General features: G+C 47.5%; 1 protein-coding gene across 3 annotated transcripts; it reads right to left on the bottom strand.

Moving 5' to 3' along the window:
- Nucleotides 1-7,408: 7,408 nt before the first annotated feature.
- On the bottom strand, nt 7,409-76,431 carry LOC119173381 (uncharacterized). 3 transcript variants are annotated; one of them, XR_012895568.1, is made up of 3 exons: nt 75,895-76,431; nt 28,446-28,519; nt 7,409-12,736 (listed from the first exon to the last, which is right to left on the bottom strand). XR_012895568.1 is itself a non-coding variant. In XM_037424224.2 (2 exons), the coding sequence occupies exons 1-2, from the start codon at nt 76,404-76,406 to the stop codon at nt 12,613-12,615; spliced, it is 636 nt and encodes a 211-aa protein (XP_037280121.1). In that variant the 5' UTR covers nt 76,407-76,431; the 3' UTR covers nt 7,409-12,612. The 3 variants fall into 3 exon arrangements, 2 of the variants coding, with proteins under 2 accessions (XP_037280121.1, XP_075752529.1); XM_037424224.2 differs by lacking the exon at nt 28,446-28,519; XM_075896414.1 differs by lacking the exons at nt 7,409-12,736; nt 28,446-28,519 and adding an exon at nt 70,363-70,459.
- Between the last annotated feature and the right edge of the window lie 67,748 nt (nt 76,432-144,179).

Below are 144,179 nucleotides of genomic sequence, written 5' to 3' on the forward strand. Positions count from 1 at the left end.
CAAATCTGAGCACACGTGCCTACAGCATTTCTGCCTCCATCGGAAATGGAGCTGGGGTTTGATACCGCGACATGTGGGTCAGCAGCCGAATTTCTGTTACTTTTGCTCCCCTATATGTGTGTAGTTCGGTTATAGTTATCTGGCTTCCACAGTTTTTAATGGCACCTGCCTGGTCCTGCTTGCTTTCATGGTGATTTTAACCTTTATCAGTTGCATAGGTTTAACTCTCAAAATTGTTCAAGATGCAAATTTTGTGCACAAACTGTATAGTATAAAGGCAGCAGATGTACATGCACACACTATTAAATGTACATTGAGAGCTTTCACTTGCGATTCCTAAAGTTTTACTGTGCAGGAAGCATTTAAATCGTAATTTCGTAAGGACATAATAATCGATTATCTCTACCATTGAAAATCGTGACCACCTAGTTATTTTCACTGTGATAAGCATGCTGTTTTTTTTGATGTGGCAGAACTAACTTATACACCCATTCCTTCTATTATTCACATATGCATAACATGAAGGATTGTGTGCCTTACATTTTCAGTTTCATTCTGTATTTTATATCTCTTGTGCATGTAAACTATTGTGCTAACATGTGTCTCTGACATTATTTGTGCCAAATATTTTCATTTCCAGGTGCTTATGAAGGACACATAAGTTCTATGGCAGTGACCTTCAAAATTTACAGTGGTGCCGGAGCCTCAAGCAGCATTTCGCCGATCTCCACAAGGCATTCATGAGATAAACACAGCGCCACACTTTCACAGTGCTATGATTATTATTTATGTTTAAACGTTTCGTTCTAAAATTGATGTTACATTGTGCCACCATCTTGTGGCTTAGGTGGAGCTCGTGAAATTACGGTGCAGTCACTTCATTTGTGTACGATCAACACTGCAATGTCACTATTCACAGCTGGAGCATAGAGACAAATAAAAAATGTATTGATTGTAGCAGGGCTGATGTGTATATTAATGCTTCTCTATTGATAATAATAACTTCATAAGTTCTTTACGTCTTGCATAGAACACTGCATTAATGTGATGCAATGTAACCACCATTTATGACCGCTAGCATGTTATTTAGTAGTTTTGTAATGTATTTTATTTAAAAGGTAATTTTGCTTCCGCATTACGACAATTAGAAAGATGCCGATAATTCAATCCCTCATCACGCACATTTAAGAAATATTGTGATTTGTACACAGTATTGCATGTACTCAAGATGTGGACGTCTATTCAATTTACACATTATATTGCTTTGCACTAGATTCAGACGTAACATGCACACATTCCAGTAATTTCCGCATGATACGTCTTTCCATTAGATGCGGAGTCCGCATCATACGGCTTATGCGGAGTCCGCATCATACTTCTTATGCGGAGTCCGCATCATACATCTTCCATATTCCAACAATTCCGTACTTGAGGTCTCCGCATCTTACGGAACGTTTCAGTAGGGAAACACCGTAATTTTTTCATCGATTTATCGTCTAGAATCCTGAGTGTTTCAATTGTAATCCCGTTAGGCCTGGGCGACAATGTCGTGTTGAGCTTTTGTAATACCGCCCTGATCTCTGACTCGCAGATCGCTCTGTCAAGTACTTTATTGACTGCACCTCTGTAATCAGGATGCACTTGCGACGAGGTGGAGCAGATGTACCATTCCGTAATCTCCCGTAATATATTGTGCTCGGAGCCTTCATACTCATGTACGATTCTGCTGATGTTCTGTCTTTGTGGGGTTTTCATCTCATTACGATCTAGCACGTACCTAGTAAGTTCCACGTCTTTGTGAACCCTAGTTGGTTCTCCATGCTACTGCAGGTATTCTTCCACTGTTGCTTGCACAGATGCTGCGCGTGACCTCGATGTCCTTATTTAGCTTTGACTGTATTCCTAAGCGGTCTGTTGTACTTCTGCCTTTTTCATCTTGCATGCAAACTGCGTTTGGCTTCCCACGTGCGTAAGACTCTGCGGTCTTAAATATCAAGTTCAGCCTCTGGCAAGACCAATTGCGTCGCCGAGGCAATGTTCTGCTTCAGTGAGTCGGTCCTTGCACCAATATCAGTTATTGATTCCTCAGATTTTCTCGACTCTCTGAATCTCCTAAGTTTGTCCCACTCGACCAACTTAAGCTCTTTGCCTGTAGTCTTGCCTGGCTCTGCTCTGACTTTATTCTTTATTATAAAATAATCACTACACAGACCTTGCTGCATGTTCACCCACCGTGAATCAACAATGCTTTTTGTAAAGCTAAAGTCCGGCGTGGTGTCTACGCCAACGCTGTTACCTCTTCGCGTTTACAAGGAGGGGTCAGTAATGAAGGTCAGCCCCTCTTACTGCGCATTGAGCTACAGGTTCCTACTCGTAAAATTGTCAAATTTGTAGCCCCACATGTTGTGTTATGCGTTAAAGTCCCCGGCAATCAGGACCTCCGGTTTATTTGTGATTGCGATGGTTTTTTGAGTCAGCAAGATGAATGTTTGTTTACGTCACGGACTGCTGTAAAAATTCACAACGAAAAGGCTGCAAGCTACCTTCCGAGTCGAGACGATTTCTAATAAAATGTGTCGATTTCGTTTTTCTGTATCGTGCTGGCCGGCCGTAAGACTTCGTCGGACAAGCGCGGTAATGGCCGATCTCTCTCCCGTGGTGCCACTGTGGCCTGTAGCCCGACAATTTCGCTTTACCGTTAGTTTCTTGAATTATTATATTATCCGGATTTTCTTTGTTGACCAGGTATTCCTGTAAGTGATATCGTTTCCTAGTGTGACCATATATTATTTACATATATAGCTGTAAGCCGATATGTTCCTGCTTCACAAAACTTCGTTAATCCTATGCCTCAGGATGCACTTCCTTCGCTGCAGCCAATTCAGCACTTATAAAATCGACAGCCGCTTCCCAAAAAATCCGACATATGGCGCACACCAGACAGACGACCACTGTGTTACCACTGTGGTGAAGCTGGACATGTGTACTGGGAATGTCCCTATCGTCGCCTCGGACTACAGGGTTTTGCTGTCGACGCACCACGGCCGAGATTTGGCGAAAGACCGAGAGCTATTGAAGATTACCTCTCACAGCAGTGCATGGCACTGCGGCGGCAGTCGCTGTCCCGATCCCCAAGGCGATCTTCTCCAAATTTTCGGAGCCTCTCAGGAGCGGCGCCGGCGCGCTCGCCAAGCCTTAGGCCGAAAAACTAACGACAGCGACCTTCGGGAGCAAGGCCACTGACACTCGATGCAAGCAAGGCCTCCCACCGACGCAAGCACGGATACAGAGCGATATCCCGACGACAGCGACGAAAGCCAGAAGCAGATTTTCTTTGTATATACATGTGGTAGTCGACGGTCACCACGACGTTAGTGCATTATTGGACACAGGTGCGGACTACTCGTTCATAAGCGGGAAACGTGCAGCGCACATAAAGAAAGTTGTAACGCCTTGGTACGAAGCACAAGTTCGTAATGCCGGTGGGAACGTAGTCACCTAAATCGGCATGTGCACTATCAGTGTGAGCATTCAGGGACGTGCTTTTCTCGCCATCTGCCTCGTACTTCGTGACAATTTCCGAGGCCTAATCCTTGGAGTCGACTTTTTGCTGGAGCACGGCGCTATTTTCGATCTTCAAGAGTGTACCGTGACGTTTTCGACAGCTGGATCCTCCGACAAACCTGATGACATCCGTGACAGCACGCTTCGCGTTTCTGCCAACAGCATCACGTTGCCTCCGCGTTCAAGCGTCCTAGTTGATGTGGTGTCTGGCAAGCTGCGGGATGGTGAGGTTGTCACCGAAGGCAACTTTGACGCTTTTGTTCGCGCTAGGTGTCTACGCTGCACGAAGCCTCGTCACGCTTCATGACGGACACTCTGCCCTACTTGTGACTAATTTCAGTAACGAGTACCGACACCTGTTTCGTGACACCGCCATCGCTTTCGCCTGCCCTATCACATACGTTTCTGAATGCTTCGCATCTACATCAGCCAACGACGGGCTTCGTTCGACACTAAGCGACGTGACTTCACTACTTGGAAAAGCTGATGTCAACTCGACCCTCTCGGAACAAGAACAGACCAAGCTACGTGAACTGCTATATCAACTTAAAGAGTGCTTCGCGTCCACCTCGAAGGTTTGTCAGACACCTATCACCAAACACCGCATAATTACGTATATCGACGCCTCGCCTATAAAACAACACCTTTACCGCGTTTCAGCAAAGGAAGGTGACGTTTTAAACGCCCAAGTGAAAGAGATGTTGCAAGATGACATTATCCAACTTTCTAAAAGTGCTTGGTTATCTCTGGTCGTGCTCGTGAAGAAAAAAGTGTATCACTGCGCTTCTGCGTGAACTACAGAAAACTTAACAGCGTGACAAAAAAAGACGTCTATCCACTGCCTCGCATCGACGATTCCCTCTACAGACTGCGGCGGGCCAAGTATTTTTCATCTACAGACTTAAAAAGTGGTTACTGGCAGATCGAAGTTGATGAACGAGATCGTGAAAAAACCGCCTTCGTTACATCGGATGGCCTATATGAATTCGAAGTGCTTCCCTTCGGCCTCTGTTCTGAACCTGCGACATTCCAGAGAATGATGGACACTGTTCTCACTGGTCTAAAGTAGCACACGTGCTTAGTTCACCTCGACGATGTTGTCATATTTTCTGCTACCTTTGAGGAGCACCTGAAGCGCCTGCAGAATGTGCTGGAAGCGCTCCGCCTGCTAACCTGACACTGAACCCAGAAAAATGCCGCTTTGGTTACAAGGAACTTGAGTTTCTCGGCCATGTTGTCAGTGCGGATGGTATTTGACCAGACTCTGACAAAAGTACCACCGTGGCCTCGTTTCCTATTCCACGTGATAAGAAAGCAGTGCGTTGCTTTCTAGGGCTCTGCGCGTACTATCGTCGCTTTATAGTCAATTTTTCTAGGATTGCTGAACCGCTCACTCGACTCACTCGTGAAGATGTTCCATTCATCTGGGAGGAAGAACAGGACGCAGCTTTCTCTGAACTACGGGAGCGTTTCCAGACACCACCAGTCCTCGCTCACTTTGACCAAGATGCTCATACTGAAATTCATACTGACGCCAGCAACGTGGGTCTTGGTGCTCTCCTCGTACAACAAGAGGGTACAGAGCGAGTGATGGCGTACGCTAGCCCCACTCTTTTCCGCGCCGAAGTCAACTACTCCACGTCAGAGAAAGAGTGGCTCGCTGTTGTATGGGCCACGATGAAATTTAGGCCTTACTTTTACGGACGCCACTTGAAGGTAGTGACCGACCATCATTCGTTGTGCTGGTTAGCCAACCTACGGGACCCGTGCGGGCGACTGGCAGGATGGAGTCTTCGTCTGCAGGAATACAATTTCACGATCGCTTACAAATCGTGCCGCAAGGAAGAAGATGCTAATTCATTATCCCGTGCACCTGTCGAAGTTTGTGGCCACGACACCAAGGATGACGATGCTCTTCTTGGGGCCCTTACTACAACAGACCTGATTACGCGACAGCGTGCGGACAATGAAATTCGCGCAGTTATCGAAAACTTTGAAGCACGCAACTCGTTCTTACCACGATGTATTTCTCGAAGTCTGTCGTCGTTCTGTCTGCGAGATGGGGTCCTGTATGAGAAAAACTTCAACGGCGATGAGAGAACCTATCTTGCAGTTGGGCAACTGACATGCGTGACGACATTCTTCTTGCCTGCCACGATGAGCCTACATCTGGTCACTTAGGTTCCTCTCGAACTTTCGCTCGAGTTTGACAAGCATACTATTTGCCTAAGCTTTCTGCATCAGTTAAGCGATACGTGAAAAGCTGCCGAGAATGTCAACGCCGCAAATCCCCGCCACTGAAGCCCGCGGGGCTTCTTCAACCAATAGAACCACCCAGAGCGTCATTTGATTAATTAGGAATGGATTTACTGGGTCCTTTCCGCTATCATCTGCTGGCAACAAGTGGATCGTAGTAGTCACCGACTATTTCACGAAGTACGCCGAAACAAAGGCACTACAATGCGCAAAGGCTTCCGACGTTGCCAAAATCTTTATGGACCAGATCGTTCTTCGACATGGCGCCCCGTCGTGCGCAATCACAGACAGAAAAAACAGCATTCACGGCCCAGCTCATTCATGACAAATTCAAGCTCAGGTACACGAGCCATCGCAAGACCACCACATATCTTCCGCAGAGCAACGGCTTGACAGAGCGACTCAACAAGACCATCGCTGACATGTTATCTATGGACGTAGATGTCCAGCATAAGACCTGAGACCAGGTGCTACCGTGCGTCACATTCGCGTACAATACTGTCGTCCAGGAAACTACGCGGTTCACGCCTTTCCGTCTTGTATATGGATGTGAGGTCCAGACCATGCTGAATGTAATGCTTCTACACAATTGCGATGCTTTGATCACTCCTAATGCTGTGCAGCTTACCCAGTACGCCGAAGAAGCACGCCAGTTAGCACGCCTACACATTACGCACCAGCAGAGTACAGACGCATGCCGCTACAACGCTCGCCATCGACAAGTTGAACACCATCCAGGCTGTCAAGTTTGGGTGTGGACTCCAGTGCGATGCCAGGGATTTTCAGAAAAACTGCTCAGTCGCTACATCGGACCATACAAATTCTTGCGACGCGTGAGCGATGTGAACTACGAGGTACTCCCTGACGGCGCCTTCTCACCACGACGGCGAATGAACTCCTCGGAGATTGTCCACGTGGTGCGCCTGAAGCCGTACTTCAGGCGATAGTGTGACTGTGCATGAACCAAATTGCTGTTTTTGTGGATTCGTGTATTTTCTGTTGGTTCGCCCTGACTATGCCTTTGTACTTTCCGAGCATCAGAGTGATGCCTTTTTTTTCAGAGGGGTAATAATGCCACTTGGCCGCTAGTCACGGCGAGCGCAAGGTATGGCTGCCCGCGAGAATGGAAGACGGTGTTCTGGGGCAGTGTGTGCTCTAGCTAGTTGTTTATTATTGAAGCATCTATCTTGCCAGTTTTCGGTGCGTCTCCCCGCCGGCTCAGTTCCTCCTAGTTGAAGACCTTGTGTAGCACGTGACAATATCGAGGTTACAAGTGAATCCGGGGTCGCTACATGTAAAAGGAAATGTGGTTCGGTGCAGGAGCTCGCTCGCATGCACCTGACACAACTCGTGTCTCGCCTCACTCTCCTCTCTTGGGCGAAGCGTTGCTATGTGTTCCCGGCTCGCGAGTTCACTTATTTTCTTTTTTAATGCTTGTCGAATCAACGGCGCACAGCCACAGAGTGAGCGGATGTGCTCTGGACTCGCGTGGCGTTTCTTGTACGGACGCTGAGGTGCTGCCGGCGAACTCGGCCGTGTGAACGCGAGCTCTGCTGACAGAAGGGGTAGTTATTCTGCATGACATGACCATCGCAGCGGGCGGGAAGGTGGTCCTATGCGCAACTCTGCTACATAACATTAGTCTCTAACCCGCACTTTCTTTGCTGTCTATGCGGGATGGTTCGCAGAGCTTGAAGTCGTCGCTTTATGGAAACCACTGATAGCGAGTTACCGGTGCACCTTTTTTTCTTCGATCCCCCCCCCCCGTTTGAAATAAAACAAATATAGAACAATTGATGATGGCTGGTGCTATATTCTTTCTTTTTTTTTTTCGTGTCTCAGCTCCTGTCGTGTTAATAGCGGCCGGAGACAACACATCCTTGAGTCAGATTTCAAGACACTTTTGGAGCCCTCCTGTGCAGCACATGAGTAGTAAGTACACACGAGGACAAACTCACCCCATTGGTTTATTAAATACACTTTTGTTGACCGCTTCTAGAAGAAGCAAATGATCCGAAGGATAGCTGAGCTGCATCGTGGAGGTTGGAAGAGATACCTCAGAGTACTGAGACCTTCAATGCGTAAGCTTACCTGCTTTAGTCCAAGGCAACTTTTTTCGGCAATGAAGGGAAAGCTACGGGAGTGCAGTTTTCTGAAAATGTGCTCCTACGCAAAGTGGTCTGATCTGCTGCACGTCTCGCGATTCTGTGGCAAGTGATGGCTGAGTGCATGCCGCAATAAATACAGAGACAGACACCGCTTATTGTTTGAGGTCCCTGTAGAAGACGTTTTTTTTCACGTGTGGAAAAATGCAGCGACACCTATATAAGACTGATGTTGCTACTTGCCGTCTAAGAGAGCTACAAGTAAAATATTGTTACGGTGAGATGCCTTTATTTACAAGAGATGATGAATGCGAGAGTCCGGAGATCTGACCGATCACCGCTCGTGCCAACCTCGTTCTCCTTTTTTTTCACACGTCCCCTCAGTATCGTAGCAATTCCCCCTTTGCAGGCGATGCCACCGGGTGACTTATGCTTTGTTGCGATGATGATAGCGTTTTGAACGGGCACAATAAACGACGTTGGTCTTGCTTGAGCGGCGGGCAGTTGACAACAGCTTAGATATTACGTACGTGACATGGCTGAGACGTTCCAGGACAACAAATTAACCAGTCTATTTGGCCGGAAACTTTTGGCAGAAGCTGCGCTTGCGAAGCGGCGTCCATAGCCACACCAAATTCCTTTTCTCAAACAATACGTGCCGGTGACTTCTGTTGTAACGGTTCTTAGAGCGTTTCTGGGAGGCTAAAGTTCGAAGACAGGCGACGCACCGGGCCTTTTCTGCGCGGCAAACGGTTCGGGCGAGGGTAGGTTGATCAGTCTCGAAAATAGAAAGACTAGTGCCAAGAGCTGTGCGGGGTTGGCGTGCGTAGAGCAGATAAAGTGGACTGTATCTCGTTGTTTCAAGTTGTGCAGTGTTGTAGGCGAGAGTTTTAAATGGCAAGGTCGCGTCCCATGTTTTCTGTCCGGAATCAACATACACTGAAGTCATGTTGACGAGAGTCCTATTAGTTCGTTTCGTCAAACCATTAGCCAGCAGGCGATACGGGGTAGTGTGACGAAAATGGCATGAAGCAAGACGAAGGAGGTCTTCAAATACATCGGCAACAAATTGCCGCCCGCGATCACTGATGATGACATGGGGTGATCCATGGCGTAATATAACGTGCGACAGCATGAACTGTGAAACTTGAGTGGCCGTTGCCGCTGGAATCGCCGCAGTTTCGTCGTAACGTGTGAGGTGTTCAACGCCCACAATAACCCATCGGTTGCCGTTCGTTGATCGCGGAAAAGTGCCGAGCAGGTCAACGCCGACGACGTCAAATGGTGAACACGGGGGTGCTATGGGATGGCGGAGTTGTAGGGCGCTTGTGGCATTGACATTGCTCACAGCTCGCAACGTATGCGCTCACACTTTTACGCATCTTCGGCAAGAATAATCGTTCTTGCGTGCAATAAAATGTCCTAGAAAAACCCATTTGGCCAGATGTTGGGTCGTTGTGCATTGCTCGAAATACGTGTTGTTGCAGACTTGTGGGCACAAGTAGAAGTAGGTGAGGGCCTATGCCGGAATAATTGTTTTTGTAAAGAACGCCATCTTTTAGGACAAAAAGACGTTGACCATTTGTTCCGGAAATAAAGAAAAAAGCGAGACTGTTGTCACAGCGTTGCTCTCCTAAAAAATTACGGCATATTCACGGGGTGAATGATGATGAATGGGCGAAGCTCCGGAGGGATTCATCGGTAAACTTTGAATCTTCCGTGTAATTCGCCCAGTCGATCATCATGTAAAGACGTGAGAAACGCTGTGTGTGTATATACACAAATCAACTTTTATTTGTTCTTAGACGATGGATGGCTTGCGATGTCCCTTGCCTCGCGCGCTCGCACATCGGGATTCTGTCTGCGAGCGCGCGCTGCTGCCGCCTTGCGCTCTCTCCGCTGCGCAGCCTTATCCATCCGGCGACTCCGAGCGCGCGCCAACAGCGAACGGATTTTATTACAACGCTCCCCCTAGCGTACGTCGCCGCACTAAATCGAACGATTGCCTTCAACCAATGACACGCGCCATATGTGACATCATTCCTATTTTATAAGATCTCGCGTCTTTCATCAACTACAAGTACTGCTTTCTAGTTTATAACATCTTGCATCTTTTCATCATCAGCTACAAGTACCACCATCTAGTAAACACTACAAGAACTAAACGAGAGGTGGCTACATACAGGAGACGGTACCGCCATGTAGTGAACACTGCAAGAACTAAACTAGAGGTGGCTACATACAGGGGACGGTACCGCCATCTAGTGAACACTGCAAGAACTAAACTAGAGGTGGCTACATACAGGTTACAGGGGACGCACAGCCCACGCCCTAAGGAGCTTCGCCCCTAAAAGTTGTTACGTCAGGAAACGAAGTATCAACTACAGTCAAATATTCATCAAAGTTGTCAGCGTCACACTCGGTTGTCGGAAGGAGAAGCCGTGAAAAGCAATCGGCGTCGGCTTGACGACGACCGCTCTTGTAATAGACTTAAATTCGTGTTCTTGCAATCGTAACGCCCAACGAGGAAGACGACCAGATGGGCCCCGTAGTCCAGTTAGTCAACATAAAGAATGGTGGTTCATGATAATCGAGAATTGGCGTCCGTAGATATAAGGGCGAAACTTGTGCACGGCGAATATGACTGCGAGACATTCCTGCTCTGTGCCACTATGGTTTCGCTCCGGTTTACTTAAACAGTTACTGGCATAGGCCACGACGTGTGCAGCAACTGCATGGCGTTGGACCAAGACGGCGCCGATACCTACATCACTGCCGTCGGTATGAACTTCTGTGGCAGCAGATGGGTCATAGTGGCAAAGTACGGGCCCTGATGTAAAAATGAACTTGAGTTGCGTAAAAAACGACTCGCATTCCGCTGAACACCAAAAGGAGCGTTATTGTTGAGTAGGGGCGTTAAAGGGTAAGTGAGGTCGGCGAACTTGGGCAAGAAGCGACGGAAGTACGAGCATAGGCCCAAAAAGCTTCGCAACTCTCGTACTGACTGAGGTTGTTTGAAGCTGCGGACTGCAGTGACTTTCTGGAGGTTGGGTCGAACACCATGCTTGTCTACCAGGTGAACGAGAACGAGAGTCTCACGGCTGCCAAAGTGACACTTCTTGGAGTTCAGGGTGAGCTTAGCTCTCTCAAGGCAGGTGAGAAAAATGTCTAGACGATGGTTGTGCTCATCGAATGTACGGCCAAAAATTATAACGTCATCCAGGTAGCAAAGACAAACTTCTCGCTATAGTACACGTGACACAGAGTCTATAAGGCGCTCAAACGTGGCTGGAGTGCTGCATAGGCCAAAAGGCATTACATTGAATTCAAAGAGACCATCTGTGGTTATGAAGGCCGTTTTTTTGTCATTCGGATGCATGGGGATTCGCCAATAACCAGAACTCAAATGCACAGAGGAGAAGACGATACCGAATGTAAACAATCGATGACATCATTAATTCTGGGAAGTGGGTAGACATCTATTTTATTAACAGCGTTGAGCAACCTGTAGTCCACGCAAAATTGCCATGTACCTGCCTTTTTTCGGACGAGAATCGCAGGGGCAACCCAAGGGCTTCACGATTCTTGGATGACCCTTTTCTTTAACATCTTTTCTACCTGTTGAGCAATGGCCTTGGGTTCCACAGATGAGATATAGTATAGTTTCTGCCGGATAAGGTGAGCGGACCCTGGGTCAATCCGGTGGCGAGTACGCGACTCGGGTACACTTATGTGCTCCTAATTCTGCGCAAAGTCAAATATAGTAGCCTGCTTCGCAAAGACTTCGACCAAAGCTTCACGTTTTTCTAATGATAGCGACTCGTTTACCACATTCAGAAAGTTCCCAGGCAGCACACCCGCGTTGGGCCAATCTTGGACTCGCTTCGGCTAACGTCGGCCGCATTACTGGCCCGAGGTTGGCTTCTCAACCAAGTGCAACTTCTTCCGTTGTAGGACCAATGTTCAAGCCAACTTGTGGCCAACATTCTGCCGTGCATTTGCCAATATCCAGCAGACGCCGGCCCACTCTCACAAGCCAATGAAGGCCCGTCTTTTGGACGACGTAGTTGCCAACGTACATCCAGCATAGGATCATTCTCGGGCCAATTTGTGGCAAATACAATGCAATTATTACACCAGCATTCGCTTTATGACGAATATCAGCTACCAGTGGCTTCACAATATTCCACAGTAATTAATATGGGCTTTTTGCTACTGGCATTTCTTAGCAGGTAAACCTAAATTCTGCTTCAGAACTTCCCCTAGCAGCTTATAGCAGCCCTGTATGAGCTTCATGGTGTAGTATACTTCAAGGCGACTGACCACTGAATGACTAGTGTAGAAACACTTCACGATTCCACTTAATTGTCTATTTTTACCTTTTTTCTTGCATTGTCTATGCCCTCCACCATGTAGAGCCTAAGACTGCACAGGTCTAGTTACGGTCTAGTTTCTCCACACATTCTTCCTCAGTTTTGCGAGAAATTGTAACATAGGATGTTTCATCAAGAATTAGCTAAACAAACAATAACTAAAATGACTGCTCGGTGCAAATATTCCGCACACAAGCAATCTATAAATAACAATACCAGAACACAATTTTTGTAACTTTATTTTTATATATACCATGTCTAACCATTTATTTTTCAGTTCAGCTTTTCAAGTTACTGCTGTTCAGTAATACAACCTAAACTAGGAGACGAGTTCCACAAAGCTCTATGGGCATATGGCTGACCAGAGCAGCAGAGGTGGGGCGATGGTTTAGAGGCTGCAGCAGGAGATGCGGCAATGACGGTGGGCTGACCAGGGTCCTGCAAGCAGCGATTGGGCATGAAACCAACCATCACAGCATGTCGCAGGTACCTGCTCGGAGGGGCAGGACTGATCGGGCTGCAAATCTATGAACACATGTGTGAAGTGCTTTTCCTAACCTCCATCGAGGCCAACAAACTTCAACAGCCATGTTTTGATGAAACGCTGAGCTTTTTCAAACACCTGCATACGTGAATAGAAGTAAACACCTCAAAATAAGTTCTCAGCACTGAAGTGTAACATATATGCAAGTTAAATCAATAACAGAACAATGAAAAAAATGACAGTAGACCTTATAATGAACTATTCAGATCAAATGCAATGTGGCCATTATAAAAAGAAATGAACAAATACTTCAACAGTCATTGTGCAAAAAATCAGCGACAGACCAAAATATTTAGGAATAGGTTTTATTAAAAGTTGAATAAAACAAGCTTGTTTGACTAATTTACAAATAAACAACAGGTCTTTCTAGACTTCTAAACATGATTTACAGGGTTGCAAGCCAGGTGAACATGTCTGCAGCTATAGCGTATGGCTGTATAAATTTAAAACAGGGCAAAAAGAGACACGACCGCACGAACTTTCAACTCTGGATTATTCTTGTGCAGTATTAGCGGATGTGTGCCCAAGATGATGACTGACCACCAGACACACAACACAAGATAAAAGTATCTATGCAAACCCAATTTCAGCACTGACATTTGTAGATATTGCAAGGCTCCTGTATTAATTTTAAAGTGGTATCTCCAAATGCTATGAAAAATTTGCTGATGTGGTTTCCTGTGTTTTTCTTTTGCATTAAATCAACTTCCGAAGTTTCACGTGCTTTTTGAGACTTGCATTGATCCGAAGTCTTGGTTTCATAGGAGATCAGGACTGAACAGGTGGCTCACCATAAAACAGCATTTGGCAGAGAGTCGCGACACAACTCAGCCATTGGCACCCAGACAACCGGCTGCAGGGAAAGCACGCACTTGTGGCGCTGCCGTGCTTTATTTTGGAACAAACAGCTGTAAAAGCTAATGCGCCAGTAATACTGCACTGTGGTTTAAAAAAAACTGTCTGAAGGCTACTCTCTTAAACAATAGCACTTGAAAACGGATAAAGCTCTGCAAAGCGGACTGCATCTATACATATAGCTTTGAAGAGACAGTGTTGTGCAGTGATGGTTATTCCCTCGTGATCATTTTCCGGTTTGGATTTTTTGCTATGGTAGTACCAGTTTATATGCCCGTGTGGCGACGATGCTACACTGCGCACTTCTGCAGTGAAAAAAAAGGAATAAGCAGTGGCTGAGGCAACACTTTTTTTTTCTTGCGGCAAATGTACACCCTGTCTGCGGTATGTATGTACGTGGATGTTGATCAAGCAAACCACTGTGACAGCATAGCACGAGTGGTGTCGAAATCTTATGCTTAATAGGGCGTGACGGGTCTCCGACCACAATGGCTGCATTTAGATGGGGACGAAATATAAAAGGAACACCCGTGAACCAAAAGATATGTGCGCATTGGAGAACCCCAAGCGGTCACAATCTTGGTATGCACCCTACGGCGAACCTCGGAATGATATTTTGTAGGCAGTATAAAGCCTAGCAATTATCGATGTTGAACAGACATGTTCATTTTAGGCCGACACAGGCAAGCGGAAAAAGCTCAAACTGTGTGTAAGGTGAACTAAACAACAACTAAACATCGAAGACATTTGATACTTCTCTAGCAACGCATGAATTCCGATGTTACTTAGCCACGGCAGCAATTGAGAAAAATGCTTACCGAATTGGCTGGCCTAATAAAGCTAAGATTTGGGTAGTCCACTCTTTTGTTCGTAACAAGAACCGGCAAAAAACAAGTTGGACAGAGGCACTTTGACGTCGAGTTTTCACCGCGAGAGTATCTTTTATAACAGTTTAGAGGCGTATGATCGTGGCTTTGCACAAGTGTTGTGGGCAACGCTGCTTTCCATTACGCGCAACTGTTCACAAAAAAAAACAACAAAAAAGAATACCTGCCTATCGTTTCGTTCACTGCACGCAGTGGCATCCGATAGAGTTTGGTAGTGATGTTCCAATGGACGGACGCATGGAAACTTTGTTAGTCTTGAAGTGCTCTACTCACGGAGGAAGGAAAGGTAAGGAGATGCCCTGACGTCACTCGTTGTGAAGCCGCGATGAAGCCGGAAGTCGGCCATATTGACTAGGCAAATTCTCCTCTCTTGTTTACATATGAATGCGAAGCAGAAGGCGCGACTCCCTCTCCGGCTCGGAAAGCACGTGGGATGCGCAGCGCGTGTGTCGTGACGATCCGAAACTAATGGAACTGGACTCATAACTCTGAGCCAGCGGGACACCTTCAGCGAAATCGCTTCGTCCGAGTAATAACAGGGAGTAACAGCTCGCCGACAACGAAGCAACTACGAGAGAACGCGCACTAGATGCTTTGACAACGGCGAGTGCTTTCATGTCACTAATTCAGCAACTGTACGGACAACACGATCGGTCGTGCGCCTTCTACGGTTGCATTCCGCCATGCGGCCGACGCAGAGTCCTACCACTGTGTCCGTGTTCCGCGTGAAACTCACCGGCGTCAGCATTCTGCGACCGGGGTGACTTTGAGCACGGTGCTAGTGACAGTTGAACATGGTTGCTGTTACGTTGAGATTACATGCAATGCTGGTGGAGAGTGTACCAAGCGGAACAGAAAAGGTGTTTTAATACGCACATGCAAGTTCTTACTGTACATAACACGAAACTAAGTATGTGCACGTGGTCCTCACGGCGTCTTGCTGGGCTCAACAGCGTCGTCCGTTGTCACAAGCAGGAGCACTGCTCAACCGTCACTGACCTGCAAGGCGTTCGTCGTCATTCAGCTTCGTCATGGTGCTCAACGCAATTTCGCTGAACACTAACTGCTTCATCCGCGTCATCCGCCGCACGACACATGGATATGCACTTGTTCTACGCACTGTTGAAACCCCGTGATGGACAAAGGGATTTGTAAACGTTGCTAAGAGTATTGTAACAGCCAGGAGAACACTGCGTAACCAATAACGCGGCGCAGAGCACAGATATTGTCCGCCACGGCTCAGCACGAGACCTGGGGAGGCACACATTCCGCCACTAGCCGCGGCCGCTCACTGCTAGACCAGCTCCACTGCGCAACACGTAACCATAGTAACGCCGCCATTGTGCCTAGTGAACATGACCGCCATGATGTCATTTCCGCCACATTTTTTACGCCCTGCGCCAGCTGGGCATGCCCTCTCCTTACCTTTTTCCTTCCTCCGTGTGCTCTACTCAACGCTCAGCGGGCCAGATAAAAAAAGTTTACAATACCGTTTGTTGCATATTAAGCTAGTTTCATTTCCAGCAAAACACCGTTTAAGCTCCACTTTTTGGCCCTGATTTCCACTGGTGGCTGTCGTCACTATCGAATAAATATTGCAGACACGTGCCATCCGGTTTAGAAACGAGCCCGACAGCACTAGAAAGAAGAGCGAGAGCTGATTTTCTCTCGGCTAACCGCTTGGATGCAACGCTGCCTCCTCTTTCTACATTCTGCCTTTCATATATACGTTCTCCGTTCTCCTTTTTACATACCATTGCACTTCAATATGCAGCAGTACCGCCAGTGCCCTTTGGGTTTTTTTAGAGAAATATATGTATTTAGTGCGCAGGGAACGTTTCAGAAGGAAGATAAAGCCATGATTGATATGTGGGGTTTATTGCCCCAAAACCACCTTATGATTATGAGAGACGCCGTAGTGGAGGGCTTCGAAAATTTCGACTACCTGGGGTTTTTTAACGTGCACCCAAATCTGAGCACACGGGCCTGCACCATTTCCATCTCCATCGGAAAAGGAAAATATAGCAGAGAGATAGGACAGAGCCCACACTTACAGCCAATTTTATTGCACAGATGGCGGGAATATATATATATGGTCAAGAGGGCGAGGAGATCACGCACAGAAGAAAGGACAAATGATGGCGCATGCACCAGACCACCTAATTTCAATTCTAAAATGACAACTTAACTGAAATGATACCTGTCAATCTGTCGGATAATGAATACAGGTATCTTTACAGCTGAGTTGCCATTTTAACATTGGAATAAGGTGGTCTGGTGCATGCGCCATGATTTGTCCTTTCTTCGGTGTGTGATCTCATCGCCCTCTTGGCTCTGTATATTTTACCGCCATCTATGCAATAAAATTGGTTGTAAGCGGGCACTTTGTCCTATCTCTGTGCTATATCTTTCCTCTGAAACATTCTCAGCGCACTAAATATACTTATCTGGAAAAATGCAATACCAATCAGTCCAAGTAGCCACTCGTTTGGTTTTGTTACAACGATGAGCGCACGCACCATCTCTACTAGCCGCCCCTCTCGTCTGTGGGAGCAACTGAGAAATGCGCGCTTTCACCATCAGGGTGGCCGTGAAAACTACAGCGCTGGTTTTTCATAGTAGCAACGTTTAGGATTCGACGGTGCGGGTTCCGCAGAAAAAAACCTTCGACAAGGATAACTTTGACATAGGAACCTGAACAACCCCTTTACCTGGGTTGAGTGAGAGAAGTCAAACCTGATAGGCACATCATAACAACTATGGAGAGCACGCTAAAGAACTGGAGATGGGCGGACTGTGAAGACGCAATTTAGTACTCAATTGAATCCACCAGGCTAACAAGGTATCTTTGAGGTAAAGCATCTTCATTGATGAGGTACATGTATGAATAAACTTTCATGCAACTTTGAGGTTGTTAAAACAGAAACCAGTTGCAGATAACTCAAATAAACTTTTGATTGTGTAACTTTGTGCTAGCCTTTTTTCCTATAATATTCAGCCCAAAACAACTTTGTCTCAAAGCTTCACCACGCGATGTAAAGTCATTTCCTCCACCTCACCACCCCACCTTAATAGAGCCATTTTTATTAAAAATGCGGATCAGTAGAACACTCTGTAGTGTGGGGGAAGGTTTTAATAACGTTCTGCCATTATTCACTTACCTTTATATTGACGATTCTGCAGGAAGGAAAAAAACATCAAAAACCCGACACAAAGTAACCCCATTTCACGGTAGTACAGGTCTTCGACATCTAACCTAAATTCGCTGCATGTCTTCGGATCATTCTGCCGCAGAAATATCACGATAGACTCTGAATTGGGCACAAGAAAGGGATCATAATAACGCTATGCCATGCCCCAAAAAGAACTCGTGATTAATGTTAGGGTGCTACAACACGAGGTCTACGGCAATACCAAGTTCAATGAAGTCATAGGACTAAAATGCCATTGAACCTCTGATGTATTAGTTGAATAAAATCAAATATTGCTTCAAAACAGTGCTTGAAGTGACTGGTGTTGCACCAGAACTTGGCAATATTTTCTTAAAGGTACACTAAAGAGAACCAATGTCTCAGTTTAGACTGAAATGCGGCACTACAAGACCTCTCATGCCACAAGTTCATTATCAGCGGAGGAAATTAGGGTAGAAGTTTATTTTTTAATTTCGTGATGCTCAAATTTCGAAAATGTATTGTATTATCGCAACATTAGCTTGATCAATATTTCTAAAACTTCATATCTTAGGTCCATCACACCCACAGATGACAGTGTACTTCATTTTGAATACTTACGTAAGACCCCGTACACGCGTTTGAATTTCATGAAGTTGCGAGGTTTCGTGCGAGAAGATCAAAGTGGCATCTCCACCCACATTTTCTTTTCGCGCGTTTTCTCACTTACTACGCGTTGTTTCGTGGTACAAGTGGTATTTTTTTGATTGAGAAATTGTACTTGACTATAACGCAAAAAATGCTTTTGGTTTTAGTGCCTTTTAAAGGTGTACCGAAACAATTTGGAGACATCGCAAAAGGGACATTTTCAGTTGCCTCTGTACGCAAGTAGTGTTCCCTCTCAGCGCACAATAGTCAGCCGGCATGCATAAGATAGTTACTCTGATTTTAAAGCTTTCGTTGCAGAGTATTGGCGAGCAATGGAGTGGACATTATCGTGATGAGTCAACAAGGTTTCCCGGAGTATTCAGACGGAGTTTCCGTGCAGCCTAAATTACAGAAATGACTGTCACGGTCAATAGGGCGAATGCACTCATCGTTTATATGTACCACGAGCAGATCGCTTATATACCATTAGTACGTAGCGAATTGCCAAGTTCCTGCAACATCACACTGCCTTGTCATGTTACGGAGAAGCCATTCACTTGATTTCGAAACTGAAAGTCTCTTTCAAAGGTTGAGGTATTAAAAATTTATGTGAAACTTTCGCGGGCAACACAACACTCTTCTTGAAACCAATCGTCTTCTATATAACAACTATTCTTAAATATTGAAAATTTGTTTCAGTACTTCTTTAGGCGATGCCAAGAAGATGAATCGAGACAGTAATATCAGATGGTTTGGTAATATGTATTTTGGTACATGCACGTTTACCTGATCAATTGTGAAGAGAACAATTAAAACGGATGGATGGTACATCACGGCCGGTCTATAGGCACTCGCTCGTTGCGTGTTTTTATGGCCTAAGCAGCTGCCGCGACTAAAATATAGTTGTTTTATACACTGTCAGCGCACTCCACATGAGGGCGTCTAGAGCAACTCTTCAAAAGGTCTTTTGCCGCATACGCATTCCATTGTAAATCAGCTGTACCCGGCCACTTTTTGGTGCCAATTATTTTTCTATTCGTAGGAAGCACTGAGAATAGTATAGGTGTGTGTGCGGGCACAGCCTGCATTTTTTGGCACTCATGCATATGGTAGTGAATACGCACACGTAACAGCACAAAGATCTTTTTTCCAAGGATCGAACACAATCTATTCGCTGAATTCGAAAATGCTTGAGGCTTGTGTGGTTGTATTTATCATTTAGGTACACGTTAAAGAACTCCACGTGGTGAAACTTCCCAAAGCCTTCCACTATGGCGTCCTTCATAAATATATCAGTGAAATAACTTCCTTGAAGAAAAATCCATGACAATTCTCTGTATCTCAGTTGATTCTTGAGCCATACATTGAAGATTACCTGCTACTGGCCTGACCGGAAAGTGTGTACAAGAGTCACGCAGAAGGGTCGGTGCTAATGCTGAAAAGTTTCTCTGAATTCTTTTAGTTAATTGCATAAATGGTAATAGATCAAAATGACATGCCATCTGGTTTGGTTTACAAGCCCAACAAAAGCATTTCTGGTTAGAAACAATTGCACTACTTCAGCTAAAAGCATCACGACAGGGTATTGCCAACAGCGCTTTTTTTCTTCAGGCGCAATGAAAATATATTAGTGCTAATAAAAACATTTTCTGATTCTCTTAAATTGTATTGTTCCCCTGCGTCTCTGGCGAGCCTTATTGAACATGAAAATGTTTCACATTTTTTCATCGGCACTGAAGATTGCATCTGGGATTGCGTGTTCTTGGAGTTTTTTGCTTTACTACAATGACTGTCCAAAACTGTATCACTACATGCTCTTTCATGTTTCTAACTTTTGTGTTTTAATTTTGTACAATTAATATTTTCATTGACAATATTATTAATATTGCTATTACTCCTACTATTGCGAGAGCTATTCACGCCTACTTGTGAAAAATAGTGACCATTTCTATTGTGCTTTCACTTTCACCGTTTTGAAGGACTTGTTTCAGTGAACACGATATGAACAAAATGAAGAAATTTTTGTTCACCTTGAAAAAAAAATGCGCAAAATTTATCATTTTCATGGTCACTGGCTGCCGCTATGTGGATTCGAAGTAAGCGATCCCAAAACAATTTTTCCCAGAAAAAAATTACGTTGTCTGTCATTTCGTCTGCCAGCTAGTGACGGATCATGTGGCCGAGCCTTCTGAACGCAACGCACAAAGGTACATGCGTGCAGAATGGAATATTTATCGATTTACTCCTGTCCTGAAGTACCAGAAAGAGTTGTCATATATGCTTACTACCATGTTTCCATTGCATTGGTTTCACCAGGAAGTGCGACAGTAGAAAAGAACCTGAGCATTATTTGAGCGCGCTAGCCTTTTTTGCAATGGACGGTGGTGAGTTAGTGTGTAACAAGATTGCGGGGATAGGTGGAAGCACAGCCTCCTTCCTGTACACAGGCCGTGGAGAAAGCGTGCGTGCGCCTCCAGATTGGCCGCAGGTAGATATACTCGGGACAATAAAGAGAAACAATGACTTGACTTAGATTAACAAACTGTGGTCTGACAACTCTAATGCTACAAGCTTCACCGTCATCATTTCATTATATGAATAAAAATCAAGGTCGGAATTTCAATGTTAAATTTTTTGCTTAAACATTTGTTGGGGGTGCAACAGCCAAACGAGAATATGGAGCAATTTTCAGAGCAGCAAAGTGATACTTTTGAAGCACTGAAACTCATATTCGGAGCAGGTTACAAGCCAAAAAAACATTCCTTTTTTTATCACAAAAAACCAAATTTCGAGCATCTTGAGAAAGAAGGCTTAAATTTTGAATATATATATATATATATATATATATATATATATATATATATATATATATATATATATATATATGTGTGTGTGTGTGTGTGTGTGCGTGTGTGTGTGTGAATATGAGCACTGCTATTTCAACAAAGTAGTATTTTTTTATTCACCCCACCCAGCAAACAATCATGAGGTACACATGAGAAGTCAACAGGCTAGTCAAATTGTTTGAGAATTAAAATTTGGATTTCCCAAGATGGTGACCACGAGATTCGTAAAACGGGAAAAAACTCTGACTTTTTACAGCGGCAGAGATGTCATATTGTACTGCAAATAATTTTGCCAGTAACGTTTTTATACATCACCGAGCATATTAGCTGTCACAAATATGTGGCGTATACATACATCAGTCATTGATCAAACTGTGCAGTGTCTAGAGACTACAACTATAAGCTCCTTCTAAATATTATAACGCTTTTCCGCAGGCCACCCATATACTATGGTGAAGGTGGCTTAAGCGGTGTTTCTGCACAGGTTAGAACAAGACCAAGAAATTTTCGAGGCACAACCCCCCCCCCCCCCCCGCCCTCGATTTTCTTATGAATGGGTTAGGTTTAGGGCACAACTTTTTGGCTTGTTCCCGAAAGGCGCGTTTGACCAGATAAACTAATAATGGCACGCGCCAGTTGTCCTCGCAACGGCACCGGATATCTATCGCATGTGGCGTTGCTATGGCAACTGACGTGGTCATGGCATGAACTAGAGCTGATAGTGTACAAGCTCGATATGCTGAGAGTTTGCACACTTCCAGCTTTAGTTCCTAATGATTCGTAACACGCCATGGCCGCATTTGCTGACAAGAAAATTCATATTTCCAACGAAGTGTTGCTGGCTGCGGCAACACATCTTTTGTGCTGTAGTTGCGGCGTCGCGCCGGTAAATATCTTCTGCAGTCAGTAGACCGACAGGCACGCGGCGTTGTTCCTTCATCTGGGCGATCGAGTTTCGCGAGTGTCTTGACCTAATGAGCAGCTATCTTACACTGCCGTTTAGGGCTAGGGTCGGCCCGCATAGATTGATGATGCAAACTACAAGTGGCTAAAGTGGTCTTCATTTCTCACTGAAATTAGGGCAAATGAGGAAATTTTCAGTCGGGTCGGGCATTTTGGTGCAGCGTAGCGCAATTTCGGCAAATTTCATTGTTTTCGCACAGCTCAGCACACAAAAGAGGAATTTTATATATAGGCGCAGTCAGCGCCGCTGTTGCATCCCGGCGTTTGAGCATCACATAGCATATTTCAAAATGTCTTTTTCGTATTTTCACGACATTGGCTCAATGAAATTTTCCAACCAACGTATTCTAGGTCTGCCACCCACTCAACACAAACTACATCTTTTTTATTGAGTAGAAGCTATGTGGGACTCCCCCAGTAGATGCCTTCAATATTTCGTACGTCACTGTATTTGGCACGACGATCTCAATGGAATCTCTACCCAAATTTTCTTCTTGCATGTTTTCTCCGTTGCCGAGCATCTCACGCGGCAAGAGAGGTGTTTTTGGGATAGTGAAATTACAGTTACTAATATGCAAAAAAATGTTTTGCTCTTTAGTGTCTCTTTACAGAGAATGGAAGCGTACTTCACTTTACGACAGAACTGCCACAGGAATCAAACCTTCAGTTTTCAAACCTAATAACAACGCTTTACTCAAACTGGGGTGAGATGGTTGAAACTAAACTGGGAACCGTTTTTGGAGCAGCGAAATTTCAATTTTGGAGCAGTTAGCAGCCTTTACTAAGTTGTCCTGGGAGCTTAAAAATACCAATTTTCAGCAAGGTGGGGGCACCAGTGCATATTTTTTTTGGCTTGTAATACACATTCCACTGAAACAGATTTTGAAGGAAGTTTTTGAACAGATTATGGATAAGTATAAACTGCAGTACTTTTTTACATACCACACACGTGACCTATCTAGCCCTCGTAACAAGTGAAATAACATCTAAAAAAGGTTTTAATGAAAGCTATGTTCCGCGGAAACATTAAAGAACACACCACACTGAAAAAGAAATTAAAAACTAGTGATTGCACAAGAATCTTAGTGACCTAACAGTGATCGCTTGCTTGAAAAAAGCCTGAAATGATAGCGTCAAGAGCTTTTAAGAAACAAAAGCATGCTGCCCTCTGTTCGCGGCCACCTCATGCAGGACCACCTCCAAGAGTGCAAAGCGAGAGCCAAGAAATTTCGCCGCATAGACTATCTCGTAAGGCATGTGCATATGGCACTAAGTGATAAGCGAGTGAAACTGATAACGAGTCTCTACATGAGCAACCACGCTCTACTATTATAGCACAAGTTGGCCAGTTTTATATTTTTTCAATATCTATAGGTCATCACCGTCGATGAAGAGCTGCCAATAATACATCGACTTGTGATTGCTGCCCGCACCGCTCTGTGACTTTCGTAAAAAACTCGCGCACAACAGGTGAAAGAATCCCTGTCCACGCAAACCAACCGCTGATTATGGTGAGGCAGGTTTTATTGCAAAAAAAGAAGAAAAGAAAGAAAACAAATTCACACTCCCAGCGACCGAAACACTGATCGAGATAAGCCAAAAGCTCGTGTAGCCCAGGGCCAGCACGCATGCAGCGACACCTATTTAGGCTCTTGTTGAGGGTTTCGATTAAAAAACAAAGCAGTGGCAAATCGCCATTAAAGAAAATTGTGCCAAGTGATTGCCGATGCGTAATGAGTCACGAATAAAGTGCCAAGGTACCCGTTATTATCGTTTACAATGATTTGAACACTCGTTTTGTCACCGCGGCTTCGCATGTAACCAAGTGTTTCTCTCTACGTGCTGACACTGATGTGCGGATTTCACTTGCGATGGCTTTCTTAAATACAAAATGCAATGCGAACTCGCCTGTCTAAATACATTAGTACCTAATGGGTGTAAACCGGGAATAGGTTGCATACATTCTGCCACTCACGGAACCCATTTTGAGAACCCATGTACATGTGCCAGAGCATCCGGGAGAGGCGTCAGTTGCACGAAAAAAAAAAGGATCCACGTTTACAGTTACTCGCTCACAGCAAACACGTACTCGTAGGTGACCGCATGCAGCAGCGTTCACATGAAAGCCACAGTGACTGGAGGAACGCGCTATGGACGACAGAGAACCGCAGAGTCAACCCCGCTATGCTTGACACCCAAGTGAGTGGTTTTCGCTAGCCGACAGTGGCGCTAGAACACACGGCCTAGCTAGTAGAAACAGCACATTTTCGTGGGGTCATGCCTGCTGCCCTACGTTCAAGTTCTTTATTGATACAAGCTCTTATTAGTGCATTAAAATACACAACACTTGTAAGACTTGTTCACAAGATGGCGCACAATTAAGAGTGTCGCATCCAGATATGATGCGGCAGTGGTATCTACGGCTCTCAAGAAGCTGGGCAGCACTAGCACACTTGTTAAGCTCGGGGCCAAAGGCAAAACCAAAAATAAAGGTGAATATGGTGAAAAACACCGAATCTCCTCCATTCCTTGTGTTACAGGAGCAGTGTACAAAATTCCTCAGTCATGCGCCAACAGTTATATTGGTCAGACTAGTAGGTGCATGTTAGATTACGGGGGCACCAGCAGAAATGCGAAAAGAATGCCCGAATATCAAACTTGTTTGCTTATTGAACACAGCGTCACTGAAAGCTACTGTTGAACAAGGTCAGGGGTGCAACAGCCGAAATACAACTTGAGCAATTTTAGGAGCAGCAAAATATTACTTTTGGAGCACTGAAATGTAAATTTTGAGCAGGTTACAGGGGAAAAAATATGCAATTTTCATCACTAGATACCAAATTTTGAGCAGTGTAATGAAGAAGGCTTACATTTAGAAAGAAAATATGTATAATCCATTCGACATCACCTAACTTGTGCAGTGTAAACATAAGTACTGCTATTTCAATGAAAGTGGTATTTTGAACCACCCCACTGAGCCAACAATAATAAAGTACATATTAGCATTTGCTCTGCCTGTAAAATTGTTTGATAGACTCTGCGAATTTAAATATGAATCTGGCAAGCTTGCGATCATGAAATTTGGGAGATTCCTGAAACCGAAGAGCACAGGTTGTGAAAAAAAAAACTGGAGCGAAGTTAGTTTTTTTTGGGAAGCAGAAATGTCATACACTGCTCTAAACATTTATAGTAGCATATTGAGACATCAGTGATTACACTGATACTTATAATAAGGCAGCATACAAACGCATAAGTGAACATTATGCGCAGTTCCCTTTGCCTAAATATAACAGCCCCTTCTAAATCTCAATACGCTTTTTCGCAAAGCACAAATGTACAATGGCAAAAGTGGCCTAATCAGGATTCCCTGCATGACTTAGAATCCCAAGCCAATAAATTTTCTAATCGCTACATCTCCCCTTCCCCAATTTCCCACCTTGTTTTTTTCCACACCGTGGGGTTAGGTATCACGTCGGATCTCCCTTGAAGGCGCGTTCGATCAGGTAAATTAACAACGGCGTGCACCCCTTGCCCTAGCGACAGTACCGCAGATGTCCGTCGCCAGGACCGTTGACGGGACGACGCAACTTCAAGACAAAGAAAAAGTAGGGGTGGGGCTCAGAGGTTTCAAATAATGGGAGTGTCCAGTTTTTTTAAACTTTATTCACAAAATCTGCGATATTTCACGGCAGCTCTTAGAAGGTGACTCAGTTTTTCAAGCTTCTCAAGTTTTCGCGTCTAGATTAAAACAGCGTTAAGAGGAAGGGACAGTGGCTATGGGCGCATCCTACAGACGTAATCTATAAGCAAAGGACCCTGTGAGCTGAGGTCGCAGATGGCAGAGGCGTTGCCAGATTTTTTTTCGAAGGGGGCGCCATGTTGATTAGAATGGGTCCCAGCTAGGCAAGTAGATTTGGTCGACTGTTATTTTCTGCTCCCCTATATACCATAGGAAAATATTAGAAGGGCAGAGGCATGGGCCTGGTGTGCCACCCCCTGGCTACGCTACTGGTGGATGGCAACCAGTATGGTCGAGTACACACACAGAGAAGTAGAGCCGGGGAGGAGGGTGAGAGTGGCAGAGGCTACTGTGAGGTTACCTTGGCGAGAAAAGTAGCTCTAACTGGAGCGGCACATGTATGATGTAAGAAAGAAGGTTGCGTCCAACGTGCTGGCCGATCACAGAGAAGCAAATGACAAAGAAATAGACTGGAATATGGTGAAATTACCAAAATAAACGGAAAAAATTGGACTTCCCAGCTATATATAGACTCTTAATTGGTCAACAACGGGGCACATTCTGGAGTGTAATGACAATGACAGCAACCTCCCCCAATGATACACACCTGAATCCTATTTTGAAATATACATAATTGAACTGTTCCCACATTCATTTTTAGTTGTGAGCGTGTGGAAACTTAAATGTTCCGCTTTTATTAGAGCATTCATGGTCGGTGCTTATGTCAACCCCATAGTTGAATAACAACCACAACACAAAAAGAGAGAGGAGACAGTGGAACTGCAAGCCACCGTGAGAGTACCCTCACGTATGTATCGCACTGTGGCATTCCGCCGGTAATTTTGCTGTCTTTCTAGATTGTTTAGTCTACAGAAGTCCGCACACATGAAGCCAGAGCAAAACAACGCTCTTCTAAAATGAAGACACTGCAAAGTCGCGGTAAAATCACACATGCAACTGTCAGCTTTCCTTTACAAGCGCGTGGCGAGATCAGGCGATCCGACCCTGCACGCCACAGCGATTGCAACACTTGTGCCTCCGGTGGTGGGCCTCACCCCCAATAAGTTAGGAAAACTGGTTGACCGACCCTTGGTATACTGCACGGTGCAGCAAGCAATAAAGGAAAACAAGAATGGTTGGTGCAGGGTAAATCAGTGGTCGAAAAGACAGTGACAAGAGACTTTTCGAAAACAGTCATCCATAGATTCTTGGCTTTCTAATGCATTTGTAAGTAGTGTGAGTAAACATCTTGTATGTAATACAAGCCAAATGTCAGTGAATTGCTGGATCAAACTCTTCTGTCCTGTCATGCTAGTTTTGGTTTGTGTCAAACATTAGTTGGCAAAATATTAGAGCACACTCCAACTCCCTTATACATATTTTGCGCCTGGGGCTCATTCTGACCCACCAACATTTTCTTATACGAGACTCGCTCGGCCTCAAGCTCGCTAAAATATTACTCACCCTTACTCAATCAAGCACATGGTTTAATTTGAGTATGAGCGAGTCTCGACTAAGTCCAATCATAAGTGAGTTGCCGAGTTAAGGTGTCAAGTTAAGAAGACGATCAGAGAGCGCCGAAACTTAGTACGCCAGAATAAATCGATCGATCAGATAGATACAACACAGGCTGACTGACAGACAGATATGGTTAGGTGCTTTTATTTTGCTAAAAATGCTCTGCTTTAAAGAGAAAGTGACTAGAGCTCCGCCCTTAAGGGAAGCTTCACTTTAAGACTTCATCTTTTCTGGTTTCTATGAATAAAAAAAATTCCGCCATATCCACGAAGTGAATGATGATGAGTGGGCGAAGCTCCGGAGGTAAACCTGGTAAACCATGACTTCTCTGTACATTTTGCCCACTCGATTTTATTACATCGCCCCCCCTAGCGTACGTCGCCGCACTAAATCGAACGATTGCCTTCAACCAATGACACGCGCCATATGTGACATCATTCCTATTTTATAAGATCTCGCGTCTTTCATCAACTACAAGTACCGCTTTCTAGTTTATAACATCTTGCAGCTTTTCATCATCAGCTACAAGTACCACCATCAAGTAAACACTACAAGATTTAAACGAGAGGTGGCTACATACAGGAGACGGTACCGCCATCTAGTGAACACTGCAAGAACTAAACTAGAGGTGGCTACATACAGGGGACGGTACCGCCGTCTAGTGAACACTGCAAGAACTAAACTAGAGGTGGCTACATACAGGCTACAGGGGACGCACAGCCCACGCCCTAAGGAGCTTCGCCCCTAAAAAGCACTTACGAGACGTTTTGAAACTTGCAACTCTGTACTAGCACTGGTGTCCAAGTGGTAGCAGACAAACTGCACTAAACAAGCTTTGGAATGCAAACCACAGGTCAACAGCACGAGAAAAAAGGAACTCCTTGTTATCATGGCAGGATGACAACACTTGCTAGGCTAAAAAAGAAATACTTCGAAAACGGATGTGTTTTTGAAACAGCCGACAGCGTTGTACAGACCTTGTGTAGAGTCTTCTGCCATCTAGCAGACACCAAGTGCATTTCTGCAACGTTGAAAGCGGGGCGCGCTCCACCTGGGCAGGCATGGAATGTCCATATTAACGTGTGGTGGCAGTTTGGGGGGGGGGGGGGAGTTGCAACAAATTTTCGTGTGCGATGTTGCTCAGACTGAGGAAACTAGGATGCTAAAAATATTTGCTCGAAATTAACCTCTATGTTATTTGACTTCCTCGTGGCTGACGCGAAGGGCCAGATCTGTTGCTCATTTGCTGCTTGCAATTAAATGCTTGTTTATGTTCTCCATTCTATACAGATGTGGGACAGCATAGGCACTCATCACAGCCCACTCTTTCATGCCTTGTCAGAATGAAACAGTCTTTGCACCGTGTGAATGCAGGCACAGAAAAACCAGCCTTGTGCACGAGCTTCAAAGTTGCATCATTGCTACTCATGCTTGCCTCTGCTGCTGTTTACAGCATTACTTTGTCGATTACATTGCGATAACAATTACAGGTTAGCCACGTAGCTTCTGCATGTCATCGATTCTCATCTAATAGACTGGTTGTGATCGAGTACGTTGCCTATTGTTACTTGTTTATTGTGGAGTTTAATAAGGTAACATTTGGTGGTGTGGTTTGCACACGTATTGCTTCACTATGTGTACTTTTCAAGCCCATGTGCTCTTTCAGAAGTGGTGGCCGATTTCATAAGGGCAAACCGAATGCTGGGACCCTCCCCCTGTTCTTATTATTTTATTATTACTTTTTATACCCCAAGAAGAGCAAAAATGTTATTCCAAATGGTGATCCTCCTTTATAAAAATCTTGTATCCAGCTTTGTGTGCCGTAAAATGTTAATAGATGTCTCAAGTGTGTCAACACTATTCAAAACTGAAAAAAATGCTGTTCTGGCAAGTATGTTACCCTTAACTGTGGGTGCGCTCCCACTGTTTACGTATAAAGGTGGTTTCGCAAATGTTCAGTAGGCGATACACAACTGCCCTGCTGCAAACGGTGCGAAACGGTAAGGTGCAAATAAGCCCGAAAAGTGATGACGTGAACCCAAATCTTTTACACCGACTGTGCTGTTTACGAGCACATGCCCACATAAAGGATATTCAATAAAATACAGGCTAATCAGCACCTACTTTACGGATACGCTTTTCATTTTCTTTTTCACGCACAGAAGAAATTTTACTTTTGTGTTAATGCTATATACAGCGTACATTGATGACTATAGCAGCAAAACATTATTGATATGAAATATAAACAAAGAGTAAAAACTTTCATTTCAAGTTAGATGCGCGATAAAGCGGAGGGGCTATTTTGTGAGTATACTATCTAGAACAGGGAAGACACAAAACAAAAGAATGAATTGGAGCCATACTAGATTGGCCATGGCTATTCTTATGGTCAAGACATGAGAATAGCCATGGAAGGTGCATAGAACGGGTGGAGGCTCAATGCGTCAATAAAATGGAGACAAAATGGCATCCGAACAAGAAGGATTCAATTGAAATGATGCACTTGAGCTCAAAGAATCGAATTAGCCTGTTTTGCACCTAACTTACGATAATCCTGCTGCGAAAATAACAACAAAATGACTCTTCCGAATTGCAACACCACGTAGCATCTACTCAAGACACAAATAAATGGCTGAAGCCATCCCAGTCTGCAATCTAAAGCTCTGAAAAACATGTGTCAATATTGATGATGTGCTGTATTCGTTTTCTATTTTTACATATGTTGAAAGCATTTACGAATTCTCTTAGCTTGTCTACAAGCTTTTTGATCCTTCTTGTTCTTTCATTCTATCTCCTCCCATTCTAAATAAAATTCTTACAAATTAACCCCAACGTCGACATAGACTGTTTCTAGTAAATGACGCTTTGCAATAGTTTAACAGAGCTTCCTTAGCCTCCAACTGTGTCTCGCTAGAGCCTCTTCTCAGCCGCCCTCAATTGTTCTTCATGAATAGCAAATAACTAAAGAAATTCTTATTTTAAAATCCGGCGACCGCTCCTGCCCATTTAAAAGGCCCCTAAACTACCTCCTATAATTTTTTTCAAACGTTTAAAGTAAGCACGTGCTTCATATGCAAAATGCTACATAATCAATGATCCTCCACGTGACAGCGCAACAAGTCACCAATGCTCCACAAATTCCAAGAAACAATCTCCCCATGCTTTTTGGGTTGGCACGTGATATCAAGAAGTTGAATCTGACGGGCAGAACAAATACGCTGCAATTGGTCAAGCAAGCACCTATGACTTCCTGTTAGCCTACAAGAAGCTGTCCACGCCACTTATCGTTTGTCGTGATGCCCGCATGCATGCACGTGCTTGCAAAACAGGTACTGTGGTCCGTAGGACAGGGTTCATACTGACAGTATTCGTATAAACACCGGCTGGCACAGCGACAACGATTCGCCAACAAGCACACCGTAGACAGAGGGCGGAGTCGCGGCAGCCGTAACAAGACAGTGTTTAGAGCAATATGTCATCGATGATGTATGCCGCGCAAGATTAGTAGAGCTAGGTGCTCGGCAAGAGGGCAAAGCGGCTTCGGGAAAGGTACCAACGAAGGGTAGTGAAAATCAGAATGAAAGGAGTGATTACTGTGCTTAGATAATTAAACGCATTCGACTCCGCTACTACCGTATCGTTTCAAAAATTTTTAACGGCTTTATGGTTGTTGTGCACTTGCGCGCAACTTCACCACAACTGAATTTACACATCTGGGTGGTTAAATATTGCATCTGGTTTCTGGGTGCATGCAGTATAGCACATATTGCGTGCCAGTACTGTTCAGGTATTAAAATAATCCTGGTGTATGGCTGTGGGATTGGTGGCCTCGAAATCAAGTGGCAAATGTTTAGACCAGCAATGGTATTTCCACTGATACACACTGTCAAACGTGGGACTCAGGTGCAGCATGTAATAATCTACATTGATTTTATAAGGATGGTGCAGAAAACTTAGTTTGGCACATTTGTGCGAGGAGGCAGCATCACTCGATGAGGATTGAGGGGCGTTAACACTATTAAAACCACATGAAGCTAACAGACAAGGCAAACATCGGAATTCAAATGAATGATTACTTGAAATTTCATATTGTGTTTCTGACTCGCCACGATTGAATTTTCAAAACGAACTGAAAGGTATTGTTGGGCGTGCAAAGCAAGAAAAAACTAAATGTAACTCAGACCTCCTTTTGTTGTCTGCCAAGCTAACCCCGCTCGTAGCAACATAATAACCACCACATCTTTCTTCGCTGCGAAGTAACTGACATAAATGTTGATGCCACTTTTATTTACTCGTATTGATGTAACAAAACTTTTAAACGTCACTGCTCATTATATCTAATGTAGCTAGCAAGTTAAACAAGCCTTTTCAAGCGTACTAACCTCCCACACAGAGAACTGCCTCTAGTTGCAATAGGCCACGCTCCACATATCGACCACGCTGAACCCACGGTAGACGGCAGTAGTTGGCCTTGTTATATGTGGATCGTAATGACGCGGTTATGTAAAATGGTGTGACATGTGCTACATGTATGCACCACTTAGCTCACTCTGCCTATCCACTGCACAAGTTTGACACCAAGGCACATAAAATTAGCATTGGTGTCAGGCAGGCACTTTTCTGAAAGATACCTGAGACATAGGCAGACGACATATGCTCCCGTCACGTTGCGGTAAGCTTACACAAGTTACACATTAAAAGATTACCTGTACTGTACTATGTACCCTCGAATCGAAATAAAAAAGATCGATCACACGGGTCACGCGTACGCAACTAGCCGCCGCTGTTCGTCCTACTTACTCGCTGAATATTCGCACACTACGGCGAGCGGTGTATTAAGGTGCACGTGACAGGTATGAACAAGAAGGCACTCGTACAGAAGAACAGTAACTTATACTCACAAATGTAATCTGGCTCGTCGCTGGCGTTGCTGAGGCAGCTGAAATTATCTTTTCCCTGCCCAGAACCCAGATGACAAAGTCAGTGTTGCCAGGTTTTAGTGAGGAAGCGTCGATGAAATCGGACAAAATCGCCCGAAATGTGGCTAGTGAAGTATTTATTCACAACAAAACTAAAAATGATTCCAAGCCTCTTTAACAAAAGTGATATTTGGTACTAAGAAAGGCACCGTTGTTGTAGTCAACCAGCAAATGTCAAAATCTACTGTCGCTCAGCTTGGCGAGTTGGTATCACGACCAAGGTCGTGGTTGGCGCAAAAGACTTTGAAATGAATTTTGTCTAATGAAGTAGAATGCCAATAATAGCTTTTCTACAGCACCAGCTGTCTGTATAACCAACAAAGCCAGCGTACTTCTTCTTACGACTGTGCTAAGCTTGCGTTGCGTGTTACACGGACACCTATCATAGCGGAGGAAATAAGACTGTTGCGATCTGCGCATCGCAATTTCCGACCCTCAGGCCGTGAATTAGCTAACGTCTTCACCAAACGTTTGCGTGATTTTGCGCCAAACACAACCTGATAGGTCTGATCACGATCAAAAGACACCGTTACAAAGCATCAGCAAAAAAAAAAAAAAACAGGCGATCCTCGTGAAATCGCGAAAACCATCATCAGCTGATCCGATTGCAGCATGTATTTCATTTCATCATCTCGGAGTTCCGGATGGTATGCAGCTGCAGTAGTCTTGAACTCGACATGCGTGAAAACCACGGTTGTACGTGCGAGAATGACGCGTAAATACCATGCGAGAATGACGGCCGTAAAGAGGCGAAGAAGCGCACAATTTTCGTCCTAATTAAATTAGGTGGTAGTATAAGGTGCTAGGCGTTGCCACAAGTTTAGGTTCAAGCTATACAGCTCAATACAATAATACCGGTTCAGCCACAGCGTGGGTTCGATGCTTCCCCTAGAAATAAACACTGGCTACGCCCTTGACAACGTGACCCAGCATGGTCACACGTGTGTGTAGTTTTAATCTCAGACACACCTCGCTCTGATTGCGACATACACCAGACCGCATGAACACAATACGGCAGCATGTAAAATACAATAACTAAGCGTATGCACGTACATGCTTTATTAGTAAGAAATGTGCAAAGCCCTTAACAGTCCACCTACGCCTGTACGCTAATAACTTAGTCCTAACAACATTACATGTATACACTCTGGGAAAGTACCTGATTATGCTACCAGCGAGCGTATAAGCACAACGTCGCAAAACTTACGAGAACTTCGGTAGAGTGTGCACAACACGAGCGCTATTTTCCAACATTTTCGACAGCTTAACCGCTAAGGAAAGCTCTGCATTGGTGCGAAGCGATCAGTCAAATTATTATTTGTGTTTTAAGGCATAGTGATTGTACCTCCTTCTTTTCGTTGCAAAAGTATTATAACACACTACATTATCAATATTTGATATATTAAACCACGGAGCCACCACAGCAGTATGGGATGGTTCTTTGAAAAGAGAGCTCTAGTCTCAGGGCTCTGATGACAGAGAAACAATGAAGAAATAATTATGCACAAGGCAACTCAACTATGAAATTGATGTAATACATAAATTATATTAGAAGCACTATCTCAAACGGGCTGCAATGGAAAAGAATTTTTGAGGCAGCCTTACCAAATTACGGACATATTTACAGATTTTGACGGCTTTACTCAGTCCAATGTGTGCTGTGTGTTGGTGTTACTGTGTTCTGCAAGTGATGCTGAAGTCTAAATCAGGATGCTGACGGCATAGCACCAACAGTCAACTGAGCCTAGCTGTTTCAACCCAGCACCTCACATTCGTATATGATGTCAGATATATGATGCAGATTTCCTCCGAAATTGGCCTCATGTGGTTCAACCATCAAATCTTTCATCGTGTCTGATCTTCTACATATGCCATGGGCATGACAAATTCCAGACATACATTTCAGCATTTTTCCCAGCCTTGAATTCTATCATGCTTGCCTCGACAACCTACTCATCGCGAGTTCATCAGATGAGCACAGTTCACATCTGAATTCTGTAATCCAACATCTGAAAAAGGCACATTTGTCAGCGTAAGCCAGTGTGTATTTGATGTCCAAAAGCTAGCCTAGTCCTATCCTCGTGCTCTCCCCATCCAGTATTCAGCTCTACCCATGCAGATATATAGGTGTTGAGAGCTTCCTATCTCCGAATACTAGATGCTGATAAGCCATACAAGCTCCTTCGTCCTATTTTTGTGAACTACGTAATATACTAACATTTTGTATCATGGTGCCAGGCCGTTATACATATTGTCTCGACTTCGTGCTATTGATACACAGAAATGCTACTATATTGAGCTTCCTTAGACCAAGAACTCCCTTACAAACTTTTGGGGATCAGCAGATGCTTGCGCGACAGTATATTCTACTCCCCGAATATGAAATGAGAGTTCCACTATACATCATCGTACAACATCTTTAATTCAATTTGTGCTAGATCTCCGACTCGTCGAAGGAGTACATATGGCGGCCATTCAGTTCCTTTACGTGTCCTGAAAACTTATGCCCACTATCTGAGCAGCATCACAGCATTTTTTTGTGGAGACTGAAGCCAATATATCATCAAAAGTGTCACTCTATCAAGTAGTTGGCCCTGTAAACATATCCAGCAATGTTACAATGCGACTGAATCTTGAAGTGCCACAAAGCATTCTACTCAGGTGGTACGTACACCTACCTGATGCTATACTACACCTCATGTTATTTGCCTGGGAAAGTCTTTGGATGGCCCGTGTACATGTGTGTGTGTAAAAGACTCTCTAATTGTGATATACCTAATTGTGCTTACAAAAGGGCATAAATGGTAAGTCGTTATGTCGTTACATTATTACATGGAATAAATTACGTGATTTCTTTGTCATAGAATACTTGAGTACATCTCTTATCGGTACATGTTACACTCCCTCAGTTACAATTGTTGCATATATTCCCATGAACTGCAGCAGATGTCAAACATATCCAAAACATATCATAGGAGCTGTCAACATTGTCATTGATGCCCTGTAACATAGCTCAAACAACATGTTCACCTGTCCCAGAGAAATATACTTCTAAAAAAGTGGCGACTGGTTGAGATGACAACAAATTCTGCCATCTGCAAGAAATATAAGCTTCGACGCTGCTAGACTTTCAGGGGTGCAGGGTCGTTTGCCAGTAACAGGAGACATATTAGCTTCAACACATGCTGTGACTCAAGAACTGACCATTTATGCCCACTTGAAAGTAAAATTAGGCATATTTCTAGACTGTCTTTCATGCCCAAATACGCGGAAAATCTGAAGGCTTCCCCTGGCAGATAACGTAAGGTGTATGGCATCACGTGGGTTTACGTACCACCTGTGCAGAATTCTTCGCAGCACTTCAATATTCAATCACAATGTGACATTCCTGGATATGTTTGCATGCCCGACCACTTAATTCAGCGACGTTTCTGAGGATCTTATCGTGCCATTGACAATACTTATGTCTTGCAAAAGACAAACTTGTGGGCTTGTGTTGATTGCAAGGTTCAGCGTTGGGTGGAATGTATTCTTACTTCAGCCTTTTCTAGGTCACGCACTGTTGCTCCTGCTTTTGTAGCTGCTGGCAGCATCACTCATGTCATCGTTGGTCCCAACCGATAAAGAAAGCCAATATTAACCGACGGTATACCACCAAGCCCTACCTCCCAATGAGCAATGAAATTAATGAAGCGTATATGCATGACATTCAAGGCAGTCATTGTTTGCAATACTGTAAAACTTACTTTAGGCCTGACTGCAGGTCTACCCAGTGACCATGTCCCTTTACTCTGATCGACACGAAGCCCATCTTTCTGCCAGTGACTACACATCTTGTCTATGTTACATCATAAAGAAGCTTCTACCTGTAGCTGTGTGACAGCGCATTGGAAGGCACATATGGTAGCAGTGAACTAGACTCTTGTACACGCATGCATAATGAAATGATATGGGCTAACCATCCCTCATCGGTGTCTTGTTGCCAACTTTAAAAACCTTTCTCTCAAGAAACTTTTACTGAAGTTTTATGAAAACAAGACAGATGATTCATTTCCTATGCAGAAGTCATCGTCAGTGCACAAATGACCTGAAACAGCAAAAATATCCCACTTTCAAAACTTCAATAAACATTCCCCACAATGCCATGATTAAAATTGCATGTTAACTGGTTGTCAAAGCAATCTAGCTAATAAAGCCTTTACCAGCATTATTTCTTCAGGCAAAGTGAAAATATTTTTTCTGTGTTTTACGCATTTGGTATATCTGAAATAATAATTTATGGGCAAAAAATGCCCCATTGAATTTGTGACACCTGAGTTATGATGGCTACAAAAATGATTGAATAACAGCTGTAATGTTGTCATATGATTCAGTAAATCTATGTTTTGCATGCGTTTACAAATATGCTAGTTCTCGAGTGCCACAAATAGAAAGTGACAATTTAATTTCAATTTTCATTGCCTGGTACTTGCGCTCAAGTGCTATGATGAACAAAGTGTAACTTCATGTTTGCTGTGAGCTTGACCCCTGCAACTAGACCTAACTTAAAAAAGGTTGAGGCACTAATCTAAATATTTGAATTTTCAATCAATTGGAATAAACGTTGGGGTGGTCTTGCATCTTGAGCTTTGTCTCAGTTGTATATCAACAAGCTCGTGGTCGTAAGTCATGCTTAATTGTCTTTCCTACCTTATTCACATCATAAAAGCACTGAAGCTTGTAAAGCCACATTTGCAAAAACTAAAGATTAAGACCGTGCATGTGTCCCTGAACAGCAAAAAACAATATTCACGCAACCAATGTGATGAATGCTGTGAACCCTGTCGTACCTCAAACGGTCCTCCAAACATTTTTGAGGCATGCTTGGTCATAACTCTGACATGGTTTAGTAATACAATCATAGGAGTCAGAAAGCTTGAATAGGACTGACAGATTAAGTTGGTATAGATTCTTGATATTAGAACAGTAGAACGAAGAAGATTAAAAACAAATGAGCCACAGGAACACAAGTGCCGTTTTGCGGCTGAAGGTTATTCAAAATTACAAAACAGATATATACTACACCCACATGGCAATATGCGAAATTGACCAGCAATACCAAAAAATAAAAAAAAGAAGTTGTACACAAGAGTGAAGGATTTGTTTACCCTGCAGTATAACTGAAAGAATGCCGATGCATGATTGTTTTTCATTTTGACTGTACCTTCTCAATTGGTTTCTTTTTTTTTTCAAAACATCATCACAGGACAGCTCAGGAAGCCTGTGCTCGCGCACGTTACTTAAAAGTCTTTTTTCCTTCTTTGTTGTGCCAAACTAAAAACCAGAAAGCTTACTGGATCTCAAGATTAGTTATAGTAGTTCTTCTCCTACTTGTTTATGTGAAAATCCACTAGTATGAGCTCTTTTCGACTCCACTGTTGCCATAATTGTTGCGTACCTTCTGCCGGAGTAGTGCTTTTTTGAGTCGACTCTAGCACACTGAAATAATTTTACTATTCAGATTCCCGGCAGCTTTAGTGCAATGAACTGAATTTGTCGCTGACAGTAAGTCAGAGCAGCAAACTTTCCTGCAGTTCACTGAATCAAACACACATTCAAGATAAATCGAGTAAGAGGAGAGCTAGTGATGGCATTTTTCATATTCAAAAAGTTGTTTGGAGCAAGGCACAGCATTAAATTTTAAGAAAGGCCATTTAAATTGAGAAACATGCGAGCCCTATCTATACACAAATAATAATAATAATAATAATAATAATAATAATAATAATAATAATAATAATAATAATAATATTAATAATGAACATGACAGCCGAGTCCGACAGGGGCTATACAAGAAAGCACGTTGATTGTCATTCTCTAATTGGCTTCCAAGCATCACTTTAGCTTAAACAAGCCTGCCTTTATCCACTCATTTCATGTAGAAGGATATTAGAAACAGTACAAATGTTTCTCTATAGTATACACAGTGTCAATAGAGCAACAATTTGTTTTTTTAATTATAACACAGTTCAAATTTAGCATTATTTAAAAGACTTCTTAAAGTTTAGAAGCTACTCTTACTGATATTTATATCTTTCATGCCTTTCATTCGGCACAACTACTACACTAACATGTCAACGTCAATATAACAAATGGCTCAGACGTAAAAGGTGGTCAAAGATGACCATGCAGGCCATTGCTCATTTATTCGAAGAGCACCATCTGCATGCAGCCCCACCAGTGCCCTCTGTCTTCTTCAATTTGAACACACTCCCAGCAACGATAGAGGTGGTGAGCTTATTACAGAGAAATTTGGTGAGACGGTTTCTATAAACCTGGAAGCAAGAGTATTTTAATCACGTAAAGATGAGTTGTGTGTGTGTATATGCTACTGGTTCACATCATGGCGATAGGCAGCAGGTCATCGGAACATTCTTATTCTGTTTGTGAGGTCGAGATTTCGGTTCGAAATGTTGAGTGTTCCCAGTGTTAAAGATTTCTTGTGGCATCCACTCTAGCATAAGTTAATGGTTGATGGTTAATGCGTTTATTGTGTCGCATTGTAGTCTGCCTTCGTGTCTCGTTCACTTGCAGTCAGCACTTTTGAGGGTATGTTCACGAGTTGTACTGAAGCCATTGTTAGGAATCCAGCCAAATATCTTCCTTCAGTGCGTAAGAGCCGGATTTGAGTAATGGCTTTTTTTCTCCATCAATGCGTATTCCTTTTAATGTTCTTGTGCAAGAAAGACATATAAGGTAGGTTTTCATGACTTTTCAGTGCTGTGCATGAACTGCTTGCCTGCCTGGAAGGTTTTTCTTTTTGTTGTGGTGTTGTCTTAGTCAGGGCCACACAGCCTCCTGTTGCTTTATAATATTTCTTTTCGTAGGATTGCTCTTTGCATGCTTCTTCAGCACTTTGTATTATTATGAAAGCAGGCACTAGCAGGTGTGGACTGTGGTGCTTCTATTTGGTGTTCCACATACTTCTCGCTACATTCATTTGTCCACAAAGAAATAAGTGAAAGTATGGTGGTAACATTTGCTTTGAGTTTTCTGTTGTTCCTATTGTAATTTAGCCAGGGTTGGTGCCAGGATTGGTGTATGCCGGGGGTGCAACCACGATAAGCGAGGTTCTTCAGGAGGAGCAGAGAGGTGGGGAACTTTGCCATCGTGTTACGACTGTTTCTTCTTGGGAACATAGTCGTAAGATATTGTCATAACACAACACGGGGGTCAGACGAAAACGGGGGGAGGGGGCGGGGGGCTCCAGTCTAGCCTCTTTGTGCCTACCCTGGCACCACCCCCGATTCCAGCCTGTGTCATTTGACTGCTGACGAGCTCGTGTGACAGCTCTCCCTCGAGCACTCACTGTTTGTCATTTACTTACTCGCCTTATCAGTTGAAGACTGTTCATGCGATGAATACAAACCTCCGCCGGTTCTTGTTTTGTCATTTTCTGATGACGTATCCTCAGTATCTTTTCTCAGTGTACCCTTATTTTACTTGGCTGGGAGATCAGCAACGTTACAACTTTGAACTCTCAGCATGTTTTTATGGACTGTAAAAGTAACCACCGCTCTTTTCTGCGGCATTTCGTTTTGGATGGTTGGCACGTCAGTACTTCTCCTCTCAGCTGGTGAGTGTTTTGTAAGCAGGACTTCATCGCTGCAGCCTCCTGGTACTGGATGCAGGGCTCACTCTGCCAGCCTTATTTTCACAGCAGAAAACAATAAAATATGTGGATTAATCACTGCTGGTGTGCGCTTTCTTAGTTGCGGCTGGTGTATTTTCGCAGTGTTGATGTCCTTAGACTGTATTACTAGCTCGACAGGCAAAGTCTCTTCTTTTAGTTAGCTGCAAATCACGTGCGAAGAGTACTATTAACACTTGCTAAGATTATAGCCCTTTCAGGTGTGAATTATGATGCACTGTCAACAAATGTGGCTTATTCAGATAGCACAATCACTAGGCACGCAATATTACATTCCAAGGAAGAAAATGATGTGTTATTTGGGTGAGCTTGAGCAAGCCATTACAATTTCTATGAAATAAATACTTCATCATTCTGCTGTGAGTTATATTTAGTTTTGATATAAAAAGATTGAAATCATAAGCTTCTGATGTGTGTGCATTTAGCTTTTCATTGCATTATATTCAGGAGAAGAAAAGCAACACTTGACGTTGGTTTTAGAACACGATTTGAACGACCCATCAAAGATAACAGTTTCTTCACTAGAGTGATCAGCTACAATTGTGAGCAGCCGACTGAGGTCAAGTCGGGACATTATTACTAGGGTGAAGGTTCAGTTCATCTAACGAACTACGTATTTTACTCTATTCTGGCCTCAAGTTGACAAAGCTAGCATAAACAAATTGCATGCACAAATGTCGCCACTGATGCGAAATGTTTATATTTGTTTCTTTTAGAAAAATGTTTCCATTTGAAAACATAAGCTCGTGTAAACCTTGACAAAATGCTTGAACATGGGCTGTGAATTTATGACCTGTGATATAGGTGGAACTTTGTGTGGTGGAGGGATAGGTGGATGACGTCCTTGGTCTTCAGTGCAGGCAAGTCGAGTATGTGTTATGTGGTTCTCGGTATTCCATTGCTGAACATTTCAAGGGTGGGCCATTTTCCCAGTGTCCCATTCCTCGGCTACACGACTGCATTAACTATGAACCACACATCTTGCACTTTTGTGCCTTAAGTGGCTCATCAATTAACTGCCTCTCTGGTGGACAATACCATTTCAGCCGTTGTTATACAGGTAAGCTAAATATCTTGATTTACATGTCAAACTAAAAGTAAAAAGGGTCGTTTCAATTTAAAAAAAGCCTTGAGGAAACAAGTTCATATACCACTTGAATATTAAAACGAATGGGAACTTCATGTGCGTAGAGCAGTATAAGTCACAAAGATATAAAATATAGGAAGAGTGATATGCACCAGCTACTTTAGCCAACTGAGCCGTTTCTTGCCTTTAGTTATCTTTGACTCTCCCACTGAATATAGGACGTCCTGAAGACACCTACACCACCAAACTGCACACAAGGTATGTGATAATTAAGACAAATAAACTAGTTATTCGCTGATCACACCAATCCTGTTTGCTCTTCTGCACTGAGTCTGGAGAAAGGAAACTATAAAAATATGACGGAGCTATATTGAGAAACACTGTGGAAAAGAAATTGCAAGATCTCACATGACAAATATATAAAAAATGCACAGCTGCTGACAACACAAGCAGCAGTCTACAGTACTACAAACAGTCACTCACTCGTAGCTTAAGATTTATTCATAAATATTGCCTTTCAGTTGGAAAACCAGTCCTGCCACCAGCTGTCAAATGATCCTCTTCATGTTCTGGAGATTACAGCAATTTCTGACACATTTTCCGATTTGTACCGTGTACGTCCATTGATTTTCCGAAAGACACGTTTCTCCCCTTAGCCACCCCACTAAACGAAAAATTAATAAAGGACAGCGAGTGTGAAATATAACTCTCTACTTTACAGGAACAAGCTTGCCAGATCTGTGCAGATCACTTCCTTCTTTTCACAGACTTAAAAAACTAGAAGGGAAGGGGCCGGAGAGGGCTCTGTGGTTCTGTATTTGAGCAAAACAACACGACTTTATAAGCGTGCGTGTTTCTTGTTTATAAATAATTTAGCCTACGTGTTATGTGTTCTATGCATCAGCACATATGAACTCACGCAAACGTTTTTTGTGCGTCGTACTGCGGGTTGAATTAAGTATACGCGATATATATATATATATATATATATATATATATATATATATATATGACGTATCAAGTGATGGTTAGTAGAGGTAGAGAAGGAAGAAGTCAGAGAATGGAATAAACATGAGGTGTGAGCCAGGCCACGTCGCCCAGTCATCGTAGCGTCACACGAGTCGACTGGATGAAGACCTGCCAGCCCCTTCATCAGGCGCTCATCATCTACGCAGTCCTCCGCATGATACCCTGAGCATACATGGTCTACCGTAAGAGCGCCTAGCAATACGCATAGACCAGCGTCATGTCAGAAGCATCTACTGACCTTCCCATCCCCAAGTACATCGGAGCAGCGGATGATGGACCCGTACAATACTGGTTCGACCTGTTCGAGGTCCACGCCACCGCTGCATTCTGGTCGGAACGGGAGATGATCATCAACTTCACTGACTACATCTCCGGTGAGGCATTTAAGTTTTACCTCACCCACAGCTTTGAAAATGACGAGTCTTGGCAAAAGATAAAAGAAGAAATGATCACTCGTTTTAACGACTTTGACCAAGACCTACTCATTGCCAACCATCTAGAGACAACCGCACACTATCGCCAATTTCCTAAGCAGTCCTTAACCATTCGAAAGCCCAGCGCGCATCGACAGCTGCCGCAAGACGAAGTGGCACATCAGTTTACGTTCAGAAGAACATGCGCGTTTCGGGAAAAACCTAACAATCAAGCGCGCCTCCCTCCTGCACGAAAGCCGGCATTTCGAAAGTCCTCACTCCAGCCTATGACGCGAGACGTTGCCCCCCAACCTGATGCTCTTAATTCTTCGTCTCGCATACGCGGTTCACCACCTGGTTTTCTACGACGCAGCTTTTCAAAGGCTCCTAACGGTCACTATTCGTGTAAAAAGGACGCCTTGTTCATGGTAGACCAGCTGACACATGGGGAAAATACCAAACAACGCCAAGATGACTCAAAGAGTGAAAATCAGTCTTTACGCATTGGAGCAGCTTACTCCCCATCTCGCATACTTGGCCCGCCTCCTGGTTTTCCATCGCTTGGCTCTTTGGTGACTCACAATGTCCATCTCACATCTAGCACACTCACAATGGTCGGGATAGAGCTGCGGAGCTCAGACGATGCTACGCCAAGCCCTGGACTTACCACCAAGATTCATGCGCCAGAACAGCTCACATCGTTAGTTGCACCGAAAGAGGGCCATTCACAACTCAAACCTTACCGAACTACCCCTGTTGCGGTGTTGCCGTCCAGTGCGCAGCCACCAGAAACTCCAAACACAGAAGGCTCACACGCATCGAACGTCGCATGCTACCAGGCGCAAGAACCACTCATAGTGAGCCGCGAAGAAGAAGCCCCTGATGAACTATCTGTCAACTCTGAATGTTTTCTGTTGCAAGAGTTCATTTCCACGGCACCGCAGACTTGCCAAAATTTGCATTTTCAGCATGGTTATGCGACGTAACATGTGGTATCCCCATACAGTGCTTACAGCGCCAAGAACCGAAAAAATGCAGAAGTGATACATACACCAAACCTCGCACGCAGCTGTCTGTCCGAAGCGTCCACACTGGAACACCTTACCGAAGTCTTTGAAGAGCATGATGATGGCACATTACCAACTATGCCCGATAAGCAAGACACCAGCTCACCATGCATCAGCTGTCTACAGGACGCGTCAAACCTCGAAGGAAATGAATGCCCCATTCCAGAAGGGGCGCCACTACAGCCATCCCCTGAGCAGCACCAGCAAAGCAAGCAAAACGAAGTTCACCAACTCAGAAAACAACTAGAGAGACTGCAACGAGGGCATCGGCGAACGCCAAATTAAATGAAAGCGCGTTCACCAGTTGAAGAACATCGAAAAATAAGATCTCCAAACCAACAAGAAGTCAGACACTTTCGGACAAAGAAAAGTCGCCAGAAACGCTTCCAGCGCCTGCTGTTCCGCCGACTGCAACACCACAGAAAGCGCCGAGAAAGACGCGGAAGCACTGCTTGCAAACCACAAGTACTCAGGCACTCCATCACAGTCTGTCGAGAAGCACGCAAGCAAGAAGTATCGGGATTGCATCATTCAAGGCGAAAAATACAACCCCGACGACATCTGAGCTGCCGATGCAACAAGGCGTTTCAACCTTGGTCAGCCCAAACAAGAGTTCTAGCAGTACTGCCAGTATCCACGTGTATCCCGCTCTGTCCGGAACGCAACAGTCAGCCTCGCCCATCAGAGTTGTTATAGAGTTCACCGGACTGCTCCCTCGGGCTTGAAGATTTAAAGAGACTGTGGAACTCCGTCGGGACGTGATACTGAGAATTTGGACATAGTCTGTTTATTGGCTTCTTCAATTTTCGTAGGTTATAAACGGTGCCATCTTTCGGGGGGAGGGAGAATCGTGTGACGTATCAAGTGATGGTTAGTAGAGGTAGAAAAGGAAGAAGTCAGAGAATGGAATAAACATGAGGTATAAGCCAGGCCACGTCGCCCAGTCATCGTAGCGTCACTCACTCACACACACACACACACACACACACACACACACACACACACACACACACACACACACACACACACACACACACACACACACACACACACACACACACACACACACACACACACACACACACACACACACACATATATATATATATATATCAAAATAATCAACAAAAACGTTCCACAACACAGTTGTAACTCGTGACGACCCACGGAGACAAGGTGCCCGAGGCCCACGCACTCCACCACACTTTACCAACCGCTGGCTGCGATGTTGTAGGTAATTCGTGTGGTCATTGTGATACAGGATGCGTGTGTTTGACGATTGATTCACCGCAACGCAACTGATAACTCCAGAAGTGTGGCAGCTTGGGCTAGTTGGTATGGCATGAGGATAGTTATAGCGCGAGAACAAAACAACGACACAGAGACAAGAAAGACACGAAAGACACGAGCGCTAACTTTCAACTGAGTTTATTGCGCTGAGCACGACAATATATAGAGGAGACAATAACCATGTGATAAAAACCATATGACACAAAGAGCAGAACAAAGACAAGAGAAAAACAAGCCAAGTAAGAGAAAAACAAAGACAAAAACACAAAAAGAAAAGCACAAAACAACGGCAAAGAAAAATCTATAAGAAAACGAAAGAGAAAGGTAAAGATAATATAACTACTTGCGCGCACCGAAACCTTCGAAGAACCAAAGTTCCTTCTCGGACAGCGCCACGGAGGGCTTGCTAATACAAGGCACCTCTTCGCGTGCCATCTGCGCGGCCTCGACAATGACTCGGGTGCGCTCATCTCTGTGCTTGTACAGCGGCACTGTGTCCTTGAAGAGGGGAACACAGTTGCGCTCAGTGCAGTGCTGAGCAAGAAAACCATCTTTCCCGTTTCTAACATTGTTAAACGTTCAGACACCTTCCGGTCGTTCCGACATAACAAGCTCCATATGAAAGGGGAGTCCTATATACAACTTCCCGGGAGCAGGCCGCATAACTGTTTCTGTGTTGAACTCTGCATTCCGTTGATGACTACGTTTTCAGGGGGTTTGTAGATTTGGTGAGGCTGATTAATTTGATTGGTGCCGAGAACAGGACACGAACTCCAACACGTTTTCTGATTTTTTTGAGCCTGTGTGAGATCTGGTGTTTGTATGGAATCACGGCTATCCTTTCATGTTCTGTATCCGTGTTGCTCGGATTCTGTCGCTGCCTCTGCTCTGCCTTATTAGTCCACAGGATAGTCTCAGCAACGGAAGCGATAAACGCCTCAGGGAAACCCGAAGCCTTAAGCCGGGAAACTTGAGCTTTGAAGCTTGCAGAGATATTGTGGGCGCACGACCTATTTAGGGCATTATCGAGACAGGTTCGGGCTACGCCTCGCCTAACTAACTTGCTCTGAGCGGAAGAAAAGAGAAGTAGAGGTTTCTGCGCACGTGCTTCATAACGCCAAAAGATGTGCTGTGAGCTAAAAAAACAGTCTTAAATCCAAAAAGTTTAACTTGTCATTCTCGGGCATTTCGTGTGTCAACACAAGAAGCTTTAAACCATCTTCGAACACACCTATCGTTTGAGTCGCAAGTGAGTGGAACATAAAAATTTACAAATTAGAAAAATCAAGAAATCATCCACGTATCTGGATACTTTGACGACACGCGAGCCTTCTTATTTTCCTGCAGTTTTTTGCCCATTTTTGCCAATAGAAGATCACTGAGTAGAGGTGCTATGCATGAGCTAATTAAAACACCCCTTTTCTGCAAATAAATGCAATCATTCCATTGAACGAAAGTGAAGGTAAGGTACAGCAAAACCAGGCCAAGAAAATCTCGCGAACTGATGCCAGTTTTTAATTGGAAGTTCAATTCCCTAAAAATTTCTATGTTATCTCTTGTACATTCTAATACCTCATCGTGAGGCAGAGAGTAGTATAGGTCCTTTAAGTCAATTGAAAAACCGAATAGATTAGATTGAATCGACTGTTTGAAAAATTCTATCAGAGCCTGCGAGTTTTTGATCAAAAATGGGTCATCAATCTTTAGACACTTTAGATGGGTCTGAATAAACAAGCCGAGTGGCTTTTGCCACGTACCACTTTTTGTCACAATGACATGAAAGGGCATGTCAACCCTGTGTATTTTGGCAGAAAAAAACATGCTGAGCCCATTTTTGTCACTTTTGCTAATGTGCTGAGCTAACTGTTTTAACTCTAGTTTACGACATTTCCTTGGCCTGCGTTTTTACTCTATCTAGACGAATGTCAGTACAACATTTGAAAACAGAGTCGATAGCGGTGACCACCTCTTCCAGGTACTAGCAATCAGGAAGAACGGCGAAACCACGCTCCTTATCTGACGGCATGACACAAAGTTCACTGTCTCTAAGAAACTTGGTTGTCTTTCGCACCGGAAGGCTGTTGCTGGTAGGCTTACCCCGTAGGAGCCCGTCGACGCCTTCTAAGATGCACCTGTCCGAATCCTCTGATGAAGTACGGCCAGCAACAGAGCATATCATTGAAAGAAGCTCGGGTGCGGAACTCTCTCGGTCGATGGTGAACTTCGGACCTAGGGCGAGGGTGTTGTGAACGTAGTCTGGGAGGACGACGTCACTGCATGAGTGAACCACACCTGATTTCCGGGGCTTGGTTGGGCCCTGCGCACGAAAGCTAGTGAGCTCACGTGACCACTGGCAGTTCGCAGTGTACTCGATTCGGTCGCAGTACTCTCGCCATCTTCTTTTCTTCACTCCCGGTGTTAGATCTGTTTGTTGAAGCTGGATATGCAGGGCGTCCCAATACATGCTCTCTTGGCGGTGCCATTCAGACCGAAGAATTTCGTACACCCGTATGACATGGCCGATAGAGGGATGGTAACCTCGAAACAAGGCTCTAACGTCCAAAGGGAGCTGCTTGGTGCGAATGCGAAAGGAAAACGTGCGCGCACGGCAAATGGAGACTGCGATGAGGGTTACGAGGACAGAATGATGAAGAGAAACACACAAAAAAGAGCCCGAATAACTAGAAATGTAACTTAGAGGTGTGGCAGCTTGGGTTAGTTAGTATGGCATGACGATAGTTATAGCGCGAGAACAAAAAGACGGCACAGAGACAAAAAGGACACGAAAGACACGAGCGCTAACTTCCAACTGAGTTTATTGCGCAGAGCACGAAAATATATAGAGGAGACAGTAACAATGTGAGTAACAATGTGTCCTGTTCTCGGCGTCATTCAAGTTAATCAGCCTCACCAAATCTACGAACCCCCTGAAAACGCAGTCATCAACGGAATGCAGAGCTCAACATAGAAACAGGTATGTGGCCTGCTCCCGGGAAGTTGTCTATAGGACCCCCCTTCAATGTGGTGCTTGTTGTGTCTGAACGACCGGAAGGTGTCTGAACGATCGGCTGAGACAACACGCTAACAATGTTAGAAACGGGAAAGATGGTTTTCCTGCACTGCACTGAGTGCAATTGTGTTCCCCTCTTCAAGGACACAGCGACGCTGTACAAGCACAGAGATGAGCGCACCCGAGTCATTGTCGAGGCCGCACAGATGGCACGCGAAGAGGTGCCTTGTATTAGCAAGCCCTCCATGGCACTGTCCGAGAAGGAACTCAGGTTTCTCGAAGGTTTTAGTGCATGCAGGCAGTTAAATTATCTTTACCTTCCTGTTTCGTTTTGTTATAGATTTTTCTTTGCCTTTTTTTGTGCTTTTGTTTTTGTGTTTTTTGTGTATTGTTTTTCTCTTACTCTTGTTCTGCTCTTTGTGCCATATGGTTTTATCACATGGTTACTGTCTCCTCTAAATATTTTGGTGCTCTGCGCAATAAGCTCATTTGAAAGTTAGCGCTCGTGTCTTTCGTGTCCTTCTCGTCTCTGTGTCGTCGTGTTGTTCTCGCGCTCTAACTATCGTCATTTTAACTCCAGTTCCCGAACGTCAAGTACTTGTGTGCCGTAACTGGTATAGCGCCGTGAACGCGAAAAAACCAAATCGGTCATAGCGATAGCATAGCAGGACACACGATACGAGACGCTTTGCGTCTGATATCCGCAATATCGAAAGCGCTTGGCGGGGCATCGCCGGCGTGATGCGATGAAACAAACGCCGGTGTACGCGCGCGCCGTGTGACGTCGAAGTGAGTCACGCACGGCAGTGACATCCGCAGTTGTTTCAGCGCACAGATATGCACGATTTTCATCTGGGAAAGCACCGCATCAGACGTCTGACAGGCGACAAACTCGATAATTGTTTATCAGTAAAATAGTCTACCTTGCGCAACTTCAATCAACAATCATGCATATAAACTAGCTGTGCATGATTTATTGACAATAATATGTTACTCATACGCCCAGCATATTACTCTCTCGAACTTGAAAAATCGACACGTGATTGAAACCAGAACAGCGCCAAAAGCAGCAGACGCAGAAATCAACTTATACCGGTCCAATGTTATGCCAACGAATTTGACTCTTTAGCCGACGTCGGCAATAAAGTTCGAACGACGGCCAATAATGCCAGCCTAATAGCATGGCTCCGCCCATATTGGCTGCTGGTTGTACAACTCGGTTCAATGTTGCCGTTCTAATACACTGGCACAGCCAATAATGGCGGGAAGTTAAAAATGCTGGTCTATCATCACCGTTCTGTTCGGCTGGCACAGCCATTATTGGCGGAATGTTGTCAATGCTGGTCCAACATCGCCGTTCTATTCGGCTGGCTTAGCCTTTAATGGCGGTACGTTGTCAACGGTGGTCCAACATTGCCGTTCTATTCGGCTGGCTTAGTCATTATTTGCGATACGCTGTCAACACTGGGCCATTCTCGGGCCATGAACTGCCGATCTATCCCCAACATTGGGCCAGCTTTCTGTGCTGCCTGGGAGCTCAACACATTTATCAGAAAGTTAGTCAAGGCTGCCCTAGGTATACCCAAAAATGCGGCGAACGAGAAACTCATGAGCTTAGGCGTGGACAATACTATGCAAGAAATGACTGAAGCGCAATAGATGGCGCCGCAGGAAGGACTAACGAGGACACGTGCGGGTAGGCTGATACTCAGGGCAATCGAGTCAGTCCCCAACAGATCGAAGAACCCGAAAGAGCTCGAGGTCGAACGGAACGCGAAGCTTAGAGACGTGATCAGGACCGCTCTCTGCCGAGAAACATGCATGCGGAAAACAATGTCAGCAGGCGTAGAGCGGCAGCGAAAGCTTTATTGAAAGAAATCGAACAGGTAGGACAACAGGCAGCCGTCGTGGACGCAGCATGGGTGAAAGGCCAAGAGGCCTACACGGCTGAGGTGGTCGACAGCCAAAAATATATACGAAACGCCCTAACGATACTCACTAAGGATTCCATGGTTGCGGAACAAGCCGCAATTGATTTACCTATTATAACAAAAAGTTGTCATACATCTATAGCGACTCCAAAGCAACAATTACGAGCTTCGACAAGGGCTATGTCACTGGAACTGTGGTTAAACTTTTGAACCAAGTCAATCCTATCCATACTGAAATGCGATGGTTTCCTGTGCATATGGAACAAGTGAACGAAACTAGGGTCAACCTCAATGAGGTGACGAATGACCTGGCACGAGGACTCGCTTACCGTGCTGGTCAGACCAGAGCCGGCACCCACTATCATTCCGGGGCTATAAAGGTAATTGAATCACTTACAACGACATAAAAAAATATTACTTGGGGTGTAGGCAATTTTCACTGCCACACGCAAAATTGAACAGGGCTCAGGCAGTCACGCTACGTTTATTGCAAACCGGAACTTACCCCACTCCAAATTTTCTACATAGAATTCTCCTTGACAGTAAAATTCAAGACACGTGTGACGCGTGCGATGTCATTATTGGGATCAGACACATGCTGGCAGGCTGTCCCGTGAATCTCGCCGACCCCCACGTGGACGCGGCCCGCCTCGGTCTGAAAGGACCGGGCTTCAGGACACAAATAAAGTTTTGTGAATGAATGAATGAGGAGGCGTGTAAGCGCGTTTGATGACGGGTGAGCGCGAAGCGCTCATTGTGGCTGGTAGCTGCTTCTCAGTAGAAATAAAGGTCCGTTGATCTAACAGGGGCGAGTTCGCTGGACCTCGGTGCGATGAAAAAAAAAAGAACACACAGGCACACACGTCCGCGAAGTCACAGGCGCTCGAAGATCGCCGTGTCCACGGAGGAAGAAAAAGAAAGGATGAAGACAAACGTCCACGACGTCACAGGCGCGTTCCACAAAAAACGCGATGAGCGCTCCAAGCTCACGTTTCTAAACACGCGCGTACGTCCTTGGGAACAACAGTTTCTACTCTGTGAAAGTGGCAAGCCCCTGACGACGATATGCAGCGATGAGATGGCGGCGCTCATCGGTATAGGCACCGCACCGCAGCAGAACGTGCTCTAAAGTCTCTGGCTGCTGGCAATGGGAGCAGGACGGGGTCCCCTTATCTGTTAGCCGGTGCATTTTTTCCGCCATCCTCGGCTGACCAACACGGAGGCAGAGGAGGAAAGCGCGCTCTCTCCTTGTCTATCTGATCCTCATACAGTAACTTGCGCGATACTGTGTACAGGTATTCTACAGAAAAGCGAGCTTTAAGAAAGTGAACTGCGAGGTAAACTTCCTGCTTGAATCTCCACAAAAATGAGCATTTGGAGAAGTTTGATGAAACAGTTAGGTATGGTAAGCGATCAACAAGTGTAATCTGCAAGAAGGAACGGAGAACAGGATAGGAATTGACTCGAAAAAATAAGAATCGTTACACTATTTGCCATAGATAAAGGTGTTTTAGTTTGAAACCACCCTCACTAAATAGCCTGAAAATGTTGTCGCGATACATGGGCTCAATAGTCGAAGACCATATATGAAAGTAGCGAAAATCCGATGAAAGCTTTGTATATAAAATCTTGCGCAATGGATAAGTTGCAATACATTGTAAAGCTCAGTTGTTAAAAAGTATTGCAAGCTTCAGCTCTCCCAAAGATTGAAAAAATACTTTAACATCTTTGCACTTAATTTTTTGCGCACTTAAAAATATTTGCAACTTGTAGAACAATAATATTGGCCATGTACAAAACTTTACACATAGTTTGATGTTTCGTCTGTACTTGTTCATTTGATTATTTATGAACAAAGTGCAACATTGTGTTCACTTTATATTTCTGTACATTGTATCAAGCATTTACGTCACCTTAAATCCTAATGAAATCTCTCGTGTATTTTTGTGCGTTTTCTTAAAAAATGTTTTTTTGATGTGTTGATTGTTTTATCCAAACTGTATTCTGCTTGTATACTTTTTCTTGCTAGACCCCCTACTAGCCTATGGCTATGGGTCTAGTTAGTGTTTTGCATTTCATTAAATGTAATGAAAACAACCTCAATAAATTAAAAAACTCCTGAGGGGGAACAAATGTCTGGGGAACAAATGCCTGGGCCTGTCGTTCAAGCTTAGGGACGCACTCCTTCCAGTAATGCGCTCTGAATCTACATGCATGCAATTGTACAACAAGGTATGTTGGAGGAGTTCTTGTCCATTTAATCCCTGCAAAATGTCGAAAATGTAGTATTTACTATTGAAAAGTTTGGTAGTATCAGGAGCTCGTTTAAATGTCTCTAAGAGTTTAGGACTGTGGTTTGGCAGTGCTTGGAACTCGTTTCTAAACTGGCCTTAGGCAGGCTTGATGTCAGGGGGGAGTGATTTTCAATGAAAATAATAGAAAAGTGAGCCCTGTAACTGTCTCTCAGGCGGAGGACACCTCAACAGTACCTCATGAGGAGTGGGGGCAAAGGAGGAATATAAAGGATATGATTAAAGGGTAAAGAGATAGAGAGATAGGAAGCAGAGGGTGAAGCGCAGGGACGGTGAACGACGGAAGTAAGAAGACAGGAAATATGGACGTGGTTGCAGGAGTCCGAGGACGGGACACCACTGGCGAGAGCTCTAGTCGGCGTCAGGATATGGCGTAGGGCAAGTCCAGAAGTTCAGAGCTACGCTGTCGTCGGCGATCAGCACCAGGAGAGGACGTAGGGTCAGCCCAGTCCGCCAGAGCTACGCTGACGTCGGAGATCGTGAGGGCACAACCAGTCGGTATGAAATTCAGTGAGCGAGTCCTTGATGTCGGGAAAGAAATCGCGTTAATATCAGTAATAAAGTGTTTTAGAGCAAAGGAACAGCCAGGCGTCACACATTGCGAATTTTGTAACGACTGAGTTGTCCAATGCTCCAAGTCATTAGAAAACTTGTTCTCGATCACCTATTAACTGCGGCGCATACCCACTGCACGCATACTTCTTCATCGTCATCAGCTACTGCATAAACAATTGCGTAAAATATCCAACAAGTGTGTCGCGGATACCGCGTACGCTTCTCCAAGGAATGACGAAGGATAGCATAGTGAATGCTTGCCTAGTAAATAAAATTTGTGAATAATTATGGCGTAATGAATACCGAGCAGCGTGCTTGTTGAATTCTAAAGAGTGTTTAGAGAAGGCGCTGAAAGGCCGCTCTTTCAGTTTTCGCTATGACTGTGCTGCGCATTCCGCGAAGGCCTTGCGTTTTTTAACACGTTTAAAGCACTAAGTGTCAAGGAAAAAATTAAAGCAGACCTCGTCGGCGGTGCTCTTCGTAACAGAATGAGAAGCCGTTGGATGCGTGCGAGAGAAGACATCTCGGCTCTTCAAGTCCCTAAGCTGTCGGCGCCAGTGCCGAATTCATAACGCCTCTATTTCTATGCTGTACAGAAACCTTGCCTTAACTCACAGTCGTCTCGTCCGCTCGTCTATCAGCTCTGCGCAGAAGCAGTCGAAAGCTGAGTCACACACGCTAAACAACGGCTGGTGAACTTGGCGGCGGAGTTCGGAGCAGTGGCGCCTTCGGGACCGTGTTGGCGTCTCGCCTTCGTAAGAGTGGTTACAGTGGTTGGGTCGGCTGGTGTCAGCGACATCTATGCGGTGAGTGCCTGATGGTTTCGCCTCTGTTCACCAGACTACTCTAGCACAGGTTAGAGTAGTTTAGAGAAGGGCTGTGTGAAGCATTGGTGAGTGAGCTTTGATCGTTTCAAAGCAAGTCAGAGCGTTTTGAAACCAAAGTTAATGCAGAGGGTGTAAACACGGCAGTGTAAAGAATTGCTTGCGCGTGTTGCTAGTAGACCTATAGTGAGTACGGCAAGTAGATTCTTAACAAAGGCAAACAGCAAAAGGCTAATGTGAACAATGGTTAACCTTAAAGTGAAGGAACTCATCCAAATTGGTTAGGAACTCGGCATTACTTTGGGCTGTTGAAACGAAAGCAAGCGATCTTTGAGATCCTGAAGGATGAAGGAGTGTCGGCTGAGGAAGTCGATGAGGCCTGGCTGGGTATCAAAGCACGCTGCGAGGAGGTTGAAAGGCGAGAAGTTCGCGAGCACGAACAAGCTGAAGGGCGAGAACGTTGCGAGCGTGAGGAGGCCGAAAGACAGGAGCGCCTCGAGTGGAAACGAATAGAAGTGGCAATCCTACAGTGTTCGCAGGCGCTCAGCATAGTTTCTGCGACATTTCAGGTCAGCGGTTATAGAATTAGGGACCAACTGCCACCGTTTGTAATAAGCGAGTACATGGCGAAGTATCTCGTCAAATTCGAACACGTCGTGTGAGCAAAATGCTTTAGAGCAGTCTGTTTGGGCGCAGAACCTGTTAGCTCTTCTTCCCGGTGAAGTGTCCGCGCAATAACGTGCTTGTCGAGGGAAGTGTTTGAGAGCTATGAAGAGGTTAAGGAAGTGCTCTTGAGATGTTCTAAGTGATCACCCGAGGCTTTCAGGCAAAGGTTTCGGTATGCTAATAAGGGGAATGAGTCACACATTGACTTCGCGTTTTGTCTTAAGGCCGTTGAGGCCGATTTAATAGAATGGCTCAAGTGAGAAGGTGTTTATGACGATCGCGATAAAGTGGTAAAATGCATTGCATTGGATGCATTCTACCGCTGCATGGAGGAGGACGTCAAGCTTTGGCTGCAAGACAAGCTTGGCGAAGTACAGCTAAACAAGGCAGCAGAGTTAGCTGAGGAGTATTACACTCGCAGAAAGTTGCATAGTAGGGCAGAGCACGTTGAAAAGGATGAAAGAAAAGAGGGCTTTTCAAAGAAAACTGATAAGTGGAAATCCACTGTGCACCGTAATTTCAGGAAGGACCCGTCTCTTACGAAGGACACTGTAGGGGAAGGGCGAACGGAAGCGGAGAGATCTAGTGAGGTTCCTAAACAACGCACTGTTACCACACGGGTGTTTCAATCACGGAAGCTCTAATCTGCTACAACTACAAAAAGTAAGGGCACATCGCGATAAACTGTAAGCAAAAGTTTGATTTCGCAAGTATCCGAGAATCGAAAAAGAACATGCGGTTGTTAAAGCTGTATCTCCAAGAAATTTGTGTGAATCGGAAAACGTGTGGAGCACTTCAAAACTCAGCGGCAACCATGGACGTTGTCCATCCGTTGTTGGCGTCTCCGGATGACATTACCGGAGAATGTGCGTGGATCAGACAAGTCGCCGAGGAGCAGAGTGCTTGCTTACCAAACGCTACAGTTGTCACTGAAGGCCCGTTTGGTAAGCTTCGCACCGAAGTGGCTGTGTCTGCTTCGCTTCTCGATTGTTTTCCTTATTTTTTTTTCTAATACTTCAGAGCAGCTTCTCAAAGAGCAGGGTAAATCGTTCTTCTCCAACTTAGCGTTCATGGCCCTCACGCGATTGCAAGCGCGGAAGCTTTCGCAGGAACTTGATCTTGTTCAATGTGGTGAAGCACCAAGTGCAAAAGCAGCTGATCTGTGTGACATAGGCGGCGAGTTGAAGGAACCTTAGACAGGAAATTTTTTGTGTGAGTCATTTGAGCAGTCACTCGAGCAGCCCTTTGCCGAAGCGACTGGCGCGGTTTGTGTCGACGGAGGAGACGACATGGCGCCATTGAGTCAGAGCGAGAGCGGAGCAACGCTCTCGCCTGTAGCGGAAAGTTGGAGTTAGCTGTTAAGGGTTCATCGAGAAACGCTCATTCGAGATGTGCGTTTTTTTTGGTGAAGTAGAAGAATAATTTAATAAATCCTGGCGCGTTTCACTTTTCGTCGATGACAATGTCGGTGCGTCAGGTGACCACTCCAAAGCCCTAGACCCGCGCGGCATCTTCAGCTTACCAGATGGCCCTAAGCTAGTCGGCCAGCTCTTCGCCGGTGAGTGCTGCTTCTAAGCTACCGTGAAGCGGACGCAACCAATCCCTATCAGTGTAGAAAAAAAATGAAAACCGGGCATGCAGATCGCGCGTTTTCTCTTCTCTCCATGGCACTGCCGCTCGCTTCCGTGCACGTGCAGAGCCTTTGCACTTGCCACACTTGCTGTGCCACGCAAAGTAGCGCTTTAAAAAAATTCCTAGCTGAACAGACCTTTTGAGAAGCAAACGTGATCAAAGCGTAAAACTTCCTTGGCCACGTTTACGATGTGAAGAAGACGGCAACGACGCCCGACTTGACGAAAAATGCATTTTATAAGTGCACGACATTGCCGTGTACGACGGCAATCGTGGAGGTGAGCTCCACATTCTTTACGTTAAAAATATCTAAAGACAAATGCTCTGCAAAAGGAAGCCACGCTCTGCTCGATCGCAGTTCTAAATTGAAGGCATGCAATAAAAAACGCATATGATTGTTGTTTTGCTGAGCATCCTGGCAGTAGCAGAGATGTACTGTCGTGAAGGAAGCATAGAGAAATATATAGTTTCGTAAAGAGTGGCCATTCGACCCTTTTCGTGGCCGAGCAAGAAAGGATCTGACCAATCGCTAGACAGCGTATTCACGGCCGCTTCTACTCCTCTGTCTATTCATGTGTATTCATTTCGCCTCAGGAGGACCATCAAAGACTGAACTTTAGCGCGCAACGCTAATCAAAGAAAACAAAATGTTTGTATGGACTCTACATCGTGTCCCGCTGAATACGTCTAATGCGCTACAGCGAAAAGCAGTAAATTATGACTAGAAAGTGTTGTCTTTCTGCACTTTTTTTGCACAAAGGGTACACATTCATCAGGTTTATATGTACTGTATATGTATCCCTTTGTAAAAGCATGGGTGTGTAGACTAGTGGTAAAGAAGTGAGATGGTACGGAGCAAGACGGATTTCAGAGCAAGCGGTACGGTTTCAAATCCCAGATTCGTAAAGAAAAGCTTTTGTTCTTTTTTATGCTCATTACATTATTGGGTCTCACTGATGCTGCTGGAAGCAGTGCAGTAGCTTAGCCGCATGGCCTTACGCGACTTTTCTTCCTAAAAGGGTCGTGAAACGAAAATAAAACTTCCCGGTTTCAATTTTCCCTCATTTATTAGAAATCGCACATACTAATTCCGAATTATTTATGCGCAATATTCCTTGTGTAATTATTGATGACCGTTAGAAGTCGCAATTTTTGGGGGATTGCTAGCAACCATGGGCGACCATCGGCCGATATAGGCACACATATGTGACGTCGGTGAAACGTCAATTTAGGAGAAGTTAAAACACAGGACTAGCTTTATATTGCTATAAAGTGATAATTTATAAAATCCTAGAATAGAAAAAATAAAGCAATTTTTGCGCTTTGAGTTGTATGCTGTGCAATTAAATAAGTAATCTGCCGAGCAATCATCCAACTTGCTAAATGCAGCCTCGTGGCAACTGCACCGGTCTCACCACAGCGGCCAATGGCATCGAGGGAGCGTGACAAGGGCCGCCACTGGTGGGCGCCAGTCGTAACCTTTTCTTCCGCCGCTCCGAAAGCCCTGATCGGCCTGGTTAGCGTGTACTAGAAGTGTTGAGGGGCGTGATCTCGCCTTGCCGCCTGATACCTTCCGTGTTGCCCGCAGCTGTGACGCTGCAGTCGAATAGTACTGAAAGAGCCACAAGCCGCGTGCAGGAACTGCTATGCGCTTTGGCTCCTCCATACCGCTTTCCTGATGTAGATTTCTTCGTACCTGCCCATAATTCCTGTCTAGGATGTGATGTCATAGCCCTTGAAGTATGACACGCCAATCTACTGAATTTGAGCTCCACAAAATCTCTTCTGAGAGACGAAAATATTTCAAAAAGAAAATTCCGCAGATCAATTCCGTACCTGGGAATCGACGTTATGCGAAGCATGCAGAGGGAAGGTAACCGTGTTGCAAATTTTATTTTGTGACACGTGAAGTGATGCTAAATATATGTACAAATTTTCCACGCATAGAGATATGATGAACAGTTGCAGTTTAATTTATATAACCAGTTGTTTGCACTTGCGCAACGATGCTAGCTGGAACCTGTGTATTAGCAACACCAGAAGCTGATATGAAGCGCTGACTCTCGCGAGGATGCTGGCTCTGAACACTGCCACATAAATCAACTACAGCGCATGGCAACTAACCACAATTGACGTTAGGCTGACGGGACGGATGTCTGAAAGGAGCACATGTGTAACGTTTATAAGATTGGGTAGGTCGCCTTGCAACCACTATTAACGTTTCACGAAGATTAAGGTCTATTTGAAAAGTAGTTCCAAGACCAGTCTTAGCTATGTGGTAAAATGCTTGATGGGAATGCGAAATGCTTGGGTGCGATTCCCGTTGGGACCCTGACAAAATTATTCTTTGCATTCGTCGGGTTGACGCAACCGATTTCGGTTATAACGCTTGCACGTTAAAATTACCTATGTGTGATCTCGTTGTTTCTGAGTAGATATTAAGTCTCAACCACCTGTGGCACTTACCCACATACCAGCGGCACATACCCGCCCGTGGGTATGTGCCATTGTATGATGGGACGTGTTTGACGACGTACGTGACGGGATTGTGACATTGTTGAGGTCTTCAGCAGCGCCTCACAATTTTCAAATGATCTTGCCCTCCCATACTAATTTTGATTCACTCCAAGTAAAGAGGATGGCCACGACAGCACCCAAACGTAAGCGGCTAGATAGATAGGTAGATAGAAAGATAGATAGATAGATAGATAGATAGATAGATAGATAGATAGATAGAGAGATAGATACGCTCAACGTCACTAAACTTCGCTAAGAATTGCTTCGCATATAAAAGGGCGCGCCTTATACTTATTTCTTTTGTCCTATACTCGTTTTTCGTTTATTAGTCGTTTATAGTATTCAGAACACCTGAGCCAATTTGTTGGAAGTTAGCTGTGCTCAGAAAGGTGTAAGATTAAGTAACAAATACCATGTCAAACGCATGCAGAACAGGCTAGCCATAAATAAAGAGGGGAGAGGAAGGGAATTTGAACCTTCTACACCATGAAATGTTTTCTTAATTACCCTTTTCAGGGTTTACGAAAATACTTACACACATTCACAGCGACGACCAATTGCCAAAGTTAGTCGTTCGGCTTCCTCCCCCCTCCTCTTAAAAAAGTTCTGGGTAGCCTTGCGCCCAACGTTTACAGTTGGCTAAGCTGAATATAGCGTGTCGCTGTACAAAGCCCACTGTAAATTTCATCTTTCGACAGTTTGGCATCTTAAAAGTAGTTCAAGTCTAACGTAGTCTGACGAGAATCGCACCGCCGAAAAATAGTAGCTGAGCATCTCATCATGGATAATGTTACAGGGATGGCGACGTGCGAGTTGAATGCGTCTATATATATATATATATATATATATATATATATATATATATATATATATATATATATATATATATTCAGCAGGAAGTTCAAGGGGTCTGGTACGTATAAAGAACACAAGCGAGTACACGTACGAAAGAACAATACTTTTATGCCAACGTTTCAGCCGTGGCACGGCCTTCGTCAGGGAATAAAGAGTAGACAAGCAGATGCCCCTTTTAAGGGCCGTTGAAATCACACAATTGATCAGAATAGTGATTAGAAAGTGCGAAAGCAATACCAAAAAAACATTGTCAGTATAATTTGATACGAGTATTGAGCAACAATATCGCTGTGGATAACTCAAGATATGAGCGCATAGCTTCAGCGTAGGGCAAATTTTTATGCGTAGGGCAAATTTTTAAAGCAATAAAGCACTTCATAAGCCAAGCGAATATCATGAGCACATGTCACGCACACTGTAAGATACCCGAGGGACAGTAAACAAAATTCAACTGGTAACTGAAGCGTCAAGTTTGATGCCAAACTACTGCATGCGCACATATAATAAATGGAAGCACACACAAAAAATATATATAATCAAACAAATGAGAGAAGAAACGATGGCATGGGTTGGGGGGCATTTAACGCATTCCTGTGATGGACAATGCTACATAGAAAGGAAAGTAACGCGTCCAACGCTTTCGTTGATGCCTGAGTGCAAAGTGTTGAACTTGTTAATGAGATAGGACTCGCGAATTTCTCGGTCATGATGAGTTTTAAACCCGGATTGTAATATTGTGGCTTTGATGTTTTCGAAAGAGTGCCCTGGCATCTGGACATGTTTTGACAGTGGAAGATGAGGAAGGTTAGAAGCATGGGCTCTGTGGTTGTTAAAACGTAACCTGAATGATGTTTCGGTATGCCCAATGTATTGCATACGGCAAGTGGAGCACTCAAGCATGTAGATAACATTAGCGCTGTCGCAAGTGAAGTCTCCGTTGATTTTTAAGGAAAAGTTTGATGCGGTGCTAGTTGCGGTATGAGTACTTGACATGTGCGGGCAAACCTTGCAGCGGGGCTTATTGCAAGGATGGCAACCACTGTAGTTGGACCGATTAATTATTTTCGATGATGTTAATGTATCATGCAGGTTGCGTGATCTGCGGTAAACTACCCTCGATGGTTCCGTAAAAATGTCTTTTAAGTGATCACTTTGTTGCAAGATATTGTGGTGTTTTCTTAGAATATTGGCCACATTAGGAACCGAAGCTGAGTGCGTAAGGATGAGGTTAACACTGTTACGTGAAGTGTTTGCAGATCGTTTGTTGCTTGTGAGCAACTCTTTACGGTCAATGTTGTTAGCCTTCTTGAGGGCGTCGTCTATGATTCCCGATGGGTATCCTTGCCTCGTAAGAGCACCTCGTAGGTCTTCGCAGTTGCGAGCGAAATCATTGTTATCAGAGCAGATGCGTTTAAAGCGAATGGCCTGACTATATGGAATACTGGTTTTGCAGTGTTTTGTGTGACTACTATGGAAGTGAAGATACTGATGTCTATCGGTTGGTTTCCTATATAGTTTGGTCGTCAATTTTCGATTGCACAGTGTCACTGTGACGTCAAGAAAGTTGACACTGGTGTCCGAGTATGAGTGCGAGAATGATATATTTGGATGGGCATTATTATAATCGCTGATGAAAGAAAGAAGCTGGGATTCACCATGATGCCATACTAAAAAAATGTCATCGATAAAACGCTTGTAATAAAAAGGCTTCAAATCGCGGCTGGCAAGAAAATCGCGTTCTAGAGAGCCCATAAAAATATTTGCGTAATTCGGGCCTATTCGTGTGCCCATGGAAGTGCCGCTAACTTGAATGAAGTGTTGTCCGTTGAACTCGAAATTGTTTAGTTCGAGAATTAATTTGAGAAGCGTAGCTAGTGTAGAGGAGTCTATCGATTTGTCGAGGTCAGACTCGTTATACGCTTTTACAACAGCGCGGATACCATCAGAATGGGGAATGTTGGTGTACAAAGAACAAACATCGAGGATCACCAAAAATGACCCATCAGGAATGTCTAAATCAATGATATCATTTAAAAAGTGATTGGTGTCTTTAATGTACGAGGGAAGTGAAACCGGAATAGAAGAAATGAGGGTATCAACGTAGCGTGACAAATTTTCTGTCACCGTACCTATACCAGACACAATCGGTCTACCGGGAATGTTTTCTTTGTGAATTTTGGGTAGGGTGTAGAACCTACCAGCCACCGGGCTTAGTGGAATCAGCGTACGTAATGCAGACTGAGCGATTTTGTTTTCTTTTACAAGATCTGTAACAACATCACTGACAATGCGTTTAAATTCCGCTGTCGGGTCGTCATTTAGACGCCTGTAGTATGTGGTGTCATCAAGTTGTCTCTGGGCTTCACCAATATAGCTGTCAGCATTCAATACCACTACTGCACCACCTTTATCTGCTGGCTTAATTACTATATCATTGCGGCTAGCCAATGCTTTGATAGCCTGAGCCTCTTTAAAGGTGACGTTATGGCGGAAGGGAAAACGTGTTTTGTACGCTTGAAGTACATCATCCTGTACAGCTCGTATATATAAATCGAGGCATTTATCCCGTTGAGTGGGTGGTGTCCAGTGTTTACCAGATGGTAACGCGGAGTTGGTTTGTTCACTTGGTTGGCGGTTGAAAAAGTACTCGCGCAATCGCATGTTTCTTTCAAAGTTATGAAGATCGGCAATGAGCGTGAATTCATTGTAGCCGCCAGTTGCGGGACAAAAGTTTAAACCTAGCGACAAAACCTTAGATTCTTCAAGACTTAATTGATGACTAGATAAATTCACTATATTAGTAAGTTGCCCGGTATGCTTAGCAGGGTCGGAAACACTTCCATGCGCTTCGGAATACAAAGCAACGGGTATGTTATCCCGAACCATTTTCCTCCGCTTGACATGGTTAATTTCATTCAGCTTTTTCTGCCTGTACAAGTGGAGCTCCTTGTTTTCTTCACTGCTTAGGACATGTGTGGCACGCAGCTGTTTCTCCTTATTAGCTAGAACCTTCGCGGACGATTCATAATGCTTTGAAATGATCTCGGTCAATTCAATAGAAGCTCGTGCTAGCGTGTTGTTCCATTTAGTCAAATGTTCCATTTTGTCAAATTTTTTGGTATTGCTTTCGCACTTTCTAATCACTATTCTGATCAATTGTGTGATTTCAACGGCCCTTAAAAGGGGCATCTGCTTGTCTACTCTTTATTCCCTGACGAAGGCCGTGCCACGGCTGAAACGTTGGCATAAAAGTATTGTTCTTTCGTACGTGTACTCGCTTGTGTTCTTTATACGTACCAGACCCCTTGAACTTCCTGCTGAATATTCACGACTATGGGTTCTGGAAAAGTCACGACGAAGAGCATCGTGGGGAAATTCCCCAAGGGATCCGTATCCACTGTTTTATTGGGCGATTCCCAAGCCAAATATCTTCACCAGTATTTTGATCCGCTCATCGATGGAACGCCCGCTTTCGTCACTCAAAGTGGTGCCTTGATCAACGACATTCTTTCGCTGTTGGACTTCGTCCCACAATCAACAGAAACCCTTATCCTTCATGTGGGCACAAATGACTTGACTTCGTGCTCAGGACGTGTTGCGTTTGAAAGATACAGGGACGTGCTTGGCTTCATCGCCAGCACCCGTCCATGTATAAAGCGGATATACGCAAGCCTGATTTTACCAAGGTCTACGAATCGTCGTCGAGGGAGCTTTAACCTACCTTTGGTTCGTCACTGCAACAAGGAGGTGGGTCACTTCAACCACCTTCTTCGAGTTTTTTGCCGAAGATCTAGACTTGTGTCCTATTTAGACCACCAGTTTGAATGGCTACCTCCGAGCCATGTTCTAGCAGCCGATGGACTTCATCTAAGTTTCGAGGGTGTCGCACTGCTAGCATGCCATATTAGACAATTATGTTTCAACAACCCCAAAGATATGGGGTCGTCTATGTGGACTGACTATGCGCCGAATGTGTCCTCACATCGCACTTCCACTACAAGCGGCCCTAAAAGACCGTCTACCGTACAGCCCCGGAGGATGCCTGGTGCTGCAACGATCCAAAATGGCCGAACAAGATTGCGGAATTTACCTGACCGCGACACATCATCCGACCCGCCGCAACATTCTGGGCCGCGCGGACCAGCTCCCACATCAATCAACAGAAATGCCACGATGCCTCAGTCGAGGTACAACTTACGAGGACACCGTGATGTTCCATCCCATGAAATGAACTGACTAGGAACCACCAGGTTCGGTAAGAGTGCTTATCTAAATGCATCCGTTCATTTCATGAAAATTCGTAAAGTTATTGAGAAGCGTACGCGCTGTGAATTGCATGCATCTACTATGAAAATGTATGTTGCTACTTCCACTGCGCCTAAAGGCTTATGCCTGTCCTTGAAACCTGCGGTTTCTGAAATGTCGAGTGTACATTTGACTAAATGGAACAACACGCTAGCACGAGCTTCTATTGAATTGACCGAGATCATTTCAAAGCATTATGAATCGTCCGCGAAGGTTCTAGCTAATAAGGAGAAACAGCTGCGTGCCACACATGTCCTAAGCAGTGAAGAAAACAAGGAGCTCCACTTGTACAGGCAGAAAAAGCTGAATGAAATTAACCATGTCAAGCGGAGGAAAATGGTTCGGGATAACATACCCGTTGCTTTGTATTCCGAAGCGCATGGAAGTGTTTCCGACCCTGCTAAGCATACCGGGCAACTTACTAATATAGTGAATTTATCTAGTCATCAATTAAGTCTTGAAGAATCTAAGGTTTTGTCGCTAGGTTTAAACTTTTGTCCCGCAACTGGCGGCTACAATGAATTCACGCTCATTGCCGATCTTCATAACTTTGAAAGAAACATGCGATTGCGCGAGTACTTTTTCAACCGCCAACCAAGTGAACAAACCAACTCCGCGTTACCATCTGGTAAACACTGGACACCACCCACTCAACGGGATAAATGCCTCGATTTATATATACGAGCTGTACAGGATGATGTACTTCAAGCGTACAAAACACGTTTTCCCTTCCGCCATAACGTCACCTTTAAAGAGGCTCAGGCTATCAAAGCATTGGCTAGCCGCAATGATATAGTAATTAAGCCAGCAGATAAAGGTGGTGCAGTAGTGGTATTGAATGCTGACAGCTATATTGGTGAAGCCCAGAGACAACTTGATGACACCACATACTACAGGCGTCTAAATGACGACCCGACAGCGGAATTTAAACGCATTGTCAGTGATGTTGTTACAGATCTTGTAAAAGAAAACAAAATCGCTCAGTCTGCATTACGTACGCTGATTCCACTAAGCCCGGTGGCTGGTAGGTTCTACACCCTACCCAAAATTCACAAAGAAAACATTCCCGGTAGACCGATTGTGTCTGGTATAGGTACGGTGACAGAAAATTTGTCACGCTACGTTGATACCCTCATTTCTTCTATTCCGGTTTCACTTCCCTCGTACATTAAAGACACCAATCACTTTTTAAATGATATCATTGATTTAGACATTCCTGATGGGTCATTTTTGGTGATCCTCGATGTTTGTTCTTTGTACACCAACATTCCCCATTCTGATGGTATCCGCGCTGTTGTAAAAGCGTATAACGAGTCTGACCTCGACAAATCGATAGACTCCTCTACACTAGCTACGCTTCTCAAATTAATTCTCGAACTAAACAATTTCGAGTTCAACGGACAACACTTCATTCAAGTTAGCGGCACTTCCATGGGCACACGAATAGGCCCGAATTACGCAAATATTTTTATGGGCTCTCTAGAACGCGATTTTCTTGCCAGCCGCGATTTGAAGCCTTTTTATTACAAGCGTTTTATCGATGACATTTTTTTAGTATGGCATCATGGTGAATCCCAGCTTCTTTCTTTCATCAGCGATTATAATAATGCCCATCCAAATATATCATTCTCGCACTCATACTCGGACACCAGTGTCAACTTTCTTGACGTCACAGTGACACTGTGCAATCGAAAATTGACGACCAAACTATATAGGAAACCAACCGATAGACATCAGTATCTTCACTTCCATAGTAGTCACACAAAACACTGCAAAACCAGTATTCCATATAGTCAGGCCATTCGCTTTAAACGCATCTGCTCTGATAACAATGATTTCGCTCGCAACTGCGAAGACCTACGAGGTGCTCTTACGAGGCAAGGATACCCATCGGGAATCATAGACGACGCCCTCAAGAAGGCTAACAACATTGACCGTAAAGAGTTGCTCACAAGCAACAAACGATCTGCAAACACTTCACGTAACAGTGTTAACCTCATCCTTACGCACTCAGCTTCGGTTCCTAATGTGGCCAATATTCTAAGAAAACACCACAATATCTTGCAACAAAGTGATCACTTAAAAGACATTTTTACGGAACCATCGAGGGTAGTTTACCGCAGATCACGCAACCTGCATGATACATTAACATCATCGAAAATAATTAATCGGTCCAACTACAGTGGTTGCCATCCTTGCAATAAGCCCCGCTGCAAGGTTTGCCCGCACATGTCAAGTACTCATACCGCAACTAGCACCGCATCAAACTTTTCCTTAAAAATCAACGGAGACTTCACTTGCGACAGCGCTAATGTTATCTACATGCTTGAGTGCTCCACTTGCCGTATGCAATACATTGGGCATACCGAAACATCATTCAGGTTACGTTTTAACAACCACAGAGCCCATGCTTCTAACCTTCCTCATCTTCCACTGTCAAAACATGTCCAGATGCCAGGGCACTCTTTCGAAAACATCAAAGCCACAATATTACAATCCGGGTTTAAAACTCATCATGACCGAGAAATTCGCGAGTCCTATCTCATTAACAAGTTCAACACTTTGCACTCAGGCATCAACGAAAGCGTTGGACGCGTTACTTTCCTTTCTATGTAGCATTGTCCATCACAGGAATGCGTTAAATGCCCCCCAACCCATGCCATCGTTTCTTCTCTCATTTGTTTGATTATATATATTTTTTGTGTGTGCTTCCATTTATTATATGTGCGCATGCAGTAGTTTGGCATCAAACTTGACGCTTCAGTTACCAGTTGAATTTTGTTTACTGTCCCTCGGGTATCTTACAGTGTGCGTGACATGTGCTCATGATATTCGCTTGGCTTATGAAGTGCTTTATTGCTTTAAAAATTTGCCCTACGCATAAAAATTTGCCCTACGCTGAAGCTATGCGCTCATATCTTGAGTTATCCACAGCGATATTGTTGCTCAATACTCGTATCAAATTATACTGACAATGTTTTTTTGGTATTGCTTTCGCACTTTCTAATCACTATTCTGATCAATTGTGTGATTTCAACGGCCCTTAAAAGGGGCATCTGCTTGTCTACTCTTTATTCCCTGACGAAGGCCGTGCCACGGCTGAAACGTTGGCATAAATGTATTGTTCTTTCGTACGTGTACTCGCTTGTGTTCTTTATATATATATATATATATATATATATATATTTCTGTGTGTATGCGTGTGTGTTTACTGTGTACATATACAAGTTGAATTTCTCAAAACAAGATCACCCCCTGCCTGCCTACACTTTCGGCACTTAATAATAGAGCTACGCTTATAATACCGAAAATCCGCATAAATTGGCAAACTTGCGATGGCGTTACGCCAATAGAATATTTAAAAAGCAGCACAATTCAAGCGGTCGATACAAAATAAGAACTGGTTAAAATGATTTTACTCAGTTTAACAGCTGGGTTATATATATAATTGGCACTTTTTATTATTTTTGTGTGTTGTTTTTAAAGTGTTTATATGTAAAAAGCCTTTCAGAAAGCAATAAATATTATCTTCCGCTAAAGTGAACTTCTTAAACTCAGTCGTGACTGATCTAAGTGTTGTGAAATTGTTAGTTATACTCGGGTGTCTCGTGAAACAATTGAGCGCAAATGGGCTCATATGAAGAACACTGTGCTGTAAATATCGTAGAGACTGCCGACCAAATAAGCTGACAATTTATTCGTGGTTTTGATACTTCTGTTCTCTTTGTAGTTCGTCAGTAGCCACTAATGATGTAGCGCAGTTCAAAACGCTGCTTGATTGAGATCTAGGCGGATCCATGCAAATTGCGTTAGACATTTCTTTGTGTGTGTGTGTGTGTGTGTGTGTGTGTGCGAGTGTGGGTCGGCAGGCTCTTGAAACAGTGTATGTCTCGATGCAATGTCGGCGTGCCTGCATATTCAATGGTGCACGGTGGCGCTTGGCAGGTGTGCATACACTGACAAAGGCTCAGAAACGCATTATGTGCGCTAAAACGAGCCATTAAACGCTATCGCAGACAATGGCGCGCACGTGCTCCCAATGCAGACGCTCCAGAGATCTTTAGTGCCATGCGACTACAGCACCGCCGCTACAGTCACCCGCCGGAGAATCAGCCGAGATGCGGCACGGCCGCCTCGTTCATTCCACTGCCCCTTCATGACACTGTACCCTGGCATTTGTGCATATCGCCGTTGCCGGCGGCATGGAAAACGTTCGGATAAACTGTTTCTGATGGGAAACAACTGATGATTGAATAAATTAATACTTGAAGTGTGCTATTTCTGCAAGGCAACGTCTATTTCCGAACTACCAACGAGATATTGAATCGTGATGGAAGGCCGTTTAGCAGGTAAACAAACAGTGGCACCGGCCCTCTCGGCGAACCGGCCGGCTTTGTTGTCACCTTTGCTGTTTAGATCGAGGCCGTCGACAAAACTAGTTGCACGGGTAAAGCATTGTATGTAAGTGTACAAGTTTTTATTCCGTTGACAAAACAAAAGCGCTCGACAATGACCTCACGTTGGAAAGCGAGTGGAGTTGTCGAAAACGTCGGCCTTGCTAGGCGTATGCGCTCGGAGTCGAGAATGAATCTGGGCTGTGGCGATGTTTGTCACTCGCGAAGGCGTAGTCTTGTTAGCAATGTTATTAGGTGAAGAACCATGACTGTATGTGGTTGTTTATATTGTAAGAGGAAACAATGTCTTCCGAGTGTGCAAGCTGAGATGCCGTACGTGGGCGGAGTCTGAGCGCTGATGGCTCATTCGCCCCGCGTGTCGTGACTTGTCATAAGCCTCGTGCGGATCGGAGGCTTAATCACGCCGGATCGGAGGCTTAATCGCAATACGTGTCCAGCGCTGAGTCCTCGCTACGTCAACCGTGTGCGTCAACAGACAGTGCCGTACGCACAATTTACCAAAGTACAAACAACGTTTGCTCTCACAAGCTGCCCAGCGAGCCACAGCGCTGAGCCTTGCTTCGAGCTATCGACCACGATGTCCCCCGATAGTATGCGCATACAGAGTGGAAACTCGAGGTTGGGACCTCCGCAAGCGCAGGTTCTGCTACGCACTCTCAATACGAGTGCCTGCAGGGCGCAGACTTCTTGCGGTCGTCACCGCCGCCGCCGCTGTGTTCTTGAGCCGACTCCCTTCAAGCAGACGACGTTGTAGTTCGTGAAAATCGGATGGTGGTGACGGCGCCAAACACTATGGTGCTACGAACCACGGTTAACTAAGGCTCAAAAACATCGCTGCGTCGCCATATTTTGTCGACGACAAAGAAACTTCATTGGCGGTCTCAAAGTGACGTCAGCTGTACAGTTGACGGGAACGTGAGCTGGGAAACCGAAATTGTGCTTTTTTATGTAATCAGTGAGCACACGAGTCGAGGTATAGTAATTAATGGACTACCAGGATTCTGAAAACACAAGGAGGTAAAGGTTTTTGGAGAACATTTCCCGACCCTTTTAAGTAAGTATGTTTCTCGGTGAACGAAGTGTCGCTGCGTGCGGAAAAAACACAAATATTACACAGCCCTTGTGCTAAAAAGTCTGATTAGGTTATAGTTGTGTTCCCTGTTCTGCTGGAACACTTGCTGACTTAGCAGCCAGCTTAGCTTTAACCGCTGCCAAAGAAGTTTTACTGATGACCTCGCTTTTTTTTTCGGTTCTCGCGCCTCCTTTTATGAGATTTTATCAGCATTTCAACACAGTTTTAGAAACGATTACCAAGTTTAAAAGTGTATAAAACTTGCCATGCGAACATTTCTCACCATGAGGTGCTGAATTTAAGGCAAGACGTGGTATAGGGTGAGCAACAACACGTAAATGCACACTCGAAGCAAGGTAGAATCGTAGTACTCAAGCTCGCGGAGTTCGTGAAAGAAAACAGCCCATCTCCAAAGGGGCCAATTATAATTCACAAATTAAGTGCCAGTTATATTCAGCGGCTCGTATATATATACCACCCTTGTGAAGCGACTAAAATGAAATAAACCTGCAAAGTGATGTCAAAGCTTGCTTAAAACGCACAGACGTTCTTTAGGCGCGATGAAGCAGCCTTCCCGATGCATGAACCTGTGGCTTTGTGCGGAGTGGAGTTGACAATCAACGCAAGGCAAACTATGATATGGCGTATGTATATGGGAGTGAGAACATTCAGCAACGACAGCTAAGTTGCAGAAATACGAGAAAGGAAAACACAAAGTTGTTTAACCATACACACTTTACTGGACTTAAGCAATGCGTTGAGAGAGCGAGCAATCATTACTGCCGTCGTTTCATGAACTCACCACGAGTTAGTCGAAACAAATAATTTGAAGTTATGAATCGAGACAATAGAAACCGAAAGCGAAGCGGAACTAGAACTTACTTTATCTTTTTAGCTTCGGTGATCTGCGCTTGTGTACTTTCTATCTCGTATGACTTGTCCGGCAAACGATAGTTTTTCGTCGGATCGGGAAATTGGCACAATTATCCAACTGATAATATTCTAAAAAACACTGAGCTAAACTTTTATTTTTTAGACAAGTTTTAATTCTTCCTAAGCGTTTAATACCCCTGTCAAACGGGCAACTTATGTGCACTTTGAGCGAGTACACTTAGCAGCGAGTGTCATTTGCGTGCTGTCACGCGGGCGGATTTAGTGCCACTCGCAGAAAGTACACTTGCCGGCAAGTGCGTTCACCAACCTGATTTTTTTATTGAAATAGAAAATAAACGAAGGAGCTCTTCTCACCGTTACTTGGCGATGGCTACCACTTCCACTTGACCGCCAACATCATTTCATGGCGACCAACGCTGGACGGAGTGTATAGCCTTGGTAGCAGTACCTGCACATAGGTACGCTCTAGCATAAAAAGGCACTCATGGTACTTTTAAGCGAATTTTTTTTGGTAATAACATACTCCTATGTACATGAACAAATCCTACTGCAAGAAAAGAACCTCGCTTATTGCCCAGGGGCCGCTTGCGTTTGCGTTCACTAGGAGTATGCGAGAATACGAAAGAAGCGAGAATGGGGCCATGTCCGCATGGAACATGCGAAGGGGCCGTGCGAGAATGGCCGCCTCCGGCGCAGTGTTTAGCTATTTGCACCCATGGACGTGTGTCTGTCAGTCGTCTCCTAAAATCTGTGATGACATGTTCCCCTTTTGCCACCCTACACCCACACAGACATCATCGTTCGACACTGAGAGTGTCAGATCGTGAGTTAAACTAACTATGACAACATGGTTCGACACTGAGACACACAGGGGCTCCGGAAGCGGGGGGGAAGGGAAGGGCCTTGGGGGCCGTCGCCCCAAAAGTTAGAAACCAGAGGGGATATGCCCTCTCATTACCAGCTGCTACAACCCCTCCCCTTCTTTTTCTCGCCTCAGCGAAAACAGATAAGCAATAACGCCCTGTGTCATATATATATATATATATATATATATATATATATATATATATATATATATATATATTGAATAATGCCTTATTGTTTCCTGGGCCTGGCGTCCTACTTCCGCCACTTCATTAGCCATTTTGCTGCCATCGCGTTGCCACTGCATAAGCTGCTGACATCCGGATCATCTTTCGCTTGGAACGGAGCGTGCCTTTCAAGCCCTAAAGCATTCTTTAACCTCCGACCCTGTTCTGTGCCATTTCGACGAGAACGCACCTACATGTCTCCACACCGACGCGAGTGGCCATGGCATTGGTGCAGTTCTTCTACAGCGGGATGCCGCTTCACGGGAAAGAGTTATTGCGTATGCTAGTCGTGCTCTTACGGCTGCTGAACAGAACTACTTCATAACTGAGCTGAGCAGAAGTACCTTGCTGTTGTTTGGTCCATACAAAAATTTCGGCCGTATCTTTACGGACGCCACTTCACAGTCATTACAGACCATCACGCCTTGTGCTTGCTATCGTGACTGAAAAACTTGTCTGGTCGCCTCGGTCGTTGGGTGCTCCGCCTACAAGAGTACGATTTTGACGTCATCTATAAGTCTGGCAAAAAACACCAAGATTCAGATGCTCTCTCTCGCTGCCCCCTTCCACTGTCACCATCGAGTACGTCAGGTAATTGCTCGTCTGGTGGGCAAAACACTGCGTCACCACTCACATTATCACAGCTTGCGGTTATCGACACGCCAGCTTCAAATCGCTACACCGAGTTCACCACACGCCAGCGTAATGATCCGTATTGCAATAGCATTATTCAACGCCTAAATGGTATATCACCTACTCCTAATGCTAGATTTCGCCGGCAACTAGGGCAATTTAGGCTCGATAAAAATGTGCTCCATCGTTACATTTACACTACTGATGGACACCGCTGGGTTCCAGTACTTACGCGTTCCCTACGTCACCAAGTCCTCGAAGCCTTTCACGACGAACCATGTGCAGGCCACTTGGGATTTCACAAAACACAAAGCCGTATCAGGAAACGTTTCTTCTGGCCTGGCATCTCTACCTTTGTGGCCAAATACGTGTCATCTTGCCATCTGTGTCAACGGCGGAAGCGGCCAACTTCATCTCCTGCCGGCCTTCTGCAACCCATACCGTGTCCCGAGACTCCATTCGTCATCGTTGGCATAGACCTACTAGGACCTCTCCTCATCACACCAGCAGGTAATCGTTGGATTGTGACTGCTGTCGATCACCTGACACGGTACGCAGAGACTGCTGCACTACGCACAAGTTCTGCTTCAGACGTCGCAGACTTCTTTCTCAACGCCATTGTATTGCGTCACGGTTATTGTGAGCATTATTCATGCGCGTCATTTTATCATATGTACATACTCATCATCATCAGCCTGACCTGTGTTGTTTGGGAGAGGCTCGACAAGTAAAAGAATTGTCTTGCAGCCAAAACGTTGCCATAATATATATATATATATATATATATATATATATATATATATATATATATATATATATATATATATATATATATATATATTCTTGTTGAAAGTCTTCCTGGATTCCGGTCGAGTTATAAGTCACCAGAAGAAGCGAACGAGCAAACGAAAAACGATGCTTTATTGCCAACGTTACGGCCGGGGACCGGCCTTCGTCAGGGCATACGTGCATATTACACTAACACGCACTTCTTAAAGACATAGCATGGGGGCCCCCAATTGTGAATCATCACTCTTAGCAATATTGACATACATGTTAACAAAAAGATATTCAGACATGCGCAGCATTTTGTTGATAGCGGAGCAGCAGCGCGCTATACAGAATACGGTAGGGCAAGGTGACTTGAAAGCATAGATACAAATAATATGATGGACACTTGTGATATCGCAACATTTGTGAGTGAACAAAAAAAGGCAATGCCATGGTAAGTTACGTTCGTTGTCAGTTAAATATACAAGAGCATAATATCACCATTGATGTCACAAATGTGGTAACAGAGTGTGCATGCATTCTGGTCAACTAACTAATGTGTCAACAATGACACCGCAACGTAATCACGGCAGTGGACAAACGTGTATGTGGGCTACGGCGGTTGATTTATCTGATTTGCCGGTAAAAACGTAAGCCTCCCTGGGTTTTCGTTTATTCCAGACGCTATGGCGTTAAATTTATGAATAAGAAAAGATTCACGAACTTCCCTTTCGTAGTGCGATTTGAAACCAGATTCGAGTATTGTGGCAGTTATGTTGTCGAAAGAGTGGCCTGGGGTAGCGAGGTGTTTGGACAGGGGAAGGCTAGGCAGGCACCTGACGTGTGACCTGTGATTATTAAAGCGCAACCGGAAAGCTGTCTCTGTTTGACCAATATATTGGAGGTCACACAATGAGCATTGGAGCAAGTAGATTGCATTGCTCGTGTCACAGTCGAAATTGCCTTTTATCCAGAGAGTGAAGTTCGACGCAGAGCTCTTAACAATACGCGACGTGGTCATGTGGGGGCACACCTTGCAGCGTGCCTTGTTGCATGGGTGACACCCCACTGGGGCTGGCGTTGATAGTTTGGATGACGTAAGTATGTCTCGTAGGTTTCTCGATCGGCGGTAAACTGCTCGTGGAGGCTCCGGGAAGACGTCTTTGAGACGATTGCTCTGCATTAGTATGTTGTAGTGCTTTTTGAGGATCGCGTTAGCATTTGGAATTGACGGGGAATGTGTCAGAATTAAATTGATGTGTTTCCGGTGCGCAGGTTCTTTATTTGATTTTAGAAGCGCTCTTCGGTCAATTGCATCGGCGCGCATAATCGCATTGTCGATAATCTGAGGCGGGTACTGTTGTACAGTTAGGGAATCACGAAGCTTATCACAGTTTTCAACAAAGTCTGAATTTTCAGAGCACAGTCTTTTGAAACGAAGTGTTTGACTGTAGGGTATACTCGTCTTACAATGTTTTACATGGCTGTTTTTGAAATGAAGGTATCGGTGAGCGTCGGTGGGTTTTCTGTATACTTTAGTAGATAATTTTTGGCCGCAAAGGGATACTGTTACATCCAGGAAACAGATGGATGCCTTCGAGTACGAATGTGACAATGAAATGGATGGATGAACTTTGTTAAAGTCTGCAATGAAAGTCATTAGTTCCGCTTCGCCGATATGCCAGATAAAAAATATGTCGTCTATAAAACGTTTGTAGTAATATGGCTGTAGTCTGCGCGTTGAAAGAAAATGATTTTCCAATTGGCCCATAAATATATTCGCGTAATTTGGACCAATTTTGGTGCCCATTGAAGTGCCACTAACTTGTACGTAGTGAACACCGTCAAACTGAAAATTGTTAAACTCCAGGATGAGTTTTAATAATGTGGCTAATGTACAGCTATCAACAGATTTGTCACATGATGAGTCGTTATAAGCATCCACTACTGCACGAATGCCGTCTTTGTGGGGAATATTAGTGTAAAGTGACGCAACATCTAATGTTACCAGAAATGAGTCAGCAGGTATATTCAGGTCGATGATGTCAGCGAGGAAATGAGAAGTGTCCTTCAGATAGGATGGAAAAGTTGGAGGTAGTATACTAATCAGGCCATCGACATAGCTTGAAAGTAGTTCGGTGACAGTGCCAATGCCTAACACTATAGGACGACCGGGGTTGTTGGGCTTATGTATTTTAGGCAATAGGTAAAACCTTCCTGGAACAGGGCTCAGTGGGACTAATAAGTACTTTGCTTTATCGGGAAGTTTGTCATCCAGTATTAAATGCTTGATTGTATCAGTAACGATGTCCTTAAATTCTTCGGTGGGGTTTTCACTGAGTCGCTTGTAAAACCTGTCATTATCTAGCTGTCTCTGAGCTTCACAAACGTAGTCCGTTGTGTTCATTATCACGATTGCGCCTCCTTTATCAGCGGGTTTTATTACAATATCTGTGCGTTCTTGTAAACATTTAACTGCATTCCGTTCTTTGAATGTGAGGTTTCCTTTGAATGAAATGCGGTTCCCATAAGCCTCCAGGATGTCACGCTGAACTGCAGAAATGTACATATCGAGGAATTTAACGCGTTGTGTAGGCGGCGTCCAGTGTTGATGGGAAGACATGGTACTCTTAGATGATGAACGTTTATGGAAGAATTCGCTTAGCCTCATATTGCGCGCGAATTCATCTAAGTGTTTCACCAAGTTAAATTCATTGTAGCCGCCAGTAGCTGCACAGAAATTCAAGCCCCGAGCAAGCACACTCATTTCTGAGTCAGATAAAACCACGTTTGAAACGTTTACTACGTTAGGTCTAGCTGATAGTTTGTCTCGTCTAGAACAGGATGATTCGACGGGAAGGGAATCTGCGTTGGTCAGTGGTTTTGGAAGGGTAATGTGGTCACGCAAAAACTTTTTTGCTTTCTTCTGCTCAATTTCTAATTGTTTTCAATGTTCGTATTTAACCAGCGAAGCCGATTCAGAGGGATCCAACATACGAGCCTTGCGCAACTGTTGTTCACTGTTTAGCAACGCTTTGACAGCTGAATTATAATGGTCGATGATGATGCACATGAGAGCTAGGGACGCATTCTTTAACGTTTCGTTCCATTTCTCGACGTTGCGTTGTGACATTTGGAAGTTGCTGGTTTGAGCGAAATCACAAGTCCTTTCGGTACAGTCAAGGCGTTTAGATAGGTTTTTAGCGTAGATGCGTGAAGTTTGTATTTTACACGTTTTTCCACAATTTTTCCAATTCTGAGAAAGTCACGACTCTGAATAGGGTGGTCGCATGAGGTCGGTATTAGTCAATTCTTTGAAGATACAGTGCTTTTCTCATGATTGCATTTTCTTAAAGGGTACTGGTGAGACAAAGAAATGTTTCCAGACCTTTCACGAGTGGAGAGTCCTTGGTTATTTGCTTTCGCAGCAACTGTGGCGTAGGTAGATTTTTCTTGCGTCATTGGCTCGGTGTAGATTTCGGGCACTTGGAGGCGTTGGGGTGAAGATGAGCGGGGCGAGGACGCAAGTTCCGCAACACCAGGTTGGTAGGCATTGGAGGATTGCTTCATGGGACCACTGGGCATGTGGTCTAGCCAAGAGGAAGACGAGGCGTCTGTTGCGTTCCGGGAACACAGCTGCTTGATGTGGCCAGCCATCAGTGCAACGCCCTCGAAGTTTGGGTGAAGGCCGTCTGCCGCAAGGACGCGCACCGAAGGAAACCATTCCAAGGCATGGTCCAGAAAGAACACCCGGTCAGAGCGACAGCAGAAGCTCCGTAGGCGGTCGTTTAAATCACAGGCTTCGCGATTACAGTGGCTGACAATTGCTTCATTGTGCTTGTCACGACGGCGGTTTAAAGCACGGGGTAGTAATAAAGTTGCATAGATTCGGCTTATCATGGGGCGTTTCGACAGAATGTCGACATAGCTTCAAGCTATGTCGATGGCCTGATTAGTATCTACTGCCTCCAACTTTTCCATGCTATCTGAAGGACACTTCTCATTTCCTCGCTGACATCATCGACCTGAATATACCTGCTGACTCATTTCTGGTAACAATAGATGTTGCGTCACTTTACACTAATATTCCCCACAAAGACGGCATTCGTGCAGTAGTGGATGCTTATAACGACTCATCATGTGACAAATCTGTTGATAGCTGTACATTAGCCACATTATTAAAACTCATCCTGGAGTTTAACAATTTTCAGTTTGACGGTGTTCACTACGTACAAGTTAGTGGCACTTCAATGGGCACCAAAATTGGTCCAAACTACGCGAATATATTTTTGGGCTAATTGGAAAATCATTTTCTTTCAACGCGCAGACTACAGCCATATTACTACAAACGTTTTATAGACGACATATTTTTTATCAGGCATATCGGCGAAGCGGAACTAATGACTTTCATTGCAGACTTTAACAAAGTTCATCCATCCATTTCATTGTCACATTCGTACTCGAAGGCATCCATCTGTTTCCTGGATATAACAGTATCCCTTTGCGGCCAAAAATTATCTACTAAAGTATACAGAAAACCCACCGACGCTCACCGATACCTTCATTTCAAAAGCAGCCATGTAAAACATTGTAAGACGAGTATACCCTACAGTCAAGCACTTCGTTTCAAAAGACTGTGCTCTGAAAATTCAGACTTTGTTGAAAACTGTGATAAGCTTCGTGATGCCCTAACTGTACAACAGTACCCGCCTCAGATTATCGACAATGCGATTATGCGCGCCGATGCAATTGACCGAAGAGCGCTTCTAAAATCAAATAAAGAACCTGCGCACCGGAAACACATCAATTTAATTCTGACACATTCTCCGTCAATTCCAAATGCTAACGCGATCCTCAAAAAGCACTACAACATACTAATGCAGAGCAATCGTCTCAAAGACGTCTTCCCGGAGCCTCCACGAGCAGTTTACCGCCGATCGAGAAACCTACGAGACATACGTACGTCATCCAAACTATCAACGCCAGCCCCAGTGGGGTGTCACCCATGCAACAAGGCACGCTGCAAGGTGTGCCCCCACATGACCACGTCGCGTATTGTTAAGAGCTCTGCGTCGAACTTCACTCTCTGGATAAAAGGCAATTTCGACTGTGACACGAGCAATGCAATTTACTTGCTCCAATGCTCATTATGTGACCTCCAATATATTGGTCAAACAGAGACAGCTTTCCGGTTGCGCTTTAATAATCACAGGTCACACGTCAGGTGCCTGCCTAGCCTTCCCCTGTCCAAACACCTCGCTACCCCAGGCCACTCTTTCGACAACATAACTGCCACAATACTCGAATCTGGTTTCAAATCGCACTACGAAAGGGAAGTTCGTGAATCTTTTCTTATTCATGAATTTAACGCCATAGCGTCTGGAATAAACGAAAACCCAGGGAGGCTTACGTTTTTACCGGCAAATCAGATAAATCAACCGCCGTAGCCCACATACACGTTTGTCCACTGCCGTGATTACGCTGCGGTGTCATTGTTGACACATTAGTTAGTTGACCAGAATGCATGCACAGTCTGTTACCACATTTGTGACATCAATGGTGATATTATGCTCATGTATATTTCACTGACAACGAACGTAACTTACCATGGCATTGCCTTTTTTTGTTCATTCACAAATGTTGCGATATCACAAGTGTCCATCATATTATTTGTGTCTGTGCTTTCAAGACACCTTGCCCTACCATATTCTGTATAGCGCGCTGCTGCTCCGCTATCAACAAAATGCTGCGCATGTCTGAATATCTTTTTGTTAACATGTATGTCAATATTGCTAAGAGTGATGATTCACAATTGGGGGCCCCCATGCTATGTCTTTAAGAAGTGCGTGTTAGTGTAATATGCACGCATGCCCTGACGAAGGCCGGTCCCCCGGCCGTAACGTTGGCAATAAAGCATCGTTTTTCGTTTGCTCGTTCGCTTCTTCTGGTGACTTATATATATATATATATATATATCTATATATATATATATATATATATATATATATATATATATATATATTGTTATGGCGTTTATTAGCCGGCACACAGCGAGTCTACACAATGGTGACAGTAACGGCCAAAACACGGGGTCTCCGCGCGAGCGGCGTTCTCTTTGGGCAGACCCACTAGAAAGCACATAAGAGTTCGACCCACTTCAGTGTTCGGCGGCTTCTGTACAATTACCCCGGGGTCGAAGAGGGAGCCGCCTGGCGACCTAACAGCTTGTCACTACGAGCGGGTCATAGTAAGCCTTCAGACGCTCCACGTTGACTATGTCGCGCCCGCAGCGGCGCATGTCCGAAGATTGTTCAATTGGCTCGATAAGATAGTTGGCCGGAGATGTGCGCTCGATCACACGGTAGGGACCTTCATATTTCGGGAGTAGTTTGGAAGAAAGGCCAGCTACCGAGGTCGGGATTGAGAGCCATACAAGGGAACCAGGAAGGAAGGTGGGCTCAGAAGTGGCGGAGCCATCACGAATACTCTTCTGCCGCTCTTGCTCATGCGTCGTAAAAGTCTTGGCAAGCTCGCGACACTCTTCAGCAAGCCTGGCGGTCTCGGAAATAGGTGTACACTCAGATGGATCCGGCGTGTACGGGAGTATCGTGTCGATGGTGTGTGACGGGTGCCTTCCGTACAGCAAAAAGAAAGGTGAAAAACCAGTCGTGCTCTGAGGGGCGGTGTTGTAGGCGTAAGTGACGAAGGGCAGTATGGTATCCCAATTCGTGTGGTTGGCGGCGACGTACATCGACAGCATGTCGCCGAGGGTGCGGTTAAAGCGTTCGGTCAGACCATTCGTCTGCGGGTGGTAAGCAGTAGTTTTGCGATGGACAGAATGGCACTCAGTGAGAATGGCATCGACGACTTCTGACAAGAAGACACGGCCTCGATCGCTGAGAAGCTCCTGGGGTGGACCGTGGCGCAATATAAATCGATGTAGTAGGAAGGACGCAACATCACGCGCAGTAGCCGCAGGGAGAGCGGCGGTTTCGGCGTATCGCGTTAAATGATCTACGGCGACGATGGCCCAGCGGTTGCCAGTGGACGTCTGAGGAAGTGGTCCGTACAAATCGATACCTATGCGCCCAAACGGACGGTCAGGGCAAGGTAGCGGTTGCAGACCGGCTGGTGACATGTGTGCGGACGGTTTGCGGCGTTGGCAAGCGAGACAGGAGCGAACGAACTGCTGGACGTAGCGGTACATCCCGCGCCAGAAGTAGCGTTGTCTAATGCGATGGTAGGTTTTGAATACCCCAGAGTGCGCGCACTGTGGATCAGAATGGAAGGATTCACATATCTCCGACCGCAGACTGCGGGGTATCACGAGTAGCCACTGCCGGCCATCGGCGTCGTAATTGCGTCGGTGTAGGAGGCCGTCACGAATGGCGAAATGGTGAGCTCGACGACGCAAGGCACGCGTGGATGGCGTTGCGAACGGATCAGAGAGCAAGTCGATCAGTTGGGCGATCCAATTATCCTTTCGCTGTTCGGTAGCGATGATGTCAACATCAATGGCAGAAACAACAACCGAGGATACTGAGCAGAGCACGTTAGCTTCAGGCAGAGGGGAGCGCGAGAGGGCGTCGGCGTCAGCATGCTGGCGTCCGTTGCGGTAGAGGACGCGGATGTCGTAGTCTTGTAAGCGAAGAGCCCAACGGGCGAGGTGGCCTGAGGGATCCTTCAATGATGACAGCCAGCATAGTGCATGATGGTCAGTGACGACATCGAATGGGCGACCATACAAATAAGGTCGAAACTTTGTAAGAGCCCAGACGATTGCCAGGCACTCTTTTTCCGTGACGGTGTAGTTTGTCTTGGCTCTTGTGAGCGTACGGCTTGCATATGCCACAACATAATCAGGGAACCCGGGTTTGCGCTGCGCCAGGACAGCGCCGAGGCCTACACCACTGGCGTCCGTGTGCACTTCTGTTGGGGCCGTAGGGTCATAGTGGCGGAGAATGGGAGGAGACGTCAACAAGTGGCGGAGCTTCAAGAACGCGTTGTCGCACTCTGACGACCACGAATTGAGGGGCCCGTTACTTCCGAGGAGCTTCGTCAGCGGTGATATAATCGTGGCGAAGTTTCGTATAAAGCGTCGGAAGTATGAGCATAGGCCCACGAAACTACGCAGTTCTTTGACGGACGCAGGTTTTGGGAATTCGGCCACGGCCCGAAGCTTGGCTGGGTCAGGAAGAATGCCATCCTTGGACACGACGTACCCTAGGATGGTGAGTTGGCGTGCTGCAAAGCGGCACTTCTTCAGATTTAGTTGCAAGCCGGCATTGCTCACACGTGCGAAAACGTCTTTTAGACGTTGGAGATGGGTGGAGAAATCTGGAGCGAAGACAACAACGTCATCGAGGTAACACAAGCACGTGTGCCATTTCAAGTTGCGCAGTACGGTGTCCATCATGCGCTCAAATGTCGCAGGTGCATTACACAGACCAAACGGCATGACGTTGAATTCGTACAAGCCGTCGGGTGTGATGAAGGCAGTCTTCGGTCGAGCGTCATCAGCCAGGGGTACTTGCCAGTACCCCGAGCGCAGATCGAGAGAAGAAAAAAATTGGGCTCCGTGAAGGCTGTCAATTGCGTCGGCGATGCGCGGCAGTGGGTAGACATCCTTGCGAGTGATCTTATTGAGCCGTCTGTAGTCCACACAGAACCGCACAGAACCATCTTTCTTCGCAACAAGAACAACAGGAGACGCCCATGGACTGTCCGAGGGCCGAATGACGTCGCGTCGGAGCATATCGTCAACCTGCTCGTTAATTTGCCGGCGTTCAGCAGGCGACACGCGGTATGGACGTTGCCGTAATGGTGGATGGGCACCAGTGTCAATACGATGCGTAACAGTGGACGCGCGACCGAGAGAACTTCGCCCGACATTGAAAGAAGAACGGTATTCTTGCAACAGGTCTAGAAGCTGGGAACGCTGCACTGACGTGAGGTTGTCATCAATGAATGGGCCAAATACATCAGGAGATGATGGGTCAGAAGTAGAAACAGCACTGATGGTACGTGAATCGGGACAACGCGAGTCTTCGGGTACGTCCAGGACTTGTGCGTCGTCGACTGCTTCCACTCTGCCGAGACATTCCCCTTGAACCAAGGTAACAGTGTACGGGGATGGGTTGGTCACAAAAATAGCGGCGTTGCCTTGGGTGATTTGCACGGTCGCGAAAGGTACTAGCAACCCTTTCCTCCTGGAAGCACGGTAGGATGGCGAAACAAGTGCAATTGTGTCGGAGAGACCGGTGCAGTAGACCGATACGCCCATCGTCGAGCTTGGAGGCACAATAGTATCGTCTTTCACAAGAATCTTGTTCAGTGTCGAGGGACCGTTTTCTGGCGTCAAATGCGAGAAGGGCGAGAGTTCGATTTCGGCGGCGGCATAATGAATGACGGCGTCGTTGCGGGAGAGAAAATCCCATCCCAAGATGACGTCATGAGAGCATGCAGGAATGATGATGAATTGGGCGACATACAGAACGTCCTGAACGACAACGCGAGCTGTGCAGCCTGCTGTAGGATTAATACGATGTGAGCTAGCGGTACGAAGGGACAGTCCAGAAATCGGCGTCGTCACTTTTCGAAGCAAGCGGCAAAGGTTTTCGCTCATAACTGATACCGCAGCTCCAGTGTCAATAAGAGCAGATGCATGAACACCGTCCACAAGCACGTCAATGACATTAGATGGGCGGCTCTGAGGGCTTTCACAATGCGATAGCGTCGCAGTCCTTGCCTCTGGGACTGCGACGACTAGTTTTCCCGCTCATGAGCAGAAGAACTTGGCCGCATGGGGGACAGAGACCGACGTCGTGGAGACGGCGACCTTCGAGCAGACGGACCTGGGCGAGACGACAGTGGCACAGACGGCAGTTCCTCGTTATACGAACGGCTAAGGTGGCCAGCAACAGGAGAAGTGGGAGCCGGCTGTAGTCGAGAGCAATAACGGGCGACGTGACCGGCGTAACCGCAAGCAAAGCAGATGGGCCGGTTGTCGGGTGTGCGCCGTCGGTTTGCCGGGGTGGGTCTCGCCCGGAACGGTGTCTGGAAAGGCTGCATGGTGGGCTGAAAATGAGGCTGAGGGGTTGCGCCAACATATGCAGCCGGCATACCCGCTGCAAAGGGCGGAGGTCGTGTGGCAGCTTCTGCGTAAGTCACTGGTGCAGGCGCTTGAACGACTGGAGGCGGCCTTGCGACCACTTGGGCGTAACTTGGGGGTGCAGGGGCCGGAAGTTGTTGTGGGCGGTACGCAGGCATGACCTCCGCTATTTCCTGCTCAATCGCTCGGCGGATGGGTGGAAGAATGGTAGGGGCCGATTGTTGAGCAGCCGGTGTGTGGGCAAAGGGCAGGAGAGAGAACTGCCGCGCGATTTCCTCACGTATGAAGGACTTGAGATCTGCCAGCAGTGCCACCTGATCACAGCTCGCTTCCAAGCCTGCAAGCCCTGCATCTCGTGATGTGGAGCGACGGGTCATCGAACGCTGCCGGCGGAGCTCCTCGTAGCTCTGGCACAGCGTGATGACCTCAGCTACTGTGCCTGGGTTTTTGGCAAGCAGCATCGTGAAGGCATCATCGTCAATGCCCTTCATGACGTTCCGGATCTTGTCTGATTCGGACATGCTGTCGTTCGACTTCTTGCACAAGTCCAGGACATCTTCAATGTAACTGGTGAATGACTCACCGGCCTGCTGAGCGCGTTCGCGTAAGCGCTGCTCGGCTTGCAGCTTGCGAACGGCAGGGCGGCCAAAAACGTTGGTGATAGCAGTCTTGAAACCGGACCAGGTTGCAAACTCGGACGCGTGGTTGGTGTACCACAAACTTGCAACGCCCGCAAGGTAGAACACCAAGTTTGTCAACTTGCCGTCCTCGTCCCATTTGTTGGGGACGCTCACGCGCTCGTAAATGGCGAGCCAGTCCTCCACGTCAGTGCCATCGGCGCCCGTGAAGATGGGTGGATCGCGGATCGTGGAACACCGGGACACGGGGGTGGCATGGGAGGAGGCGTTTGCTGAGAGGCGTCGTGGGACATGGTAGATTGCAGCGTACGTGAGCGTAGTTCCAAGGGCATCGAAGGGGATCGTAGCACTTTCCACCAATTTGTTATGGCGTTTATTAGCCGGCACACAGCGAGTCTACACAATGGTGACAGTAACGGCCAAAACACGGGGTCTCCGCGCGAGCGGCGTTCTCTTTGGGCAGACCCACTAGAAAGCACATAAGAGTTCGACCCACTTCAGTGTTCGGCGGCTTCTGTACAATATATATATATATATATATATATATATATATATTGTAGCGATGCTGAGGCAGATAGGCCAAAAAACAAGCAACTTTATTAGGGCGAACTTGTGCCCACAAGTCTAATGACTATGGTCGTCGAGTACAAGCAGCCGAGAGGAACAGAGTCAACTAACTTCCTCCTCCTCGTTGTTGGAGCGCACCAACGCGTGACGCATGCCAGCCGGGTCTTGCTGGTGCTCTTGCCATGATGATTGCGGCGGCTACTTGAACGTGGCCAACCTGTCGCGGCATTATCCCCCCCCTCAGACGCATCGTCCTGATGCTTGAGAGAGTAAAATGATGCATGCGCCCTCTCACTCGTTTTCCGACGATCTGTCATGATAGGGCTTCATGCGGACTACGTGTACCACTTCCGTGGTATTGCGGCGTCTTGAGCTCACGTGTCCCGCGGATCTGACTTCATAAGTGACGTCACTGATTCGGTTGAGTACTTCATAAGGGCCGAAGTATCGACAAAGAAGCTTTTCAGAGAGTCCGCGGCGGCGCACTGGGATCCATATCCACACTTTGTCACCGGGATGATAAAGTGCCTCACAGCGTCGCTTGTTGTACCGACTAGAGTCGACGCGCTGTTGACGGCGTATTTGGTATCTTGCCATTTGTCGTGCTTCTTCGGCTCGTTGCAAGAAGTCATCTAAGTCAGGTGGATAGCTGTTTTCGTCCTGTAGCGGTAACATGGCATCCAGTGGGGTGGTCACTCTTCGGCCGAATACTAGTTCGAAAGGGGCAACGTGGGTTGTTTCTTGAACGGCTGTATTGTATGCGAATGTTACGTAGGGTAATATTTCATCCCACTGTTTATGTTCAACATCGACATACATTGATAGCATGTCGGTCAGAGTTCTGTTGAGGCGTTCGGTTAAGCCATTTGACTGAGGGTGATACGCCGTTGTTCTTCTGTGATCGGTATTTGTCATGCGCATCAGACATTGCATAAGGTCTGCAGTAAATGCTGTGCCGCGATCCGTAATAACGACGATGGGCGCACCATGTCTGAGCACTATGTTGTTCACAAAGAACTTGGCGACTTCGGCAGCTGTCGCACTGTACAGAGAGTCAGTCTCAGCATAACGGGTCAGATAGTCTGTAGCTACGACAATCCATTTCTTGCCTGCACATGATGTCGGGAAAGGTCCTAGGAAGTCCATGCCGACTTGTTGGAATGGGGCATCCGGAGGGTCTATTGGATGGAGAAGGCCGGCTGGTTTTACGGCTGGAGTTTTGCGCCGTTGACATTGACGACACGTTTTCACGTAGCGCTGCACTGATGCGAGCAACTTAGGCCAATAGTACTTCAGGCGAATTCTGGCGAATGTTCGGCTCACACCCATGTGGCCGGACGTTGGCTCATCGTGGCATGCATGCAGAATTTCCTGTCGCATGGCTGTGGGCACGACTAGTAAAAACGTTTCGCCATTAGGTTCAAAGTTCCTCCTGTAAAGGACACTTCCTCGAAGGCAGAACGTGGAGAGCCCTCTGGAGAATATGCGAGGTACTTGAACGTCGAGACCCTGCAGGTGTTGTATAAGCGCCAGCAAATCCGGGTCATCTCGTTGTTGTTGAGCGATTTCGGATGCGTCGACAACGCCTAGAAACGGGAAGTCTTCCTGTTCAGGTACACTTGGATCGACGGGAGAGCGTGACAAGCAGTCGGCATCACTGTGTTTCGTTCCAGATTTGTATACGACCGTAATGTCATACTCCTGCAGCCTAAGGCTCCATCTGGCTAGTCGACCTGACGGATCCTTGAGATTTGCTAGCCAGCATAGAGCATGGTGGTCACTGACAGCTCTGAACGGTCTACCATAAAGGTAGGGTAGAAACTTATTTATTGCCCAGATGACTGCGAGGCACTCTTTTTCAGTAGCAGAGTAGTTTGCCTCAGCTTTTGAGAGTTTGCGGCTGGCATAGGCTAACACTTTCTCTTGACCATTTTGCCACTGGACCAGGATGGCGCCGAGGCCGACATTGCTGGCATCGGTGTGGACTTCAGTGTCGGCTGTCTCATCAAAATGGGCAAGTATTGGTGAACCCTGTAGCCGTTTTCTCAATTCATCAAAAGCTTTCTGTTGTTCATTTTTCCATGTGAAGGGCACGTCGTCTTTCGTTAGTTTTGTAAGAGGTTCCGCAATCGTTGAAAAGTTTTCCACAAATCGCCTATAGTAGGCACATAAACCCAAAAATCGGCGCACTGACTTTTTGTCTTTGGGTGTAGGGAACCTCTGAACAGCGGCTGTCTTTTCTGGATCTGGACGAACACCGTCAGAACTAATGACATGTCCAAGGAATCTCAGCTCTTCGAAGCAGAAGTGGCATTTTTCGGGTTTGATTGTCAACTTTGCTGACCGGATGGCTTGTAATACAAGGCGCAGTCGCTCTAGATGTTTGTCGAACGTTGCAGAGAATACCACCACGTCATCCAAATACACCAGGCATGACTGCCATTTCAATCCGGCGAGGACAGTGTCCATCATTCGCTGGAACGTCGCTGGCGCGGAACAGAGGCCGAATGGAAGCGCTTTGAATTCGTAGAGGCCATCTGGTGTTACGAATGCTGTTTTTTCACGGTCCCGCTCGTCTACCTCTATTTGCCAATATCCGCTTTTCAGATCCAAGGAGGAGAAAAACTTTGCGGATCGCAGCCGATCTAGTGTATCGTCAATACGTGGCAAGGGGTATACATCTCGTTTAGTTACACTGTTGAGTTTTCGGTAGTCGACACAGAATCTAAGCGTGTTGTCTTTTTTCTTAACGAGCACTACGGGGGACGCCCATGGACTATTTGAAGGCTGGATGACATCATCCGAAAGCATTTCCTCCACTTGCTTTTTAATGATTTCCCATTCTTTCTGTGACACTCGATATGGATGCTGGCATATAGGCCTCGTGTCGTCTTGCGTTATAATTCTGTGTTTCGTAATTGACGTGCGCTGGACCTTCGAGGCAATTGAAAAGCAATCAGAGAATTCTTTTACTAAGGCGTAAATCTGTTTCTTTTGACTGTCCGGAAGGCTCTGGTTGACGGTCATGGATGTGTCGATGTTGCAGGCCACTGGTCGAGTGATTGACGTGGTTAAGCTGCATAGTTCTGTCGCCAAGAGAAGTCGTGTAAATAGGCAATAGCCGTGCCTTGAGCGATGTGTTGAAGTTCATTGGAGAAATTCGTAAGTAGGACATCTGCACGGCCATTCGTCAAGTGAACAAGACCCCGAGCTACGCAGACACCTTTTTTCAAAAACAGCCCTACATTTGTATCCGCTATGCCTTCGCGGTTGTAAGATGCGTCATTCTCTACGAGCACCATTATGCTGCAGCGTGGTGGCACAGTTACGTCATCATGAACAACGCGTAGAGCAGTTAGGCGTCCCTCAGATTCCTCTACAGGTATAGCTCGTTCAGTCGAAAACGACACGCTGGACCTACGCAGGTTAATTACGGCGCCATTAGCTCGCAAAAAATCCATTCCTATAATGAGGTCTCTTGAACATTCTGGTAGCACAATGAAATCGGCAACGTAAATAAAGCCCCGTATTTCAAGTCTTGCGGTGCATCTGCCAAGGGGCGTAATAATGTGACCACCTGCCGTGCGTATCTGCGATCCACTCCACTGTGTCACAACTTTGTTCAGCTTCTTCACCATCTTGTGACTTATCACTGAATAATCAGCACCGGTGTCGACTAAGGCATTCAGCTCCCATCCTTCTATTCTCAACCGCAAATCTGAAGTAACGCTTTCGTGGTTGCACCCATTTACCGGAAATACACCGTCGTCGCCCTCAAGCCATATTGGAGGATCTTCGTAATTGATGTTATCAGCGGCCTCACCTCCACAGGTCGCTTGCTTCAGTTTTCCGGGAGTGGACTTGGAGAGCGATGACCAGGCTGCCTTGAAGGTGCACGTGGGCTGGATGACCGGTAGCGCATAGGCGATGGTGACCGTGACCGACGTTGGCGTAGAGGTGGCGAGTTCTGGCGCGTAGACAAGTACTCCTCAATCTCCGCTGGTCGTTCGCCGTTTCGGGGGCACGGTGCATACGACGGGAAGCCTCTTAATCCAGCCTGTCGGTAAGGGCAGAATCTGTACAAATGACCCGCTTCGCCACAATGGAAACAAAGAGGCCTGCGCTCGTGATCACGCCAGACGTCACTTTTTCTGGGCCTAGGCTCCGCATAGCGATGCGTGCTACGTGCTCCTGGGGGCAGATAGGTAGCCGTTGGTTCCTGTGGACGAGGTACGCTGCGTGCTGTAGATGGGAGAGGAGTCGTCGCCATCGCAACTGCTGCATTGCTGTGTACCGTTGGTTGTCGGAGAACTTCAGAGTACGTTCGGATAGGTCGAACTGGCTCCAGCTCACGCTCTCGTTCTCGTATGACCTGCCTCAGTTCGTCACGAACAACGTCTGTAACAGATAGTGCAGTTGAAGTCTGGGGCATTTGCAGTCTGCTCAGTTCTTCCCGAATAACTGATCTAATGAGCTCTCGCAGGGCTTCAACGTCGTTTCGCACGCCTCCAGAGAATAGCTGTGCAGATGCGCAGTTAACATTCCGGTTGTACTGCCGAGCGCGCTGTTCTAGTGTTTTTTCGATGGCCGTCGCTTCCGAATAAAACTCAGCAACAGTGCTTGGAGGGTTGCGGACGAGAACGGCGAACAGCTCTTGCTTCACTCCGCGCATTAGATGGCGCACCTTCTTATCTTCAGCCATGTTGTGATCCGCACGCTTGAACAGACGGACCATGTCCTCGATGTACATGGCAGCAGTCTCGTTTGTGAGCTGGTTCCTGGACTGAAGAGCAGCTTCCGCTTTTTCCTTTCGGTCTACGTTCGCGAACGTAGCCACTGCTTGTCGTCGAAATACCTCCCAGGTAGACAACAAGGTTTCATGGTTCTCAAACCATGTCTTTGCGAAGTCATCCAGGGCGAAGTATACGCGACGGAGCTTCTCTCTTTCGTCCCAACCATTCAAGCGCGCCACTCTCTCGAACAGGTCCAGCCAATCTTCAACATCCTCGTACGAGTCGCCGTGGAATACTGGCGGCTGGTGCGGTTGGCTTATGAACACTTGTGCCGGTGTTACCTGAGTAGTCATAGTGGTGGCATCCATAGTTTGAATTCCCCTTGGTGTGGAGTGAAGAGGACCGAACTCAGGTGAGTCACCTCGAAGACGGCGACTTGCCCTCTGGTGTACAGGAGTCACTTCCACGGGGTTGATACGCTGGTCGTCGGGGCTACGCTGTCTTGAGCTCGCGGGGCTTCGATTCATAACCCAGCAACTCCACCAGAAATGTAGCGATGCTGAGGCAGATAGGCCAAAAAACAAGCAACTTTATTAGGGCGAACTTGTGCCCACAAGTCTAATGACTATGGTCGTCGAGTACAAGCAGCCGAGAGGAACAGAGTCAACTAACTTCCTCCTCCTCGTTGTTGGAGCGCACCAACGCGTGACGCATGCCAGCCGGGTCTTGCTGGTGCTCTTGCCATGATGATTGCGGCGGCTACTTGAACGTGGCCAACCTGTCGCGGCAATATAATAAAATATAGGTGTTGTACGTCGAGAAAGGTTCAGACACAGCTTGGCCAAAGGTGCTTTATGAGGCAGGCCTGTCTACTGGCGAGCAGCGTGCGCGAGCTACTACTACTGCCACCGATCGTCATCGTCTTCTTCAGTAACAACAGAGCGTCCGTTATTCAGATTCATTACAATGACTCCCCGAAAAATAAGGAGCCATCCTGGCGACCTATGGACAAGTAAACACGGGAGGGTCGTAGCAGGGCTTAAGTCTCGACTCGTGGAAAATTTTCTGGCAACGTTGAGGTTGGTCAGAAAATAGTTCCAGTGGCTCGATGAGGTAATTCACTGGTGAAGTTTTTTGTAGTATACGATATGGGCCGTGATACTTGGGGACCAACTTGGTAGAAAGGCCAGGTGTAACAGAAGCGACATGCAGCCAGACGAGTGAACCTAGATCATAGAAAGTAGTGTTAATTGATGCGTCCTAATGGTGCTCTTGGCGTCCTTGGTCTAGGGTTGTGAATGATCTCGCCAGCTGGCGGCGTTTTGCAGCGTATGAAGCGGCTTGAGACAGAGTCGTGGACTTTGAGGAGTCAGGTCTGTACGAAAGAATGGTGTCCATAGTGCAAGAAGGTTCGCGCCCGTAAAAGAAGAAAAAAGGAGAGAAACCAGTAGTGCTTTGAATGGCGGTAATGTAGGCGAGCGCGATAAACTGAAGCACTCGGTCCCAATTGGAGTGGTCTTACGAGATATACATAGACAGCATGTCATCAAGGGTGCGGTTGAAGTGCTCTGTCATTCTATTGGTCTGCGGATGATAGACGTTTGTAGTGCGGTGAACGACGTGGCACTTATCCAGCAATGCTGCGATGACGTCTGACAAGACTACGCGACCACGATCACTCTGTAACTCTCGAGGTGCTCCATGACGTAATACGATGTTGTGAAGAAGGAAAATCGCAAAGTCTTTTGCTCTAGACGAGGGAAGGGATGAAGTTTCGGCATACCACGTGAGATGGTCGACTGCAACTGTGATCTAGCAGTTACCGTCTGCAGTGTTGGGAAGGGGACCATAGATATCAATGCCGACACGGTCGAATGGTCGGGATGGGCATGGTAAGGGTAACAAGGTACAGCTGCCGTGATGAGGGGGAGTATTTCATCTCTGGCACGTCGAGCAAGCCCGAACATACTGTCGTATAAAACAGTACATGCCACGACTGTAATATCGGATCCATATGCGAAAAATAAGTCTTCCGCGAAGCTGCGTGGCCACATTTGGGGTCGTCATTAAACGTGGAACAAATTTTGGATTGCAGATGACGTGGATTCACGAGTAGCCACTGACGTACATTGGGTGCGTAGTTGCGTCGGTACAACACGTTGTCGCGAGTGGTGAAGTGCTCGACTTGCCGACGCGACGTTCGAGCAGGGGGAGAAGCTGTCCGCTCAGCCAGGATGTCTAGAATCGAAGCAACACAAGAGTACTTGCGTTGCTGAGATGACATGTCGGCGATGATGACGGCAGTAGCACCACAGATAAGATTTTTGCAGCTGGCCGGGTCAGGGGGCAGGGGCAAACGACAGAAGGCGTCTGCGTCCGAGTGTTTCCAGGCTGGAGTGATAGACCACGTGAATATCATAATCTTGGAGGCGTAACGCCCATCGGACGAGGCGCGCACTTGGATCCTTCAGTGACGACAACCAGCACAGGGCGTGGTGGTCAGTCAGGACGTCAAAAAGGTGCTCGTACACGTAAGATCGAAAATTCTCTATCGCCCAAATAATGGCGAGGCATTCCTTTTCAGCGACGGAATAGCTAATTTCGGCTTTGGTAAGAGTTTGTCTTGCGTAGGTGATCACGTACTCTTGGAAGCGGTCCATGTGCTGCGCGAGAATAGCACCTAGCCCGACCCCACAAGCGTCGGTGTGGATCTCTGTGGGTGCCGATTGGTCGTAGTGTCGTAAGCGGCGACGTGAGGAGGAGGCACAGTTCATTGAAAGAATTGTCACAGGTGTCAGACCAGGCCGAAAGGTTTCTAGAGTCGGTGAAGAGCTTGGTCAAAGGAGCGATGATCGTCGCAAAATTGCGCACGAAGTGCCGGAAGTAAGAGCAAAGGCCTATGAAGCTTTGGAGCTGTTTCATAGAGGTCGGTTTGAGAAACGCTGAAACGGCTGTGTGTTTGGCAGGGTCCGGAAGAATGCGGTCCTTCGAAACCACGCGGCCAAGGATCGTAAGCTTTCGAGCGGTGAAAGGACACTTATTATGATTCAGTTGCAGCTCCGCGGCGGAGAGGCAAGCGAGGATTTTTTCGAAGCGGGTTAAATGGGTTGCGGAGTCAGTCTAAAAAAGGAGAATGCCATCTAAATAACAAAAGCAAACGTTCCTTTTGAGGCCTCAAAGGACACAGTCCATCATTCGCTTGAAAGTAGCTGGCGCATTGCAGAGACCGAAGGGCATGACTGTGAATTTGTAAAGCCCGTCGGGCATGATGAAAGCAGTTTTTTCGCGATCAGCCTCTGCCATGGGTACCTGGTAGTATCCGCAACGCAGATCTAAAGAAGAGAAAATTTTGGCTCCCTGTAGGCAGTCCAAGGCCTCGTCAATGCGTGGCAGTGGATAGATATCCTTGCGCGTGATTCGGTTGAGACGTCGGTAGTCCACGCAGAACCTGATGAATTCCTCCTTTTTCACCAGCGCAACTGGAGAGGTCCAGGGGCTGCTTGAGGGTTTGATTATGCCACATTTAGCATACCATCGCCCTATTCATTGATGACACGGTGTTCGGCAGTTGACACACGATATGCACGCCGTCGCAATGGTGTGTGTTGACCGGTATCTATACGGTGAACAACAGATGACGTTCGACCTAAGGAAGGCTGATTGTGGTCAAACGAGGCTCGAAAACGCTGGAGGAGCTTGATCAGCTGTTCCTGCTTCCCAGGAGTGAGGTGGCAATCAATGGACTTGCGGAATACATCCATAGGGTCAATAGCATTAGGTACGGGTGTAATGACACAAGTCTGTAGAAATGGCTTGTCTGGTATGCGTCGGGTCTTCGAAAATACAATCTAAGGTCTCGAGGCTCCCCAGACACTCGCCGCGTAGCATGATGTATGAAAAAGCAGAGACGTTGCATGCATAAAGTACCGCCGAACCGTTGGAAAAATTGATGACGGCGAACAGGAGGAGGATGGTTCGGTGGTGCGCAGTAGCTATAGATGATTGGAACAGGAGCGTCGAGTTAGTGGCAGCAGAGGAATACAGAGGCACTAAGGCTGCGGAAAAATGCGCGATGCGGATATCAGCTGCGGCAAACACTTTCGAGGAACTGTGGTGGTCGATATCAAGGCACCGATTCGTCAACGTGAGTTCACCACGAGCGCAGTCGACGAGAGCATGAGGGGTAAAAAGAAAATGCCATCCTAGTATGATGTCGTAAGATAAACGTGGAAAAACAACAATGTTGACGGCGTACGAAACATCTTGAATAAGAACACGTGCAGTGCACTGAGCCATCGGCGCGATGAAATGGGAAGTTGCGGAACGCAGAGCAAGATTCGTAAGCGGCGTAGTGACTTTTCTCAAATGGCGGCACAGTTTTTCACTAATTACAAAAAGGACGGTGCCTGTGCCGACAAGTGCACGTACAGCAACACCTTCTACTAGCCCACTAATTCAGTTTGGCGGACAAAGAGAAGGTCTTGGAGAGTTTGATGACGACGCAGTTCTTGCCTGCAAAACTGCGGCTGTCATTATTCCTCTCGAGCGGGGCTCGTGCGCCGAAGCATCGGGGATACAGATTGGCGACTCAGCGGTCTTGACCGGAGAGAGTCAACAAGGCGTCGTGGGAACAACGAGTCGGCGATAGGGGAAGATGGACGCTGGGAATTCTGGGCAGCCTAGTAGTTTGCAGAATTCCTATGGTCCGGAGGCTGGAAGTTGCAACAGCGACAGTAACGAGCTATATGTCCCACAAAATCGCATGCAAAACAGATGGGTCGATTATCGAAGGTGCGCTTGGGTTAACGAAAGAACGTGCAGGGGGTGAAATAGGATGGGGTGCCGTGTATGTAGGCAGTGTCGTAGGGTAGGAGGTAGACCCGGTGCCCCTGTATGCGCCAGAAACAGGTGGGGCTTGGGGTCCAGCAGCGATGGCAGCTTAGGTCAGCGGCGTAGGAACAGATGACGATGAAGACAGTGCCTGCGTGACCTGTGTCTCAAAGACCTGGCATACACGTGGGTATAATGAGGTCACTCGCTCATATGCTTCGGCCACAAGAGAAAGTTCACGCGCTACTTCACGAATAAATCGTTTGATGCGGCGCAGTAGGACGGTGTGATCAAAAGCGACGTCGTACACAAGGGCGGAAACTTCAGCTGTATCTTCAGCGGCCCTGCGCGTCTAAACACGCTGCTTACGCAACTCGTCGTACTCCTGACAGAGTTGGACAACGTCTGTGACAGTCTGTGTGTTCCTAGCGACGAGCATCTGGAAGGTATCGTTGTCAACTCCTTTGATGATGTGCTTGATTTTGTCGTTTTCGGTTAGAGATGCATCGACGCACTTGAAAAAAGACAAGACATCTTCGATGTAACTTGTAAAGGTCTCGTATCTGTGCTGGATTCGACTACGCAGACGCTGTTCCGCGTGAAGCCGACGCAGAGCGGGACGATCGAAGACCGCGGTGATGATGGTCTTGAAGGCGAACCAGTCGATGATTTTGCCTTTGTGGTTCTTGAACCAGACGCTGGCCACATCATCGAGGTGAAAGCACGCGTTCGTGAGCTGGTCGCAGGTGTTTCATTTGTTGGAAGCGCTTACGATTTCGTACTCGACGAGCCAGTGCTCGACGTCTTGTTCGCCTTCGCCGCGAACAATTTGTGGGTCGCGTTGCCGAGACACGCCAGTACAGAAGACTGTCGTTGGTGGGGCAGCTTGAGAAGAACCAGGGGCAGTCATGGTGAACGGTGAGGATAGCGGCCGATAGCGAAGGTCCAGGTTGATGTGAACCGCGGCTCTTCCACCACTTAAAATAGAGGTGTTGTACGTCGAGAAAGGTTCAGACGGAGCTTGGCGAAAGGTGCTTTACGAGGCAGGCCTAGCTACAGGTGAGCAGCGTGCGGGAGCTACTACGACTGCAACCGATCGTCATCGTCTTCTTCTGTAACAGCAGAGCATCCGTTATTCAGATTCATTACAATATATATATATATATATTGTTGAGACGTTTATTGGCGGACACTTGTCGATGATTCTTGACAGCGACAGTCAATGCGGGTACAGACTCTCTGCACGAGGTGCTCTTCTTTTTGCTAAAAAGGTCAACCCACTAGAAGGCGCTGGAGAGGACGACCCACTGTTCGAAGGTTTCGCCACAACTACCCCGGGTACAAAGAGGAAGCCGCCTGGCGACCTAACAGCTGGTTACTATGAGCGGGTCGTGGTAGGCTTTGAGGCGCTCCACGTTGACAATGTCGCACCCTCGACGGCGCATGTCCGAAGATGGTTCGATGGGTTCGATCAAGTAATTTACAGGGGAAGTGCGTTCGACGACATGGTAGGGGCCTTCGTATTTGGGCAATAGTTTTGAAGATAGGCCAGTTGAAGTGGTAGGGATCGAGAGCCAGACGAGCGCTCCAGGGAGGAATGTGGGCGCACTAGTGCTGGTGTCAGCGCGAATGCCTTTTTGCTGCTCTTGATTATGCGCTGTAAAGGTCCTTGCAAGCTCTCGACACTCTTCAGCAAGCTTGGCTGTAGCAGAAATAGGCGCCCACTCTGACGGATCTGGCTTGTACGGAAGTATAGTGTTGATGGTGTACGACGGGTGCCTTCCATATATTAAATAGAAAGGTGAAAAGCCAGTAGTGCTCTGAGGGGCGGTCTTATATGCGTTGGTGACGAAGGGTAGAATGGAATCCCAATTTGTGTGATCGGCGGCGACGTACTTGGAGAGCATGTCGCCGAGCGTATGGTTGAAGCGTTCAGTGAGGCCATTCGTCTGCGGGTGGTAAGCAGCAGTTGTGCGGTGAACAACGTTGCACTCTTTGAGAATGGCTTCGACGACTTCAAACAGGAAGACGCGGCCTCGATCACTAAGCAGTTCCTGAGGAGGACCGTGTCACAGCATGAATCGTTGGAGCAGGAAGGAGGCCACATCACTCGCTGTAGCCGCGGGGAGAGCGGCAGTTTTGGCGTATCGCGTGAGGTGGTCCACAGCAACAATAGCCCAGCGGTTACCAGCCGACGTTAGTGGAAGTGGCCCATACAAATTGATGCCAACGCGCCCAAATGTCCTGGCAGGGCAAGTTAGAGGTTGCAGACCTACCGGCGACAGGTGCGTTGAAGTTTTGCGGCGCTGACATTCTATGCAGAAGCGAACGAATTTCTGCACATAGCGGTACATGCCGCGCCAAAGTACCGTTGGCGAATGCGCTGGTAAGTCTTCGATACCCCAGAGTGCGCGCATTGCGGATCAGAATGAAAAAAATTCGCATTTCTCAGAGCGCAGACTGCGGGGTATGACTAGTAGCCACTGGCGGCCGTCACCGTTGTAATTGCGTCGGTGGAGAAGGTCGTCGCGAACGGCAAAATGGTGGGCTTGACGACGCAACGCGCGAGAGGATGGAGTGGATGGATCAGTCAGCAAGTCTATCAGTGAGGCAATCCATTGATCCTTGCGCTGTTCAGTAGCAACGGCATGAATGCTAATGGAAGAAACGGCAAGGTGAGACGCTGAGTCGTGGGCATTGTCGTCAGGCAAGGGAGAGCGCGACAGGGCGTCGGCGTCAGCATGTTGCCTTCCGTTGCGGTACAGCACGCGGATGTCGTAGTCTTGCAGGCGAAGTGCCCACCGGGCGAGACGGCCTGAGAGATCCTTCAAAGATGACAACCAGCATAGTGCGTGATGGTCGGTGACTACATCAAATGGGCGACCATACAAATAAGGTCGGAACTTGGTAAGGGCCCAGACGATTGCCAGAAATTCTTTCTCAGTGACGTTGTAATTAGTCTCGGCTTTTGTAGGCATACGACTTGCATACGCTACGACATATTTCGGGAACCCTGGTTTGCGCTGCGCAAGGACAGCGCCGAGACCGACACCACTGGCGTCCGTGTGTACCTCTGTAGGGGTAGTAGGGTCGTAGTGGCGGAGTATGGGAGGCGACGTCAACAAACGACGGAGCGTTGTGAATGCGTCGTCACACTGTGATGACCACGAATGGAGAGACCCGTTACTACCGAAGAGCTTTGTCAGCGGCGATACGATAGACGCGAAGTTTCGGATGAAGCGCCGAAAGTAGGAACACAGTCCTATGAAACTGCGCAGTTCCTTGACGGATGTCAGCTTGGGGAGCTCGGTCACGGCCCGAAGCTTGGCTGGATCGGGGAGAATTCCGTCCTTGGACACGACGTAGCCGAGTATTTATTTATTTATTTATTTAGTATACCTCGAAGGCCGCAGTCGAGGTATTACGTGAGGGATGGGCATAATTAGCAACATATTAACGATTCAATCACGGTCTTGAATACATGTGGGTGGGAGTGGTGCATGGCGAAGGCAGGCGAGTTGTTCCAGTCCCGGGCGGTTGCAACAAAAAAGGAGCGGAGGTGGGCAGTAGTTTGTGCTGGCAGTGGATAAACGGCTCGGAGATGGTTTGTACGGCTGGATAATCGATGAGCAGGCAAGATGGCTGGAACGTTGAAAGAAGCGTGATAAAATTTGTGAAAAAGACAGAGCCGATATATATGACGACGTGATTCTAGGTTGTTGAGGTGGCCACGAGTTTTAAGTTCGGAAACTGCATATCGGCACTTCTTTAGGTTCAGTTGCAGTCTGGCATCACTCAGACGCGTTAAAACATGCCGCAGGCGTTGAAGATGCGTAGGGAAGTCTGGAGCGAAAACGACGACGTCATCGAGGTAGCACAGGCACGTGTGCCATTTCAGGCCACGCAGAACGGTATCTATCATGCGCTAAAAGGTGGCGGGCGCATTGTACAGCCTAAACAGCATGACGTTGAATTCGTACAAGCCGTCGGGAGTGACTAAAGCGGTTTTCGGTCGAGCGTCTTCAGCCATAGGTACTTGCCAGTATCCTGAGCGCAAATCTAGAGATGAAAAGAATTCGGCTCCTTGCAGGCTGTCAATCGCGTCATCCACACGCGGTAGTGGGTACACGTCCTTACGAGTGATCTTGTTGAGGCGTCGGTAGTCCACACAGAACCGCACAGAACCGTCTTTCTTCGCGACGAGAACGACAGGAGACGCCCAGGGGCTGCTAGAGGGGCGAATAACATCGCGGCGAAGCATGTCGTCGACTTGCTCGTTGATTACACGGCGTTCTGTGGGAGATACGCGATATGGACGTTGCCGTAGTGGTGGTTGTGCACCTGTGTCAATGCGATACGTAACAGTGGATGTGCAGCCGAGAGAAGGTTGAGCGACATCGAAAGAAGAGCGGAATTCTTCCAACAGGGCCAGAAGCTAAGAGCGCTGGACTGGTGTAAGGTTGTCGGCAATGGAAGGACCAAATACATCAGCGGATGATTAAACAGATTTAGAAACAGCACTAAGCATATTGGAACTTCGGCAGTGCGTGTCATCAGGTTCATCCATGACTTGCGCGTCTTTGATGGGTTCCACGCTGCCGAGACATTCCCCTCGCACCAACGTGACACTGTACGGGGATGAGTTCAGAACAAAAATAGTGGTGCTGCCGCGAGTGACTTGCACGGTCGCGAAAGGAACCAGCAAACCTTTTCTGGTGAAAACACGATGAGATGGTGAGAGGAGTGCAGCCGTGTCGGAAAGACTTGCGCAGTAGACCGACACCGCCGCGGACGAGTTTGCAGGCACTTGCGTGTCGTCCCTGACGAGTAACTTGCTTGCAGCAGATGAACTGTCAGCCGGCGTCAAAGAAGAGAATTGTGTCAGCTCTATTTCTGCTGGTGCGCAATGAAAGACGGCGTCGTGGCGGGAGAGAAAATCCCATCCTAGGATGACGTGGTGAGAGCATAAAGGAATTAGGATGAATTTGACGACATACATCACGTCCTGAATCATGAGGCGGGCTGTACACATCACTGTAGGGTGAATGCTTTGGGCACTGGCTGTACGGAGGGAGAGCCCGGAAAGTGGCGTGGTCACTTTGCGCAGTAATAGGCTAAGCTTTGCATCCATGACAGATACGGCGGCTCCAGTATCTACAAAGGCAGATGCACGAACACCATCCACAAGCACGTCTATCACGTTCGATGGACTTTCCTGAGGGCTTCCGCAGTTCGACAGCGTCGCAGTCCTTGCCTCGTGGACTGCGACGACTAGTTTTCCTGGTCACCCTCTAGTGGACGTGGCCGCATCGGCGATAGTGAGCGACGTCGCGGAGAATGTGAACGGCGGGTAGATGGAGCGGGGCGGGACGACGGTGACGTAGGCGACGGTTGGCCATAAAAGCTGCTCGATTGGCTGAGAAAATTGGAGGCGACCTGCGGTCGCTGCACACGATTGCAGTAGCGTGCTACGTGACCAACGCAAACACAAACATAGCAGATGGGGCGATTGTCCGCAGTGGGCCATCGGTTCGCAGGTCCATCCATATCGCAGAACGCGATGGGTGAGCCGGCTGCTGATATACCTGCATAGTGGGCGGCACACGGGGCACGTGGATGACGTCGGTATATGTAGGCGGCACAGTTTCTCCGAAGGCCTGGGGTCTGGCGATGGTTTTAGTGTAACCAAGGGGGCCAGTCACAGGAATCGGTGGGGGTGGCCTGGTGACAACTTGGGCGTAACTTAGTGGTGTAGATACTGGAGGTGGCTGGTGGTATTCTGGAACGACCTCCGCGATTTCCTGCTGAATGGCTCGGCGGAGGGGAGGCAGAAGTGTGCTTGACGACTGTTCAGCACGTTGCGGGGAAGCAAAGGCCAGTAAAAAGACCTGGCGGGCAACTCTCTCACGCACGAATGACTTGATTTCAGCGAGCAAGGCGGTGTGGTCAGGAAGTGTTGACAAGGCCGAGAGATCAGCGTCACGTCAGGGTGGTCGACGGGTCATCGAGCGCTGCCGTGCAGCCGTAACTTTGGCATAGTGTAATGATCTCTGCCACAGTGCGAGGGTTCTTGGCCAGGAGCATGGTGAAGGCATCATCGGCGATGCCTTTTAGAACATGGGTAATTCTGTCGGCCTCTGACATGCTCGCGTCCATTTTCTTGCACAAGTCAAGGATGTCCTTATGTAACTTGTGAAGCACTCACCGGTCTGCTGTGCTCGTTTACGTAACCGCTGTTCGGCTTGCAGCTTACGAACGGCAGGACGGCCGAACACGTCGACGACGGCGGTTTTGAAAGCGGACCAAGTGGGGAAATCGGATGCGTGGTTGTTGTAACACATGCCGGCCACACCCGCGAGGTAGAAAACCAGGTTGCCGAGTTTACCTGCCTCGTTCCAATGATTGGGGACGCTGACGCGTTCGTATATAGCAAGCCATCCGCGCCGGTGAAGACAGGAGGGTCGCGGATGCGGGGGACACCGGAACATGGCGTCGGCGGAGGAGGAAGCGTTTGCTGCGCGGCGTCTTCGTGCATGGTAGAAGGCACGGTACGGGATCGAAGCTCCAATGGCATCGAATACTAACCGAAGGTGTTAGAAGGGCACAGCACTCTCCACCAAATTGTTGAGACGTTTATTGGCGAACAATTCTCGATGATTCTTGACAGCGACAGTCAATGCGGGTACCGACTCTCTGCACGAGCTGCTCTTCTTTTTGGGGCGAAGCTCCTTAGGGCGTGGGCTGTGCGTCCCCTGTAGCCTGTATGTAGCCACCTCTAGTTTAGTTCTTGCAGTGTTCACTAGATGGCGGTACCGTCCCCTGTATGTAGCCACCTCTAATTTAGTTCTTGCAGTGTTCACTAGATGGCGGTACCGTCTCCTGTATGTAGCCACCTCTCGTTTAGTTCTTGTAGTGTTTACTAGATGGTGGTACTTGTAGCTGATGATGAAAATATGCAAGATGTTATAAACTAGCAAGCGGTACTTTTAGTTGATGAAAGACGCGAGATCTTATAAAATAGGAATGATGTCACATATGGCGCGTGTCATTGGTTGAAGGCAATCGTTCGATTTAGTGCGGCGACGTACGCTAGGGGGAGCGTTGTAATAAAATCCGTTCGCTGTTGGCGCGCGCTCGGAGTCGCCGGATGGATAAGGCTGCACAGCGGAGAGAGCGCAAGGCAGCAGCAGCGCGCGCTCGCAGACAGAATCCCGAATTGCGAGCGCGCGAGGCAAGGGACATGGCAAGCCATCCATCGTCTAAGAACAAATAAAAGTTGATTTGTGTATATACACACACAGCGTTTCTCACGTCTTTACATGATGATCGACTGGGCGAATTACACGGAAGATTCACAATTTACCGATGAATCCCTCCGGAGCTTCGCCCATTCATCATTATTCACCCCGTGAATATGCCGTAATTTTTTTGCTAAAAACGGCAACCCACTAAAAGGCGCTGGAGAGGACAACCCACTGTTCGAAGGCTTCGCCACAATATATATATATATATATATATATATATATATATATATATATATATATATATATATATATATATAGTCCCGACGGAGTTCCACAGTCTCTTTAATTCTTCAAGCCCGAGGGAGCAGTCCGGTGAACTCTATAACAACTCTGATGGGCGAGGCTGACTGTTGCGTTCCGGACAGAGCGGGATACACGTGGATACTGGCAGTACTGCTAGAACTCTTGTTTGGGCTGACCAAGGTTGAAACGCCTTGTTGCATCGGCAGCTCGGATGTCATCGTGGTTGTATTTTTCGCCGTGAATGGTGCAATCCCGATGCTTCTTGCTTGCATGCTTCTCGACAGACTGTGATGGAGTGCCTGAGTGCTTGCGGTTTACAAGCAGTGCTACCACGTCTTTCTCGGCGCTTCCTGTGGTGTTGTAGTCGGCGGAATCGCAGGCGCTGGGAGCGTTTCTGGCGACTTTTCTTTGTCCGAAAGTGTCTGACGTCTTGTTGGTTTGGAGATCTTATTTTTCGATGTTCTTCAACTGGTGAACGCACTTCCATTGAATTTGGCATTCGCCGACGCCCTCGTTGCAGTCTCTCTCGTTGTTTTTAGAGTTTGTGAACTTTGTTTTGTTTGCTTTGCTGGTGCTGCTCAGGAGGTGGCTGAAGTGGCGCCCCTTCTGGAATCGGGCATTCATTTCCTTCGAGGTTTGACGCGTCCTGTAGGCAGCTGATGCATGGTGAGCTGGTGTCTTGCTTATCGGGCATAGTTGGTAATGTGCCATCATTATGCTCTTCAAAGACTTCGGTAAGGTGTTCCAGTATGGACGCTTCGGACAGACAACTGCGTGCGAGGTTTGGTGTATGTATTACGTCTGCATTTTTTCGGTTGTTGGAGCTGTAAGCACTGTATGGGGATACCACAGGTGACATGGCATTACTAGGTTTTAACTGCTGATTTTGGCAAGCTGTGGTGCCGCAGAAACCACACGAAGCTCTTCAGGGGCTTCTTCGCAGTTCACTGCGAGTGGTTCTGGCGCCTGGCAGCTTGCGACGTTCGTTGCGTCTGAGCCTTCTGCTTTGCTTCGACTGTTCAGTGTGTGTGCACTGCACGATGATGAATGAACATGTCCGGAAAGAGCATGGCTTGACAGGGTATTTTCGTGAAGCGTTAGGTCGTCTACCATGGTCGCGGCGTCCTTAGGCGAATGGTGAGTGATAGGAGTGCTTGAAAAACCGCGTGACGAAAACCCAGGTGGTGGACCACGTATGCGAGACGAAGAGTGAAGGGCATCAGGTGGTTAAGCAACGTCTCGGGTAATATGCTGAAGCGATGACTTCGGAAATGCTGACTTTCGCGCAGAAGGGAGGCACGCTTGGCGGTTAGGTTTTTCCCAGTATACGCATCGCCTTCTGTAAGTAAACTCATGTGCGACTTTGTCTTGTGGCAGTTGTTGATTAACGTTGGGTTTCGAATGCTCAATGATTGCTTAGGGAATTGACGATAGTTTCGGGGTTTTTTGAGATAGTTGGCCATAAGTAGGTCTTGGTCATAGTCGCTAAAACAAGTGATCATTTCTTCTTTTATCTTTTGCCAAGATTCGTCATTTTCAAAGATGTGGATGGGTTAAAACTTAAATGCTTGACCGGAGATGTAGTCAGTGAAGTTGATGATCATCTCCCATTCCTACTAGAATGCAGCGGTGGCGAGGACCTCAAATAGGTTGAACCAGTCCTGTACGCGTCCATCGTCCGCTGATCCGGTGTACTTGGGGATGTCGAGGTCAGCCGATGGTTCTGTCATGGTGCTGGTCGTTGTCCTTCTAGGCGATGATTCGGTAGTCAATGTATGGTCAGGGTGTCTTCTGGGGAACTGCGTTGATGAGGAGTGACTGATGAAGGAGCAGGCAGGTCGCCATCCTGTCGACTCGTGTGACGCTATGATGAATGGGAGACGTGGCCTGGCGCATACCCCATGTTTAGTGTATTGTCTGACTTCTTCCTTCTCTACCTCTACTAACCATCACTTGATACGTCATATATATATATATATATATATATATATATATATATATATATATATATATATATATATATATATATATATATATATATATATATTGCCACGTTCCATTTCACAAGTTTATGTTATCGTTCCGAAACACCACACGATTCTGGGCGCAAACCGCGCCTGCAGGTTTCGAGAAGGTTCCGGACTGTAGTAGATCATTTCGATAAGATCACGCCCACTGTGCGAACGGTACAGATTGTTCTGGAACCTACGCCACCGCCAGCGATAACGCTAGAACATTCGACGGCAAGGGTATAAATGCCGACGCGCTTCGCCGCTTGTCAGTTGTTGATCGAAGGCCGACGCTGCGTTCGCCGCTATCAGTCCGAGACTGCTATCTGTGCAAGACTGCTGCTGTAATTAGACTTTTCCTTTACCGGGCACAGGTTCGCCCAAATAAACAGTTAAATCCCAACACGAAGTTTTTTGTCTTTGGCCACGTCACGACCCTGTGACATCTGGTGGAGGTGCTGCTTCGTTCATGTACCGAACGCCCCCGTCAAGCCGTGAACCCAGCCCCCGTCGCGGAGAAGACATCGACGCCAACCAAGAACAGCGAACGAGCCGCCGACAGCAAGGTCTCCCACCGGAGTACGGCCTTCTACAAGACGAGGCGCGGAAGACCAAGACCATGACCTCGACTGCAGCGACAATGACAACCGGAGCGTCCCAGCCCGCGATCGTAATTCATCAACCCAGGGAACCACCAACGTTCCATGGCTCATCGTTTGAAGACCCGGAAACCTGGCTAGAAACATACGACCGTGTGGCCGCCCTCAACCACTGGGACAACGAAGAAAAGCTCCGTCGTGTGTACTTCTACCTGGAAGACACCGCAAGGACCTGGCTAGAGAATCGGGAGTCCACGCTCCGAACGTGGGATGTCTTCTGCGGCGCATTTTCGCAAACGTTCACAAGCGTCGCTCACAAAGGGAGGGCCGCTGCTCTACTCGAGACCCGGGTTCAGCTACCAAATGAAAAGGTTGGAATTTTCACAGAGGAGATGACCCGCCTATTCCGTCACGCTGACCCAGACATGCCTGAGGAAAAGAAAGTTCGTTTCCTCATGCGAGGGGTCAAACAGGAGCTCTTCGCGGGACTAATGAGGAATCCACCAAACAACGTCCAAGAATTTGTATCCGAGGCGACCACCATCGAAAAAACGCTGGACATGCGCACCAGGCAGTATAATCGTCGCCTGACTCCAGAATGCGCTGCTGCTCAAGCCAGTGACTCCGACGACCTGCGTGAAACGATCCGAGCGATCATGTGGGAAGAGCTGCGCAAACTGTTGCCTTCGGCGCAGCCTCAAGTGGATTCGATCGCCGACATTGTGCGAGAAGAAGTCCGGCAATCGCTTCGAATTCCCGAAACACCGCCGTCCGAGCCAGAAACTATGAGCTACGCCGCTGCAGTGCACCACAACGCTCCTCCCCGTCCACGCCAAAACGCCGCCCCGTCACACTTCCGTCGCCAGACGCCACCGCCGCCACCACCTCAACCGACGTCCTACCGTTCCTCAGCGGGCCAGCGCAGCGCACCGAGGAAAACGGACGTTTGGCGTGCACCTGACAACCGCCCGCTCTGCTACCACTGCGGCGAGGCCGGGCACACATACCACCGTTGCCAGTACCGACAGATGGGATTGCGTGGCTTCGCCGTCAATGCACCGCGTCCGCAGCCAGGAGATCGGCCACGTGACATCGCCGACTACTTGGCAGGAACTCAATGGACACCACGAAGTCCTTCCCGTTCGCCGTCGCCCAGCCGCCGCATGTCACCGCACCCCCGGCAGTACTCTGGCCCAACGCGGGGCCGGTCTCCTAGCCCGTATCCGGGAAACTAAGGGCAGCAACCGATGGAGGTGCGGTTGCTGTGCGACGAACTACCGAAGATCCTCCGACGACGACGCCGACGCGACGGAGCTTTTTGAACACAACACCAACCAGGCAAAGCCCTGAAGGCAAAAGCTCACTTACCGAAGGTGTCCGGACGACGCAACATGAATGCAGCGGAACAAGCCGACGCAGCCGTGACCCGACGCCACGCCCTAACTGTAATGCGAGACGGCGAACTAGCGACCTCGACGTTCTTATCGACGGCCACAGTGTGACTGCTCTCGTCGATACTGGAGCCGACTATTGTGTCATCAGTGGGTCGTTCGCCGCGAAGTTAAAGAAAGTTAGGACAGCTCGGAAAGGCCCTGAAATCCGCACAGCCGGAGGTCATCTCGTAACGCCTGCAGGAATCTGCACAGCGAGAGTCACCATTAACGGCCGTATTTATCCCACAGACTTCGTAGTCCTACAGCGTTGCTCGAGAGATGTCATCCTTGGCATGGACTTCTTATGCCTCCATGGTGCTGTCATCAACCTAAAAACAAGGTCGATAACGTTATCCACAGAAGAAGCACTACCGCCGCGCACGCCGTCAGGACACCATGCCTTGAATGTGCTGGAAGAACAAGTCACCATTCCGCCTCGCTCAAGCATCATTATTTCAGTCGGCGCTTCTAAATCACCTGACTTGGAAGGCGTCGTTGAAGGCAGTCAGCATCTGTTGGTCACCCGAAATATTTGCGTCGCAAGAGGAATTGCAGAGCTGCGGGGAGGCAAAGCAACGGTTATGCTCACGAATTTCAGCAATGAGTACAAACATGTGAACAAAAGAACAACGGTCGCATACATCGAAGAAATTGTCGAAGCCAGCAGTGCTTTCGCTCTCGCCGATTCTGCGGAACCTGCTCAGAGGAACCAAGCCCCTCCCATAGCTTTCGACGTCAATCCCAGACTTCCGAACGATAAGCAAGAACAGCTCAAGGCCCTGCTCCTGCAATACGAAGATTGCTTTTCGTCGTCATCGAAAATTCGGCAGACCCCAATCACGAAACATCGAATCATAACCGAAGAAAATGCCAGACCACTCCGTCAGAGTCCGTACAGGGTTTCGACGCGAGAACGTGAGGCAATGAAGAGACAAGTTGATGAAATGCTGCGAGATGACATTATCCAGCCGTCCAAGAGTCCGTGGGCATCCCCCGTGGTGTTAGTGAAGAAAAAGGACGGGACCTTACGTTTCTGCGTCGATTATCGTCGCCTGAACAAAATCACAAGAAAGGACGTGTATCCTCTCCCACGAATAGACGACGCACTTGATCGGCTTCATAACGCCAAGTACTTCTCGTCTATGGACCTCAAGACTGGCTATTGGCAAATCGAAGTCGACGAAAGAGACCGAGAGAAGACGGCGTTTATAACACCGGATGGCCTCTTCGAGTTTAAGGTGATGCCCTTCGGCCTTTGCTCAGCGCCTGCAACTTTTCAACGCGTTATAGATACAGTACTGGCAGTATTGAAGTGGCAGACTTGCCTTGTGTACTTGGACGACGTCGTCGTGTTTTCCTCGAGTTTCGACGAGCATCTTCGGCGCCTTGAGGCTGTACTTCAAGCCATCAAGACTTCCGGTCTCACACTGAAGCCAGAAAAGTGCAGATTTGCGTATGAGGAGCTCTTGTTTCTGGGGCACATTATCAGCAAGTCTGGCGTTCGTCCCGATCCACGGAAAACAGCCGCCATCGCCGACTTCCCGTCGCCCACTGACAAGAAGGCCGTCCGCCGATTTCTGGGCCTGTGCGCCTATTATAGGCGGTTCGTGAAAAACTTCGCTGGCATCGCCGATCCTCTCACTAACCTTACCAAGGCCGACTCGGAGTTCAAGTGGGAAACGCCACAGGAACACGCTTTCCAGGAGCTTAAACATCGCCTCCAGACGCCTCCGTTACTTGCCCATTTCGACGAATTCGCCGAGACAAAAATACTTACTGACGCAAGCAGCGTAGGTCTTGGCGCCGTTCTTGTGCAGAGGGCTGACGGACTTGAAGGGGTTATTAGTTACGCAAGTTGATCGCTATCCAAAGCAGAAGCAAATTATTCCACAACAGAAAAGGAGTGCCTCGCCATCATCTGGGCTACGTCGAAATTTCGCCCCTACCTCTACGGCAGGCCCTTCAAAGTTGTGAGCGACCACCACGCCTTGTGTTGGCTAGCCACCTTGAAGGACCCTTCAGGTCGCCTCGCACGATGGAGCCTGAGACTTCAAGAATATGACATTACTGTCATTTACAAGTCCGGCAAAAAACACTCCGACGCTGACTGTCTCTCTCGTGCGCCTATCGACCAACCGCTACCCGACGACTCGGATGACGACTACTTCTTGGGAACGATAACTACCGACGACTTCGCTGAACGACAGCGGGCCGACCCGGAACTTAAAGCCCTAATAGAATACCTCGAAGGCAGGACCGCCGAAGTCCCGAAGGTATTCAAGCGCGCACTTGCGTCGTTCTTTCTACGAAACGGTCTTCTACAAAAGAAAAACTTTTCACCGCTTCGAGCTAAGTACCTCCTTGTGGTGCCTTAAGCTCTGCGACCAGAACTCCTGCAGGCCCTGCACGACGATCCGACGGCAGGGTACCTCGATGTTTCCCGCACGCTCGCGAGGATACAAGAAAGGTACTACTGACCACGTCTTACCACCGACGTCACTCGTTATGTGAGGATATGCCGGGACTGTCAGCGACGCAAGACACCGCCGACAATGCCAGCGGGACTTCTGCAGCCAATTGATCCACCTTGCCGACCTTTCCAGCAGATTGGTATGGACATACTGGGGCCGTTCCCGACGTCGGCTTTCGGAAACAAGTGGATCGCGGTAGCAACCGACTACCTCACCCGCTACGCCGAGACAAAAGCCCTGCCAAAAGGCAGTGCATACGAGGTAGCTAAGTTCTTCGTCGAAAATATCGTCCTACGTCACGGCGCCCCGGAGGTCCTTATCACCGACAGAGGAACGGCATTCACTGCCGACTTAACTCAAGCGATCTTGGCATACAGCCAAACAAACCACCGCCGGAGGACAGCGTACCACCCACAGACTAACGGCCTCACCGAGCGGCTTAACAAGACGATGGCCGACATGCTGTCAATGTACGTCGATGTCGAACACAAGACGTGGGACGCCATTCTTCCGTATGTGACTTTCGCATACAACACCGCGGTGCAGGAGACGACGCAGATATCTCCATACGAATTGGTCTACGGAAGGAGCCCGGCAACGACGCTCGATGCCATGTTACCCAACGTCACCGACGAAGAAAACCTCGATGTGAGCGAGTACCTTCAACGCGCCGAAGAAGCCCGACAACTTGCGCGTCTCCGTATCAAGAATCAACAGACGACCGACAGCCACCGTTACAGCCTTCGACGACACTTCGTGGAATACCAGCCCGGTGAACGTGTTTGGGTGTGGACGCCGATACGCCGACGTGGACTAAGTGAAAAGCTCCTGCGACGGTACTTCGGACCGTACAAGGTAGTTCGACGTCTCGGCCCACTTGATTACGAGGTTGTCCCCGACGGCATCACGAACTCTCAACGACGCCGATCACGACCTGAAGTCGTCCATGTCGCGCGCCTCAAGCCGTTTCATGCACGTTAAAAAAAACTGAAACAGTGTTTTTTTATTACTGTGATATTGTAATTTATTCATTGTACTTTCTTGCATTATTATTGTACCTTCATCTTTAGTTAAAGCATCGGGACGATGCTTTTTTTCAGAGGGGGGCAATGCCACGTTCCATTTCACAAGTTTATGTTATCGTTCCGAAACGCCACACGATTCTCGGCGCAAACCGCGCCTGCAGGTTTCGAGAAGGTTCGGGACTGTAGTAGATCATTTCGATAAGATCACGCACACTGTGCGAACGGTACAGATTGTTCTGGAACCTACGCCACCACCAGCGATAACGCTAGAACATTCGACGGCAAGGGTATAAATGCCGACGCGCTTCGCCGCTTGTCAGTTGTTGATCGAAGGCCGACGCTGCGTTCGCCGCTATCAGTCCGAGACTGCTATCTGTGCAAGACTGCTGCTGTAATTAGACTTTTCCTTTACCGGGCACAGGTTCGCCCAAATAAACAGTTAAATCCCAACACGAAGTTTTTTGTCTTTGGCCACGTCACGACCCCGTGACAATATATATATATATATATATATATATATATATATATATATATATATATATATATATATATATATATATATATATATATATATATATATATATATATATATACATATATTGCAGGCATCTATTATGCACTTCATCCTCATCTGGACAGCAGTCAATCATCATCACCTGCTCTGGCGGACAGTAATCATCGTCTTTACACGTGCGCTTCATCTTCGGGTTCGTTGCGCTTGTTCGTTTCCGCGTTTATGGTTAATAAACCACGTTACAACCGAGTCGTCATACGTGGTGGAGGTGGATTGTTGATCCCGGTCCTCTCCTCACAACGCCTACTTGCTGGAGCTCCATTCAGGCTGCCACTTGGACCTTCAGTCCACAACAACACTCAGAGTGAGTGGGTGGACGCCCTTTCTGCTCCCATCCATGCACCGCAAGCTCCTCCTCTTTACATCGTAAACCACCAGAGCGACCCTCCAATCTTCGCTGGTCTCCGCGGCGAAGATGTGGAGGACTGGCTCGATAACTACGAGTGAGTTAGCGCAAATAATAACTCGGACGACTCTAACATGCTCCGCCGAATGTCGCTGTATCTCACGGGCGTTGCCAAGACAAGGGTCTTGAAACATGAGATTGACTTCACTTACTGGCCCGCCTTCATGCAGCAGCTTCGCTAAATATTCGGCACTTCTATCGTTCTATCCACTCTAGCGAAGAGAACCCTTGATACTCGCCAACAACATCCCGGTGAGTCGTACACATCGTACATCAAGGATGTCCTTGCGCTCTGCCGGCGCGTCAATTCTTTGATTTTCGGGTCAGACAAACTGCGTCACATCCTGAAGGGCATTGGAAGCATTGCCTACAATGCCCTTGCTGCCAAGAATCCTTCTACTGTCGCTGACGTCGTCTCTATGGGTCAGCATCTCGACGAACTTGATTCTGTTCGCCTTCAGTTGGGCAATAACGAACACCATCCAGCAGACCGGGGCCTAAGTGACATGATACGGGAGATCATGCGCGAGGAACTCCAAATAATGGGCTTCTCCCTACCTTCTCCATATGTCACACAGCCTTTAAGTATGGGCTTGCTTGATGATATAAAGAAGGAACTAACATCAATCACCGGTCCAGTCCACGTACAGCCAGCTTCGTCCAAACCTCTAACGTACGTGCAAGTTGCGACCGCGCCTCCTCGCAACGTAAACTCTACGTTGATGCTGCCATCCTCTAGGTCGGTTGCTGCTGCACCACAGGTCGACATCCGGCCAATGCCGCCCGACCCTCCGTCTGCACACTTGAATGTACCCGGTGAGACTAACGCCCTCTACTACCCGTCTTGGCACCCGTCTCGCCAAACATGTTTTTACTGTGTATATCGTGGCTAGATATCGTGCTTCAGCCGCAAGCGCCAGCAGGACGAGCGTCGCGGGTACGACATGCGCAAACGGGACTTTTCCAGTGGGAATTCTTAAGCCCAGCGTTATTCTTATGGACAACAGCGGTCTCCATCTCCGCCCTGATCGACTGAGACACGGAACGCTTACCGCTCAATCCAGCGCCGATCCCCTTCGCCCTTTCGTCGCACCTCCTCTCCTCTTCGGCCAACCTCGTTTGCCACTGACAACCGGTCGGAAAACTAAATGATGCAGTTTTTGGAGGAGAAACTGCATCAAACAGTAGGACTTATATTCCTCCAGCATGCCCATTCAACCCGGTTTCTGTTTTCGTGGAAGGAGTTCTCGTGGAAGGTTTGGTGGACACCGGTGCTACAGGTTCTGTGATTAGATATTATTTGTACAAACGACTTAAAAAAGTAATGACACCTTATAATGGACAGACTCTGGTCGAAGCCCAGGGGAACACTATCCGCCCTTTTGCTCTTTGTACTGCTCGTGTTTCAATCGATGGCATCCTGCATTACATCCAGTTCACCGTGCTTACCCTGTGCTCTCACCAGCTAATTCTAGGGTGGGTAATCCAAGCTGACACACCCGGCAAACCAGTGCGAACACTTTCGCATTTTATAGTTTCGAAGTCTTTGACAGAAATAATTGGCCCAGGATATAAAGCATCGAGAATGGCTAGTGGTGACCTCCTGTTGGAACTCTGTGACCAAAACAATATGAGCAACTGTCTAATCTAGTGAAATTTGAAGATACCAAAGCAATAGTAATTCCATACCGAACCATGAACACCACCCGTGGCGCTGTTTCAGATGATCACCTGTTAGGGCTGATGGAGGCTGAACTCTTGGAGGATTTCGGCGAACAGAATGTTATCAACGTGAACGAATTAAGATGAGGCGTGATGGTGAAGAAGTCTAGACTAAGCACCTGATACCTTCAATTCAAGTGCTCTGCACGACTCCATCGAGGCTTGGTACATCAGGCTTCGAGTGAGGCTGTATACACCAAACCCTTTCCGATGTTTCGAATGCCAGTGGTTCGGCCACAGTTCACAAAGCTGGCGAGGCCGCCTAACTTGCGCCAAATGCAGTGCTGATGAACACAAATCTGTTGCCTGTGAAAACTCTCTTCACTGTGCGAACTGTAATGATTAGCATGCCGCATACTCACGGTCATGCCCATGCTGGATAAAAGAAAAGAAAAATATCACAATAAAAGTACAACAAAATATTTCTTTTAAGGAGGCACGAAGGCAGGTGTCCTACCTACCAGAAACCAGCTTTGCCGAAGTGGCGCCTCAGGGGGCAGCGCCACCATGGCCTTCGGCGGCTGTCTGGCACACTCGTAGTGAGCCGGTGGTGACGCCATTCGCCCCCTCGGCGGTTGCAGCCAGTGCTGCTCCGCCATCCAAGAAGGACCCACCAACCTCCGGGCTGGGTGACACGAAAGCCTTGTCTTTTGAGGCGAGGCCCTCAAAACAAAATGCAGCACTCGCAAGAGCGCGTGTCCAGTGCCTCGCAAGAGGCAATGGACACAACACCGAGCGTGAGGGCCCAGCCAGCGCCTATGAATCGGCGCGACTCCGTCGACCGATCCAAAAAAGAAAAGTCTCGTGTCACGGCCCCTGGAAAGGGTCCATGAGCTAATTTTCCATCCTTAAGCACACAGCACAAAACACATCTAAAATGAACACACAGATCTTACAGTGGAATGTGAGAGGACTTCTCCATTACCTCGATGATATCATAGAACTCCTTATTAAACATACTCCAAAGGTGCTGTGTGTTCAGGAAACACATCTCAAGTCCACACAAACAAACCTTCAAAAGCAATATGCCATCTTCCGCAGAGACCGTGACGACGCTGCCGCCTCGTCGGGCGGTGTTGCTATAATAAATGATAAAGGTGTCGCCTGTAAGCAATTAAACCTCCGAACTTTTCTTGAGGCAGTTGCTGTCCAAGCAGTGCTGTTCGGAAAGCTACTGAAAATTACTTCTATTTACATTCCTCCGTGCTATAACCTTTCGAAGACACAATTTCAAAGCTTCATTGATGAACTTACTCCACCATATATAGTCGTTGGTAATCTAAACGCAGATAATCCTCCATGGGGCGACTTCCGTTTGAATGCATGAGGATGCCTAATAGAACACTTTCTGTTTTCCTCAGGTGCATGTTTACTTAACAAAAAAGGATCTACATATCATAGCACTACACACGTACATACTCTTCTACAGACCTGAGTATTGTCTCGAGTACGCTAATTTCATATCTGGAGGGGTCTGTTCTCAAGAAGCCTTTGGGAGTGACCACTTCCTGATAATGTTCAAGCTAAAAGAAGAAGATACATGTTCGCCTGACTTTCCTCGTTGGAACACCAAGTCAGCCAAGTGAGAACTGTTCCTAAAAAACACATTTTTAGATGGAGATGACATTGCTTACTTTAATATAGACGATGCTGTGGCATACCTAACAGATTTTATCGTTGACGCTGCAGTAAAATGTATTGAGCAAACTAACGGAATGACTAATAAGCGTCGCATCCCATGGTGAAATGACGAATGTCGGAAAGCGCGCAATACTTAAAATAAAGCTTGGAGATTACTCCAAAATTACCCAACGGCTGAAAACCTCGTCAGTTTCAAACATGTCCAGTCACAAGCCAGAAAGAAAGAAAGTTGGAATAGGTACATCTCTGGTATCGATTCTTACACTGACGAAACAAAGGTTTGAAATAGGGTAAACAAGTTGATGGGTCGGGAGTCGCACTCCCTACCCTTGGTAAATAGCTGAAGTGAAAGCCTGGAAGAGCAGGTAGAATGCCTAGGCGAACACTTTGAATATGTATCAAGTGCATAAAACTATACAGAATCGTTCTTAAAATTCAAAGAACGCGAAGAGCGGCAGCCCCTTAAATGTAAACGTCCATCCAGTGAGACTTACAACTTGCCCATTTACATTAGCTGAACTTAAGGCATTTCTTGCTTGCTGCAACAACTCGGTGCCAGGTAGCGATCGTATAACGTACGAAATGGTCAAGTACCTTCACCCCGAAGCACTAAAAACACTCCTAACCCTCTTCAATATCATGTGGGAAGCTGGGTATATTACATTGTCACAGAAAGAAGCTATAGTCATCCCGGTACTTAAACAAGGCAAAGACCCGTTCTTGACCGCTAGCTACCGGCCAATAGCGCTAACAAGTTGTTTATGCAAACTATACGAGAAAATGATGAACCGGTGCCCTATCCACTTTCTAGAAAGTAACAGTATACTAGACCCCCTTCAGTGGGGTTTCAGAGAGGGGAGGACGGCAATAGACCACCTTGTTCGCATAGAGACATACATCAGAGATGGATTTATTCATAGGCAGTTTGTACTTTCGGTATTCCTAGACTTAGATAAGGCGTATGATACCACATGGCGATTCGGGATTCTACGCGATCTTGCCGCCATGGGCATCCATGGAAACATGTTAAACACAATTGAAAGTTATCTGTTTAACCAAACCTTTCGCGTAAAAGTGGGAAATGCTCTCTCTAGATCATTTACCCAAGAAACTGGTGTTCCGCAAGGGGGCGTGCTTAGTTGCACTCTCTTTCTTGTAAATATGAACTCCCTGCAGTCAGTCATTCCAAGCGCGATGTTTTAATTCGTGTATGCTGATGATGTGCAGATGAGTTTCAAATCATGCAATATGTCTATCTGCGAACGACAAGTGCAGCTTGGAATGAATAAATTTTCTAAATGGGCGGATGAGAATGGTTTTAAAATAAACACCAAGAAAAGTACTTGCGTACTTTTCTACAACAAACGAGGAGTAATGCCACTACCAAATGTTGCGATCAAGGGAGACCAACTCTCTGTGAGCAGCAAGCATAAATTCCTGGGAACCACTTTAGATTCCAAGCTCACGTTTATTCCCCATATTGTAAAATGAAATGTGTGAAAGCGATGAACGTCCTAAAACTCCTATCACATAAAACATGGGGTAGTGATCGACAGTGCCTCTTGAAGTTGTACAAAAGCCTGTTCGGGTCGCGCCTTGATTATGCCTCTACAATTTATCATTCCGCAACGCCAAGTGCATTAAAAATCCAAGACCCCGTTCGTATATGGGCATCCGACTTGCAACCGGGGCTTTCAGCATAAGTCCGATCCAGAGTCTCTATGCAGAGTCGAATCAGTGGTCACTTCACCTGCAGCGATCCTATAGCAGTTTCACATATTTTAAGAAGGTACGCGCAAACAGCAATCATTCTTTTTATTCAACTATAAACGCTATGACCGCGGCCACCTTCTTCCATAATCGACCCACAGTGAGAAAGCCGTTCTCTTTGCGTGTGAGAAACTTAAGTGAAGAAATGGGTGTTCCACTGCTAGAACTTTGTCCTACGTCCACAGCGAAACTTTTACCGCCGTGGCAGTGGCAGCTCATATATTGTGACACCTCATTTGTCGAGATCACTATACACGTGCCATAAGCACATATTAAAATGCATTTCCGACAACTCCAGTCCAACTACTGATGCGTACAGTTTTATACTGATGCTTCTAAGTCGCATATAGGGTTGGCCCATGCAGCCGTCGGACCATTCTTCTCGGAATCCGGTGTACTGCACCCGGAAACAAGTATATTTACGGCTGGGGGTTGTTCACTATTGTGGGCTGTGAAGCATAAACGGAAAACAAACATAGAAAAATCCATTATATTTACAGGCTCGTTAAGCAGCGTAAATGCATTAGAATCACTTTTTAGATTCAGAAATCTGGTAACAATTGAGTTGTTTTCCGTCCTGTGTACTGCGTATATGTCCAACCAGCATGGTACTATTTGCTGGGCACCTGGCCATAGAAGTATCGAGGGCAATCTGTTAGCTGACCAAATGGCTACGTAAATTATATTGTGCACTATTAACCCAACCGCTACTGTCCCTGCAACAGACCTAAAACCTTTCCTACGTAAGAAACTGTGAAGCCACTGGCAACGCTTGTGGGACACAGAAATTAATAATAAGCTTCACTTGATTAAGCCGCAGTTAGGTTACTGGCCCTCCGCTATGAGAACACGATGAACTGATGTCCTATTCTGTCGCCTCAGAATAGGACACACTTATGGTACCCATAGCTTTCTGCTCACTGGCGATGAACCTCCTGATTTTGGTAGATGTGGCAAGAGGATAACCGTCCTCCACGTCCTCCTGAAGTGTCCGGAAGCTGAAATATAAAGAAAGAAATATTTTCTTTTAGCATACCGCTATCATCTTCCTTCACATCCTATTATGTTTCTCGGCGAAAGCCGCTTTTTGATACAAAATCAGTTCTAAGCTTTCTAAAGGATGTAGTACTGAATGTTTTTAACCCAACAAGTTCATAGCGCATCCTCTGTCCAGAGGATGCCGCTGTGATAGCAGCTTTCAATGACCCCAGGCCTCCAAGCTCTTGTTTTAAGGGCTCTGCCGAGGCACTGGTGCTCCACGCCAAGTTTTTGTTTCATATACGTATAATTTTTAAAGCATTTTATGTCTCCATAGCACACATCATTTGTCAATGCCATAATTTTACTAGGTATATATTTTACGCACCCACAGCGACTGTTTTTAGGCCCATTTACAGCCACCTCACATCTGTTTTATCCGCACTGCATATCGCACAGTTCATTATCATCGCTCTGGCGCTCTTTGGCCACATCTGGCCCTTGCGCAAATAAACTCCACTAATCTATCTATCTCTAAAGATATCGACAATGGTGACGTCTTGGTGTCCCCTTCGTCGACTTGTGTTGCTAAAGGCATAGCCTTTGCATTAGGTCTCGTACTCTTTCACCATGGCTCCGCGCTCGTCATTGCTACGAATGTAACACCAGAGAAAGTTCTCCTGCCACGGGGCACTGCAGTAGCCGGTGTTGTGGATGCTGAGCCTCTCAGCGTCACGCCACTTATACCTGTTTCTACCAAGGACCCTTGTATGAGTAAGCCTGGTTCTTCCTCTCTCTTCACAGCAGTTAACAGTGATGACTTAACAACTATGCAGGCGCAGCAGTTGCTTGCTTTGTTAATGAAACACGCCGATCCTTTTGACACCTGCACTTCGACATCGGACCAAACTACCACTGCAGCGCATCGCATTCAGACCAAGGGAACATGTATTGTACATCGCCGCCCATACCACGTGTCTCTCACTCAGCGAAAAATCATGGAGGAAAACGTGGCTGACATGCTCCAACGAAAAATAATTTGTCCATCAACTAGCCTTTGGTCATCCTCTGTTGTTTTGGTACGAAAAAAAAGATGGCTCCCTGCGCTTTTGCGTGGATTACAGGGCTTTTAGCAACATCACACGCAAGGACGTATACCCCATGCCACGCATCGATGACGCCCTTGATTCACTACAAGTTGCCGATTACTTTTCAATCCTTTATTTGCGTGCGGGATATTGGCTAATTCCTACAAAGAAAAAGAAAAACTGCATTTGCAATCCTCGATGGCCTATACGAACTTAACATGGTGCTTTTGGGGCTCTGCAATGCACCCGCGATGTTTGAACGCATGATCAACACCGTCCTGCATGGTCTGAAACAAAAGACGTGTCTCTTCTACCTTGATGACATTATAATTTTTTATGAACGTTTTCTCACCACCTGAGGCACTTGAATGACGCTCTAACATGCCTCGCTTGCGCGGGTCTGCAGCTCAACACCAAGAAATGCCTTTTTGCCACCAAATTCATCAAGGCTCTCGGTCGTGTCGTTAGCAAGAACGGTATTCGCCCTGACCCCGAAAAGATCGCGGCCCTCCTTCAATTTTCACGCCCCACAAGACCTAGGGATTTGCGAAGATTTCTTCAACTCGCATCCTATTTTCGCCGTTTCATACGAAATTTCGCTACAATAGCTGCGCAACTTCACGAACTACTTGCTTTTAATGCACCCTTTGTGTGGTCCAAACAATGTCAGTCAGCGTTTGACCTATTGAAAGAAGCTCTCACGTCAGAGCCTGCTCTCTGTCATTTTGATGACACCGCCCCGACACTCCTGCATACTGGCGGCAATGGTTGCGGTATAGGTGCTGCTCTACTCCAACGCGATGACTCTGGACGGGAAAGGGTCGCTGCATACGCTAGCTGAGCGCTTACTTCCACCGAGAAGAACTATACCATCACTGAGCAGGAATGCCTCGCTGTGGTTTGGTTCATACAAAAGTTCTGTCCTTATCTGTATGGCCGCCAGTTAACCATCGTAACAGACCACCACACCTTATGCTGGCTTTCTACAATGAAGAACTTGTCCGGACGCATGGGTCGTTAGATTTTACACTTACAGGAGTATCTGTTTGAGATTATTTATAAATCTGACAAAAACATTATGACGCCGACGCTCTTTCTCATTGCCCACTACTTATGGGTTCGCTCGACACTCCAGCTGCCATCACCAACGACACCAGTACGGACGTGACTCCCTGTTATGCTGCCTTGGTCGCTTCGCTGTACCAGCTGCCAATCAACGATCACCAACCCTGCAGTTCTCGTCAGCAGGCTGACCCGTACTGTCGGCGCATATAGACCACCTCTCAGGAGCTATGCGTCCACCAAGTGCACGGCTTTGTCGACAACTCGAGCACTTCAAGCTTCAGGACGGTGTGCTGTATCGTCACATTTATTATCCGGACGGTCAACGCTGGGGAAATGTTCTGCCACGCGCTCTTCGACATCATGTACTTAACGCCTTTCATTACAATTCGACTGCTGGCCGGCTCAACTTTCACAAAACCTGCGACCACATTCGAAGCCGCTTTTATGGGTCTGGCATTTCTAACAGCGTAGCAAAGCACGTGGGTTATTGCTCTTCGTACCAACTTCACAAATTTCTGATATCTCCTCCTGCTGGTCAGTTACAGCCAATGGCGTGCCCTACAACACGTTTCAAGGTCGTCGCTGTCGATCTTTATGGGCTTTCCCCGTTACTGGTGCCGGAAATAGATGGATAGTCACCACCGTAGACCATCTGACACGCTACGCTGAGACAACTTCAGTACCTACTGGTTCAGCATCGAAAGTTGCTGACTTCGTTTTTCGGGCGATAATTCTACGTCATGGTGCTCCTCGTGTACTTCTAAGTAACCGTGGAAAGGTGCTCTTATCACAGCTTTTAGGTGAAGTTCTTTACGTTTCCGCTGCTACACACAATACGGCGTCTAGCTACCATCCTCAAAAAATGGTCTGACCGAGACATTTCATCGAACTCTTGCCGACATGATCGCCATGTACATTCAACCGCACCACAGACACTGGGATAAACTTCTACCGTTCCTCATTTTGCCTACAACGCCGCTGTTCAGCGCACAACCGGCTACTCTCCGTTTTATTTCGTTTACGGACGTTCACCCCCTTTCTTTATGGACATTTTCTTCTTCACCAGCAGTGACCCTCCATCACCGTGTTCTCGCGAAGAAGACATTTCTCGCCTTGCCCATTGCCGCCAGCGCGCTCATGTCAATATGAAAGCTAGGCAACAAGCAAGGAAGGCCGTCTACAACAACTCTCATTGTGTGGTATCACTCCGACCTGCTGACGAGGTGCTGCTATTGACACCAATTCGCACACCTGGCCTGTGCGACAAATCCCAGCCTTGAATCATCGGCCCGTGTGTGTTTTAGGCAGACTTCACCTGTAAACTATCCTGTGACGCCTCTTATCGAGCCAACTGACCAACGTTACCGCAGCATCGAAATTGTACACGTTTACCGCATGCAGCTCTTCACGCGACGTTCTTCCTCACCTTGACTGCACGCCCGCAGGGGCCAGGCTGGCCGCTTCTACGTGGGGGAAGGGGAATTAGTGTAGGCATCTATTATGTGCTTCATCCTCATCTGGACAGCAGTCAATCATCAATAATCATCACCTGGTCGGGCGGTCGGTCATCCAGTCATCATAGTCTTTGAAAGTGCGCTTCATCTTCGGGTCCGTTGCGCTTGTTCGTTCCCCCGAACTCACGGGCAATAAGCCACGTTACAACCGAGTCGTCAATATATATATATATATATATATATATATATATATATATATATATATATATATATATATATATATATATATATATATATATATATAGATGAAATATATGATCAGAGTTTCTTCCGGCTACCGTAAAAATTTATAAACTTCGAGAATAGTGCAGTATAGGAAACAAAACAATAAAATATTTATTTAATCCTAACAGTTTAGGCTGGTGGACCAGCCTAAACTGTTATGATACAAGTTCCCGTAGCAGAGGGTCACCCTCACAGTTTAAAGACCCTCCAAAAAAAAAAAACAAACGGGCGAACGAGGTAGCAACAGACAACAAGAAGGAGAAGAAGGAGAGAAACTAGAAAGGAGCGACGGAGAGGCCGTGGAACTTAAAGAGGAAGAAAAGGCGCGACTAAAACAGTCAAGTTTGACGCAGTCAGAAACAGAAGAGCTGGCCAAATACGAAGGAAAAAAGAGATTGACCATTCAGGACAAGAAGGACAAAAAATTCAGGCGAGACTGTGCGTGGCCGACTTTAAATTACTCCGCCAGCAATCCTCCCACAACGTATACAGATCAACCTGTTACATCTCATCAATCTCCACAAAAGAGCACCGATGTCACCAATGTGGTTAACCTTTCCAGCAAATCTTTGACACCTGCGCAAACAAAGCTGCTATCAAAAGGTCTAACCTTCTGCCCCGCCTCTGGCAAAATTGATGAGTTTAAAATTTACCAAGATTTGGACAACTTTGCCAGAACCATGCGTCTAAAAGAATATTTTCATGATCGAAGCAGCACGCAACAAAATCAATTTTCAGATAAATCTTGGACTCCAGTTGAACAACGACACAAATATCTAGACATGTACATTTCAGCCGTCCAGGGTGATATAATCAGGGAATATGAAAAGCACCGACCCATTCGCAACAATCTGTCCAAAGAGGAGCGGGAGGCTTTGCGCAGTTTAAGTGACAGCCAGAGCATCGTTATTAAACCAGCTGATAAGGGTGGTGCTGTGGTTGTACTCGACAGGACTGACTACATCAAAGAAGGGCTTCGCCAACTGGCAGATGAAAATTTCTATAAACAACTCCCTTGTGATCCGACAGAGGAGTATGAAAGTACTATTAAGGCCTCACTAATATCATTACGTAAAAATGGGAAGATAACCTACCCTATGCTTAAAATGATGTCCCCTGGCAAATCGTCTGCCGGGCGTTTCTATTTACTACCCAAAATTCACAAGATTAACAATCCCGGCCAACCCATAGTTTCCAGCAACGGTACTGGTACTGAAAAAATTGCTAGTTTCATTGACTCTCTGATTAGGCACATCCCACAATCATTCCCATCATACATCAAAGATACCAGCCACTTCCTTCGAGAAGTCTCAAAACTTGTGGTACCTCTAGATTGCTATTTGGTCACCATGAATGTCTCATCACTGTACACAAACATTCCCCACACCGAAGGAATCGCCGCCACAGTCGCCGCCTATGGAAGAAGTAAATCGACGAGTGAATTCGACGAAAGCGCTTTAGAGGTGCTCCTAAATCTGGTACTTAAACATAATAACTTTGAATTAGACCAAAAACATTATCTGCAAGTAAACGGAACTGCCATGGGAACTAAAATGGCCCCAAATTACGCAAATATTTTCATGGCCTCTTTGGAGATTCCTTTTCTCGAAAATTCTCCATTCAAACCTATATTTTACTGACGCTTCCTCGATGATATATTCTTCGTGTGGGCCGATAGTTAACATAATCTTTCCAAATTCATTTCCGGTTTCAACTCCGTGCATCCTTCGATAACATTCACGCACACGTATTCGCAGAAGAGTGTTCACTTTCTGGATGTCACTGTATCACTCAGTGGCACCACCATATCTACTTCCCTGTATAAAAAACCAACAGACCGCCAACAGTATCTGCATTTCCATAGCAGTCACCCCCATCACTGCAAAACAGGTGTTTCTTACTCTCAAGCCCACAGATACGGAAGAATTTGCTCTGAATTCACGCATTTTGACACCCACGCACAGGAATTGAGAACAGCCTTCTTGCGTCAAAAGTACCCCGAAAAAATAATTGACAATGCAATTGAGCGCGCTCGCTCTTTGGACCGAGAATCAACAATGGGAGAAAAAGGTGGGAATAAAGATGATATAACTTCAGGGGCAAATTTAATCCTCCCATACTGCGCCGCCGCCCCTCGGGTGAATTCTATACTAAACCGCCACTTCAACATACTTAGACAGAGTAGTGGCCTCTCTGCCATTTTTCAGACTCCGCCCAAGGTGGTTTACCGAAGAAATAAAAACCTGAGAGACTTACTGGTCAGGGCCAAAACACACAAACCCGACCACCATCAGGGCTGTAGACCGTGCGGGAAACGTCGCTGCAGGGTGTGCACACACATGGTGACCACAGATACGTCCGAAGCCTCCTGTTCAGACTATGTGTACAAAATTAAAGACGACCTTAACTGTGACTAAGCCAATGTGGTACACAAAATTCGCTGTGAGGTGTGCAAACAGGAATATATTGGACACACGGAAACCGCGTTCCGTTTGCGTTTCAACAACCACAGAGCACACGTAAAGGGCCTCGCCAATTTGTCGTTCTCCAAACATATCAATCTTCCTGGTCACTCTTTCGAATGCGTAAGTGTCATACTCTTACAATCCGGCTTCCAGAACACACGGGAGCAAGAACAGCGGGAGTCATACTTTATAAAGAAATTCAGATCACTTACCCACGGAATCAACGAGAGCCCTGGGCGACTGACGTGCCTCCGCGATGTTTCGTGAAACACAGAAATTGAATTACTCAATTAATTTATTTATACATACGGGAAGTCGCACACGCAAGTTGGTCAATATAGCGCGTGAATTTAAACGAATTCGATGCTACGTGAACCAAACGGCGTGTGTTAGTATTATTAGACTTTATTTTCATTTCTGAGTACTTGTTTAGTAATATTTATTTTTATATATTTTTTGTTTAAGTTTTCTGCCTTTACAAGAATACCCATTCATTTATTTTTAGTATGACTGGTTGTACATTTTTCTGCAAGAGAGGGCAGGTGGAGGGAGGGGGAGAGGGCCCATTAGCTTTCGAACGTGGCCTTTATATTCCGAAAGCTGGAGCGGGTCGTATGCTTCTTGTGTGTGTGTGTGTTTGTGTGTGGCCCGATGCCACGGGCCAGCCGCCGAACCACGTGAACTTAAACTCGATCCTTGTGTGGGATGCCAGTAAGCGGCAACATGTTCCACATTTTTCCGTTTTTCTTTGTCGCCTCCGCTGGCGGTGCGTCTTACCTATACCCAGTAACAATGCCAGAATCACCCGCTCGTTTCTGGCGGCTCTCCGTCGCTCCTTTCTAGTTCCTCTCCTTCTTCTGCTTCTTGTTGTCTGTTGCTACCTCGTTCGCCCGTTTTTTTTTTGAGGGTCTTTAAACTGTGAGGGTGACCCTCTGCTACGGGAACTTGTATCATTTCACTTACATCCTCCGAAGAAGGCTGGTCCACCAGCCTAAACTGTTAGGATTAAATAAATATTTTATCGTTTTGTTTCCTATACCGCAATATTCTCGAAGTCAATATATATATATATATTATAATGAGGCGTTTTAGAGTGGCACTCTTTTATAAAACAGGAGAGCGGTCACGACACGTCAAGCGGTAATGGCGGAACTAGCCTGAGTCCCCAGTTAACCAAACGTCGTCTTCTTCACCGACTGAGTCATACCCCCTGCCTTTCTGAGTAGCCTCATCTTCTTCACTACATTTTCCTCCCCTCCGGAAAAAAATATATATCATTTAGGATACTTCTAGATTTCATGGCCAATCCCCCATAGTGGGTATGTGCCAGTGCGAAGGGGCAACAACAACAACAACAAAAGAGCCATCCTGGCGACTCATGGGCAGGAGACAATAGAGGGATCGTAATACGGTTTTAGGCGGTCTATGTGGACGGTCTCACGTCCACGGCGTCGTTGATCATGGGGCTGCTCCAGCGGCTCCACGATGTAATTGACGGGTGAAGTTTGTTTAACCACACGGTAAGGTCCGTCATACTTGTACATGAGTTTCGTTGAGAGACCAGGGCTGGTTGAAGGGATGCGAAGCCAGACAAGGTCATCTGATGCATAAGAAGCCGGAGGCGTCGGGCTATCGCGGTGGTGTTTCTGGCGTTGCTGTTCAGTACTTGTGAAGGAACGGGCAAGCTGACGACACTCTTCCGCGTATTTAGCAGCCTGTGACATCGTCGTCGACTCAGCAACATCTGGGTGGTAAGGAAGGATGGTGTCTAGCGTGCAAGAGGGCTCGCGACCATAAAGGAGGAAATATGGAGAGAAACCAGTGGTTGTCTGGACAGCAGTATTATGTGCGTAGGTTACAAAAGGGAGAATACTGTCCCAATTGGTGTGATCGGTTGCGACGTACATTGACAGCATATCTCCTAATGTACGGTTGAATCGTTCTGTAATCCCATTAGTTTGAGGATGATACGTGGTGGTGGTGCGATGAATGACTTGGCATTCTTTGAGAAGCGATTCAACAGCGTCCGACAAAAACACACGCCCTCGGTCACTCAAGAGTTCACGCGGTGCACCGTGACGTAAAATGATCTGATGCAGTATGAAACGACCGACGTCACTGGCTGACGCAGAAGAGAGTGGTGAAGTTTCTGCGTAGCGCGTAAGGTGATCGATAGCGACGATTACCCAGCGATTTCCAGCCGGTGTAATCGGAAGAGGTCCATACAGATCAATACCAACACGGTCAAACGGTCGAGCAGGACAAGGTAAGGGTTGTAGTGGAGCTGGAGAACTTGGAGTGGGATTCTTCCGGCGTTGACAAGCGAGACAGGAACGCACGTAGCGACGAACGAAGCGATACATTCCACGCCAGTAGTAGCGGTGGGACAGGCGGGTGTAGGTTTTTAACATTCCCGCATGGGCGCATTGTGGGTCGGCGTGAAAGGAGGCGCATATGTCTGAGCGGAGACGTCTGGGAATGACTAGGAGCCATTGGCGTCCTTCGGAGAGATAATTCCGTCTGTATAGCAAACCATCTCTGATAACGAAGTGTTGTATTTGACGGCGCATACCTCTAGGTATATTTTGCGAGGGAGTTCGACTCAACAAGTTAATAAGTGAAGCGATCCAAGGATCTTTTCGTTGCTCCTGTAGCATGTCGCTGACACTAAGTGCAGACACGCCGGGGGCAGGCGAAGACGGTGACTTGTCACTACATCGTAGAGGTGATCGGGACAAAGCGTCTGCGTCGGAATGTTTTCGGCCAGATCGGTAAACGACGTGGATGTCGTACTCTTGTAGCCGAAGCGCCCAACGGGCGAGCCGGCTGGTGGGATCTTTTAACGAGGAGAGCCAACATAATGCATGATGATCAGTAACGACGCTGAATGGGCGCCCGTAAAGATAGGGTCGAAACTTGCCTATGGCCCATATGATGGCTAGACACTCTTTTTCGGTGACTGAATAGTTGGCTTCTGCTTTTGTGAGTGCACGGCTGGCGTAAGAGACGACGTACTCATCAAATCCAGGTTTACGCTGGGCGAGCACAGCACCGAGGCCAACTCCGCTAGCATCCGTATGTATTTCCGTCGGGGCAAGAGGATCAAAATGTCGCAGTATAGGAGGTGACGTAAGAAGGTGGCGGAGTGTGGCAAACGCATCATCACAAGCTGACGACCAACTGGGAAGGTCGTTGTTGCCGGCAAGAAGGTCAGTCAAGGGCGATATGATGGAGGCGAAGTTGCGAATAAAACGTCGAAAATAAGAACATAAACCGAGGAAGCTGCGAAGTTCTTTTAAGGTCTTCGGCTTAGGAAATTCGGCAACGGCACGGAGTTTCGTCGGATCCGGAAGAATGCCGTCTCTAGATACAACATGGCCCAAAATTAGGAGTTTTCGAGCGCCGAAGCAGCACTTCTTCAAGTTGAGCTGTAGACCGGCGGCGGCGAGGCAAGTAAGCACTGTCTCGAGTCGCTGAAGATGCGTTGAAAAGTCGCTTGAAAATATCACGACATCGTCTAAATAACACAGACATGTCTGCCATTTCAGGCCACGGAGGATGTTGTCGATCATGCGCTCGAAAGTGGCAGGCGCATTGCAGAGCCCGAATGGCATGACGTTAAATTCGTATAAGCCATCAGGTGTAACAAAAGCCGTCTTGGGGCGATCAGCCTCAGCCATGGGAACCTGCCAATAACCTGAACGCAGATCTAGTGACGAGAAGAACTCCGCGCCTTGTAAGCAGTCAAGGGCATCGTCTATGCGAGGTAGCGGGTAAACATCTTTGCGCGTGATCTTATTCAACCGGCGGTAGTCGACGCAGAATCTTATTGAGCCATCCTTTTTCTTGACTAGAACAACTGGGGAGGCCCACGGGCTGTTAGAGGGCTCAATAACACCTCGCTTCAACATGTCGTCAACTTGTTCCGCGATTATGTGACGCTCAGATGCGGATACCCGATACGGACGCTGACGTAAAGGAGCGTGAAGGCCAGTGTCGATTTCGTGAGATACTGTGGAAGCACGGCCCAAAGTCAGTTGCTGGTGGTCGAAGCTGGCGCGGAAGCGCTCGAGGAGGGCGATGATGTCGGTGCGCTGCTGAGCCGTAAGGTTGGTGTCGATGCAGCGCGAAATTGCGTCGGTGAATGATGGGGAAGAGGATGACGTGCAACAATCAACAGCGTCAATAGGTAGCGTAGTCGGGGGGTCAGGAACTACACGTGCAGTCGAGGGATCAATGTCATCTGCAAAGCCCAGGCACTCTCCGCACAGCAACTTGGAAGGCGAGGGAAACGGATTTGAAACATAAATTGCACTTGATCCATCGAGAACATTCAGAACGGCGAAAGGAATCAGGAAGCACTTGCGGCGAACAGCGGTTTCAGAAGGCGTAAAAAGAACAGTTGAGCTACTAGAGACGTCACAAGAAAGCGGAACTAGGGCGGACGAGAACGGGGGTATTGAAGTGTCGGCGGCAACGAAAACTTTTGCAGGTGAAGGGGACGAGTCGAGTGAAGCAGCGTCGCATAACGGCGCGAATTCCACTTCGGCGCGAGCACAGTCGATGACGGCGTGATGAGTGCAGAGAAAGTCCCAGCCCAATATAATGTCATGGGAACACTGCGGGAGCACTACAAACTCGACGACATAAATATTGTCAGCAATAACGACACGTGCTGTGCATGCAGCAAAAGGGCGAATTCGTTGCTCGCTCGCAGTGCTCAAAACAAAGTTGCGAAGAGGCATTGTGACTTTTTTTAGTCGACGGCAAAGTTTTTCAGTCATTACACACACTGCGGCGCCAGTAGCAACCAATGCAAAAACAGGTATACCTTCAACGGAGACAGCAACGACGTTGGACGGCGAAAAACAAGGTCTTGTGGAGTTCGAAAGATCCGCAGTTCTTGCCCCCGGAACTGCGGCTCCTAGTTTTCCTCAGGGACAGGGCGAGGTCGACGTAGCATAGGGGAAAGGGAACGGCGTCGGGGTGAAGGCGACCGGTGTCTATTGAAGTTCCGGCGAGGTGAAAATGTGTCCATGGTAACAGTGTCGTCATATACAGCAGGCCCCGATCGTGCTGGGAAATCGTAATTGTTGGGCCTGACGTCACCACGCAGGAAAAACTCGCGCCGTCGACAAAATCGTGCCACGTGACCCGCAATTCCACAGGCGAAGCATATGGGGCGGTTGTCTTGAGTGCGCCAAGGGTTCTGAGAGCGTTGAGGTGGTTGTCGGGAGAAAGGACGGGCAGTCTGGTACATAGGCTCCGTCGGTACGACAAAGGGGTGCGTGGACGTAGGCGTTCGCGACAAAGAAACGTGGCCGTTCGTCACAGGCGGACGTCGGGTTCCGTTCAGTGCTTCGGCATAGGTCAATGGAGCAGCCACCGGTGGTGCGTGAGCTGTTGGTAGCGCCTCGGACACTTGCTCCTGGACTACTCGCTGTATTGATGGCGCTAAAGTAGATGGGGCACCTTCGGAGGTATAAGGCACGAGGGACAACTGGCGTGCGACCTCCTCTCGTACAAATTGCTTGATCTCGAGAAGCAAAGTGGTGTGGTCTATAGCAGTGCCAGCCGACGTTAAAGCGGAGATTGTTGCACATGGCGTGGTGGCTCGACGAGTGGTGTCACGCTGTTTCCAGAGCTCATCATAGCTCTGACAAAGTTGGACCACTTCCGCTACCGTTTGCGGGCTTTTGGCGACAAGCATCTGAAATGCGTCGTCGGTCACGCCTTTCAAGATGTGTTTGATTTTCTCGGCTTCTGTCATGGCAGAGTTGACACGCCGGCAAAGGTCGACCACATCTTCGATATAGCTGGTGTAATTCTCACCATTCTGCTGAGCCCTAGTACGCAAGCGCTGTTCGGCCCGTAGTTTGCGAAGCGCTGGACGGCCAAACAAGTCTGCAAACGCCGTTCGGAAGGCCGACCAGGTGGGGAGGTCTCTCTCGTGATTACGGTACCACAGACTGGCGACGTGGGTCAAATAAAATTGGACGACAGTAAGCTTGTGCGCATCGTCCCACTTGTTGTGCTTGCTCACCCGGTCGTATTCATCGAGCCAGTCTTCCACGTCTTTGTCATCGGTTCCACTGAAGGTAGGCGGATCGCGTTGCCGAAAGGAGCCGAGACAGACAGGAGCTGCAGTAGTTGGAGCCGAGGCGGCCGCCTGCTGATCTTCATCCGTGGACATCGTAGCAACTGGAGGCAACGTACGGTTTCGCAGTTCCAGGATTAGGCGTTACCCAGCACCTCCACCAATTATAATGAGGCGTTTTAGAGTGGCACTCTTTTATAAAACAGGAGAGCGGTCACGACACGTCAAGCGGTAATGGCGGAACTAGCCTGAGTCCCCAGTTAACCAAACGTCGTCTTCTTCACCGACTGAGTCATACCCCCTGCCTTTCTGAGTAGCCTCATCTTCTTCACTACAATATATATATATATATATATATATATATATATATATATATATATATATATATATATATATATATATATATATATATATATATATATATATATATATATATATTGTAGTGAAGAAGAGGAGCTTCAGCGGCATTTATCGGCGCCTCAGGGGCATCGCCATCAGCATAAGCTCGTGCTTGCAGCGCTTGGTCTTGGACGCTGCTGACTGCTTCGCTTTCTGCGTTCTTCTCTGAAAATAAACCCCGTTACATGAGGTGAAGTCTGCTGGGTTTCGATCACCCTGGAGCTTTGGAATCGCATTTTACCGTCCATTATGCCTACCGACGCAAGCGCCACTCCAACTCCTCCAATGGCACCACCTACTGTTCTCTGCGCCGGTTCTGTGCGTCTGCAAGATCCCCCTGTTTTCTCAGGCACAGAAGACAAGGACGTTGACGACTGCATTTCAATGTACGAGCGAGTGAGTACTCACAACAAATGGGATGATGCCGCCAAGTTGGCCTACGTCTGCTTTTACGTGTCGGACGTGGCCAAGCTGTGGTTTATAAACCACGAAGCGGAACTTCCTACATGGTCAGTCTTCAAAACGAGCCTCACACAAGTTTTCGGACGGCCTGAGGTACGCAAACGCCTAGCCGAACAACGCTTACATACTCGGTCCCAGCAGCTTGGTGAGAATTTCACAAGCTATATTGAGGTCGTTCTGGACCTTGGCAAGCGAGTCAACGAGTCGATGTCCGAAGAGCTTAAGATTAAGCACATTATGAAGGGCATTGAGGACGACGCCTTCCAAATGTTGCTTTCTAAGAGTCCTCGCACTGTCCTAGAACTGACTGAGTTATGCCAGAGTTTTGACGAGTTGCGCAGGCAACGTCTTTCCATCCGACGTCCCTCAGTGCTCGACGACTCTTTGTCCAGCCTTTCCACCCTTGGCATAGGAGAAGACTATGCCCCTCTTCTCTCCAAGATCCAAGAGTTCATCCGTGCAGAGGTCGCTCGTCAACTCTCTTTGATGTCCTGCGTACCCGATCAACCACGCAGATTGACGTCTACACTCCGTGACTTCATTCAAGACCAGGTCGCAGAAGTACTTCCTCCCGCCCGTGAACCGCCCCAGTCGCCGCACCTCTCACGTAGGCCGAGGCCGTTGCTCGACCTCGACAGCCTGCGTTCCAGCCTGCGCCTATGTATTCGCCGCCGCCCTTTTCGCCGCCGACCTATTCACCGCCGCCTGTGCCGATACCACCTCGGCCGCAGTTTTCTCTCCTCCAGCCGCAAGTCGGAGTCTACTCCGACCAATGGCGGACCTACGACAACCGTCCCATATGTTTTGCTTGTGGTGGTGTTCGCCACGTGGCACGTTATTGTCGTCGTCGCCAGGCTTCTCAGAACATTCGACGAATGCCCTCTTTCGACCCTCAGTTTTTTCTACGCCTTCAAGCCCTTCTTCCTCTTCCTTTCCTTCTGATTGTCCACATGGCCCGACCCGCCGCTCCCCATCTCCACGTCGACGTTCGCTTTCTCCTATGCGTCGCCATTCCGGACCCACCGACCAAGAAAACTATTGGCCGCAGTTCCCGAGGCACGAACTGCGTTCTCTTCGCCATGCACAAGTCCTCGCCACTGTCCAGCTAACGTCATTGAAGTGTCAGTCGATGGTATTGTCGTCATGGCGCTTGTCGATGCTGGAGCTGCTCTATCCGTCCTTTCCATCAACCTGTGCCGCAAACTCCTCAAAGTTCTTACGCCATTATCCGGCCTCTCTCTTAGAACAGCTAACGCACAAAGTGTAACACCTCTCGCAGCCTGCACGACACGAGTCGTCATGGAAAGGATTGTCTATATCGTTGAATTCGTAGTGCTGCCCTCGTGTTCCCATGACATGATACTCGGCTGGGACTTCCTTGCGAATAATAATGCCGTCATTGACTGCTGTCGTGATGAACTTGAGCTATCTGCACTTCCTGATGTTGACGCTGTCGAAGTCTCTCTGCCGTGTTATAAACTGTTCGTTTCCGACGACACCACCGTGTCACCGCGCTCTTCTCTGCTGGTGACTGAGTCGTGTGACGCTATTTTCGACGGTGATGTTTTATTTACGCCCTCTGCCCTGTTCATTCAACGCAAATGTTCTCCACTGCCCGTTGCTCTCCTTATTCTCCAACATGGCGTCATGAAGACGCTCGCGTACAATACACTAGAAGGGCCTTTACCTTTATTCTATGGTGAATGTCTCGGTCACGTGCATCTGATCGACGCCCGTCCCATTTTTGACGCTCCATCTAGTTTACTTTCTACGGACCTCAGCGCACTCATTTCTGACTCTGTTGTTGACCAGTCACTTCTTGACGCTTTCCACCACTCCATTGATGTCGCAACGTCTTCTTCAGAACGAAGCGAGTTAGTGAACCTGCTGCAAAAGTTTTGTACTCCTTTTGACAGCCACGCTTCTGGCCTCAGTCGCACATCGAAGATATCTCACAAGATTGACACAGGAAGCCATACGCCTCTACGGCAGCGCCCCTGCCGAGTCTTAGGATCGGAGCGCCGTGTTATTGACGACCAGGTTGCTGACATGCTTCAGCGGGGTATTGTACAGCCTTCTAACAGTCCCTGGGCGTCACCGGTCGTCCTTGTTAAGAAGGAGGACGGCTCCGTTCGGTTCTGTGTGGACTATCGACGCTTAAACAAGATCACCCGTAAGGACGTTTACCCGTTACCGCGAATAGACGACGCCCTTGACTGTTTGCAGGGAGCAGAATACTTCTCTTCGCTGGACTTACGGTCTGGATACTGGCAAGTTCCTATGGAAGCATCCGACCGACCGAAAACAGCATTTGCCACACCTGATGGATTATACGAATTTACCGTTATGCCGTTCGGCCTTTGTAACGCTCCAGCCACTTTTGAAAGAATGATGGACACTATTTTACGAGGCCTCAAGTGAAACACATGTTTATGCTACCTCGATGACGTAGTTGTCTTTTCCACTGATTTCGACACCCATTTAAATTGTCTCGAGCACGTCCTCACACGTCTCACCGACGCCAGCCTTCAACTGAACCACAAGAAGTGTCGTTTTGGTGCCCGGCAGCTCACCATTCTTGGCCACGTCGTATCGCGGGACGGCATACTTCCCGACCCCGCCAAGCTTCGAGCAGTCACCGATTTTCCTAAGCCAAAGAACTTGAAAGAACTTAGAAGTTTTGTCGGCTTGTCTTCATACTTCCGACGCTTTATTCAAAATTTCGCTTCCATATGTGTGCCCCTTACGGATCTTAGCGGCGACAAGGACCTTTCCACCTGGTCACCAGCATGCGACGATGCATTCACCAAAATACGCCACCTGCTGGCTTCACCGCCCATGCTCCGCCACTACGGTCCTGCCGCTCCAACGGAGGTTCATACTGATGCCAGCGGTGTTGGACTTGGCGCTGTGCTCGCGCAACAAAAGACAGGGTTTGATGAATATATCGTCGCCTACGCAAGCCGAACTTTATCGAAAGCCGAGGCTAACTACTCTGTGACCGAAAAAGAGTGTTTAGCTATTATTTGGGTCCTTGGAAAATTTCGCCCCTACCTGTATGGTCACGCATTCGACGTCGTAACTGACCACCACGCCCTTTGTTGTCTATCCACACTCAAAGACCCTTCCGGACGACTTGCTCGCTGGCGCTCAAACTTCAGGATACGGCATCCGCATTATTTAGAGATCTGGTCGTAAGCACACGGACGCCGACGCCCTTTCTCGCTCACCCATATCGGATGAAGGTGTTTGCCTCTCTTACCTCGAGCCTGCACTTGCGTCATCCGCCTTGCGCAACATGACGGTGGAAAAACGATAGGATTCCTGGATCAGTGGCCTCATAAGCATTCTTTCTAATCCTCTCACTCCTTCGCCGTCTCGCGCTCTCCGCCGCCAGGCTAGCAACTTTTGACTAAGAGATGATCTTCTTTATCGACGCAACTACCTTTCTGACGGTCGCAAGTGTCTCCTTGTGATACCCCGCCATCTTCGAGCTGCTATCTGCGAAGCTTTTCACGCGGACCCACAGTGCGCCCACGCAGGCCTCTTCAAGACATACGCTAGGTTTCGACTCAGATTTTATTGGCGTGGCATGTATGACTACGTGCGAAAATTCATTCGCTCATGTGGTCAGTGCCAACGACAAAAGTTACCTCCCGGGCAAGTCTACCCGTCACAACTTCTTCCTTGTCCTAGTCGACCTTTTGATCGCGTCGGCATTGACATTTACGGACCACTACAATCAACTCTAGCGGGTAATCGCTGGATTATCGTTGCGATAAACCATCTGACAAGCTATGCCGAAACAGCCGCGCGGCCGACTGCCACAGCCCGTGACGTTGGAACGATTCTGTTGCAACGTTTCATTCTGCGTCATGGTGCCCCTCACGAGCTCTTAAGTGACAGAGGCCGTTTCTTCCTTTTTGACGCCTTGAAGGCATTACTTAACGAATGCCAAATCGTGCACAGCACAAGTACAGCGTACCAACCTCAAAGGAATTGCATGACGGAGTGCTTCAACCGCACTCTTGGCATTACGCTGTCGATGTACGTCGCCTCTGATCATTCAAATTTGGACCAAGTTCTCCCGTTCGTCACCTACGCGTACAATACTGCCGTACAAGCTACTAGTGGGTTTTCGGCATACTTTCTTCTGTACGGACGAGAACCTTCAAATACAGTAGACACTATTCTTCCATATAAACCTTATGAGTCCGAAAGTACAACTCTGTCAGAAGCTGCCCGACATGCTGAAGAATGCCGCCAGCTTGCCCGCTCTTTTTCTACCGAGGACCAGTGGCAGCAGCAATCCCGGCAGACTGGGGACTGCTCGGCTCCAAACTTTCCACCTGGTTCATTGGTATGGCTTCGGGCACCTGCTACCGCACCTGGCCGCTCCGCAAAACTTCTTCCCAAATACATTGGGCCATACCGCGTTGTACAGCAAACGTCACTCGTCAACTATATCGTGGAGCCCATCATCCCATCCACAGACCTACGCTACCGCGGCCGCGACACTGTCCACGTCTCTCGTCTCAAGCCATATTATGACGCATTAGTCGTTTCTTCTCCCTAATCCGCCAGGATGGCGTCTTTCGTGCGGAGGGCGATTGTAGTGAAGAAGAGGAGCTTCAGTGGCATTTCTCGGCGCCTCAGGGGCATCGCCATCAGCATAAGCTCGTGCTTGCTGCGCTTGGCCGGACGCTGCTGACTGCTTCGCTTTCTGCGTTCTTCTCTGCAAATGAACCCCTTTACAATTATATATATTGTGGCAAAGCCTTCGAACAGTGGGTCGTCCTCTCGAGTGCCTTCTAGTGGGTCGCCCCTTTTCATAAGAAGAAGAGCAGCTCGTGCAGAGAGTCGGTCCCCGCATTGACTGTCGCTGTCGTGATTCATCAACGAGTGTCCACCAATAAACGTCTTAACAATTTGGTGGAGAGTGCTGTCCCCTTCAAACATCTTTGGTTCGCATTCGATGCCCTTCGAGCTTCGATCCCGTACCGTGCCTTCTACCATGCACCAGGACGCCGCTCAGCAAACGCTCCCTCCTACACCGACGCCATGTCCCGGTGTACCCCGCATCCGCGACCCTCCTGTCTTCACCGGCGCGGATGGTACCGACGTCGAGGACTGGCTGGCCATGTACGAACGTGTGAGCGTCCCCAATCATTGAGATGAGGCAGCTAAACTCGGTAACCTGTTCTTTTACCTTGCGGGTGTGGCCAGAATGTGGTACAATAACCACGCATCTGATTTCCCGACTTGGTCCGCTTTTAAGACCGCTGTCGTTGACGTGTTCGGCCGCCCTGCCGTTCGTAAACTGCAAGCCGAACAGCGTTTACGTGAACGAGCACAGCAGACTGGCGAGTCCTTCACGAGTTACATCGAGGACATCCTTGACTTGTGCAAGAAAGTTGACCTGAACATGTCAGAGGCTGACAAAATCACGAATGTTCTAAAAGGCATCGCCGACGATGCCTTCACCATGCTTCTGGCCAAGAACCCTCATACTGTGGCAGAAATTATTACATTATGCCAAAGTTACGACGAGCTGCGGCGGCAGCGCTTGATGACCCGTCGATCGCCACCACGTGATGCTGGTCTCTCGGCTTTGTCAGCGGTTCCTGACCACACAGCCTTGCTCGCCGAAATCAAGTCATTCGTGCGTGAGGAAGTTGCCCGCCAGGTCTCTTTACTGGCTTTTGCTCCGCCGCAACATGCTCAGCAGCCATCAAGTACACTTGTACCTCCGCTCCGCCGAGCCATTCAGCAGGAAATTGCGCAGGTCGTTCCAGAATACCACCAGCCGCCTCCTGTATCTGCGCCACTCAGCTACGCCCAAGTTGTAGCCAGGCCGCCCCCACCGATTGCTGTGGATTGCCCTGTAAGTTACACCGAAACCACCGCGAGGCCCCACGCCTTCGGAGAAACTGTGTCGCCTACATACGCCGACGTCACCCACGTGCCACGAGTGCCGCCCACCATGCACTCATATCAGCAGCCGGCTCGCCCAACGCGTTCTGCGACATGGATGGGACCCGCGAACAGATGGCGCACTGCTGACAATCGCCCCATCTGCTTTGCTTGCGGACGCGTCGGTCATGTAGCACGTTATTGCAATCGTGTGCAGCAACCGCAGGTCGCCTCGAACTTTCCCAGCCAATCAAGCCGCTCTTATGACCAACAGCCACCTATGTCACCGTCGTCCCGCCCCGCTCCGTCTACCCGCCGTTCACCATCTCCGCGACGTCGCTCACTGTCGCCGATGCGGCCACGTCCACTCGAGGGCGACCAGGAAAACTAGTCGTCGCAGTCCACAAGGCAAGGGCTGCGACGCTGTCGAACTGCGGAAGCCCTCAAGAAAGCCCATCGAACGTGATAGACGTACTTGTGGATGGCGTTCGTGCATCTGCCCTTGTAGATACTGGAGCCGCCGTATCCGTCATGGACGCAAAACTCAGCCGATTTCTGCGCAAAGTGACCTCGCCACTCTCCGGGCTCTCCCTCCGTACAGCGAGCGCCCAAAGCATTCACCCTACGGCGATGTGCACAGCTCGCCTTATGATTCAGGACGTGATGTATGCGGTCGAATTCATCATAATTCCTTCATGCTCACACGACGTCATCCTAGGATGGGATTTTCTCTCCCGCCATGACGCCGTCATTCATTGTGCACCAGCAGAAATAGAACTCACCCAATTCTCTTCTTTGACGCCGGCCGACAGTCCATCTGCCGCAAGCAAGTTACTCGTCAGAGATGACACCCAAGTGCCTGCAAACTCGTCCGCGATGGTGTCGGTCTACTGCGCAAGCCTTTCTGACACCGCTGCACTCCTCTCGCCATCTCATCGTGTTTTCATCAGAAAAGGCTTGCTGGTTCCTTTCGCGACCGTGCAACTCACTCACGGCAGCAACACTATTTTTGCAGTGAACTCATCCCCGTACAGCGTTACGTTGGTGCGAGGGGAATCTCTCGGCAGCGTGGAACCCATCGAAGACGAACAAGTTATGGAACAAGTTATGGATCAACCCGATGAGATGCACTGCTCAAGTTCCAGTACGCTTAGTGCTGTTTCGACATCTGCTTCATCATCCGATGATGTATTCGGCCCTTCCGTTCCCGACAACCTTACGCCAGGCCAGCGTTCCCAGTTTCTGGGCCTGTTGGAAGAATTCCGGTCTTCTTTTGATGTCGCCCAACCTTCTCTCGGCCGCACATCCACCATTACGCATCGCATCGACACAGGCACACAGCCACCACTGAGACAGCGTCCATATCGCGTATCTCCCACAGAACGCCGTGTAATCAACGAGCAAGTCGACGACATGCTTCGCCGCGATGTTATTCGCCCCTCTAGCAGCCCCTGGGCATCTCCTGTCGTTCTCGTTACGAAGAAGGACGGTTCTGTGCGGTTCTGTGTGGACTACCGACGCCTCAACAAGATCACTCGTAAGGACGTGTATCCACTACCGCGGGTAGATGACGCGATTGACAGCCTGCAAGGAGCAGAATTCTTTTCATCCCTCGATTTGCGCTCAGGGTACTGGCAAGTACCTATGGCTGAGGACGCTCGACCGAAGACCGCTTTTGTCACCCCCGACGGCTTGTACGAATTCAACGTCATGCCGTTTGGGCTGTGCAACGCGCCCGCCACCTTTGAGCGCATGATGGATACTGTTCTGCGTGACCTGAAATGGCACACGTGCCTGTGCTACCTCGATGACGTCGTCGTTTTCGCTCCGGACTTCTCGACGCATCTTCAGCGCCTACGGCATGTTTTAACGCGTCTGAGGGACGCCAGTCTGCAACTGAACCTAAAGAAGTGCAGATTTGCAGCTCGGCAGCTGACAATACTCGGCTACGTTGTGTCCAAGGACGGAATTCTCCCTGATCCAGCTAAGCTTCGGGCCGTGTCCGAGTTCCCCAAGCCGACATCCGTCAAGGAACTGCGCAGTTTCGTAGGGCTGTGTTCCTACTTTCGGCGCTTCATCCGAAACTTCGCGTCTATCGCATCGCCGCTGACAAAACTCCTCGGTAGTAACGGGCCTCTCCATTCGTGGTCATCACAGTGTGACGACGCTTTCACAACGCGCCGTCGTTTGTTGACGTCGCCTCCCATACTCCGCCACTACGACCCTACGGCCCCTACAGAGGTACACACGGATGCCAGTGGTGTCGGCCTTGGCGCTGTCCTTGCGCAGCGCAAACCAGGGTTCCCGGAATATGTCGTGGCGTATGAGAGCCGTACGCTTACTAAGGCCGAGACTAATTACACCGTCACCGAGAAGGAATGTTTGGCAATCGTCTGGGCCCTTACGAAGTTCCGACCTTATTTGTATGGTCGCCCATTTGATGTCGTTACCGACCATCACGCACTATGCTGGTTGTCGTCATTGAAAGATCCCTCAGGCCGTCTCGCCCGGTGGGCACTTCGCCTGCAAGACTATGATATCCGCGTGCTGTACCGCAATGGAAGGCAACATGCTGACGCCGACGCCCTGTCACGCTCTCCCTTGCCTGACGACAACGCCCACAACTGCGCGTCTCACCTTGCCATTTCTTCCATTAGCATTCATGCCATTGCTACTGAACAGCGCAAGGATCAATGGATCGCCTCACTGATCGACTTGCTGGCTGATCCATCCACTCCATCCACTCGCACGTTGCGTCGTCAAGCCCACCATTTCGCCATTCGCGACGACCTCCTCCACAGGCGCAATTACAACGGTGACGGTCGCCAGTGGCTACTAGTCATACCTCGCAGTATGCGCTCTGACATATGCGAGTTTTTTCATTCCGATCCGCAATGTGCGCACTTCGGGGTATCGAAGACTTACCACCGCATTCGCCAACGGTACTTTTGGCGCGGCATGTACCGCTACGTGCAGAAATTCGTTCGCTCCTGCATAGATTGTCAGCGCCGAAAAGCTTCAACGCACCTATCACCGGCAGGTCTGCAACCTCTACCTTGCCCACCCAGGCCCTTTGGGCGCGTTGGCATCGATTTGTATGGGCCACTTCCACTGACGTCGGCTGGTAACCGCTGGGCCATTGTCGCTGTGGACCACCTCACGCGATACGCCGAAACGGCCGCTCTCCCCGCGGCTACAGCGAGCGATGTGGCCTCCTTTCTGCTCCAACGATTCATTTTGCGACACGGTCCACCCCAGGAACTGCTCAGTGACCGAGGCCGCGTCTTCCTGTCTGAAGTCGTTGAAGCCATTCTTAAAGAGTGCAACATTGTTCACCGCAAAACTGCTGCATACCACCCGCAGACAAATGGCCTCACCGAACGCTTCAACCGTACGCTCGGCGACATGCTCTCCAAGTACGTCGCCGCCGATCACACAAATTGGGACTCCATTCTACCCTTCGTCACCTACGCATATAATACTGCCCCTCAGAGCACTACTGGCTTTTCACCTTTCTTTTTATTATATGGAAGGCACCCGTCGCACACCATCGACACGATACTTCCGTACAGGCCAGATCCGTCTGAGTGGGCGCCTATTTCTGCTACAGCCAAGCTTGCTGAAGAGTGTCGAGAGCTTGCAAAGACCTTTACTGCGCACGATCAAGAGCGGCAAAAAAGCATTCGCGCTGACGCCAGCACTACTGCGCCCACGTTCCTCCCTGGAGCGCTCGTTTGGCTCTCGATCCCTACCACTGCAACTGGCCTATCTTCAAAACTATTGCCAAAATACGAAGGCCCCTACCGTGTCGTCAAACGCACTTCTCCTGTCAACTACTTGATTGAACCAATCGAACCATCTTCGGACATGCGCCGTCGAGGACGCGACATTGTTAACGTGGAGCGCCTCAAGGCCTACCATGACCCGCTCATTGTAACCACCTGTTAGGTCGCCAGGCGGCTCTCTTTTCGTACCCGGGGTAGTTGTGGCAAAGCCTTCGAACAGTGGGTCGTCCTCTCGAGTGCCTTCTAGTGGGTCGCCCCTTTTCATAAGAAGAAGAGCAGCTCGTGCAGAGAGTCGGTCCCCGCATTGACTGTCGCTGTCATGATTCATCAACGAGTGTCCACCAATAAACGTCTTAACAATATATATATATATATATATATATATATATATATATATATATATATATATATATATATATATATATATATATATATATATATTGCCACCATTGATGAGCGAGCTGCTGTGGCTCATACCCGTTTTTGGCTACGAAGAGGAAAAGAATGTTTTCGTTGCTCTGGTTCAGGTTCACTGCTGGCTGCAGGTCTTGTTTTTGCTCGCGACATTACTGGTGGAGGTGCTGGGTACGTGTACTTCAGCTGTGTCAGCCATCGTGGAGACAGCTACATCTTCCAGAGCAAGAAGCAGCCGCCGCCTGCGTGGGTTACTCCCTAAATTTGGTCCCTTGACATCGACACCCAGAAAGATGGCAACTCCGATGACAAGAAAGGCGGTCCAAACCAGCGATGCTCATGGTTCTCTTCTCGCCCATGTTTTTCATGTGCCACAGACACCAAAGCCGTTCCATGGAGACATCTTCGAGGATGTTGATGACTGTCTTGACCACTTTGATCGGGTTGCCAGTATCAACGAATGGGACGATGTTCGCAAGCTGCGCCGAGTTTACTTCAACTTGGAGGATTCTGCGAAGACGTGGTACGAGAACCACGAGGGCTCCTTTGCAACCTGGCAAGAGTTTAGCCGTCAGCTCCGTGACGCCTATCGGAACACCGTGAGGAAGGAGAGGGCCGAACAAGCCATATCCTGCAGAAACTAGCGGCCGAACGAACGAGTATCCATGTTTGTCGAGGACATGCTTCGGCTCTTCAAGCGCGCGGACTCTTCCATGCCCTAGAAAAGAAGGTGCGGCATTTGATGCACGGAGGAAAGAACAGCTTTTCGCTGGGCTCGTGCGCTATCCACCAACGACAGTGGCCCAGTTCATCAGTGAGGCGACCACTATCGAACGCACGCTGCAGCAGCAGTCGTCACAATACGAACGCCAGATCTCGGCCACCGCATGCTATATCAGCTCTGACAGCGAGAGACAGGCCCTCGCAGACTTCATTCGAAGTATTGTTCGGGGCGAACTGCGACAGCTTCAGGCAGTGGGATCCCATCAACGTGTGTCAGCCCTCAGACAAGAAGACAAGAAGTCCGGCATCGCCACACAAGAGACAAGAATCATAATAGACAGACAAGAATAATCAGACAAGAAGTCCGGCAGGCCGTCACACCCCTGACCCCTATCGCACCACCGATTCCCGAGGCCCCAGTCCTGACATACGCAGCGGCATTGCGATCCCCTGCGCCATCGGCTACGATCCTGCTATGCGGCCCAGGTACCAGGCTATGCAGTCATTCCACGGCACTGTTTCGAGCCCGCCTCTCGGCTCAAGGTTCCCGAGCACACCCACCTATCTGCTGTCTACTTCAAGACAAAGTGGTAGCAAGGCAAGCACGTGGCGCACCTCGGATAACCGTCCGCTCTGCTATCACTGCGGCGAAGCGGGTCACGTATACAGGAACTGTCAATACCGGCAACTAGGTCTCCGCGGCTTCCATCCTGATGCTCGATGCCCGCGCTACAGTGAGCGCCCCCGCGAAATCGAAGCCCATCTCACGGGCCAGCGAACACCTTCGACTGTTCAGCACCACCAGTCGAGATCACCGTCGCCTCGCCGGTCTACGTCACCCAGTTTGCCCTCATCGTCTTCCGCTCCTTTCAGGAGCCGGTCACCAAGTCGCCGCAGGGGAAACTAGGAACGGCGACTTCTGGGGGTGAAGTCGCGGCCCGGTGAACTGTACAAGACCCTCATTCGCGCAACGACAGACGAGGACCATTCCGGTTTTGCAGTGTTCTCTGACAGCAGAAAGATCGTTTCTGCCGAAATCGCCGTCTTCGTCGAAAATCATGCTGTAAACACCCTCGTCGACACCGGCGCCAACTATTCGGTAATGAGCGCCGTACTGGCATCTCAACTAAGGAAGGTTACCACACCACGGCAAGGACCCCAGTTGCGCACGGCAGGGGGCCATCTGGGGATGCCGACCGGCATGTGCACGGCACGCAATCGTATACGTATGTCGACATTTGCGGGCTCTTCCCTCGTATTGCGCGTGTGCTCTCGGCCAGTCATTCTAGGAATGGACTTCCTTCGTGAATACGGTGCCGTCATCAGCCTCCCTGAATTACTTGTGTCGTTCGTTGATCCTTTTTGCGCTGCAACTGACATTACACAATTCCGGAAAAGAGCGCTCCGTGTTACCGACGATCCTCTGACACTCCCACCTCGAAGCAGCCTCTTTGTCGAAGTAGAATTGGGACAGGACATGTCTGACGTGGTAATTGCAGAGGTCAATTTGTCTCTCCTTATTTCTCGACAAACCTGTGTCACCCGAGGAATCATTCAGTCTAGCATTAGGCATGTTCACCTGCTGGTCACGAACTTCAGCGACGAATATCGCCACCTAACGAGACACACTGCCATTGCATATTGTGAAGAACTTGCCGATGCCGATGGTTCGCCCACGTTAGCTTTATTTTCATCGAATGGCCACCGTGACGATGCCTTCGCGAGCACTCTCGACGTAAACGAGAGACTACCTTCGGCTCAACGAGAAAGCCTTTTGCGTTTACTCGGCTCATTTCAAGACTGCTTTGCCACTACGTCAAAGGTTAAACAGACACCACTTGCTCAGCACCGTATCATCACGGCACCCACCGAGAGACCCATCCGACAACACGCCTATAGGGTGTCACAAAAAGAGCAAGACGCTATACGTGACCAAGTCCAGCAGATGCTTCAGGACGACGTCATCCAGCCATCAACCAGTCCCTGGGCTTCGCCAGTTGTGCTAGTAAAGAATAAGGACGGTACGTTGCGTTTTTGCGTTGATTACCGTAAACTGAACAAGGTCACCAAAAAGGACGTTTATCCTCTACCCCGGATAGATGACTCGTTGGATCGTATGCGCAACGCTAAATATTTTTCTTCCATGAATTTACGTAGCGGCTACTGGCAAATCGCAGTGGATGAGCGCGACAGCGAAAAGACGGCTTTTATTACTCCCGACGGCCTGTACGAGTTTAAAGTGTTGCCTTTCGGTCTATGCTCAGCGCCAGCTACTTTCCATATAATGATGGGTACGGTTCTCACAGGGCTCAAATGGCAATCATATCTGTTTACCTTGATGACGTCGTGGTCTTTGCAGACACGTTTGAACAACACGTCCAACGCCTTCATGCAGTACTTCAGGAAACTAGAACAGCGGGGCTTTCTCTCAAACCCAAGAAATGTCATTTTGGATATGAATAATTGAAGTTGCTTGGTCACGTTGTGAGCCATGCCGGCATCCGCCCAGATCCGGAGAAAACCCGTGCTGTTGCCGCCTTTCCCGTGCCCACAAATAAGCGCGACCTACGCCGATTTCTGGGGTTCTTTGCGTATTACAGGCGCTTTGTCAAAAACTTTTCGAAGATTGCTGAACCACTCAACAAGGTTACAAAAGACGGTGTCTCGTTTGTTTGGGGCCCCGATCAGTGTCATGCGTTCGACACCCTCCGAAACCTCCTCCAGGCTCCGCCTCTACTGGGTCATTTTGACGAAAGCGCTGACACGGAATCACACACTGACGCCAGCAACGTTGGACTAGGAGCGGTATTAGTTCAGTGGCATAATGGAGTGGGGCGCGTGATCGCTTATGCGATCAGAACATTATCCCCAGTGGAGAAAAACAATTCTGCAACCAAGAAGGAATGCCTCGCTGTTGTCTGGGCCATAACGAAGTTCTGCCCATACTTGTATGGCCGCCCATTCAGTGTAGTTAGCGACCACCATTCCCTTTGTTGGCTCGCAAATCTCAAAGATCTCTCAGATCGTCTAGCACGATGGAGCCTTTGGCTACAAGATTTCGATGTCACCATCATCCACAAATCTGGGCGGAAACACACCGACGCCGACTGTCTCTCACGTGCACCGGTCGAAAATGCCAACACTGACCTTGAAGACGACGACACTTTTCTTTCTGCCGTATCAGCAACCCGCTTGGCTGAGCAACAGCGTCACGACTCGGAGCTCATTCCGCTTATTGACTACCTGGAAGGACGCAATTTCCACCCTCCTCGACGCTTTGCACGCTCGCTATCCTCCTTTTGTTTCTGTGATGGAGTGCTTTACAAAAAGAACTTTCATCCTACACAAGCTATGTATCTCCTTGTTGCGCCAACTACGCTTCGTTGTGACATTTTACGTGCGTGTCATGATGAGCCATCGTCCGGACACCTCGGCTATACGCGCACGCTGCAACAGATTCAACCCTCCTACTACTGGCCACGTCTCGCAAAGACTGTGAAGCACTACGTTCGCACATGTCGCGACTGTCAGCGACGTAAGATTGCACCTTTACGACCAGCGGGACTGCTTACACCAATAGGCCCACCAAAGGCGCCCTTTCATCAGATTGGCAGGGACTTGCTGGGGTCATTCCCCACGTCTTCGTCTGGAAACCAGTGAATTGTGGTCGCTACCGACTACTTAACACGCTACTGTGAAACCAAGGCGCTGCCAAAAGCAACCGCAGCAGATGTCGCCCAATTTTTCGTGAACAGCATCGTCTTACGTCACGGTGCTCCAGCTGTCGTCATAACTGATCGTGGGACAGCATTCACCGCAGAGATGCTGCAGGAAGTTTTGCGATTAAGTGGCACGGAACATCGTAAAACAACGGCTGACCAGCCGCAAGCAAACGGGCTGACTGAACGACTCAATAAGACAATTGCAGACATGCTGTCATTGTATGTGGACATCAATCACAAGAACTGGGACGCGATACTTCCCTACGTAACTTTTGCGTATAATACTGCTGTTCAAGAAAGTACCGGTTTCACACCTTTTCGCTTAGACCACGGTCGCGAGGTCACGACGATGCTCGATTCCATGCTCCTGCCCGACAACTTAGGAATATACCGCACCGATGCCGCCAAATTCGCGCAGTGTGCAGAAGAGGCCCGTCAAATTGCTCGTCACCGTATTAAACATCACCAAACCGCAGACGCACGCCGCTACAATGTTCGTCACCATGAAGTTATTTTTAAGCCCGGTGATCAAGCCTGGGTGTGGACCCCTATCCGACAACGTGGCCGTTCAGAAAAGCTTCTTGCCGCTACTTCGGCCCTTACAAGGTCGTACGACGTCTCAGCGACGTCACATACGAGGTTCTCCCAAAAGGCACTTCGAGACGTTCCCGTTTCACCCCGCGAACTGAAGTCGTTCACGTTTCACGGCTCAAACCATACTTTTCGCGCTGTGAGTCGCCATCTGAG

Source organism: Rhipicephalus microplus, chromosome 5 (assembly GCF_043290135.1).
Source record: "Rhipicephalus microplus isolate Deutch F79 chromosome 5, USDA_Rmic, whole genome shotgun sequence".
NCBI classification, from domain to species: Eukaryota; Metazoa; Arthropoda; class Arachnida; order Ixodida; family Ixodidae; genus Rhipicephalus; species Rhipicephalus microplus.

Excerpts from the sequence above, each read along its gene's own strand:
- LOC119173381 (XM_037424224.2), bottom strand. The coding sequence starts at position 76,406 with ATGATAAGCCGAATCTATGCAACTTTATTACTACCCCGTGCTTTAAAC. Across the intron at positions 12,737-75,894 it reads GGACTCTCCACTCGTGAAAG|GACCCTGGTCAGCCCACCGT; the intron begins GTCTGGAAACAT and ends CGCTGCTTGCAG.